General features: G+C 52.5%; 3 protein-coding genes and 1 long non-coding RNA gene across 6 annotated transcripts; 2 read left to right on the top strand and 2 right to left on the bottom strand.

The window, feature by feature from the left end:
- Positions 1-15550: 15550 nt before the first annotated feature.
- On the bottom strand, positions 15551-19119 carry TENT5A (terminal nucleotidyltransferase 5A). The gene is made up of 2 exons (XM_064169243.1): positions 18616-19119; positions 15551-17621 (listed from the first exon to the last, which is right to left on the bottom strand). Exons 1-2 carry the CDS (start codon positions 19048-19050, stop codon positions 16842-16844), a joined length of 1215 nt encoding a protein of 404 aa, XP_064025313.1. The 5' UTR covers positions 19051-19119; the 3' UTR covers positions 15551-16841.
- A 49954-nt stretch (positions 19120-69073) lies between these two features.
- Positions 69074-77018, top strand: LOC135189290 (uncharacterized). The gene is made up of 2 exons (XR_010308025.1): positions 69074-69104; positions 76194-77018. It is a non-coding gene; the product is annotated as an uncharacterized LOC135189290 (long non-coding RNA).
- On the bottom strand, positions 71256-115550 carry IBTK (inhibitor of Bruton tyrosine kinase). Of its 2 annotated transcripts, none has more exons than XM_064169479.1 (29): positions 115370-115550; positions 109640-110309; positions 104821-104917; positions 103580-103704; positions 102816-102926; positions 101756-101926; positions 99976-100093; positions 98963-99143; positions 97344-97467; positions 95908-96085; positions 94768-94942; positions 93784-94380; positions 92276-92362; positions 91326-91408; positions 91193-91230; positions 89242-89338; positions 88802-88903; positions 87505-87622; positions 86396-86456; positions 85017-85144; positions 83761-83873; positions 82701-82849; positions 81825-81988; positions 80492-80584; positions 78988-79140; positions 76252-76398; positions 73833-73901; positions 73604-73736; positions 71256-72570 (listed from the first exon to the last, which is right to left on the bottom strand). In XM_064169479.1, exons 2-29 carry the CDS (start codon positions 109961-109963, stop codon positions 72445-72447), a joined length of 4062 nt encoding a protein of 1353 aa, XP_064025549.1. In that variant the 5' UTR covers positions 109964-110309; positions 115370-115550; the 3' UTR covers positions 71256-72444. The 2 variants fall into 2 exon arrangements, with proteins under 2 accessions (XP_064025549.1, XP_064025550.1); XM_064169480.1 differs by having other exon boundaries at positions 78988-79137.
- A 16646-nt stretch (positions 115551-132196) lies between these two features.
- TPBG (trophoblast glycoprotein) lies at positions 132197-139397 on the top strand. Of its 2 annotated transcripts, XM_064169277.1 has the most exons (4): positions 132197-134448; positions 136274-136747; positions 137306-137363; positions 139128-139397. In XM_064169277.1, exon 1 carries the CDS (start codon positions 132277-132279, stop codon positions 133402-133404), a length of 1128 nt encoding a protein of 375 aa, XP_064025347.1. In that variant the 5' UTR covers positions 132197-132276; the 3' UTR covers positions 133405-134448; positions 136274-136747; positions 137306-137363; positions 139128-139397. The 2 variants fall into 2 exon arrangements, with proteins under 2 accessions (XP_064025347.1, XP_064025346.1); XM_064169276.1 differs by having other exon boundaries at positions 132197-136747.
- Positions 139398-139667: the final 270 nt, after the last annotated feature.

The raw sequence follows: 139667 nt of genomic DNA, 5'->3' as shown, positions 1-139667 counted from the left end.
ACCTAAGTGAGGTCCTGTTCTGGACCTCTGCCTGGAGGAGACGTGTCTTTTTTGAGCCAAAAGCTGCTCTCCATGATTTCAAACCAGTATAAAATCATAGAATCACAGAATCAAGCAGGTTGGAAGAGAGCTCCAAGCTCATCCAGCCCAGCCTAGCACCCAGCCCTGGCCAGTCACCCTAGGGTGAAGCAGAAATAAAGATCCTGCTCAGCACAAACTGCTGCTCACCTAAGCAAGTCGACCTCACCTGGGCTTCATGCAGCCTCCAGCTAAAGCTAGGAAAGGCATCACAAGGCTGAATGTACTCCACTTAGGTTTCTGGTCTCAGCTGCACGAGGAGGCTCTGTGTAGGCAAAGGGGAGACACACAGAAGCTTCCATCTCTGTCTCATAGAATCACAGAATGGGTTGGGTTGGAAGGGACCTCAAGGATCAGCCAGTTCCAACCTCCTGCCATGGACAGGGACACCTCCCACTAGAACAGGTTGCTCAAGGCCTCATCCAACCTGGGCTTGAACACTTCTATGTGCTGGGCTGCAGCAAAAGCAGTGTGGGCACAGGGCAAGGGAGGGGATTCTGCCCCTTGGCTCTGCTCTCCTCAGACCCCACCTGCACTCCTGGGTGCAGGTCTGCAGCCCCCAGCACAAGCAGGACATGGAAGTGTTGGAGCCAGCCCAGAGGAGGTCACCAAGATGCTGAGAGGGCTGCAGCAGCTCTGCTCTGAGCACAGGCTGAGAGAGTTGGGGCTCTGCAGCCTGCAGAAGAGAAGGCTTCCAGGAGACCTTGGAGTGGCCTTGCAGGATCTGAAGGGGCTCCAGGAGGGCTAGGGAGGGACTACTGACAAGGTCTGGTCATGGCAGGAGGAGGAGGAATGGATTTGAAGTGGCAGAGGGGAGATTGAAACTGGATGTGAGGAATGGATTCTTTGCAGTGATGGTGGTGAGAGCCTGGCACAGGTTGCCCAGGGAGGTTGCAGAGCACCTCCCTGGAGGTGTTCAAGGCCAGGTTGGATGAGGCCTTGAGCAACCTGTTCTAGTGGGAGGTGTCCCTGGCTGTGGCACAGGGGGTTGGAACTGGCTGAGCTTTGAGGTCCCTTCCAACCTAAACCATCCACCACTGCCTCCACAGGCAATCAGAGCCAGCGTTTCCCCCGCTTTGCTCTCTGCCCTGACCCAGCCTTCAGCGTGAGAGATGCCAGATTAGTGTTAGAGAGTGCAATACTCTGCCACTGAATTGTGTGCTGAGGGCAGGCTTGGCTGAGAGCTTTGTGGCTTTGCATATTTTAATCAAGCACAGAGGTCAAGAAGGGAGAATTAAAGTTCTCCTTTAGCTGGAGCATGTAAATGAATCAAGGCTAACACAATGCTCCTGCTGATGCACAGTGCCATTTGCTCCCACTCCACTCAGAGCTGACTGATTGAAGACTTTCTGGCCCTCAGTAGTCTCAACACCACCAAACACAGACTGGGTGAGTGGAGCACTGCTGGGTAAGGAACTGGCTGGATGGTGGCATGCAGAGAGTGGTGAGCAAGGGCACAGTGCCCACCTGCAGACCAGTGCCAAGTAGCTCCCTCAGGGGCCAGTGCTGGCACCAGTGCTGTTGGGCAGCTGTGTCAGTGGCAGGAACAGAGGAACCAGTGCCCCCTCAGCAAGGGTGCAGATGGCACCAGCTGTGTGGCACAGTCGACTTGCTGGAGGGCAGGGATCCATCCAGAGGGACCTGCACAGGCTGCAGAGCTGTGCCCAGGACAATCTCATGGCATTCAGCAAGGCCAAGTGTGAGGTCCTGCAGCTGGGTGGGTGCAATCCCAAGCACAACTCCAGGCTGGGTGGGGAATGGCTGAGAGCAGCCCTGAGGAACAGGCCCCGGGGGTCTGGGCTGAGCAAAAGCTCTACTGGAGCCTGCAGTGTGAGTGCAGCCCAGACACAACCCTGTGCTGGGTGCAGCAAGAGCAGTGTGGGCACAGGGCAAGGGAGGGGATTCTGCCCCTTGGCTCTGCTCTCCTCAGACCCCACCTGCACTCCTGGGTGCAGCTCTGCAGCCCCCAGCACAAGCAGGACATGGCCTGCTGTTGTCTGTGGGCTGGGTGTGACATCCAAGCTGTGACTAAGTGACTGGGTCTTGAGGCTGACAGGATCAGCTACCTCCCACTCACTACAATTTCACTTCAAAAGAAAACCATCTGAGGAAGAGGAGGTTGTTTTTCCTGTAGGGCACTGCAGTTCAGTGAGTACAGGATGGGCTTTCCTCAGCCCTTGCTGCACCTAGTTCACAGCTCTTGCAGCAAGGCAGGCCAGGAGCTAGCAGAGAAGGTCCCAGAGCAGAGTCACTAACTGTGATGGTGCCAGGCTCACGTCTCCAACCGTAGCTCCTGCTGGCACAAAGCCTTCTGAGTAAAAGAGACAAACCCAAAGCATTTGTGCTTGCAGAGAACACACTGAAATACTGCTCAAACCAAACACTGCTCAGAGCTCAACTCTCACACCCAGCAGACTTCTGCAGAAATCACCAAGGAAGCAATTTCTGCAATGCCTCTGGAAGGCCTTCTGCCATCCTTCCACTCTTGTTTGGTTGCACCATTCCCTGAGCATCTGGGGATGTGCTGCCCTGATGATCTTCCAGGGACAAGCTGGACAGGACTGAATTATTTGCCCTTCTAGGCCAATATCCACAGCCATTAGTGAGGGCTGTGCTGCACAGAGCTGGGATGTATGTGAGCAGCTACTGAGTGCACAGCACAAGGTATGGGAGGTCATGTAGGGCACACAGGAACGCAGCTTCCACAGCAGGGTACGGTGCAGGCTGGCACAGCCCCTCAGCAGCACCAACTCCAGCCCAGAACCCTGCTCTGCAGGATTCACCTTCAACCATAGCCCCAAGCACCACATCCAAACCACCCTGAAACACAGCCAGGCTGGAGGACTCCACCACCTCCCTGGGCAGCTCATTCCATTCCCTGACTACTCTCTCCAGGAAAATTTTTCCCTAATGTCCAACCTAACCCCCCCAGGCTCAGCTTGTGGCCAAATCCTTCATATCCACGCCAGCGACTGTGCACAGAAAGCAGATCTGCAGGATCGAGCAGCGATGCCCCAACTGTCACACCAGCAGAGCTCCAAAGAGCAGCACCCCAGACAAGAATGAGCCACCTCGATGTTATCAGCCCAAGTCCCCTCCCTGCAGCCTTCCTCCTTGCTCAATCCTCTGCTTCTGGATTTTGTATCACCTCCTTCCTCTTTTGCTGGGTAAGAATGAGCTCGGGGCAGTGGATGCTGCAAGAGTGCATGCAGGGGCAGAGGCAGAGGTTAACTGCTGCAACCACGTCAGCAAACAGCTACGCACCTAGGGGCACAAGACAGGGACAGCAGCAAACAAAGCCGCGGCAGTAACCTTCCAGCTCACTTCTCCCACCTGGATTTTCTCTCTTGGTGCCTAAAGCAAAATGCCTGCACCCTAAATCTGGCTCATCCAGTTTCGGTGTCACCTCAGAGCCTCAGAGCTCCTGGCGTTTCATGGGACAAGCAGACCTGCTGGCTCACAGCAGCCCTTGCTCTGCAGAGCTCTGTCTGCTCAGCAAAGCTTTTAAGCAGCAATCTGTCAGCTCTTTGTCTCCTGGCCAGGTCCTGATGGGGAATACTGATGCCTTGAGTGTGCTTGCCCTCGGCACACGTTGCTTCCTGCCACAATGAGACACAGCAAGCAGCTGGCAGCTGTGGGATGTGGTCACACAATCACAGAATGAACCAGGCTGGGAAAGACCTCTGGGATCATCGAGTCCAACCTAGCACCTAACCCTTCTCATTAACTGACCCATGGCACCAAGAGCCTTGTCCAGCCTCCTCTTCAACACCTCCAGGGATGGGCACTCGACCACCTCCCTGGGCAGCCCATTCCAATGCCAATCACTCCTGCTGGGGAGAACTTCCCAGCATCCATCCTGAACCTGCCCTGGCACAGCTTGAGCCTCTGTCCCCTTGTTCTGTCCCTGAGTGCCTGGTAGAAGAGCCCAACCCCACCTGGCTGCAGCCTCCCTGCAGGCAGCTGCAGACAGCAATGAGCTCTGCCCTGAGCCTCCACTGCTGCAGGCTGCACACCCCCAGCTCCCTCAGCCTCTCCTCACAGGGCTGTGCTCCAGGCCCCTCCCCAGCCTTGCTGCCCTTCTCTGGGCACCTTCCAGCACCTCAGCACCTCTCTGGAATGGAGGAGCCCAAAACTGGACACAGCACTCAAAGATGGCTTTCTGCTGCGTGGTCCTGCTGAGGAAATGTGGGACATTGGCTTGCAGCTGCCCAAGCAGTCAGGTAGGGCATGGAGGAGCTAACATGAACCAACTTTCTCCCAGCCCCCTTGAAGGAGCTGCTGCAAGCAAATATGTTAGCTGTCTGTTTGTTCTGGCTGTGAGTGCACAGTAAGGAAGAGTTCAAGGACAGCTGATCCTGCCTTTAGGCAAAGGGATGATGCAGAACACTCTTCCCAGCTCTTCCCACCCTGTTTTCAACAATAAAGGGATTCTGTGGACTGATAGCTTTAGAGTTGCTCACTAACAGCATCAAACAACTTCCCAGCCCTAGAAGCAGCCTATAGAAAGGTCATTTGATGCTTCACCTCCTCTCCATCCCTCTGCACTCCAACAGATCTGGATATTCCCAGTAACAGGATAAGACATCCAGGGGAAGCTGAGCAATCCAGCAGCTGTACCAGACTCTTGCAGGGCTTCATGTGGGTTTCTACTCCTGACTTCACTTCACTCCTCAGCAGGGAAAGTGCTGGTCCACAGCAGGTCCAAAGCATTGTCAGCAGAGTGCCAAAGCCCTCAGTACTTCCCTGAAAATGCTTCTAGAGACACAATAGCTTCATCCTAGGAAGCTGAAAACCTCCATGTGGACAGTGTTGACAGCAGACCACCTTTTGTGGAGTGCTGCCAGAACCCAGATGCCTCTAAGGCAAGCTGTGGAAAGAAACTGGCCCAGCTGGCAGCTCATGGCTTGGACAGAGTCACTCTGATACGAGTCAAGAACTGGCTGCTTGGCCAGGCCCAGAGAGTGGAGCTGAATGGTGCCACATCCAGCTGGCAGCTGGCACCAGTGGTGTACCCCAGGGATCAGTGCTGGGCACAGGCCTGTTCAATGTCTTTATTGGTGGGAGGAGTCCAGCATCACTGAGTTTGCAGGTTGGCCTGGATGAGCTTGGAGGTCTCTTCCAACCTGCTTGGTTCTATGAATGCTATCAAACCTCCCTGCCTGTCAGGAGAAGCTCATAAATGCCAGAAACAAACTGTGGGCATAGTAACCTGCCCTGGCACAGCTTGGACACCTCCAGGATTGGTGACTCCAGCACCTCCCTGGGCAGCCTGTTCCAATGCCTGATCACTCTTTGGGTAAAGAAATTGTTCCCAACCCCCAATTTCCTCCAGATACGTGATCTGAATTGCATTCTCACAGAGCCACAGCACGAAGCAGGTTGGAAAAGACCTCTGAGATCATCGAGTCCAACCTATCCCCTAACACCTTCTCATTAACTAACCCCTGGCACTAAGTGTCTCATGCAGCCTCCTCTTCAACACCTCCAGGGATGGGGACTCCACCACCTCCCTGGGCAGCCCATTCCAGTGCCAATCACTCTCTCAGGCATGAACTTCCTCCTAACATCCAGCCTGACCCTGCCTCTGTCAAAGTGAATAGAAAGCAGAGGAACATCAAAGAAGCTTCTGGAAGAGTTCTCCTGGCACTCTTCCCTTTGCAAGTGGAGCAGGCTGTGCTGGCTCTGCAGGCAGATTGCTGACTCTGCAGCTCTTGCTGCTGAGCAGGGGAAGTGGCTGCAGATGGTTCCAGCGGCACATGCTGCCCTCCTTCCAGCAGAAGACAACTGCGCAGAGGCCTTGGGCTGGGGCAGAGCTGCACCTGGAGTGCCTCAGCTGCCTCTGCAGTCAGCGCACTGGGGGCAGCACAGAGAAGGGGCTGCGCACAGCCACACCGCACAGGCGCGCACGGGCACGGGCGGCCGCAGGAGCTTGCTGCGTCAGACCAAACCTACACCTCAGCTCCAGAGAAACACTTGGACTGGGGACTGGCAGGGCACTCGCTGTGGTTGTTGTTCTGGGAAGCACTTGGGCCTTTGCCTCCTTATTTTTCCCTTTTTGATTTCTGACCTCGTGTTCCACACCAGCTGAGGCACACTCACAGCCACTGGGGTCTGCTTCAGATGGAACAAAATGCCTCCAACAAAGCTCTGCTAACACGAATTGTGTGATTAACATGAAACCCTCTGCTTCATACAACCATAGAATCAGCAGCTTGGAAGCGAGCTCCAAGCTCAGCCAACCCAACCTAGCACCCAGCCCTGGCCAATCAACCAGACCATGGCACTAAGTGCCCCAGCCAGGCTTGGCTTCAACACCTCCAGCCACAGCCACTCCACCACCTCCCTGGGCAGCCCATTCCAATGCCAATCACTCTCTCTGCCAACAACTTCCTCCTCACATCCAGACTAGACCTGCCCTGGCACAGCTTGAGGCTGTGTCCCCTTCTTCTGTCCCTGGCTGCCTGGCAGCAGAGCCCAACCCCACCTGGCTACAGCCTCCCTGCAGGCAGCTGCAGGCAGCAATGAGCTCTGCCCTGAGCCTCCTCTGCTGCAGGCTGCACCCCCCCAGCTCCCTCAGCCTCTCCTCACAGGGCTGTGCTCCAGGCCCTGCCCCAGCCTTGAATCTATCAGATCGCAGAGCCCAGAGAAATCTCCATATGCTGAGCAGTTTGGCTCATGGAGCAACTTTTCCCAGTGTCCTGAGCATTACATTCTGGGGAGGGATTGGAATTATGTATTAAAGAAGGAGTGACTGCACCAAAGAGCTGGCTGGGGAGCACCCAGAGGCTGCCAGCCCTGCCGACAGGCAGCAGAGTGCAGTGCAAAGGTCTGGCACAGGGGCAGCACAGAGGGCCCCAGCCCTGATCCCGAATTCCTTGCCCTCGGTGGGTTTAAGCTGTCTGCAGACTCCTCTGCTTTCTGGTGGGCCGTTCAGAGCAAGCTGTAAGCCCTGAGAGCAGGGCACAGCTGCCCCTGCAGCAGGGTGCCCAGCTCTTGCTGGCAGACCGCTGAGCTCCCGACAGCTCCACTGACTCCCAGAGAGGGCTGCTGTTGGGCTCCCCTCCCCGGGCTGCTGGTGCACAGTGCTTTGCCATCGTTAAACCCTCTCTCTCCACAACTTTTGTCTATAAACTGCTTAGCATATCAAGATTTTTCTGGACTCTGCCATTTGGCCTATTCCAGGGGTAATACACATCCAGTGAGCCTGCATGTCCCAGGAGAAGCATTGCCTGTGCCACCTGGGAGCTGCACACTGTGGCTCTAGGGCAGGGAGTGCTGTGGGGAGCTGGACTCACCAGGCAGCTGGTGCAGGCAGCCCTGCAGGCTGGAGCTGATCTTTGCTGGTTAAGGAAATTCCTGGGCCCGCTGCAGGTGCCTGGTGGCAGCCTAATAACTTAACCAGAGAGAAGTGTGAGGCCTTGGCCAAGAGGCATCCTGGGGGCATGCAGGAGAGTGTGGCCAGCAGCTCTAAGGAGGTTCTCCTCCCTCTCTGCTCTCTGCCCTGCCCTGCCTTACTGACACCTCACCTGGGATACTGCATCCAGTTCTGGGCTGCCCAGTTGCAGAGGGACAGAGATCTACTGGAAAGAGTCCAGTGCAGGGCTGCAAGGATGCCGCAGGGACTGGAGCAGTGCCTGAGGACGAGAGGCTGAGAGCCCTGGGGCTGCTTAGGCTGCAGAGGAGAAGGCTGAGAGGGATCTGAGCAATGTCTATCAAGAGCTGAGGGCTGGGGGGCAGGAAGGGAGGGACAGGGACAGTCTCTGCTCACTTGTGCCCTGCCACAGGACAAGGGCAAGGGATGGAAACTGCAGCACAGGAAGTTCCAGCTCAACATGAGCAAGAACTTCTTCAGTGTAAGGGTCCCAGAGCCCTGGCACAGGCTGCCCAGAGTGGCTGTGCAGTCTCCTTCTCTGGAGCCTTTCCAGCCCTATCTGGATGTGTTCCTGTGTGACCTGTGCTGGATTCTCTGCTTCTGCTCTGGCAGGGGTTGGTCTCGATGATCTATGGAGGTCCCTTCCAAGCCCTAACGTCTGTGATCTGTGATCCTGTGGGTGATCATCTGCAGAGAAGCAAAAAGCAATAAGCCCAGTCAGGACACCTGCTCATTTGGGGAAGAGATGCAAAGTCCAGGCTTGGCTTCCTTGGCATGTGTGCAGCTCTGCTGCATCATCCCCTGCACTTACCTCATCTGCCCTTGCAAAGTGACAGCAATTCAAGTCAGAGTGGAGAGAAATGCTCCTGTTCCTGCAGTGGCTATGGATGGCAGGACTGGGTTCAGCTCTCAGGGACAGAGCTGCACCACTTCATGCACTCAGCTCTTCCAGAAAGAAGCGAGGTCAGTTACTGCCAAAGGGAAGCTGAGATCTACACAAGACACTCTGGGAAACAGAATCAATTGATGGAATTCACAAAAGTACTTCATCAGAATCGCCTCTTTGGGAACATTCTTTGCAGTGCCCATCCCATTTCTTAGAAAAACAAGCACTTGCCTCCAGCAAGTCATAGAGTCATAGAACGTCAGGGGCTGGAAGGGAGCTGGAAAGTTCATCTGGTCCAAGTCCTCCTGCCAGAGCAGCATCACCTAAAGCAGATCACTCAGGAACACATCCAGGCAGCTCTTGAATATCTCGAGGGAGGGAGACTCCACAGCCCCCCTGGGCAGCCTCTTCCAGGCCTCTGTCACCCTCACAGGGGAAAAAATGAGTTGCCTTACTGCAGGACAGCTAAAGGGAAAGAATAAGCTCATTGAAATCCCCAGATGGAGAAGCTCTGCAGGAAGGGACCAGCACAGGGCTGTTTGCACAGTGCCTGGTACAATGGGTCCTAACCTGGTCATGCCCTTTGGTTGCTATTGCAGAGCAAACACTCAACAACAAAGCACCAGCAAGTAATGTTAGGGGCAAACTCAGCTACCAAATCTGCACTGTGTGTTCCCTATCTGCCTCCTCCAGCGTGGAGGTAGCTGCTGCCACCTCCTCCAAAGGCTGGATAAAGCCAGAGGAACAACCTCCTACTGGCCCTGCTAGCTACTGCTCGAGTGTGTGGTGCCTCCACCACCAGCTGAGCCTTCCTGTCACTCCTGGGCATTCCCACAGCTGTGAGAGGGCATTTCTGGCACCACAGAGGATCACTTGAGCGACCTGTTCTAGTGGGAGGTGTCCCTGCCTAAGGCAAGGGGTTGGAACTGGATGAGCTTTGAAGTCCCTTCCAACCTAAACCATTCCATGGTTCTATCATCATCCCATAGGAAAGACTCCCGGGCAAATGTCTTCTGAGTTCCAAAAGCAAGCACCCCACAAGGGATAATATCTGCTAGGCACTGTTGTGCTGCCTGTAGGAGATAACCCCTGAGAAGAGATAACCCCTGAGAAGAGATAACCCTTGAGAAGAGATAAACCCTGAGAAGATGCTCAGAGGGCTGCAGCAGCTCTGCTCTGAGCACAGGCTGAGAGAGTTGGGGCTCTGCAGCCTGCAGAATAGAAGGCTTTGGGGAGACCTTGGAGTGGCCTCGCAGGATCTGAAGGGGGCTACAAGAGGTCTAGGGAGGGACTACTGACAAGGTCTGGTAATGACAGGACGAGGAGGAATGGGTTTGAAGTGGCAGAGGGAAGATTGAAACTGGATGTCAAGAAGTTGTTTGCAGTGAGGGTGGTGAGACACTGGCACAGGCTGCCCAGGGAGGCTGTGAAGCACAGAAGCACAGAATGGGATCAATGATCTGTGCTCCACAACCTCCCTGGAGGTGTTCAAGGCCAGGCTGGCATGAAGAAATGCCAGTGAACCTGGACTGGCATGCTTCTGAAGAGCACTTAAGGATGCAAGAATCAGGATGAGAAGGCAGGAGAGCAGCAAGCACAGCACAGCAATGCAGAAGTGAGAGCAGTTACTCAAGAAGAGATTAAAACAACAACAAAACCAAAAGCAAGACAAACCCCAAAGGCTGCAGCTTTACTTTTTCCTCAAAGCAGGACTTAAATTAAGGATTGTCACTACAGAAAGATGTTCTTGCAGTTACTTTTCCTCATCAGAATCACAGAGTGGTCTGTGTTGGAAGAGACCTCCAAAGCTCATCCAGTCCAATTCCCTCTGTGCTCAGCAGAGACATCCTCCACCATAGCAGGTTGCCCACAGCCCTATCCAGCCTCATCTTGACTATCTCCAGGGATGGGGCCACTACCACCTCCCTGGGCAACCTGTTGCAGTGTTCCAGCAGCCTCCTGCTGCAGAACCTGTTCTGACATTCAATCTCAATCTGCTCTGCTCTAGTTTGCAGCCGTTGCCCTCATCCTGTCCCTGCAGCCCTTTGCAAAGTCTCTCTGCAGCCTTCTTGCAGCCCCTTCAGGCACTGGCAGGCTGCTGTTAGCTCTGCCCAGAGCCTCCTCCTCTGCAGGCTGCACACCCCCAGCTCCCTCAGCCTGTCCTCGTAGCAGAACTGCTCCAAGACCCTGAGCACTTTGGTGGCCCTCCTCTGGCCCTGCTCCATCAGCTCCAGGTCCTTCCGCTGCTGAGGACTCCAGTGCTGGATGCAGCACTGCAGGTGAGGTCTGCCCAGAGCAAAGTGAAGTGGCAGAATCCCCTCTCTGGCCCTGCTAGCTACAGTGTGCAGTAGGAGCTCCATGGATGCCTTGGACTGAGGAAATGAGCCAAGCAAGGATGCCACAGGTGAAACAAGGGCCATGCCTTAGACCAGGCCCCCCTGCCTTTGCTGGCAGTAAGGTGGGAGGAAAGGCAATGTGGCATGGGCAGAGGTACTGAGCACATCCCAGCTGCCAACCGGGCTGGCCAAGAGTCCTATCCTGTGCCTGGCATGTTTCCAAAGAGGCACTGTGCAGAAGGCACCCAGCCTTTGCTGTGCCCAGACAGGCCAGCAGAGCCAGCAGCCTGCTTGGTTTGCTTTCCCAGGGAACACAGTAGGTTGCTGGCTCATCATTCCCATCACCACATCCAAGCCCCAGCCCCCTCCAGCCCAGACACTTCTAGCCGTGAGCCTAGCGAGAGCTGCTGAGGCTCAGGCAATGTTTTTCCAATCTGGGTCAGTTTGAGGCACCCTGGTTGGAAAAGAACTGCCACAGGCACTGCAAATTAATGTTTGAGACTGCCCTGAAGTGCCTTTTGAGGAAGGTAGCCCTCCTGACAGAGGTACCTCCCCTGTAAGCACAGCCAATGGAACAGCCCTCTGCTGACGAGGACAGCACTGCTGGTAGGGAAGGAGACCAAAGGCTGAATCTGTGGGAAGAACTGCACTGATCCAGCAGCCAAATCCAAAGGGTATGGACACCCAACGCCCCAGCAGCTCCCCAGGCTGCTACACATGCAGCACCCAGCCACCGCAGGTAGCCAGTCCCACCTCTGTACCCAGGGAGCAGCACCTCATAGCCCTCAGGCCCTCCCCAAATGCTCCACTGGAGGTGCCAGCCCCTACCAAATACATCGCAAGGACTTAATAGAATCACAGAACCCAGCAGGTTGGAAGAGAGCTCCAAGCTCACCCAGCCCTGCCCAATCAACCAGACCATGGCACTAAGTGCCCCAGCCAGGCTTGGCTTCAACACCTCCAGGCACAGCCACTCCACCACCTCCCTGGGCAGCCCATTCCAATGCCAATCACTCTCTCTGCCAACAACTTCCTCCTAACAGCCAGCCTCAACCTGCCCTGGCACAGCTTGAGACTGTGTCCCCTTGCTCTGTTGCTGGGTGCCTGGCAGCAGAGCCCAACCCCACCTGGCTACAGCCTCACTGCAGGCAGCTGCAGACAGCAATGAGCTGTGCCCTGAGTCTCCTCTGCTGCAGGCTGCACACCCCCAGCTCCCTCAGCCTCTCCTCACAGGGCTGTGTTCCAGGCCCCTCCCCAGCCTTGCTGCCCTGCTCTGGGCACCTTCCAGCACCTCAACAGCTCTCTTGAATTGAGGAGCCCAGAACTGGACACAGCACTCCAGGTGTGTCCTGAGCAGTGTTGAGCACAGGGGCAGGATAACCTCCCTTGTCCTGCTGCCCACACTGCTCCTGAGCCAGGCCAGCATCGTGGTTTGTGATGCAAGGAAAAGATTCCTGCCCCAGCTGGGATGGCAGCAAATGTGTGGGTCTGCTGCAGTGCCCTTTTGGGCCAGTGGATCCTGGACCATCTGCACAGGTGGAGCAGCACTGGAGTATTTCTGGCCCTGGCTGGGCAGGCTGCCCTGCAGCTGAGTGCAGCCAGGCAAAGCTGGCTGGCCCGAGGCAGCACTTTGCAGACCCTCTGCTGCTCCAATCAGCAAGCAGCCCAGGGCTGCTCTTCTCAGAAAAGGGCTGCCCTTGTCCTTCCCTAATGAAAGCCAAGTCGGTATTCAGCAGGGGCAGGCCAGAGCTATTGCAGACAGGGGAGAGAGCAGCAGACACGGATCAATAGAAAAAAATAACTTCTTTTTATTTACAAAGAAAACAAAAAAATCAGAAATCCAAATATTGGATGCTGTAAACAAAATTCACAACCTGTTCCCTCCAAAGTCTGGTTCCCATCAGATCTTTTTTCTCTCCTCTGTGACAAAGCCTATAGCCAAAACATTCCAAAAGAGCAATCCAAGGAGCAGTCTGCTGCAACAGGATGCCTTGCAGAAGGCAACAGTTGTAAGGGAATCCGAGAGAAAGCAAATCTGCACAGACTCCTACGGGCTGCAGGAGCCTGCAATGCTTTAGCCAAGCTGTCTTGAAATCGGCAGGCTCTTTGCTTTGTTTGTTTCTTTGTTTTCCTTCACTCTTTATTTTGTTAGCAAACCATCATTACAACAGCAAAACAGTACACCCATCTTCCTTCTGGCAAGGGGAAGCCCTCTGCAGAAAGGAAGGAGACCATACAAGAGAATATATTCAACTAGGAGCTAAATATGCAATTAATTACAGGTTGGTTTGTTGTGGGTTTTATTTCCTTGTCTGTGCATTTGTACCTCACACACTTCATTGTCTCAATTAAAAAAAGAAAAGATTTAAAAAGCTGGTTTTGAACTGGTTGAGAGCTTCTGAGGGGATGCAAACCACAAGCATTTAACAGGAGGCGATCAGAAGACTGGCATGAAGGCCTTTGTGCAAGATTAAAATATATATATTTAAGTGCAATAAAAGAAGCTAGGGAAAATATCACCTTTTTTTGGTCTCCTCACTGCCCTTCTTCCGGTTTTAGAATAAATGTTCCTGCATTTGGGAGGGCAGCTACATCCAAGAGGGGAAAAAACACCCACCCAAAGAGTTCGTTTCCAAGCTCTGGGCTGTTTCAGGCTGGCTGCAGCCGAAGCAGGTTTAGCGCCCTGCTGGTCAGCGGCACACTCGGCCCGGGCACAGAGCTTTGCTGTAATCAGGTCAGGGGTTTGAATGGGCGCAGCTCTTTAAAGGGGACACTGTCGCTGGCAGCACAAGTTCCAACCTCCCACCAGACTGGATGGGAAAAAAACCCAAGTCCTCAAGGCAGGAAGGGCAGGCTTAAAAGCGGCAGTGTGCTGAAGGGTAGGGGGGCACCCAGCTCAAAAGAAGCCAGGCTTTCTGGAGGGCAAGGCGTGCAAACCGCAGGAATAAGCCAGCTTTGAACGGGGCTGCTCCTGCTTCTGACTCTCATGCTTCTTCCCACCTCTGACACCAGGCACCTTTTCAGCTACCGGCCACATGCACAACAAGGCCCCACCGGCTCCACCACTGGGCCATTAACACATGCAAACCCGATCCAGAATACCTATATAATATATATGAAAACATATTATATATGTATCGAAAGGCAAAGGCTGGAAAGGTGCAGGTCAGCGCAGAGCCCTGCTGCAACGCACTACCAACTAGCTGCTGTCAATCATTAAAACAAAAACCCGAAACACAATAAAATTCGGAGCCGAGAGGAAGTAAATCAAAACCTTCTTCCAAGCAATGGGGGCGGGGGGGCGGGGGGGGAGAAGAAGAAAAGGGTCTTTCAAAGGACAGGGCAAAAATGCACATCGTGTCATGTACTATCAGCCTGCTGCGGCGGGAGCACAGCGGCGGATTCCCAGAGCCTTTCAAAGAGCGGATGACTCATGCATTTGCTGCAAAGAGTTGTGGCCAGAGCAGACATCCCACACCACCAGCTGATCCTATCGCCCCAGCCCTCCCCGCAGCTTCCGCCAGCGAACCCGCCCGGCAGCCCGGGGCGCCCGGCAGCCCGCGACCCTCCGCCGCAGCTGCCGGAGACCCCGCAGGGGAGAGGCGGACGAGGATCGCAGCACCACAGAAAGCAGCCGGTGGAAGAGACCCGCAAAGACCACCCAGTCCAACCTTCCACCCAGGCTAGGGTCGATTCCAGACCACGCTTAAGAAGCCTGGTGGGAGGCTGCAAGCAACACCGGAGGAAGGGAAGGTGAGGACAAGGTCTGCGAGGCAAGGCCGGCAATGGCAACGACCCAGCTTTGACGTTTCCTGAAGGACCGGCGGGGAAGGTGCTTGGGTAAACAGAGCAGGCTGCTATTAAGTTGCCTCCAGAGCCAGAAGCACAAAGCCTGACAAAAATAGATGTACCTTGCTGGCTCCGTAGGGAAAACACACCGCCAGGACACCAGTTCTCTCCCCTGCCTCCAGCAACAGACCCTGCCCGCAAGCAGGGTAAGTTTTCCTTCAAAAGCCTGAACTGCCTTTTCCTTTCCTTTCCGCCCCCCCTCAGTAAGAAAGCAAAATATTAAAGTGCCACTCAAGTCATTAGGTGTCCAAAGCCCAACAAAGAATTTAACATCTTCAGAGATGGCACCGAAGTGAAAGCAACAGCAGAGGCTGAGCTGTGGTGTCTGGGGTTTTTTTCCACCCCCCTTGCTGGTCTTTTGGGAGAGGAAATGAAAGCGACTTAAGTTGATGTTCCAATGTAAAGGGATTCCATTTAAATAAAGTACAGTACTGAAATTGTAAATGCAGTGTGACAATCAGATCAAAGATGTTTAATAGTCGCATAAAATATATATATAATATATATATATCTCTCTAAAATATAAATTTAAAGCAACCGTGCAAAGACTTCTCTTTGAAAGGGATCACTTCACATTTGGCTAAATCCTAGTGGTCCTGGAATGCAAAATGCATTCGATTAAAAATACTCTTTAAATATTAACTCTTAGTGTTCAGCTCACCAACCAGTAACAATATCCTTTAGCTGTCAGGGGGGTTAAATAGACCTATCTTTGATCCACGTTCCACTGAATTACACGTCACGGAGGTATGCAGTCACAGCATTAGTGGGTTAATGTCAAAATGGCATTACAGTACAAAAAGAGTTAAGAAACACGCCCCCCCCCCCCCCCCCCGCTAGTCATATGTTTCTCCATCTGTGGAATTATTATGGCTCACGAGCAACCCACTGAATTACTGTAATCCTTTGCAACCAAAGACATTATCTGAATCCCACTCTAATCCTGACTGGCTCCTTTTAACTCCACTTTCTCAGGCGTGGGTTTAAAAACTCACTGCAAGGTGTCCACTGTGCTACTACATCCTGTTGCAAACTGGGAAACACAGAGTACTTTATTTAAACATTCCTTAACTGCTACATTGTCCTAGACCACGTCAATAGAGATATATATCTTGTGTGTGCATATAGAGATAGACAGCCCTGCCATGGACATATATACACACACAAACATATATACACACACACACACACACGTACCTAGGTGAGGGCACACCGACGGAACATTAACTCTATACAGGCATTTGCCAACAACAACAACAAAAATCACAGCCATTGGGCATCTCCTCCACCACTTATTCACAAGCTTATGATGGGGTTTTGTGTCTTTCATCCTTGTGTCCCTGATAGAACAAGAATGCATGGTTAAACCACAAAACTAGACTTCCTCTTCCTCACTTCAAACGTTATGAAGGCATCAGGCACTTTTGAGTTAGGGTTGGCGTGTACAAATATAGCAATATCTTTCTTTTCTTTATATATATATATGTATATATTTATATATCTATATACTCTACTGTGTCTTCTCTGCTCGGGCTAACTTCTTTGTGAAATCTTTGGTCCTCCAGTATACTCTGTTTGCCCCAGCTGGTTCTCCTGCACCCTCACACCGTTAGAAGGGGAGGCATGTACCCAGCTGGAACAGCTGGGCTCTGCCACCCTGCGTGGCACCCCTGGGTTTGCACCTGCACCAGTCTCTGCTGTGCATTTGGAGCAAGCTGCTCCTGGGAAAGCATTCTAGCCAAGCGAGCTAATACATTCTACACCGACAGTTCATAGGTGGCCCTTGCTGCAAGCCCCAAACGCAGGAATCCTGATATACATTGCTTTATTCAGTCTATCTCTGCTTTATGCCTCTAACTTTTAATTCCTGAATACATAGAATTGTTTTTTGTCTTTTTTTTCCTTTTTGTCTTTTTTTTGTTTGTTTATGTCTTTCGTATTCTCCCTTTTGCAAGATCCCATTCTAGAGTAAGAATAAAAATGAAAGGAAATAAGGCTTTCCCACCTTCTCTATGCCAAAGCTATGGGAGCAGACACTGCCAACCCATATTGTCATCAAGCATCCTCCCTCATTTCTTTCAGGGGAAGCTGGTTGCTTTTAATGACAGGCCTCTTGTGCTCTGGGGTAGGATCCAATTATTCAGGGGGTCTCTCTCGATCGTGCTCCCGCTGTTTATGAGCAGAACCATAAGCTTCTCTGGAGCTCAAAACCTAGAGCAGATCAGCATTGCACAAACACCCCTCTTCACAGGGACACATCGCCCCTTCCTGCCTCTTAGCAAATGGGTCTCCCCACCAGGTCTCCTGGCTTCAGTCCTTAATTACAGGGCAGCCAAGTGGAGTACGTGTGCTGCTGGCAAGGGAACACCGTCTGCACCTGGGCAATATAGTAATTGCTGAAGTTGGCGTCTGCTACGTACGGGGCCGGCTGGTAATAGCAGGTGACATTGGCCACGTTGGGGATGATGTTTTGCTCGGCTAGCACCCGGATGGCCAGCATGGTGATCAGATTCAGAGTCTGCCTCCTCTCGTGTCCCATCAGGCACACTGTGCTCTCATTCACCACGCCGTGAAGGGTCATGAGATAGTCATACTTGCGGTCCTCCAGTCCCACAAAGTGGTTCTGCAAGTAGGACTCCAGCTTCCTCTGCTGTTCCCCGATGTCCGAGAAGTCAATGAAAAACCTGGAGCACATGTATCTCTGCAGGGACTTGATCTCAGACTCAGAGGCAGCCCTGAAGCCCCTTACCAAAAGGTTGCAGTACTTCAGAAGACCGCCGCCCCTGATTTCTTCAGGGTTTCTGGTGGCAATTACCTTGTTGCAGAGATGATCAAAGGCTTCCTGGAAATCCCCATAGACGCTCTCGCCAATGATGGTCGGGTGAAAAGTTTCAGTCATCGGATTCTCTGAGCACTCGTAAAAAAGCAGCAGGGAGTCCAGCTTGATCTGAAAGGAATCGACACTGAATTCAAACTGCCGCCTCAGAGAGTCCACGAATTTCAGCTCCACGTTCTTGCCGCTGTTGTTGGACAGGGAGATGAGACTCCATCGGTCCGAGTCGTTGCATACTTTTACCATTTTCTGCACGTAAGCCTCCTATAATGGCAAAGACAAAATGAGCGAATGAAGAAACAGGCAAAAGAAATCCCCCTCTTGGCTGCGCTTGTTTGCACATCCTCACCCCCTTTCTTTCCCCTCCCCCCCACCCCCCCTTCCCCGACCTGGTCCTTGTGGTTCATAAAAGACTGCAGAGAAAATCTTAATGGGAGAGCCTGGAGTCCTGTCACTGCAAGGGGATGAGAGGGGTGGGGGCAAAGGAAGCAGATGGCGACACTGCTTCTTCCAGTCACCTCTAAATGCATCTACACACGAAGTCCCTGCCACACATGCCAAACACCTATGCACGCCCACGGGAAAGGCTCCCGCTACAGTCAGATAACAGTCAGGTAAGAAATAATTTCTTGTTGGTTTCTATTCTCTTTCCTGTCCCCATTAAAAAAACACCAACAAACATTCAGCAAATATTCACTGCGCTCAGTCCTGCTCTGCCCGTGCAGGTTCCACAAAGGCGTCCCATGTTCCAGAAAATCCCTCTGAAAAGTCTCAAGGGCATTTGGCGCTCAGCCTAACGAACTCGAGCGGTGTCCCCGAGAGGAGGGGACCTGCCTCCGGGCCGGCTCAGCCAGCGCACCAGAACGCGTGCCCCGCAGCCGGGCTTTCCTTCTTGCGGGCAGTAAAGCCTCCTAAGCTCCCGCAGCCGCCCCAGGAGCCGGGCCCCGCAAACCAAGCTGCCGCAGACCCAGCTGGGAGCTTGGCAGCGCCTCGCACACAACCCGCCCCGGGGAAAGCTCCCGGCAAGCAAGCCAGAGAACGGAAAACTAAGGAATCCTGAGGAGCCCCGGGCAGGCGCTGTGCTGCAGACTCCTCCTCGGTTTGACATGTCGGGTGCAAACACCACTCACGGTCGCTGTGGGTCTGGGGTGTGGGAGCTGTGCTCCTCTCCATCCCCGGAGCGGAGGGTGCGCGATTCCCGCGGGCAGATGCTTACGCCTCGCCCTGCTCTGGGCACCCGGGCACCGAGCTGGTTTACCTTGAGGGTGAGCGGCGTTATCTTCTCCTTGTTCACCCCCTCGGGTAAGAAATCCAAGAGGCAGTCCAAGACCACGTCCTTCACAGTCTGAAACTCGGCTTCCCCTTTCAGGTCGGCGCAGAAGATGAGGTCCAAGTCCTTGTAGCCCAGGCCGCTATCCTGGTGGAGGACGTGGCTGGCGGCCGAGCCGTTGAGCCGCACGTCCCGCAGGCCGATGCCCTTCTCCTCCAGCCGGCTCCGCACCACCTTGACGATCTGGCGGGGCTGCATGGCCAGCGTGGGGAAGTTGCCGCGGCCGTGGATGGGGATGGTCTCGCTGAGGATGCGGTCCAGGCGCTGCACTTGCTCCCAGCTCAGCACGTTGCAGTGCGCGCTCTCGCCGCCGCCCGCGTAACTCCCGCCGGGGCTGCCGCCGGCCTGCTCATCGTCTGCCATGGTGCGCGGCCGCCGCCTCTCCGGGCTGGATAGCACCGCTGCGGCTCTTCGCTGCCCCCACCCTCCCCACCCCCCGGGCCCCCTCTCCTTCTGCGCCTAGCAAAAGAGGAGGAAATGCAAGCGGTCAGCAGCGGCGGCCGCCCGGCACCGAAGCGCCGCTCCCCCTGCAGCAGCCCCGTGCGACCAGGGGCGCCCACTGCCCGTTCCAGAAGGCGAGAGGAGGGACAAACAGACACACAGACACCTATTGAGCGGCGTTTCTTTGGGGGAAAAAAGAGGGGCGGTGGAGAAGCAGCCTGCGGAGCAAAGCGATGCTGCAGGGCAGGGGAAGGCGCTCGACCTGCACAGCCGCCGCCTGCGCCGCTTCCCGCAGCCCCGCCGGGGCAGAGGCCGCCCCGTGCCGCCCGCCGCCCCGCTGTCTGCCGCCGCAGGCTGCCGCCGTCTCCGAGGCTTTCGTAGTTCTGCCCGGGAAAGGTCCCCAGTAGTTTTTATACGGGGTTTCTCCGCTCTTCCGGGGCTCCGAGTCACGGCGCCCGCGTCCCGCCCCCTCCATCTGCATGGCCGGCCTCGGCGGTGCCCCCGGCACGCCCACGCCCCGCGCACCCACGGGCCGCCCCGCCGGCCCCCCCGGCTCCGCACCGCCACGGCGCGGCTCGGCTAGGGCCAGCGCGGGCCCCCCTGTAAAAGCCGCGCAGCGAAGCCGCCCCTCCGCACGGGCTTGGCCCGGCGCCCACGGGGGGCGGGGAGGCAACAAGTGCAACCCCACCGCGGGGGCCGCGGAGACCCTGGCTTCTGCCGCGCCAAGACGAGCGCACGGAGGCACACGGCAATGACTTCCTTTTTTTTCCCTCCCCCCCCCCCATTTTTCCCTTTTCTTTTTTCTTTCCCCCCCTACATCCCTTATTTTCTTTTTATTTTCTTTTTCCTTTTTTATTTTTTTCCTTTTTCTTTTTTTCAAACTTTTTTTTATTTTTTTTTTTGTTCATCCGACATTCCCGGTCATCCCAGGCACAGCCAAACTTCATACCAGAGCGACGGAATTTGGCACGGGCTCCGCTCCAGAGCAGATGCCGAGGAGGATCCCGGACCGTTGTGGTTTAAGCCGCTCGGCTCCTGACCGAGATTTCCAGTGCCGCCTGCGGCAGCGCCGGGGATCACGCCGGGCCTGCCCGTCCCTCCTTCCCTCTCACACACCCCTTGGTGGCCAGGAGTGCGGGGTGGGGAGAGGGAAGAAATCCCGAGGAGCGGGAGGGAGTCGGTGACTTCCAGGGGAGCGTCCTGCCTGCGAAGCGCAGCTTCGGCAGCAGCGAAGCGGGGAGAACCGCGGGTGCAGTGCATCGGCGCTAGAAGCACAGCTGGGATTTCTGTTTGCAATTACATTTTAACTGTTTTAATATTCAGTAGCGCTGGTGGCATCCGCTGGGTTTTTGTCACCTGCCGAAGTGCCTGTCACACACAGTTAAATGGGCTAAAAGGGCATCACCGCCGTACGCAGCGGCCACAGAGGTCCCCCAGGCCGGGTCCCCGCCGCTCCGGCCCGCACCCCAGCGCAGCACAGCGGAGCAGAACGGCGCATCTACGCGGAGAGAAAGAAAGGGGAGCCGAGAGGCGGACGGGAGGGAGGTGTTGCGTCACCACTCGCAGCGATGACGCACGGCAGGAGAGGCCAATGGGGCGCGCGGCGCCGTGACGTGCGGGCTCTGTGCCCGGACGCTCCGGGTTTGGGGGAGGGGAGCACAGCATATGCAGGAGCTGGACGGGGCTTACCCCCCCTTACCCTCATTTTCAGCAGTGGCTCTGCCCCACCCGGCAAGGAGAGAGCCCTGGCGAGCTGGAACGGTTTACCCTCCCTCCAGCGCGCACGACTGCGGGGATCCCGCGGTGCGCTCGGATATCCTCCTCCCCGCGTCGGGGCGCAAGGCAGTGCAGGCGGGGAAGCCCCCTCCACACGCCTCCCCTCACCCAGCTCGCCTCACCTTTCCGCACCTCCTTCCGCTCCTGCCCCAATCCCCACGCCTACCGCAACCTGGACCCCCTCCCGACCGAGCCAGCCTCCAGTCCCGCGCTCCCTCCTTCCCCGCCGCCGGCGCCGATCTCAGCCGTGTGGCAATGGCGCCGCCTGCCGGGCAGCAGGAGCGCTCCCTGTGGCCGGGGCTGGGGGAGCCGGGCAGCAATGCTGCGCTTGGCAGGGAGGGGTGGGATGGCAGCTTGCTTGTTTGAGAGGTTGGAGAAGGGTCAGGATGGAATTCGCCACGCAAATTCCCTACGTTATGGCGGTGTAAGGAGTACGGTGCTGGGCAGGGCTTCTCTGCAGCCCAGCGGGGCAAGGAGCTGGAGCGTGTCCAGAGAAGGACAGCTGGTGAGGGGTTTGGGGTGCAAGTCCTGTAAAGAGGAGCTGAGGGAAATGGGAGTGTTCAGCCTGGAGTAAAAGAAGCTGAAGAGAGACCTCCCTGCTCTCTACAACTGCCTGAAATGTGGTGGTGGTGAAGTGGGGACCAGCCTCTTCTCCCAGGTAACAAGTAGAATAGAAATATCGTAGAATAGAAATATCATAGAATAGAATCAGCAGGCTGGAAGTGACCTCCAAGCTCAGCCAGCCCAACCTAGCACCCAGCCCTGGCCAGTCAACCAGACCATGGCACTTAGTGCCCCAGCCAGGCTTGGCTTCAACACCTCCAGGCACAGCCACTCCACCACCTCTCTGGGCAGCCCATTCCAATGCCAATCACTCTCTCTGACAACAACTTCCTCCTAACAGCCAGACTAGACCTCCCCTGGCACAGCTTGAGCCTCTGTCCCCTTGTTCTGTCCCTGGCTGCCTGGCAGCAGAGCCCAACCCCACCTGGCTACAGTCTCCTTTCAGGCAGCTGCAGACAGCAATGAGCTCTGCCCTGAGCCTCCTCTGCTGCAGGCTGCACCCCCCCAGCTCCCCCAGGCTCTCCTCACAGGGCTGTGCTCCAGGCCCCTCCCCAGCCTTGCTGCCCTTCTCCAACCTGGTTGATTCTGTGACTGTGTGGACTGCCTTGCAGAGGCAGAGGAACCTGTCTGCTTTCAAAGCACTACTGTTCTGGTAGCTTTATTTCCCATCTGCCAGCTCTTACTGGAAAGATGTTTTACTCATCCTGGGAAAAGTGTCAATGTTTGCACTAAAGGCTGTGTTGTTTTGAGAAGGTACAGGCCAAAATGATCAGAGTTTTCTGCCCAGCCTGCCAGCAGCTTTCTGCAGCTCCTCCTAGCAAGTGCCACATGTAAATGGTGGCGTTCAAGGTGTGCTGCTGCAACAGCCACAGACCAGGCCAGCAGATCAGGGCACCCAATAGGTACTGCCAGTTACTGGTGTGTCCAGGCTGTGGGCTGGAGGCAGGAGCATGTCTTCTGACAGCATCACTTCAGCACCACCCCAGTTAGCTATGGCTGTGAGGCATGTGCAGCTGCACAGCAGCAGCTGAGACCCAGTTTTAGCCCAGCCAGGGCTACAAACTCTTGCTGTGCAGGGAGGAAGTTGTTGCTTCGCTGGGGAGCAGTAGCTGGAGCACAGCAATCTTCACTGAGCTCTGAGGCTCATTGCTTTTGAAGATCTCAGAAATCAGCACGACCTAGGGCCTGGGAGCCTTCTCCTGACTGGGAAAGTGCCAGGTCAGCTCCTGCTCCCAGCTCCTGCCGCATTTGGAGCTCAGCTGCCACCCTCCTCCTCACAGGGCAGAAGCAGCCTCTTCCTCAGAGCAGCAGCTTCAGCTCTTTGTTCCTGCTGAGCTCAGCAGTAGCCCAGCTGAGCTCTGAACCGTAAGCTGGCTTTGTGCATGGATAAAAATAGTAAGGCAGGAATAACATTAACACTGAAATAAGGGCAGCTGTCACATTTCTCCTCTTCTTTTTGACTCTCAGGCCCTCAGAAGGCAAGCAGGGCAGAGGCTGGAAGTCCATGTACAAAGATGCTGTCTTAGCCACAGCACTGCCTGGGCCTTTTAGCTCCCACGTGTCCCTGGACAGGTTCCTTGGGCATGCAAATCTTCAGGTGGTCTCTGCTCAGAAACAAGGAGACATCCCAGGATGTGACCTCAGCCCATCGCTCGGATTGCAGGGAGGAGCCCAAGTGGGAATGGAGCCTTCCTTCCCAGCTCTGATGTGTAAATGCTCTCTGTTACAGTGGAAAGCTTCTAAGCTCATTTGAGCCAAAACATGGAGCACAGCTTGTGAAGTTTCATCCTTCTGAAACAGAGCCCTGAGTTCACTCATACCCAGACCTACTCTTATCTTGAGCAACAGCCTTAGCTCACTGCCAGTCAGGTTTGGACACCATCTCCTCAAGTTTTCCCCTGACATGAGGGATTTCTGTCCCTAGTTTTATAACTCTGGGTCTGAAAGTACAAATCAAACTCTCAGTCCTATGATGTAGCCTGATAAAGGAAATCAGGCTGAGGGGCACACTAATATTAGCCTAGTTCTTCCTCCTCTGCTGAGGACCAGTCCAGATGGGTTTGAAATTAACCCCAACCTCTGAAACCCCAGCCTGAACACCTCCAGGGAGGTTGTGGAGCACAGAATGGGATCAAAGATCACACTCTGTGCTTCTGTGCTCCACAACCTCCCTAGGCAACCTGTGCCAGTCTCTCACCACCCTCACTGTAAACAACTTCTTCTTGACATCCAGTTTCAATCTCCCCTCTGCCAGTCCAAACCCATTCCTCCTCCTCCTGCCATGACAAGATCTTGTCAGTAGTCCCTCCCCAGCCCTCCTGCAGCCCCCTTCAGATCCTGCAAGGCCACTCCAAGCTCTCCTGGAAGCCTTCTCTTCTGCAGGCTGCACAGCCCCAGCTCCCTCAGCCTGTCCTCATAGCAGAGCTGCTGCAACCCCCTGAGCATTTCTGTGGCACTCTTCTGGAACTGCTCCACGAGCTCCAGGTCCTTTCTGTGTTGAGGGCTCCAGAGCTGGAGGCATCACTGCAGGTGAGGTCTGCCCAGAGCAAAGTGGTAGGCGGGAAGAAACTGTGAGGCTGAGAGGAGCAGGCTGCCCAAAGAGAGGTGATTGCCAGGAGCAGAGGAAGCCCAGCTCTAGCTGAGGAAAATGCCAAGGCCGTTTCTGCTTTGAAGGCAGCTGCACTGCTCCGCCAGCTCTGGTCTCTGGCTGCCTCCTCCTACGTTTTCTCTCCCATGGGCGATGTGCCGGAGCCTGGGAGGGAAGCGCCAGGAGGCTTCTCGCAGCACCCCCAGCAGCTGCTCTGCCTCTGCTCGCTGGTGTGCTCGCATGCCCTTCAGATCCAACACGCCCTTCAGATCCAACACCTGGCAAACACGGAGCTGGGCACAGGCAAAACTGCTCTCTGCTCATGACAGCAAGGAAGCAGCAGCTCCAAAAGCAGCCTGGATGTGACCTCAGCATCTTGCCTCTCCTGAGCAGCCATCCTGAGCTGATTGGTGTGTGAGGCTTTCTGGCACTGCTCCAGAGGGCTGCATTTTCCAGAGATGAGCCATCCCTTTCCTCTGGTCGTTTTACCATGGCTGCAGCTGAATTTCTAAGCCAGATCATCCCAATTTGGCCAGGCATGAGATTATTGCTGGTGTGCAGAAGGCTGCAGAGAGCTAAAAACAACGGCACAGAACGGTAGATGTGAGGTCAGCTGCCCGAGGGCTTAGGCAGAGCTTTGTGTGTCGCTTACAAGTCAGTGAGCGCCCAGGAAGTCTGTGCTGTGGAGAGCTGGCCCCTTGGCTTGGCACAGGTCAGCTCAGGATACAGAAGCATGAAAAAGAGTCTCCCAGGCACTCCTTTAGAACTGTGCAGGTCGGTGCTTGGGCTGCACACGAGGAGAGCCAGAAGCACTCTCAGGTATCTTTAGCTCCGCTTCGCTCAAGGTGAAGGTACTCTGCACGTGCCAGGCTGCATCACCCAGCGTGGCACAGCCAACCTGTGGTCACAAGGGCAGAAGTGACTGAGTCCAGCTACACAGAAAAGATGCAGGTGGAATTCCACAGCTCTCATTTCCTGTTGCTTTGCTTATTTCCAGCAAAATGTGTTTCTTAAAGGTGAGCATTTCTGGCTAAGGAATTAGTTAAGAGAGTTCCTTAGTCAGACATCCAAGAGGAAGAAAACAGAGCTGCAAGGCTGCTATTCTAAGGACAGGCACAGCTGCAAGAGATTGGCTTGGGTGATGGTATCCAACAGTGTCCAAATATTGCTAGAAGAGGACCCAGGCCCACCTGGAATCCTGTGTGCAGTTCTGCAGCCCCAGCACAAGCAGGACATGGAACTGTTTGAGACAGCCCAGAGGAGGCCACCAAGATGCTGAGAGGGCTGCAGCAGCTCTGCTCTGAGCACAGGCTGAGAGAGTTGGGGCTGTGCAGTCTGCAGAAGAGAAGGCTTTGGGGAGACCTTGGAGTGGCCTTGCAGGATCTGAAGGGGGCTCTAGGAGGGCTGGGGAGGGACTATTGACAAGGTCTTGTCATGGCAGGACGAGGAGGAATGGGTTTGAAGTGGCAGAGGGGAGATTGAAACTGGATGTGAGGAACGGATTCTTTGCAGTGAGGGTGGTGAGAGCCTGGCAGAGGTTGCCCAGGGAGGTTGTGGAGCACAGAAGCACAGAATGGGGTCATCAAATATCATTAAAGATCCCATTCTGTGCTTCTGTGCTCCACAACCTCCCTGGAGGTGTTCAAGGTGAGGCTGGATGAGGCCTCGAGCAACTTGTTCTGTTGAGAGGTGTCCCTGCCTATGGCACAGGAGGGTTGGAACTGTCTGAGCTTTGAGGTCCCTTCCAGCCTAAACCACCCCATGATTCTATGATTTCACTTTGCATTCCTTAGTTTTAAAGGGCTTCCCACAATCCTGGTCGTCCCTGCCCTAAGTAGAGAGAACACCCAACTTCAAAGTCCCTGCCAGCATCCTGGAAGTGGCATCTGCACACTCTTGGCCAGTGCCAAGTACCACAGCAGGAATGGGCAGGCGCTGCTGGCAGCAGGGAGCTAGCAGCTCCTGGGAGGAGAGCAGCCTGGACGGGATGCCATGGGAGCCACAGGGGTGGGTAATGCCATGCAGGCCAGGTGAAAATGCAGCCTTTGTTTGCCTGTCCCCAGAACAGCTAATCTTGTTCTCCCAGCCTGTCAGATGTGTACCTTTCATGGACATAGCTCTGCAAATTCCCTGTGATCCGTAAATATCACTGAAAATAAGGCCACTTACAAACACCTCCTTCCTCCTCCCCGCCCCTGCCTGCCTCTCAAGAGATGCCTGTGGGCAAGGTGACCCCTGCCTGGCACAGGCTTGGTCAGCTCCACGCCAGAGCAGACAATACAGCAGTGTAAGGCCATACTGAGGCTGTACAGCCAAAGGCAAACATGAAAAGGAAGAAAATAACTGAAGAGCAGCAGCTGTGAAGCTCTTGCTGCATGCACAGGAGCCCCAGCATGGACGGGAACCAGCACACACACTTCTGCTCTGGCTGCCCTGCCCTGCTGAGTGCCCACAAGGGCTCATCTTCCCTTATACTGGGTGGGAGCTGCTGCTTCCACAGCTCAACACGAAGAAGGCCTCCCTGGGGCCTGGCAGATCTGGCAAGCTGTGCCAGTTCAGTGCCAGCTGGGTTGAGAGAGGTTTCCTGCCACACAGCAGGGCACAGCTCTGCCAGCCTGCTGCTGATCTGCAGTGAAACAACCAGACCATGGCACTAAGTGCCCCAGCCAGGCTTGGCCTCAACACCTCCAGCAACAGGGACTCCACCACCTCCTCCACACCTCCTCCACCCCTTCCAATGCCAATCACTCTCTCTGCCAACAACTTCCTCCTAACAGCCAGACTAGACCTCCCCTGGCACAGCTTGAGCCTCTGTCCCCTTGTTCTGTCCCTGGGTGCCTGGCAGCAGAGCCCAATCCCACCTGGCTACAGCCTCCCTTCAGGGAGCTGCAGGCAGCAATGAGCTCTGCCCTGAGCCTCCTCTGCTGCAGGCTGCACACCCCCAGCTCCCTCAGCCTCTCCTCACAGGGCTGTGCTCCAGGCCCCTCCCCAGCCTTGCTGCCCTTCTCTCAACACCTTCCAGCACCTCAACATCTCTCTTGGATTGAGAAGCTCAGAACTGGATGCAGCACTCAAGGTGTGGCCTGAGCAGTGATGAGCACAGGGGCAAAAGAACTTCCCTGGTCCTGCTGCCCACACTGCTCCTGAGCCAGCCCAGGATGCCATTGGCTCTGCTGTCCACCTGGGCACTGCTGTCTCATCTACAGCTCCTCTCTCGCAGCACCCCCAGCTCCCTCTCTGCCTGTCTGCTCTCAGCCACTCTGGCCCCAACCTCTAGTGCTGCTTGGGGTTGTTGTGGCCAAAGTGCAGAGCCCTGCCCTTGACCTTGTTCAGTCTCATCCCATTGTCCTCTGCCACCCATCCAGCCTGGCCAGGTCCCTCTGCAGGGCTCTGCTACCCTCCAGCAGCTCCACAGCTGCTCCTAGCTTGGTGTCAGCTGCAAACTCACTGATGCTGGACTCAGTCCCCTGGTCCAGATCATAATAAAGACATTGAACAGGACTGTGCCCATCACTGATCCCTGGGGCACAGCACTGGTGACTTGGCTTTGTCTGGCTCTGCCATCTGCAGTCACACCAACGAGGGGCTTGGGTTTCTGACAAGACTCCTGGACTCTGGCACCCCAAGCTGCAGTGCCTTGCTAGGTAGGAGGACTTGGGGGCTGTGCAGCTCCAAAGCCATCTGGCTGCTGGAATCAGTCTGGTCACTCCTGTGATGGACAAATGCTGAAGAAGAATATGGCATTTGTGTGCCAGCCTCTTTGTCTGCTCTTCTACCTTCCTGCTCATGCAGTAGGTGCCAGTTGGACAGAGAGCTGCCATTCCCTCCAGTAATCTGGTGCCAATCCTGTAAAAACTTCCTTTTAGCAGGCACAAGGTAATGCAGTCTAACAGCTCTTTAACTAAGCAGGATTAATTAGCAGGAAGCTGGCTGCTTAATTCACCACTGACCTGTAAAATCTGGTCAGAAGGAGGTCACTGGACATAATAGAACTATTTAGGAGTTTAGGTCAAGCTCTAAAAGCAGCAAATATCATTTAAAGATCACTCTGATATAATAAAACTAATGGCTAAGAAAATACTGCTTAGGAGGGGGAGCTCTGCTCTTTGGAACAGTGCTCTGTGTGCTCAGGGACTGCCTATAAAGCTGGCCAGTTCTGTGACCCTGTGAACTGAAGGCATGCGTGGAGGGCTGCCTGTACACACGGTGCACACTCTCCCACTTCACCTCTGCTCCACAGGGCTGCAATTCCCATTAGCTCACTCTATTATTCCCCTCTGTGCTAAGGGGCTGGTGATTCATCAGCTGAAAAAGGAAAACATCTCATCCTTGCCTGGCTTTTAGGGAAGATTATTTGTAAGAAGTGTTGCACATCGAAAAAACCAACACCAGAAGAGAGCCAACCCACACGCTGCTGACTTTCACTGCAGTAACTCATCCTCCAGGCTGCATGTCTGCACCTCTCAGCACAGAACCTCTGTGGGCTTGGGCTGGATGTGATCTTTCGAGGTCTTTTCCAACCCCTATCATTCTGTGATCTGTGGACACCAGGAGCTGGAAACTGACTTGGCTCTTTCATCTCATACTGAAGTTTGTATTTCCAGCATTTTACTGTTCAAGAACGGATTCTGCTTGGTGGGAAATGATTAAAGCTTTGAGTCCTTCCTTCCCTTTTTCTTTTCTTTTATTTTATTTTAAGTAGACATAAAAATCATTGCAGCATTTGCAGTGAGCAAACAAGAGCTCCCAGGCTGAGAGAGGAGAGAGGGCTGTGTACAAGGTGACAGCACAGGCAGTTTACTTTGGACCTCAGATTAAATAAGCAGCTCCAGAGATAGCTGTTGAATAGATATTTCAGCTGGCAAAAGGAGGGGGAAGAAGGCAAGTCAAGGCAAGGGAAATTTTGAGAAGAGCCCTGAATAGTCTTTCCAGTCACTCCTGCCTGCTTGCAACAGGGGAAGGAGGAAGCAAGGAGAGAAAGGGATCATCCTCGAGGCGTTACAGCCTGCCCACAAGCAGAGAAGCCCCTTCCAACAGCGTGTTGAAATGGATACACTCCCTGCACTTCCAGTTCCTACACACAAACCTCAGTCACCCTCATAAAAAGCCAAACCCAAGTGAGTTGGCAACAACAAGAAGTCTCACCACTCTAGGCTGATCCTCCTGGGCATGCTCCAGCTGCTTGGGCTGCAGCTGGATGTGCTTTAGCAGCCTCAGAGAAAACCCAGGCTGCACCAGATGTGAAACAAGTTCTAGGTGAGGAGCAGGAGCTTGGAAGCAGCTGAAGGCTGCTGCCATGACCAGCCCATGCAGCACCTCATGTTCACCCTGCCTGCCTAATTCCTGCTGCCATCAGCAGCACTCAAGAAGCCTGTGGATTTTGCCCATCTCTGCAAGCTTGTTCATGGTGATCAGATTCATAGAATCAGAGTCACAGAATCACAGAACTGTAAAATCACAGAGTCACAGAGTCATAGAATCATAGATCTGATCAGGTTGGAAGAGAGCTCCAAGCTCACCCAGCCCAACCTAGCTCCCAGCCCTGCCCAATCAACCAGACCATGGCACTAAGTGCCCCAGCCAGGCTTGGCTTCAACACCTTCAGCCACAGCCACTCCACCACCTCCCTGGGCAGCCCATTCCAATGCCAATCACTCTCTCTGCCAACAACTTCCTCCTAACAGCCAGACTAGACCTCCCCTGGCACAGCTTGAGCCTCTGTCCCCTTGTTCTGTCCCTGGGTGCCTGGTAGAAGAGCCCAACCCTACCTGGCTACAGCCTCCCTGCAGGCAGCTGCAGGCAGCAATGAGCTCTGCCCTGAGCCTCCTCTGCTGCAGGCTGCACACCCCCAGCTCCCTCAGCCTCTCCTCACAGGGCTGTGCTCCAGGCCCCTCCCCAGCCTTGCTGCCCTGCTCTGGACACCTGTCCTGAGCTGAGCAGTGTCTGCAGGGTCAGAGGAGCTCTAGCAGGGGTTGCTGCTCCTCAAGAGCGCAGCCAGACTCGGCACTATGTGGAGACACAGCAGCGGGGAAGGAAGGATGGACAGCAAGGAGGGACAGCACGATCCTGCCCGTGTTCACCCAGCTCTTCCTTGCTGCTTTCTGAACAGCTGCTTTGTACCTGGAGCTGTCGCAGCAGCGAGGGCCACCCACTCTGCCTGCTCTCTGGGTGCCAGTGCAGTGCTAGCACAAGTGGCTGGCACATTTGTTTTGCACTGTGTGTGCCATAAATGAGGTGCAGATGTGTGACCATGTCCTGGGAGCTGCTGCTCTGTGAAATGCCAGCCAAGCTGGAGAGGAGGCAGGAGAGGTTCCACCTCTGCACTGCCCCTTTGTGCCACTTCTCCCTTCTCCTGAGCCAGACAGCAGCAGGCATGGGCTGAATTTGATCAATGTCTATAACTCTCTGAGGGCTGGGGGTCAGGAGCGGGGGACAGGAGGTTCCAGCTCAGCACAAGGGAGAACTTGCCTGGAAGGATCTCAAAGCCCTGTCACAGGCTGCCCAGAAAGGCTGTGGAGTCTCCTTCTCTGGAGCCTTTCAAGGCCTGTCTGGATGTGTTCCTGTGTGCCCAGAGCTGGATTGTAAGGTACAGCTGTGGCAGGAGGGCTGGACTGGATGATCTCCTTGGGTCCTTTCCAAGCCCTGACATCCTGTGAGCCTCTGAATTCTGGCTTGGTGGCTAAAGTGGATCTATAACACTGCCATAGGTGTACTGTAAGTGTACCAGGCTGTATCAGACGTTGCTAAGTGCTACCTCCCCTCAGGTGGAGGTTTGAGCAGCCAGCTCCTGGGGCAGCAGAGAGCTCTTACAACTTTCCCATCAACTTTTCTTAGCCTCCACAACAGATGGAGCAGAGTCAAATGCAGACCATATTTGTGGGACAGGTCATTAATCCATTCTTTCCTGGCTTGCTGAGGGGCAGGTCCAATGCCATTCCAGTACCCCTGCTACCTAAACTGCTTTGCCTTTGGTCTCTAAGATGAGTTTTCCAGCCAAGGTAGGACTCAGCTCCACTGTGACCAATCCCTCAGGCAGAGCTGTCCTCAGCAGCAGCAAGCAGAGAGCTCTTTGTGTTCTCAACCTTTCCCCAGCAGCCAGAGCAGAAAATGAGGCTGTGATTTAGGGGTTTTTGTTTACTCACAAACTTTTAAATGTTTAAAAAAAGAAAAATCTAGAAGGAAAGTTAAATTTGAAAGGCTGTGGAGGGCTGGCAGAGCTTCTGCCTCCCATCTCCTCAGCCCTAGAAGGGAGAGAGTTTTAACATGGGATGCCAGAATCAGTTTTGGTCAGCAGCGATCCTTTGGCTGGGTGGAGGATGCAAAACCAGAGAGCATTCTGCATGAGGAGAAAAGCAAAACATTGCTGCCTCCAGTGCTTGTTCCACTTACTGAAACTGCTGGGCCAAGATCCATTTTTAATGAACTCTGCTCAGTGGCAGGCAGAGATTGCACAACTCCTGTTAGCACTGCAGGCACTGGGGGCACTGCAAACAGCTCGTCAGCTTCTTTGCTGGAAGAACTGGGGGGGTTGTTCACCTTCCATGAAATCGGTCACAGAGACCTCTCTGGGGTTTTTCAGGCTGAGTATTTTTGTTCCCATGGACAGCAGCCATATGTCAAAGCACTTTAATTGTCACCAAAGACCAAGACAAAAAGCCTCTTGCTTTTGTTCTGCTTTTATTCTGCTAAGTCCTTTCCTCTGCCTTTTGGTGTTTACTGTGCTTGAACATCCTGTCCAGCTGAACCATTCTTCATCCTGCTGGGTGCTCTAATCTGAATGTGTGGATGAGGGAGGAAACAACCTTCACAGATCACAGAATTGCTTGGAAGGGACCTCAAATCATAGAATGGTTGGAAGGGATCTCAAAGCTCAGCCAGTTCCAACCCCCCTGTGCCACTAGAACCTCCCACTAGAACAGGTCACTCAAGGCCTCATCCAACCTGGCCCTGAACACCTCCAGGGAGGGAGCAGCCACAACTTTCCTGGGTAACCTGTGCCAGTGTCTTACTGATCAGAGAATCACAGAATCAGCCAAGTTGGAAGAAAGCTCCAGGCTCACCCAGCCCAACCTAGCACCCAGCCCTGGCCAAGCAACCAGACCATGGCACTAAGTGCCCCAGCCAGGCTTGGCTTCAACACCTCCAGCAACAGCAACTCCACCACCTCCCTGGGCAGCCCATTCCAATGCCAATCACTCTCTCTGCCAACAACTTCCTCCTAACAGCCAGACTAGACCTCCCCTGGCACAGCTTGAGCCTCTGTCCCCTTGTTCTGTCCCTGGGTGCCTGGCAGCAGAGACCAATCCCACCTGGCTACAGCCTCCCTGCAGGCAGCTGCAGACAGCAATGAGCTCTGCCCTGAGCCTCCTCTGCTGCAGGCTGCACACCCCCAGCTCCCTCAGCCTCTCCTCATAGGGCTGTGTTCCAGGCCCCTCCCCAGCCTTGCTGCCCTTCTCTCAACACCTTCCAGCACCTCAACATCTCTCTTGAATTGAGGAGCCCAGAACTGGACACAGCACTCAAGGGGTGTCCTGAGTAGTGCTGAGCACAGGGGCAGAAGAACCTCCTTTGTCCTGCTGCCCACACTGCTCCTGAGCCAGCCCAGGATGCCATTGGCTCTGCTGCCCACCTGGGCACACAAACATTTCATGGAATCATAGAATCAGTCAGGGTTGGAAGGGACCACAAGGATTAGACAGTCCCAACCCCCCTGCCATGCCCAGGGACACCTCACACTAGAGCAGGCTGCCCACAGCCTCATCCAGCCTGGCCTCAAACACCTCCAGGGATGAGGCTTCCACCACCTCCCTGGGCAATCTGTGCCAGTGTCTCACCACCCTCCTGCTGAACAGCTTCTGCCTAACATCCAGGCTGAATCTACCCAGATTGTTTTCAACAAAGTCCATCTGAATTTTCATTGTGCAAGAAACCCTCTGAGCCTTGGGTGGTTTGGAAGGTGACAGTCCCAAATCTGAGTGCATTTTCCATGAGACCTGCAGATTTTCAGAGTAGTGCAGGAAATCTGATGAGCAGCATAATACACCTGGCTTGCTCTACCAAATGAACTGCTCAGATGAGACAATTAGCCTGAGGCTGTGCAAACACAAAACAAAGAAGACAAAAAAGAGCAATCAAAAATAAATAAACCAAGAGAGCAAAACTGCCTTCTGCTTTCCCTGCTTTACCAAAGCACTGCTTGTGAGCCCTGTGGAAGTCCACAGGAGCCGACAGAATGCTTCAATGCTGCCCATTGTCTTTCTGTCTTCACCTTTGCACACCTCCTGGCTGCTCTCTTGTTTGTCTCCTAATATCACCAGTGACATTAACGAAGGCTTCAGGCTCCCCTCTTTGCCAAGCTTAACAAAGAAGCCTGCAGTGCTGCAGCTTCCCATTAGCTGCCACGGGAGACGTGGTCAAGGCCCTCATGGATCAGTGAGATCAAAAGCACTGCCACAAGGGCTCCAGACGGCTCAGTGTGAGCTATGCCAGAGACTCTTTACTGGTTGTTCTGACTCTCATTGTATGGTCTTTGAGCACAGAGCACACACCTACACCTTAGCATAATGAGGCAAGCACAACCCCGTCCTCTGCACAACCCACGCCCTGCTTTCCTCACTAACGAGCTGTTGGTTACCTATCCTTCCTGAGACAAGGTGGCCGGCAGCTGGTGGGGCCCGAGCTCAGCATCCACCTGCTCTTGTCCTTCTTCACTTTGCATTCCCACAGTTCCCCCTCTCTGTTTGCAGATGAAGGCAGCGCTTCCCAGCCGCTGCAGGGCTCTTGCAAGAGATCACACCCCCTTAAACACTGCTAACACAAACAGCTGGCCCCCATCTTTGCCAGTGAGCAGCTTTGTCCCTAATAAGAGAGGTCCAACTGGTGCAGTTGCCCGATCATGAATGCTTGTGAAGCACCTGAGTTCCTTCGGTGTGACCGAAGCACAGCCAGCTCTCAGTGTACACCTCAATGCACAGCCATCTGAGCAAGACTTCTGCTCCTGCCAGGAAGGCAGACGGGACACAGCAAGCTGACATCCTTCAAACAAACCCAAGCACGTTCACTCATTCCCTAGGCTAGCTGGAGAGCTGTCGAATTTGCCTTCTCTCTCCCCCCCTTTATTTTGGCGGGGGCAGTGGTGTGAGGTTAGCGCCGGCAGGAGCAGTGCCTGAGCGTGGGGCTAAGCCACCGTGCTGCCGCCTGCTCCACGGGGGGCACAAAACTGCCTCATCTGGTGTGAGCCCCATAGGCTCTGCCCCGTTAACCTTGCCACAACCACAACCAGGTTGCCTCTCTCTCTGTTTTGTTTTGTTTTCACGTGATCCTTATCCTTAAAAGGCAAACACCTAGGAAAAAACATCCTATAATATCCCTATATCCTATCATACACTCTTAGCCTTAACTATACTACCCATCAAGCAAAAAATCCATCAACCAAAGGAAATCAAACCATTGAATCATTACTTCCTCCTCCTCTTCCTCTTCTCCAGGCTGCACACCCCAGCTCCCTCAGCTTGATCCTAGGATCCACGTTCAATCTGAGCTCCTGCTGTTCCCTGGGAGATTTTGCCAAGCAAGGACTGAGGCCAGAGTGTGTGACTCTCCCCGGGGCATGGGGCTGGGCAGTCTTTGCAGGGTAGGTGGTGGTCACCAGATCATAAACAGACCACTGCAACTGCAACTGCTCCAACACACTCTCATGCTGGCAGTGCAAAAGGCACACGGAGCACAGGGGCTGGAAAAGCCAAGCAGAGGCTGAGCAGGTGATGGCTGGATGCTGGATTTCTCTGCTGGCAGCACACTAGGGCCTGGAGCAGGGGGTATGCACCTCCTCATCTTTAGAAGGTGAATGGTATGGCACCCCTAGGCTGGTGTGGCACCCCTAGAGCACAGCGTGACCTGTGCTGGATACATATTCAGCCACATCTACTCCACCTGCACCTCATTATCCAGCCAGAGCTGCTCTCCTGAGAGGAGAGACTGAGGCAGTTGGGGCAGTGCAGTCTGCAGAGGAGAAGGCTTCCAGGTAACCTCACTGTGGCCTTGCAGGATCTGAAGGGGGCTACAAGAAAGCTGGGGAGGGAATTTTTAGGCTGTCAGGGAGTGACAGGACTGGGGGGAATGGAACAGAGCTGGAAATGGGGAGATTCAGCCTGGAGGTTAGGAAGAAGTTGTTCAGCATGAGGGTGGTGAGAGCCTGGCAGGGATTGCCCAGGGAGGTGGTGGAAGCCTCATCCCTGGAGGTGTTTGAGGCCAGGCTGGATGAGGCTGTGGGCAGCCTGCTCTAGTGTGAGGTGTCCCTGGGTCCCTTTCAACCCCAGATGTCCTGTGATGCTGTGATGCTGTGATTTCCCCCAGGAGAAGCAGGACCAGCAGAGCCCAGAGGACTTTAGCTGCTCAGGTGCAAGTCCATGAGCTCCGAAGAGCAGCTGTTGCTAGCAACATCCCAGTGTTTGCTTTCAAGGAGGCAGAGAGCACTTTCTTCTCCTGCTGCAGCGTCGTGGCAGTTGCAGAGAGGTTTCTTGGCTCCGGCTCCGCTGTTACAAGGCAGTTGGTCTGCTCTGTTCTCGTCTGTCCAGTTGGATTATGTTTTATTGTGTAAGGGTACACACAAACGTGAGAAAAAGCAAATGGCAGTTCCCCCAGGAGCACAGGCAGAGGAGAGAAAGCAGCACAGCGCCTGGGTGTGCGAAGCCTCCCTTTCAGCGGCCGTGGGCTGTGCCCAGCGCAATACCGCAGCGCATCCATCTCTGCCAGAAGCACAATGTCCTCCCCGCAGCGCCCTGGGGGCTGCGGGGGGTTGGGGCTATTCACTGCAGTGTCTGTGCTGCGAAGACAGTGATTATGTAAGTGCAGACATTTACCTAGGTTACTGCATGTGTAAGGTGGCCTTAAGCAGCCATGGCAGCAGAACTTCACCAGCAGACAGCCTTTGGGGTAGCCATAAACCACCTCATAAATCTGAAACAGAACAGTCCAGACTGTGCCGCTGGCGACCACCTGGTGCCCGGAGCTACACAGCTTCCCTTCCCCTTGGAGACACAGGATTTGGCCCTTGGGTTGTGAGGGTGCACAGCAGCGATGGAGCTGCAATTGATTAGAGCAGTTTTCCTGACAGGCAGCGATGCTTCTGTGTGGCCCCCGGTGACAAGTGGCACAGAACATTGCTGTCTGCCCTCTTAGGGACTGTGGGGTTTAGTGTTCCAGAGACACCACAAAAATAAGTCACTGCCAGCTTAACCCTCCCTGGACCTCTGGGACACCGTGGGTCGTATGGCACAGCTGTGTGCAGATGCAGGGATGAGGTTTCGGCAGGCTTACAGGAGGGTTTGCCTGCATGGAGAGAATAAAGACATAAGTAAAGTTAATCTCAGCAGTGGGAGTGGAGCAGAATCATAGAAGGGTTTAGGTCAGAAGGGACCTCAAAGCTCAGCCAGTTCCAACTCTCTGCCACAGGCAGGGACACCTCCCACTGGAACAAATTGCTCTAGGCCTCATTCAGCCTGGTCCTGAACACCTCCAAGGAAGTTGTGGAGCACAGATCAAAGATCCCATTCTGTGCTTCTGTGCTCCACAACCTCCCTGGGCAACCTGTGCCAGTCTCTCACTGCAAAGAACCCTTTCCTAGCATCCGCTTTCAATCTCCCCTCTGCCACTTCAAACCCATTCCTCCTCCTCCTGCCATGACAAGACCTTGCCAATAGTCCCTCTCCAGCCCTCCTGGAGCCTCCTTCAGACCCTGCAAGGCCATTCCAAGCTCTCCTCCAAGCCTTCTCCTCTCCAGCCTGCACAGCCCCAACTCTTGTAGCCTGTTCTCATAGCACAGCTGCTGCAGCTCTCTCAGCATCTTGGTGGCAAAAACTGGCACCTTGGCAGGTCCACTGGGAGGATTTCCAAGGAACAGCCTGCTGCTGAAGGACTGAAGTGTGGGTGCTACATACCTGGGCACTCTTCACATCTGTCTTGGTCACAGAATCATACAATCACAGAATCATCCATGTTGGAAGAGACCTCCAGGCTCATCCAGCCCTGTCCAATCAACCATGGCACTAAGTGCCCCAGCCAGGCTTTGCTGCAGCTCTGCTTTCTGTCTCTTACTGCCTTTTCACTTCCCTATTTCCCATCTTCCCTGTCCCATTCATGCAAGTAAACAAGGCATGAAACTGGCACTACCCCATTTAGCAAGGTTGCAGCCTTGGCCCTTTTCAAGGAGAGCTGGCAGCAAAGTAAACATGGGAGAATGTAAAAGAGTAGCTCTGAGCTGCTGAAGGTGTCTTTGGTCTTACTGGGAGCTAATTTTTATCCAGAAGAGAAGGAGGAAAGTCAAGAGCAAAGTGGCAGGCCTGAGTGTACCTGGGAACTGTGTATGTCACAAGGAGCAGTCCTACAACCCAGAGTCTGCCATTCTTCAGACCTTATGGTATTGAGGAGAGGCAGATTCATAGGAGCAGTAACGCCGAGGCATGAGCAGCCAACGACAGCCTCTAACTGCTGCTCTCTGCTGTGCTTCTCTCACAGGAAACCAAATAGTTTGGTGACAGCCAAGAAAATCCTGGCTTGTACATCACCACATGGGCAGGAAATTCCAGGAAGGAAAATATAATCCTGCAATAAAAAATAATAAATAAAGGATGAACCCAAGCAGAGAATATCATCACAGGAAAACATCTGCAGGCTTGAGGGAGGAAGAAGAGCTACTCAGAATTTCAGCACCTTCTTTGCACCTGTTAAACCCCTGCCAAAACCTGGTGGTAAATGACTCTTCCCCACCCCCCGCCTCCTCCCTAAGGGACCAACATACTTTAGCTTTTGCTTATTTACAGCCACTTCTAGAGCAGGCTCCTTTCTTTCTTCCCACATATTCATAACATTCTGGGAAAAAAGCAATTCACTTTGGGGACTACAAATTCTTCACATCTCATCCTAGACCAGACACCTCTGGGGAGCTGAACAGCATTGCTGGCAAGAGCTTCTGAGATACATTCAGAGAGACTGTTAGCAAAAGGCTGCAGGGACAGGACGAGGGCAGTGGCTTCACACTAGAGCAGAGCAGATTGAGATTGGATGTCAGGAACAGGTCCTGCACCATGAGGCTGCTGGAACACTGCAACAGGTTGCCCTGGGACATGGTTGTGGCTTCATGCCTGGAAATATTGAAGGTGAGGCTGGACAAGGCTGTGGGCAACCTGCTCTAGTTGAGGATGTCCCTGCTGAGGGCAGAGGGGGTTGGACTGGATGAGCTTTGGAGGTCCCTTCCAACCCAGACCACTCTGAGATTTTGTGATTCTATGTTTCTGTGATTCTATTATTCTGATTCTGTGATTCTCTGGCTCTATGATTCTATCAGAAAACTGTTTGGATCCCCTCTTGCCCTTCTTCATCATTGCAGACAGAATCTTGAAAACATGAGGCTGCAGAATTAGGGTGTGAAGATGTAAACATCCAACACCATCCAAACCCAGTGCTGTGCCACAGCTCTTCTAAACAAACCTCTCAGAGCTTGTGAGTCACAGCCTTGAGGAGAGTCATAGAATCAAGCAGGCTTGAAGAGACCTCCAAGCTCACCCAGCTCAACCTAGCACCCAGCCCTGGCCAATCACCCAGACCATGGCACTAAGTGCCCCAGCCAGGCTTGGCTTCAACACCTCCAGCCACAGCCACTCCACCATCTCCCTGGGCAGCCCATTCCAATGCCAATCACTCTCTCTGCCAACAGCTTCTTCCTATGATTCCAGGGGCTAAGTATGTGCACATAAAGCATAACCCACACTGTAGCAGATACACAGTGGCATCTGCCAGCTCTCCAGGTAGTGCCTAGAGCCTCCTCCATGGCTTTGGATAGGGCATCTATGGCAGCACAGACACAGCACACCTCCCTGCTGTGCCAAGCGGAACAGCTGTGCCCTATCTCTTCCCCTCTGCCTTGAAAAGAAGCCCAGCTCAGGAAGTGCAGGTAACAGACAAACACCCCTGGCCCAGCTGGCAGAGTGAGAGCCAGCAGGGGAACCAGGCTATCGATTTCCAGTGGCATCCCAGGCTGCTCTCGCAAGCCCTGCCAGCTGCCTCTGCCAGCCGCCCGCCGGTCGCAGGCTCCTCGAGGCGGTTCCGAGCCGTGTCCAGCCGAGGAGCCGACAGCACAGGAGCTGCTGGCCGGGCCAGCGTCTGCCCAGCTAGGAAGGTAGTTATTTATAGCCAAGCCTCTGAAGCAGACCACTGCGTTTAACGTAGTAATGAGCCGTTAGAGCGGCCCCGAAGCCTGGCAGGGTGCAGCAGCCATGCATTATGCACCCCTCTGGAAAGGGCCCGGGAGGGGAAGGCTGTCATTTAGGGAGAGAGCCTGGGGCACTGCACCAGAGCCTTTCCTCCGGGCTGTTTTTGTGGAGAGGCTTTGAGAAGCACAGCTGGCCTGGAGAGGTCAGGCAGTGGAAGGCTCTCAGCCAAGCTCGGCGAGCGCCGAAACCTGCCGGAGCTCTGCCTCCCTTGGGCAAATATTTGCCTTGGGATGGATTGTTCACACAGGAACTGAGCAGCAGCTTGCTGAGCTCTGTGCCTCCTCAGGACCCTTCTCTCTCGTGTTGCTGGCTCTCTCCTGTGGTCTGTCACCTTTGGGAGGCAGGATTCGAGCTGAGCCAAGGAATTGGCTTTCCTGTTGTTTGGTTGCTCGTAAAGTTTGCCCATGTCTGAGTTGGGGGTAGGATTAATGTCATAGGAGAGCCTCAGGGCTCTGTTCAGAGGTTCTTGTGTTGGGTGATTTCACTGCAAGCATTCAGCAGGCAACATATCCCAGAGCACAGCTCAGGCACCAAAAGCCAGCCAGTGATGTCCCCATGATGCCAACCCACCTCAAGTAGGTGACCTGTCCAGGTTGAAAGATATAGGCAAGAAATAAACCTGAAGCTGTGCCAGGGCAGGTTTAGGCTGGATGTTGTTAGGAAGTTGTTGTCAGAGAGAGTGATTGGCATTGGAATGGGCTGCCCAGGGAGGTGGTGGAGTCACCGTGCCTGGAGGTGTTGAAGCCAAGCCTGGCTGGGGCACTTAGTGCCATGGTCTGGTTGGTTGGGCAGGGCTGGGTGCTAGGTTGGGCTGGGTGAGCTTGGAGGTCTCTTCCAACTTGCTTGGTTCTGTGATTCTGTGGTTGGTATTAGCAACCTCTTTTAAAGAAAAAGACTGTTCAGACCTATTAACAGAGTTAAAGGAAGGATCAATCTCACACCCACTGGTGCCGGTTAAAGGCAATGCATGACAGAGCACAGCTACATCTTACCCTGCAGGGCACAAAAGCAAAGCAATTGGAGTGACAGTCAGTGTCCCTGTGGGCTCCAGGGGCAGAGTATGAGTTGTGGTGAGAACTGTGTGTTCAGGACCGAAGGACAAAGTAGCCAGGTCTGCTCAGATGTGTGGTTTGCTCTGCTTCAGAGCATGGTAAAAACGTTCCTCAGACCTAAATTAGTAAGCAACATGTAACATCTGGCTGAGTTTCCCAACATTCCAGCCCAAGGTCCAGCCCGGCCTATGCTCAGCAGGAGTTAAAGAGCTGTGCACATGCAGACTGCAGCTGAGTTTCAGAGGCAGATCATAGAATCATAGAACTAATCAGGGCTGGAAGGGACCACAGGGATCAGCCAGTCCCAACCCCCCTGCCATGCCCAGGGACACCTCACACTAGAGCAGGCTGCCCACAGCCTCATCCAGCCTGGCCTGAAACACCTCCAGGGATCAGGCTTCCACCACCTCCCTGGGCAACCCCTTCCAGGCTCTCACCACCCTCATGCTGAACAACTTCTTCCTAACCTCCAGGCTGAATCTCCCCATTTCCAGCTTTGTTCCATTCCCCCATATTCCCATCCTTAATTGCCCCCATCTCCCTGTCCTTTTGCCCCCATCTCCCCTCCAGGACTGTCAAAAGGAAAATATTTGCCAAGATCTCCTTTGTTTTGTTGCTGCTGCTGGCAGCAGCCTGCAGGCTGGGGAGCCTGCCCTGCACAGGAGATGCCTTCTGGCTCTGCTGCCAGTTGGATTCTGTGGGTGATCAGATGGTGCCAGATGACTGAGCAACTCGTTGCAGAATAACAGGGCTCACTGGAGAGCTAACAATGCCTTTATAGCCTCTCCTCAATGAAGTGTTTGGAATTTTCTTAGCTTACAGGGTAGAGGATGGAGCAGTTTAAGATTTTCCAGGGCTACCTGAGTATGATTAAAAAAAAACTCTTAAAGAATGGAATGGGCTGCCCAGGGAGGTGCTGGAGTTGCTGTGCCTGGAGGTGTTGAAGCCAAGCCTGGATGGGGCACTTAGTGCCATGGTCTGGGTGACTGAACAGGGCTGGGTGCTAGGTTGGGCTGGATGAGCTTGGAGGTCTCTTCCAACCTGCTTGATTCTGTGATTCTATGATGTCTGTTAGGAGGAGAGCCTGAGGGGGCTGGAGCTGTGCTGCTGGCAGAGGAGGAGATGAAGAGGGAACCCCAGCAACAGTTCTAAAGATGTGCAGGTGAGTGGCAGGAGGCTGGAGCCAGGCTCTGTTGGGTGATGCCAGTGCCAGCACAAGGGGCACTGGGTGCAAGCTGAGGCAGAGGAAGTTCCATGGAAACATGAGGAGGATTTTTTCCCTGTGAAGGTGACAGAGCACTGAAAGAGGCTGCCCATGGGGGCTGTGGAGTCTCCTTCTCTGGAGCTATTCCAGAGCTGCTTGGATGTGTTCTGTGTGATCTGCTCTGGGTGCTGCTGCTCTGGCAGGGGGTTGGACTGGAAGAGCTTTGGAGGTCCCCTCCAGCCCCTGACACTCTGTGAATCTATGAGCATCTCCCCCCAGACAGCTACAGTCAGCAGCCTGTGCCTTTTTAAGGAGCTCTCCCGTGCTGGGCACCACCTTTTTTAAACAGGCAGTTTATCTTCTGATAAGCAGCAGAAGGACTTCATTTGCAGTTGTTTAATGCTCTTAGAGCCTGTGCAGGCAGTTTCCATGACAAGAGAGGCAAACCCAGCCCAGGCTGCTGCCTAGGATTTTGCTGATCTCCAGGATACAGAAACACACCTATGGTATCTCAGGGTGTGAGTCACTGGGCTGCTGATGTCACACTCTGCATGCTGTTCGGCCTAGATTAGCAGCAGAGAGAGTTCACTAGGAGGCAATAGCTGCTGGTACCTGGCATATATCACCTGTGCCCCTTACAAAGTGGTAACCAGGAAGGAACTCAATTGAAATGCATTAAACATTACAGCTAGGGGTGAAGGCAAAGGGATATGGGGGCACTCTATCTTCCATTCCAAAAGTGAGGCTGTGAAGCACGCAGCAAGTGTGTGACCCTAGAGCTGTGTGTGACCCTAGAGCTGTGTGTGACTCTAGTGCTGTGTGTGTGACCCTAGAGCTGTGTGTGACCCTAGAGCTGTGTGTGACCCTAGAGCTGTGTGTGACCCTAGAGCTGTGTGTGACCCTAGAGCTGTGTGTGACTCTAGTGCTGTGTGTGACCCTAGTGCTGTGTGTGACCCTAGAGCTGTGTGTGACCCTAGAGCTGTGTGTGACCCTAGAGCTGTGTGTGACCCTAGAGCTGTGTGTGACTCTAGTGCTGTGTGTGTGACCCTAGAGCTGTGTGTGACCCTAGAGCTGTGTGTGACCCTAGAGCTGTGTGTGACTCTAGTGCTCTGTGTGTGACCCTAGAGCTGTGTGTGACCCTAGAGCTGTGTGTGACCCTAGAGCTGTGTGTGACTCTAGTGCTGTGTGTGACCCTAGAGCTGTGTGTGACCCTAGAGCTGTGTGTGACCCTAGAGCTGTGTGTGACTCTAGTGCTCTGTGTGTGACCCTAGAGCTGTGTGTGACCCTAGAGCTGTGTGTGACTCTAGTGCTGTGTGTGACCCTAGAGCTGTGTGTGACCCTAGAGCTGTGTGTGACCCTAGAGCTGTGTGTGACTCTAGTGCTCTGTGTGTGACCCTAGAGCTGTGTGTGACTCTAGTGCTCTGTGTGTGACCCTAGAGCTGTGTGTGACCCTAGAGCTGTGTGTGACCCTAGAGCTGTGTGTGACTCTAGTGCTCTGTGTGTGACCCTAGAGCTGTGTGTGACCCTAGAGCTGTGTGTGACCCTAGAGCTGTGTGTGACTCTAGTGCTCTGTGTGTGACCCTAGAGCTGTGTGTGACCCTAGAGCTGTGTGTGACCCTAGAGCTGTGTGTGACTCTAGTGCTCTGTGTGTGACCCTAGAGCTGTGTGTGTGACCCTAGAGCTGTGTGTGACTCTAGTGCTCTGTGTGTGACCCTAGAGCTGTGTGTGACCCTAGAGCTGTGTGTGTGACCCTAGAGCTGTGTGTGACTCTAGTGCTCTGTGTGTGACCCTAGAGCTGTGTGTGTGACCCTAGAGCTGTGTGTGTGACCCTAGAGCTGTGTGTGTGACCCTAGAGCTGTGTGTGACCCTAGAGCTGTGTGTGACCCTAGAGCTGTGTGTGACTCTAGTGCTCTGTGTGTGACCCTAGAGCTGTGTGTGACCCTAGAGCTGTGTGTGACTCTAGTGCTCTGTGTGTGACCCTAGAGCTGTGTGTGACCCTAGAGCTGTGTGTGTGACCCTAGAGCTGTGTGTGACTCTAGTGCTCTGTGTGTGACCCTAGAGCTGTGTGTGTGACCCTAGAGCTGTGTGTGTGACCCTAGAGCTGTGTGTGTGACCCTAGAGCTGTGTGTGACTCTAGAGCTGTGTGTGACTCTAGTGCTCTGTGTGTGACTCTAGTGCTGAGCACAGGGAATTAAAAGCAGCACTGCCCTTTGTCCCTCTGCTCTGTCTGTGAGCTGGGCTCCCCCAGCACCCAGCATGCTCCTTGTGGTCCCTTCCAACCTTGACTGTGATCCTATGATTCATAGAACTCACATGATTCATATGATCCTATGATCCTATAATTCACAGAATCACAGAGTCAGCCAGGGTTGGAAGGGACCACAAGGAGCAGCCAGTTCCAAGCCCCCTGCCATGGGCAGGGACACCTCACACTAGAGCAGGCCTGAAACACCTCCAGGGATGGGGCATCAACCACCTCCCTGGGCAGCCCCTGCCAGGCTCTCACCTCTCTTATGCTCACATCCAGTCTGGATCTCTCCACCTCCAGCTCAAAGATCACATTGGGTGATACTGTGCTCCACAACCTCCCCGGGCAGCCTGTGCCAGTGACTCACCACCCTCACTGCAAAGAACAACTTCCTAACATCCAGTTCCAGTCTCCCTTCTGTCAGTTTAAACCCATTCCTCCTTGGACTTCCCTGGTCCTGCTGGCCATACTCTTCCTGATACAGGCCAGGATGCCAATTGCCTTCTTGGCTACCTGGGCACAGGGAGGCTGAGAACAAAGGGGCTGTAGTTAAGCTGGCAGGTACTTGTATTTCAGACAATCATAGAATCAGCCAGGCTGGAAGAGACCTCCAAGATCATCCAGTCCAACCTATGGGCACAGCTGAAAGGCTGTGTGATGCTAGGAGCTGACAGGAGAAGCCCAGTAGCTTTCAAACACTAAGCAGAGGGCAGGATTTTCCCCTGCACCTTCCATCAGCTCTCTCAGAAAGAATTTTCTCCAGCTGCAGCAGCTGCCCATGTCCCTGTCAGAGTCACATAGGTGCCCACACCCAGCCAGCTCGATGAACAGAGCAGTGCAGGCAAGGACCCGGCCAGATCAGCTGGAGAAGGCCCAGCAAGCCTATGGCAAACATACATCAGCAATGTCAGTGAGAACCTCCTCCAGTTGTGCAGCATTCTGCTTTCCCACTGCTGCCAGGACCCTCACTGAGAACCTCCTCCAGTTGTGCAGCATTCTGCTTTCCCACTGCTGCCAGGACCCTCACTGAGAACCTCCTCCAGTTGTGCAGCATTCTGCTTTCCCACTGCTGCCAGGACCCTCACTGAGAACCTCCTCCAGTTGTGCAGCATTCTGCTTTCCCACTGCTGCCAGGACCCTCACTGAGAACCTCCTCCAGTTGTGCAGCATTCTGCTTTCCCACTGCTGCCAGGACCCTCACTGAGATCAAACACACGCCAGGGCCGTAGTAATCTGTGAACCCTCAACAAGTGAGAGATAACACAGAGCTGAGTGCAAGCCAGGCAGGGCAGCAAGAGGGGTAGAATGGATGCTCAGCATCAGTGGGCACTGCAGCAGGGGGACCTGCAGCCAGAGGACACCTGGAGGAGGATGGCAGAAAAGAGTGACATGGGATAACTTGTAGGACTGGAACAACTGCAGAGCTTGGAGCCACCTATCTCAGCAAAGCCACAGAGAAGGTTCGTTGCTACTCTGTCATAGCACAGAAAGAGCAAAGAGGCATTCACCTGCAGCAGAAGTCAGAGATACAAATCTTGCTACGCAATCTGAGCTCAGATTGTATTGCTCCAGGATGTCAGTGAGGCCAAAACTCGAGGTAAACTGAGAGAAAAGGATCTTCAGAGAGGAGAAGGCTACTCAGTAATGTGGAAATGAATGTTAGCATTACAGAATCACAGGGAAGGGCAAGGAAAGATTCACTCTGAAATGGGACAAGAACTGGCTGCTAGGCCAGGCCCAGAGTGTGGTGCTGAATGGTGCCACATCCAGCTGGCAGCTGGCACTAGTGGTGTGCCCCAGGGATCAGAGAAGGCTGGAGCATCTTTAGCAGCCCCCTTTAGCAGCCTGTGGTGTCTCCTGGAGTTCTCTGTTGTCTCTCCTGCCAGCCAAGGGTGAGTTTGATTGCATTCACTATTTCACCAACCAGCATATAGAGACACTTCAGTCCTGAGGGCAGCAGGACATTAGCCAAGAGGATGCTGGCTCTGCCCCAGGCAGCCTGAATAACTTCCTTCTCTCAATTCTGTCATTCCTAACACGACAGGTCAAACTGTGAAATGAGGCTTTGCTCTTTGCTTTGTTTCCCTCCTGAGCACTGTGCCAAGACGTGAGGATACAAAGCAGGTAGTGGCCTCTGTGCTGAGCACTGAGCTTGCATCTGGCTTGCAGAGCAATGCTGACAGAGCTCAAAGCTTGGTGGAAAGCTGCAGCTTACCTGCAAAGCTTCGGAGCCTACTGCAGCAGCAGCACACTTAAAAGCACAGCCCTGAGAGGATTGGGCATCCTTAGCACAGATGGATCCCTCTGAAGGCTCCAGAAACACCAGGAGAAACTTTGGGATAGGATTTGCTAGAAGGCACTGGGGCTAAGCAGTCATGGGGTCATAGACTCATGGGATCAGCCAGCTTGGAAGAGACCTCCAGGCTCAGCCAGCCCAACCTAGCACCCAGCCCTGGCCAATCAACCAGACCATGGCACTAAGTGCCCCAGCCAGGCTTGGTTTCAACACCTCCAGGCACAGCCACTCCACCACCTCCCTGGGCAGCCCATTCCAATGCCAATCACTCTCCTTCTGTGGAGCCTTTCCAGGCCTGTCTGGATGTGTTCCTGTGTGCCCTGGGCTAGACTGTGTGGTCCTGCTCAGGCAGAGGGGGTTGGACTGGATGAGCTCTCTGGGTCCCTCCAAACTCCGACATCCTGTGAGCCTGGGCTCTCTGCAGCACTCTTTTGCCATGCAGGTGCAAGGCTTTGATGCAGCAGTGTAATGCACGCAGCCAGGAGAGAAAGCATAGGAGAAGCTCTTGACACCCCTCTGGAGGTGCCGCCGGACCTGCTCGCCTCGCCAGCGTGGGTAAGTGTTAAGTGCTTCTCCCAGTCGGTGCCATCAGGGAGCGAGCTGTGCTGCAGCCCCTGCCGCTGCAGATTGCCCTCTCTAGTAGGCAATATAATTATCTTTATCTTCCCACTTATCAACCAGACTTCTAAGCTTTAAACGGCCTATCACTCCCAGTTGAGTAACAGAACAAACAGCACCATTCCAGCCTGGCAGTGAGGCAAACATTGCACAATATTCCCACCTGAGGCTGGCAGTGGCCCGGCAGTGCCCCAGCTGGAGAGGAGGCAGCGCCACAGTGGCTCCTGGGCTGCAGGTGGGCAGCAGCAGGGAGGAGCACTGAATGGGGACACGAGGCAGATGCTGGCTGTGGTTGTTGTGGGTCCATGCCAGGGAGAGATGGAAGAGGCTGCGAGGGGCTGCACACACAGGCAGGGAGCAGGTGCCACTGGTGCCAGGTCTTCCTCTGATTCCAGCAAGGGCTACTTTGGAGCTGGGTTCTGTGGGCTAAAATATTTCCTGAAGGAAATATGTAAATCATAGATAGAATCACAGAGTGTCAGGGGCTGGATGGGACCTCCAAAGCTCATCTGGTCCAGGCCCCCTGCCAGAGCAGCAGCACCCAGAGCAGATCACACAGGAACACATCCAGGCAGCTCTGGAATGACATAGAATGGTTTGGGTTGGAAGGGACCTCAAGGATCATCCAGTTCCAATTCCCCGCCATAGGCAGGGACACCTCCCACTGGAACAGGCCACTCAAGGCCTCATCCAACCTGGCCTTGAACACCTCTTGAATGTCTCCAGAGAGGGAAACTCAACAACCTCCCTGAGTGAGTGGCAGGAGGCTGGAGCCAGGCTCTGCTGGGTGATGCCAGTGCCAGCACAAGGGGCACTGGGTGCAAGCTGAGGCAGAGGAAGTTGCATTTAAACATGAGGAGGAATTTTTTCCCTGTTAGGGTGACAGAGCACTGGGAGAGGCTGCCCAGGGGGGCTGTGGAGTCTCCCTCCCTGGAGATACTCCAGAGCTGCCTGGATGTGTTCTGTGTGCTCTGCTCTGGGTGCTGGTGCTCTGGCAGGGGGCTGGACTGCATGAGCTCTGGAGCTCCCTTCCAGCCCCTCACATCCTGTGATTCTAAGATTCTACATGGGCTTATCAGAGGTGTATCACAGAATGGCTGAGTTTGGAAAGGATCCATGGAGAGCACAGAGTGATTTTCCAGGAGGCAATCTCAGCTTTCATCGAGAACAAGGAGATTCTGAGGCAAAACTACAAAGCATGACAGAGGCACACTTCAAAGTCAGCAGAAAGAGAAGTGAGGTCCCCTCCAGCTCCTGACGTGGCTCTGTGATGCTGTGAGAGTGAGAGCAATATCTGTTTGACTTTTGACCTTCCTCTGCTCCACCCTTATGCAGGAAAAAGTTGTGAGCCTTGAACTCGAGAGGAATCCACTTACATGGCACTGCAGCTTTGGGAGCAGAGTGTTCAGGAGGGTTGCTGAGAAAGGAAACTGGCCCTTGTCTTCCATCAGCCAGAGCTGGGCACTGCCAAGCAGCTGAAGCAGCAGGGTGGGGGATGACAGCAAAGGTGGGAAGAAGGACAGTAAGTGAAGGGGCACTAGAGAAGGGGCTTAGGAAGAGCAGGCTGAGAGCTGAGGTTGTGTAGCTTAAGAAGATGAACCACTCATGCCAAAGAAGTGCTGTGCACACCTGAGTCAAGCACTGCCTGAGGCTGAATTTCAGCCCGGGGAAGTTAAGCAGAAAACAAGTCTGACTCTCCTCTGCAGCCTGGTTAACCTGGGTAGCTGGAGGTCAGTTAAATGGGCAGAGGATTGGGGTCTCTGGGTGAAATAGGGGAGTAGAGTAGCTTCACTTAGAACCATAGAACCAACCAGGTTGGAAGAGACCTCCAAGCTCATCCAGGATCCTACCACCCAGCCCTGTCCAGCCAGACCATGGCACTTTCTTGGTTACTTTCCTGTTCTTAGCCTAACCCATACATTCCATTTCCCCATCTGCCTCAGTCTTGTTGTGGATGGCACAGGGAAGGAGAGGTTTGCCTTTCATTCGCATTTGATCCCTCACAGTCTCATTACAGGATCACAGGGGTTGGGAGGGATCCAAGGAGCTCATCCAGTCCACTCCCTCTGCCAGAGCAGGAGCACACAATCCAGCTCAGGGCACACAGCAACACATCAGACAGGCCTGGAAAGGCTCCACACAAGGAGACTCCACAGCCTCTCTGGGCAGCCTGTGCCAGGGCTCTGGGACCCTTCCAGGCAAGAAGTTCCCCTTGTGTTGAGCTGGAACCTGCTGTGCTGCAGCTTCCATCCATTGCTGCTTGTCCTGTGCCAGGGAGCAGTGAGCAGAGCCTGTCCCCCCGTCCTGACCCCCAGCCCTCAGATAGTTACAGACATTGATTCAATCCCCTCTCAGCCTTCTCCTCTCCAGACTAAGCAGCTCCAGGGCCCTCAGATCTCTCATTTTTTTGGCAGGTTTGGAAACTTTGGTCAAACCCTGAAGCCACAGAGTTTTTTCTGCTAGATGAAAGAATGTGGAGCTTGTTTTCCATGCCCCCTTCTTTCTTGCTTGCATCCTACCTCCCACACCCACCTCCTGGCAAGTCAGCAGGCTCCCAGAGCAGTCAGTCCCCACTTCTGTGACTCAGCCTCAGAGTACTAAAGCCTTGGGCTTGGCAGGTGTCCAGGATGAAGAAACATGACAAATCCCCCATAAAGAGCACTGCAATCATAGCAGGCACTGAAGCCTTGAACATAATACTTCCTTACTTCCTCCACCTCTGAGATTCCCAATTTGCTTAATGGCCTCCTCCCAGGCGCTGCTGATGGAGGACACTGCCAATGTCCTTTCAAACACCTCCAGGCCTCCCCCAGCACATCCCCAGCACCCACAGCACATACAGAAAAAAAGAGCACTTCTGGCTTCTGCTGAGAAGTCTTCTTCCAAGCCATCATTTGCTGGGAAGTAAAGAAGCAATCCCACATTCAAGTTATGTCTGAGAGCTGCCTCATCCTGCTACCCCCCTGGCAGTAGCAGAGGCACAGATCTGCCCTTGTTTGTCTCTTCTGGGGTGACCTCACTGAAGTTTATTGGAGGCACGTTGAAATCAGAGTGATCTGTGCTAGCTGGAGTCCATGAATGTCACACAGATCCAAGTAGTAGGTCTTACAGCTGTGGCTCAAGAGCCTCCATGCTGCAAGCTCTAAGTCATTTCCTCAAGCACAACTTTATCTCTCTGCACCACAGAATCACAGAGTGTCAGGGGCTGGAAGAGAGCTCCAAGCTCAGCCAGCCCAACCTAGCACCCAGCCCTGCCCAACCAACCAGACCATGGCACTAAGTGCCCCAGCCAGGCTTGGCTTCAACACCTCCAGCCACGGTGACTCCACCACCTCCCTGGGCAGCCCATTCCAATGCCAATCACTCTCTCTGCCAACAACTTCCTCCTGACATCCAGCCTAGACCTCCCCTGGCACAGCTTGAGGCTGTGTCCCCTTCTGTTGCACCTTTGAGCTGTCTAAGCTTTAGAGTAAAGGCAAAGTCATTAAAGGAGCATACAAGGCCCAGTTCAGTCAGTGCAGGAAAGGTTTTGGTGAGCCTTGAGTCATCACTTGCAAAATGCATGAACGAGCTGTCCAAAACCCACCAAGCTCAACACTGATGAGCAAATCCTTCCCTTAAATGGCTCTGACTGGTTGCCAGTGCCCCGTTCCCCACATCCTAGACATCAGACATAACTGCAGGATGAAAGCCCAGCCCTCTGGGTGGATCTGCCACACATGCTTGTAGTGGGGCAAATAACAGCTGACCGTGGCCACCCATGAATGCTTTGCTCCCTTGGTGTGAGAGTGAGGGCTGGCCTGATCTGAGGACAAACCCACTGAGGCTTCCTACTTTGCAGCTGCAGTTTTGCCTCCTTGGCAGGGAACTGCTGAGACACTCGCAGCTGTCAGGAGGAGACTCTTGTGAGAGAGAGATTATTTGCTGAACTTCAATAATGCCCACTCGGCCAGGAGCCAACAGTGTGAGCTTGCAGCCCCCGAGGGCAACCACATCCTTGGTTGCATCCAAAGCAGTGCTGCCAGCAGAGCCAGAGAGGGGATTCTGCCCTGTCCTGTGCTCTGCTGAGACCTCACCTGCTGTGCTGCATCCAGCTCTGAGCCCCAGATAGAGGATAGACATGGAGCTGATGGAGCAGGGCCAGAGGAGGGACAGGAAAATGCTCAGGGGATTGGAGCAGCTCTGCTATGAGGACAGGCGGAGGGAGCTGGGGGTGCAGCCCGGAGAGGAGGAGGCTCTGGAGACACCTAAAGCAGAAGGCTACAGAAGGCTGCAGAGAGACTGTTTGCAAAGGGCTGCAGGGACAGGACGAGGAACAAAAGTCTGACATGAGAGAAGCGTAAAATTGGGTTGGATGTGAGGAAGAGGTTCTGCCCCCACTGAGTTGTCATTGACCCACTGAGCTGTGCTGCTCAGCCTGCTCTTCCCTGCAGTGACACCCACTAGGGAACCAGCAGAGTGTCTGGCTGAAGCTGTGGAAGGTACCTGTCCCCTGCCCACCACAGTGTGTCTAGCCTCCTGCCTAGACAAACTGTGCTGCTAAAACCAGAAAGGAAGCACTTGTGGAGAAACAGAGAGGGAAAACAGGCAAGCAAAGACAACAGAGAGAGAGAAACCTAAATTTCTTTATGGAGTTGTGAATTGCCTAAGATGTGGTGAATTGTCTAGTCAGTGTTTGTCTACATGTGGTCTGAGCAGTCTTCATGCAGGTCCTGTCTTTAAACACATCTATTTGTGAACAAAGATTAAAATCCCAGGAGCTGTGATGCCAGCAGCAAATTACAGGGTGTGTTCTGCAGCATCTCTGCCCCAGAAGCACATCCTGTGTTTTCAGCACTGCCAGGGACGTGCTGCAGAGGCAGGCACACACACACACGCAGAGGCACACTTCTGCTCCCTTGCCCCCTGCAGTCAGTGCCCTCAGCTTTGCAAAGTACAGGGTGATGTGGCCAAGGGTGTTTCAAGAGCCCAGAGCTGTCCTGCAGCGACAGAAGCTTCAGAACCATTTGACAGTCTGGCACTGCCAGTTTTACTTCTAAATCATCGAATCATAGAGTGGTGTAAGTTGGAAGGGACCTCAAGGATCATCCAGTTCCAACCCCCCTGTGCCATAGGCAGGGACATCTTTGGCTATGGTGACTCCACCACCTCCCTGGGCAGCCCATCCTAATGCAAATCACTCTCTCTGTCAAGAGCTTCCTCCTAATATCCAGCCTAGACCTCCCCTGGCACAGCTTGAGGCTATGTCCTCTTATTCTGTTGCTGGTTGCCTGGCAGAAGAGCCCAACCCCACCTGGCTACAGCCTCCTTCCCTTGTGGCAGGGCACAGCTTTCTATCCAGGCTTGATTCTCAGGCAGATGCCTGTCGTCAGGCAGTGCCAGGACTGGGGGGAATGGAGCACAGCTGGAATTGGGTAGGTTCAGCCTGGATGTGAGGAGGAAATTGTTCAGCATGAGAGTGGTGAGAGCCTGGCAGAGGTTGCCCAGGGAGGTGGTTGAGGCCCCATCCCTGGAGGTGTTTCAGGCCAGGTTGGCTGAGGTTGTGAGCAGCCTGATCTAGGGCAGGGTGTCCCTGCCCACAGCAGGAGGGTTGGAACTGCCTGATCCTTGTGGTCCCTTCCAACCCTGACTGCTTCTGTGATTTCTGAGGAACAACAAGAAAAAAGACTCGTCCTATGCTGGGGCAAGAGAAGCTAAGGGGTGGGGAGAGAGGAACGAGTTTGAAGGTGTGATGAGGACCAGCAGAATGTAACACAGGGTCACTAGGATGATGAGGGGAGTGGAGCACTGCCTGGTGAGGAGAGGCTGAGGGACCTGGGGCTGCTTAGTCTGCAGAGGAGAAGACTGAGAGGGGATTGAATCAATGTCTGTAACTATCTGAGGGCTGGGGGTCAGGAGGGGGGGACAGACTCTGCTCACTGCTCCGTGGGGTAGGACAAGCAGCAATGGATGGAAGCTGCAGCACAGGAGGTTGCAGCTCAACATGAGCAAGAACTTCTTGCCTGGAAGGGTCCCAGAGCCCTGGCACAGGCTGCCCAGAGAGGCTGTGGAGTCTCCTTGTGTGGAGCCTTTCCAGGCCTGTCTGATGTGTTGCTGTGTGCCCTGAGCTGGATTGTGTGGTCCTGCTCTGGCAGGGGGGTTGGACTCAATGATCTCTTTGGGTCCTTTCCATCCCCTGACTTCCTGGTGTCCTGAGTTACTCTACTCAAAGATCTGGCCCCAAAGGACACAGTAGATCAAGCAGAAACACTTAACTCAAAAAGACTTGCTTCCACTGGAATCTCTGAGTAGCAAAGCAGAAGGAAACTTCAGTTGAAAGGAAAAGGCAGCTGTTGGTGTGAGCAAACCTATGCATGGAAAACAGTACCCCAGAATCCCAGGCACTAATGATGCAAGCAGTGAGAAACAGCAGGGCAAGAGAGAGTGGAGGGGGAGGAAAACAAAGCAGTTGCAATCTACAGGTTGTAGTTGTGAGAAATATATGTTTGATGTGATCAATTCGTGGCAAGAAGCCACAGACAGGGAGGAGGGGGGTTTGCACAGAGATACTGCAAGCTCACAAAGTCCATGCAGCCAGTTTCAGTGCCAGAACTGCTGCCTTTGATGTCTTCTCCCTGCCCAAAGGACACTTCAGCAGGCACTGTTTCAAAGGTTCTTTTTGCCCTCAGCCACTGTCAGATTGCTGTCATCTGCTTCATTTTGCAGCACAAGGTTTGGAGAAACAAACTGCTTCAGCGGCAAGAGGGAGGGGAGGAATAGGACCAGCCATCGATCAACGCTCGGTGCAGGACAGGGGAGATAAAGTGGTGCTGGCAGAGACTTCTGTCAGAAAGATAAAGGCAAATGCTTGTAAATCTCTTGATGTTTCTAAGAGACATTTTCTGCACCCAACAAAACCCTAAGTGAGAAAGAGAGATTAAAACTGTAAAGGTTCCCATGAGCAGCGACAGAGAGAGAAGAAATTATCTCAGCATCAGGAAACAAAGTTAGATTTATCTCTGCACTTCAGGGAAATCGAGCCCCTGGAGGTCAAGGAGGTTGCTAAATGGGCGGGGGAGCAGGAGAACACTTCACAAACTCGTCTTCTAATTTAGAGCCAAGGTCAATGATTCAAGCTGCAGTGCTCCTCTTGAAACACACAACGAGCAGAGGTGGAACCATCGCAACCAGCAATTACCCAGAGCGGCAGAAGCTGCCACTGCTGTGAGCGAATCGCTGGTCTCAGCGCTGCCCCTCTGCCAGCCACTGCTGACTTCTGATGGTGAGAAGCTGTCAAGCCACAATCTCAGTCAGACGCCCAGCGCCAGGAGGCTGCAGCCGCCGCCAGCTGCGGTGGTGCTCCGCAGTCCCTGCGCAGCCAGGGCACTCGCACTGGGCTCCCCTGCGCGGCAGAGCTCAAGGCGGCTGCCGGGGCAGAACAAGGAGCCTGGGGGGTATCTACTCAATGCCGACAACCACCTCAGGGGTGGGGGTGGGGAAGATGGGGGCAGACTCTTCTCAGTAGTCCCCAGTGACAGGGTGAGAGGCGCTGGGCACAAACTTGGCCATGGGAAGTACCAGCTGAAGGTGGGGAGGAATTTCTGCCCTGGGAGAGCGGCAGAGCACCGGGACAGGCTGCCCAGAGGAGCTGGAGGAGTCCCCCTCTCTGGACACTTTCAAGGCCCACCTGGATGTGTTCCTATCTGATCTGCTTCAGGTCATGCTGCTCTAGCAGGGGGGTTGGACTCAACTACTTCCAGATGCCCCTTCCAACCTCTACCCTTCCGTGATTATGGGCTGCTTGTATGAGAGCAGAGCCCAACCCCGCCGGCTGCAGCCTCCCTTCAGGGAGCTGCACACAGCAATGAGCTCTGCCCTGAGCCTCCTTTTCTGCAGGCTGCACACCCCCAGATGCAGGATGCTAGCAGAAGGCAGTGAAGATCCCTCTGATGCCTCACCAAGCAGGATTTTGTCACACTCTCAGCTTACAGTACCAAACTTGATTTTCCCTCACCATGTGAATGCTGTCATTTCCCACTCAGCTGCATGTGTTTTGTCATTAATACTCCCCCATAAGCACTGGATCAGATCTTCCTCCCTGGGAGAGACCAAGGATGAAAGCGGGTTAGAAGCGGCACACAAATACACTCAGAGGTGATCCACGGAGTCCTGTGTGCTCTTGCTAAGCCTCTGACCCCCACCCCTCCCAAGTCCTGTTTCGAACTGGTCTCTTTCAAGGTGTTATTGATCCTTAAACCCCCACGTGGAAAAAATAAAGCAATAGAGGTATTTTACTGGGAGAGCTTTGGCTCTGTACCCACAAATACAGCAGATCTAGAGGTACAGCTGCTTGCTTCCAGGCCACTGGAAGGCAGAGATCTACCGAGCTGCACATTGACCCAGGGCACCGTTGCATTCAGCAGCAGATTAATAAGGAATGGAGGAGGCCAAAGTTGAAGGCTCCATGGTTATCAGCAAAGCAAACAGCTGGCAGCCAGCCCACATGAAAGGGCAGTGAGTATTCAGATCTCACCGTGGGTACAAGAAGGTAGATCCCATTCTGTGCTTCTGTGCTCCACAACCTCCCTGGGCAACCTGTGCCAGGGTCTCACCACCCTCACTGTAAACAACTTCTGCCTAACAGCCACTTTCAGTGTCCCCTCTGCCACTTCAAACCCATTCCTCCTCATCCTGCCATGACAAGACCTTGTCAATAGTCCCTCCCCAGCCCTCCTGGAGCCCCCTGCAGATCCTGCAAGGCCACTCCAAAGTCTCCCCAAAGCCTTCTCTTCTGCAGGCTGCACAGCCCCAACTCTCTCAGCCTGTGCTCAGAGCAGAGCTGCTGCAGCCCTCTGGAGTGTTTCAGGCCTCTGGTGTTCAAGCAAAGCCAAGATGAGGCACTTAGTGCCATGGTCTGGTTGATTGGCCAGGGCTGGGTGCTGGGCTGGGCTGGATGAGCTTGGAGCTCTCTTCCTACTTGCTTGGGTCTATCAGTCTATGATTCTCTGACTCTCTGATTTGCCTCAGCAGGGACTAGGAGGCAGGAGAGTTGTGACTCGACTTTAACCTGCCTAGACAGAGAGCAGAGAAGCTGCCAGAGCAGAAGGGGTGAAAAACAAGCCTGTGGGAGAATTCAGTGACAGCCATGGAGACTGAGCAGATGTCACAGTGAGAAATGATAGATACAGGACTTAAATACACAGGAGACCACTTGTTACACTCACCAGTCAGAGAACCCGCAAGCGCGGGAGCCACTTAGCCTCCAGCGGACAAGAGGTGGTTTGCAGTGTTCCTTTTGAAGGGCTCCTCTGTAATTATGACTACTACAGATTCAAATTTAGCATTTGCAAGGATGAAGCAGATTTCATTTCAGAAAAAAAAAATAAAATAAAAGGAACAAGCAAAGAACAGAGAAAAAGAAGCAGCTTGCTAAAAACAAATTCAAAGGAAGGCAGAGAAGATGGAAATCCTCCCAGCCAGGCTTGAGATTATTTACACAACTCAAGTGGAGTTCCACTGTCAGCAGCACCTTCTAACCAAAGAGGAGCCAGAACAGGACCCACCAAAGTCTGAACCATTGAACAGTAATAAAGAAAGGCACTTGGGCTTTGAAAGGTTCCCTTCAAAAAGCTGAAGCCTTGTCTGAAGCAGGGAAACAAAAACCCAAACCAGAATAGAAATTAAGCTAAATCAAGTTTAAAACCAGAAGTTGCAGATGAAAATGGCATCCTGGGCTGGCTCAGGAGCAGTGTGGGCAGCAGGACAAGGGAGGTTCTCCTGCCCCTGTGCTCAAAACTGCTCAGGACACACCTTGAGTCCTGTGTCCAGCTGTGAGCTCCTCCATTGCAGAGAGATGCTGAGGTGCTGGGAGGTGTTGAGAGAAGGGCAGCAAGGCTGGGGAGGCGCCTGGAGCACAGCCCTGTGAGGAGAGGCTGAGGGAGCTGGGGGGGTGCAGCCTGCAGCAGAGGAGGCTCAGGGCAGACCTCACTGCTGTCTGCAGCTGCCTGCAGGGAGGCTGTAGCCAGGTGGGGTTGGGCTCTGCTGCCAGGCAGCCAGGGCCAGAACAAGGGGACAGAGGCTCAAGTTGTGCCAGGGAAGGTCTAGGCTGGATGTGAGGAGGAAGTTGTTGTCAGAGAGAGTGATTGGCATTGGAATGGGCTGCCCAGAGAGGTGGTGCAGTGCCTAACCCTGGAGGTGTTTAAGAGGAGGCTGCATGAGGCACTGGTGCCATGGGTTAGTTAGTAGAAGGGTTAGGTGCTAGGCTGGACTGGATGAGCTCAGAGGTCTTTTCCAACCTGGCTGATCCTGTGGCTCAGTGCAGCACTGATGTAAACGTTTCCCCCTCAGCAAGATTTGCACTCTGCCATGTTGCTTTGGTGTCCTTTGTGAGACTCAGCTGCGTGCTGTGGATTGCAGTAGCCAGCCTGACACGGAGCACAGGGATCCTGCAGAGCCCTGCTCCAGCCTGTAGCTGTTGTCACACAGCAATGCACAGTAAAGAGGGAAACACAGCTGCCGAGAAATGCCACCGACAAGAATAGGCTCTTGTGAGAGGTGACAATGAGCATTCAGCCTTGATCTTTCGGTTTGCTTACCAGGGAAGTGGAAATGTCATTGTCTCAAGTATTTATAGAACACTGACTTCAGCCTTGGCTCTCTCTCACGCTCGCAGCGGGAAATTGTGACTCTCACCTGCTGCTGAGGTTGAAACTGCAAAACCTAAAGGCCAGAAAGAAGTGTCTCGGCAGTGAACACGTTTCCTGCGCCTGCTCTGGGCTGCCTGACTGCCACAGGAGATCTCCGGTGCCTCCAGTGGTGCTGAGCCACCCATTTTGGCCAGGACACACCCCGGGGGTGCTTTAATCCGCGGCTGTTGCACAGGGTACTCTCAGAGCTGCTCTGGGCATCCCAGCCCTGCCTCTGGCGCAGTGCTTGGCACTTGCCACTGGCCTGTGGGCTGCAAAAGGGGGCTGGAGGTGTTACATTTCTGCAGTTCAGAGATGCTGCTCTGCTGACCTTGGTCACGCAGGGGTAGCTGCTGCAGAGGGACCTGGGCACAGAGGGGCACAGTCCAGCGTGGGTGTGCAGCAGGGGTGGCTGCAGCCTTCCTTTGCTGTGCCAGCCAGCAGATCTTCTGGCAGTGCCCTGGATGCACTTTGTGGCCCATCTCTCACTTATGAGGAGGTGTGTTTGGGCGTTACTCACGCCGAAGGTGGTGCTGCTGCCTTGAACTCCGCTCCACCCAACACGAAGGAGGCGTGGAACACAGGCAGACCCCCACCAGTGTCAGCTCTCCAGGAGCCGCTGCTAGCTGATGGCCTGCGATGAGTGCTGCGGGGCCCAGCGAGGCACTCTGCACTCCCTGCCTCTGAGCTTCCTCTTTCGCTAAATTGCCAGCATCGAAAGAATTATGCTCTAATCCCCTGACTTCATCCTGCCCATTTGGAAACTTAATCTTTTTCAATTAAATCTCCTGCTGGGAGCTCATTCACTCCCCTCGCACCAGCACAGACAGGTCGCCTTGATTAATTACTAGCACTTAGCCTTCTACTTCAGTAAGCCTCGGTAGGATGCCTAACGACTGGAAAGCTTTAAATCAACGCTTACTGCCGTTCCAGACATGAAGCTCTGCAGAAAACTGAAGACAGGCAGGGGGCTACAGGCAGCCTGTGTTCCAGAAGTGACACTGTGAGAGGTTCAGAGCTGATTCAGTGCCCAAGCTAATAAATCCAGTCCAGAGTGGCAAGCCAGGTCACGTAGGTAATAGAATTCACCCAGCAGAGAATGTCTCTTTAGGAACCAGATTGAACTTTCAGTCCTGGAAATGCAACCCAGCTGCTAGATTTACAGCTCCTAATAAAGAGGAGCTGTGTTCCACATCTCCACCTGTTAACACAGGAGAGGAAGCTCAGCTACACACCAGAGCTCAAGCCCAGTGTCTGGGTGAAGTCTGCAGCAGTGCCTGCATGGAGACCACTGTTTGTTCTAAGTCCAGCTTTGGGAACAGACCTGCACACATGGATGGGAACTTGCAAAGAAACCCAAATCCCAAAGCTATTCCCAACTTCAATTCACAGAATCACAGAACCAGCCAGGTTGGAAGAGAGCTCCAAGCTCAGCCAGCCCAACCTAGCACCCAGCCCTGCCCAACCAACCAGACCATGCACTAAGTGCCCCAGTCAGGCTTGGCTTCAACACCTCCAGGGACTATGACTCCACCACCTCCCTGGGCAGCCCATTCCAATGCCAATCACTCTCTCTGACAACAACTTCTCCTAACATCCAGCCTATGCCTCCCTCCTCAGCTTGATCATATTTTACCTGTGGAATAATAACAACCCAAATAAAAATCCCAAGCAGCACTACAGGCTGTGGACAGAGTGGCTGGAGAGCAGCCAGGCAGACAGGGACCTGAGGGTGCTGCTTCTGCAATGAACCAACTCACTCAATGAAGTTCTATCTCCAGCAGCCTCATCTTTGGCAGCTGCCCTGTCTCAGACAGACATCTTCTCCATGATAGGAGCAGGCCAGAAGGAAGGTGTTTAGGCCAGGCTGAATGAAGCTGTGGACAGCCTGATCTAGTGAGAGGTGTCCCTGGGCTTGGCAGAGGGGTTGGAAGTGGATGATCCTTGTGGTCCCCTCCAACCCTGACTGATTCTATGAGTCTCTGATTCTGCAGCACACCCATAAGATGTCTTTGTCATGGTCTGATGACAACTGAGAGATCCTGTCCAGGTCTGAACAGCTATAAGAAGTGATGGCACAAGAGCAGCCTTATAGGTACCTCCTGGCACAAGAGGGAGAAAACCACACAAGCCTCAGCCCATCTGCAGCAAAGCAGCCCCGGTTGCAGAGCTGGCTGCAATGTCTGTGACAGCAGAGGGCCCTTGCTTGCCTCACATCAGCCTGTGACGAAAATCCCCTCGCTCTTGAAGCCTGGAGGTTAGCCACAGCTGCGCAGAGCTGTAGCAAGTGATGCTAAGGGGAGCAGTCACCCCTGGGCTTGCTGCCTGGGGACCCTCTCTGCATGCAAGGGCTGAGTCTCTGTGCTCAGCTCTTTCCCTGGCTGGGCCCTGGGTCTGACTCACTGCTGCTCACCTCCCCGTACTGTGCCAGAGGGACAGGCAAGCAGCCAGGTGGCACAGCTGTCACCACCCTCTTTTAAGCCTGCCTGGAAACAGGTGCATGGATCCAGACTAAGAAAGCCACCACCGTGTTCAGAGGGGAGGTACTGCCAAAGTGAGAGTGTTCCTCCCTTCTGCCCACCTGGCCAACCCTGCCAGGGCTTTCAGGTCAAGAGGAGGATTTGACTTTGAGATTGTGCTTGAGATTGGTGGAGATAGAGATGGAGATGTTGATAGAGATAGAGAGGGAGATAGAATGGAGATAAAGATAGTATGGAGATAAAGACAGTATGGAGATGGAGATGAGGGAGAGTGAGACAGAGAGAGAGAGAGGGAGAGGGATAGAGATGGAGACAGGATGGGGATGGAGATAAAGCTATAGAGATATAGATGTATACACTTTATTGGAGATATATTTTTGATTTATTGGATCTATAGCTACAGACATATATACTTTAGGTAGCGACCAGTGCAATGCAAAGACTGGGCCTAGCAGTGCTTTTAGGAGGATTCTCTATCATCTATATCTTGAAGGGAAGGAAAGGGAAAGGAAGGCAAGAGAAGGCAAGGCAAGAGAATAGTTGAAAAGAACATAAACATCTGAATTGTGTCAGTGTAGTGAAATCTTAGACCTTGAGAACAAAGCCAGTGCAAACAGCAAGAAGAGTAAATTCCCAGTTGAAAATGAGCTGTAATTACACCTTTTTAATGTGTCTGATCAAAACATATCAAGTAAGAAGTGTGGCAAGTGGCAGTTAGGCTCCTCTTTCACAAGAGCTCTGCAGGATGCACCAGCACCAAGGCTGAGATGATCCACAAAGCTTAACCACTCGATTGCCTAAGTAACTGCCTTTGCTTTTGAAGGCTTCAGGTTGTTGGACCAGGAGGAAGTGGTAAGCCAAAGGACGATTGAAATCTACAACCTGTCACCACAGGAGGAGCTTGGAGAAAGCCAGTGCAAAAGAAATGAGAAATGAAAGAGAAAGAGACAGGGCAGAGAGTGGGAGCAGGAGGCAGGTGCTGTGCTCTGCCCGGGGCTCCCAGCCTCAGGCACACGAGAGCTGTGCCATGGCAGCGCTGGGAGCGCAGCTCCCTCGCGTCCCGAGAGCTGAGCAGCCTCTGGGCCTCAACTACCTCTTGGTGCTCTTGGGAAATCCTGAGGTTGCCTCTCAACTGCCCACACAGGGCAGTTATTTCTGGTGCCCATTGCATTGCAGGCACTTGGAGGGTAGGACATTGTAGTGTTTCTGGGCAAAGGTCTGGAAGAGGGGCAGCACAGAGGTGGCCTTTTGCCTGTTCTGCATTCAGGTTTGGGGCACTCAGCACAAGAAGGGCTTTGAGGAGTGGGAGTGTGTCCAAACAAGAGCAACCAAGCTGGCAAACACAAGCCTTGGCCTCGAACACGAGTCTCAGGAGGAGCTGCTGAGGGAGCTGGGGTTCTTTGAGCCTTCAGAAGAGGAAGCTGAGGGGAAACCTCATCACCCACTACAACTGCCTCAAAAGAGGTTGAAGCAAGGTCAGAGTCAGTCTCTTCTCACATGCACCAAGTGACAGGGCCAAAGGAAAGGGGCTCGAGCTGTGCCAAGGGAAGTTCAGGTTGGACATTGGGAAAAATTCCTTCAAAGAAAGGGTCATGAAGCGTTGGAACAGGCTGCCCAGGGAGGGGCAGTGCCCATCTCTGCTGACATTGAGAAGATGCAGGGATGTGGTGCTTAAGGATGTGGTTAGCAGCAGGGTGGGACTGGCAGCTCTGGAGAAGTATTTGGACTTGATCATCTCAGTGGTCACTCCCAGTCTCAACAGCTCTATGATTCCACAGTAATAAACTACCAGAGGAAAGATCTGTTTGTAATATTGGCCACTGTGTGTTCAAGGCAGTGAGCAAAGGATCCAAAGTGGGCTCCAGGAGGGCTGGGGGGACTAATGACAAGGTCTTGTCATGACAGGATGAGGAGGAATGGGTGTGAAGTGGCAGAGGGGAGATTGAAACTGGGTCATCTTTGATCACATTCTGTGCTCCACAACCTCCCTGGAGGTGTTCAGGACCAGGGTGGATGAGGCCTCGAGCAACCTGTTCTAGTGGGAGGTGTCCCTGCCTATGGCACAGGGGGGCTGGGACTGGCTGAGCTTTGAGCTCCCTTCCAACCCAGACCATTCTGTGACTCTAGGACCAGGGGAGGCTCCCCACGGGTCTGACCCCTGAGCTGCTGTGGGTGCTGCTGTCGAGCAAAACCACAGGCAGGAGCACTGCGGCAGCTGTGCAGATGCTACACTCCTGTCAGTTCTCAGAGCCGTGCTCTGCTGGCCTTGCAGAGCCGTGCCTGGACTACGGCAGCTGCTGCCTTGGGCTGCCTCCCTGCTGCCTCTCACCACCTCCCTGGGCAGCTCATTCCACTCCCTCACCACTCTCCCCATCAAAAACCTTACCCTAATGTCCAATCTAAACCTCCCCAGGCTCAGCTTGAGGCCATTCCCCCTTGTTCTGGCTCCAGTTCCCTGTGAGCAGAGCCCAGCAGCAGCCTCTGCACAGTGTCCCTTCAGGTAGCTGCAGCCAGCAATGAGCTCTGCCCTCAGCCTCCTCTGTTCCACACTGCCCAGCCCCAGCTCCCTCACTCTCTGCTCAGCAGATTTACTCTCCAGGCCCTTCACAGCTTCCTTGCCCTCCTCTGCACTGGCTCCAGCACCTCCACAGCTCTCTTGTATTGAGGTGCCCAAAACTGCACACAACACTCCAGGTGTGGCCTCAGCAGAGCAGAGCCCAAGGGCACAATCCCCTCCAAGCTGCTGCTGGCCACAGCGTTTCTGATCCCAGCCAGGATGCCATTGCCCTTCCTCTCTTTCCTTGGTACACATCTGTCTGTCTTCTCTTTCCCTTCCACCATCTGCTCCCTGGGATTACCAGACACAGACCTCACACTTTCTCCTGTAGTCCCTTCTCCATATCTCAGTCTTACCAGGCCAGTACAGACAGACAAACACAAACAAGCTGCACACACAGCTGGGGGTGTGCAGGGCTTGCCCCATGACTACATGACCTCTCTTTGCCTTTTTCTTCATGCTCTCCAGCCCGTGGTTGGTTGCATTTGGCTCTCTGGCCTCTGCCTCCCTGCTGAGTGCTCAGATTTCTGCAGAGATTTACTCAGCAGTCTTGTGAAATTGGAAGAGCAAACTTCTCAGGGTCTGAGCTGTTTGCTTCTCTCACATTTATCTCTGTTTGCTTTTGCAGAGTGCTGGGCATGCCCAGGTGTGAAATGCTGAGTGCAGGAGCCCATGCCATCAGCTCACAGGGCCTCTGGCTCTCCAGGCTGCACTTTCAGCACCAGGTACCTTTGGCAGCAGCCAGGAAACAGGCTGGAGCCATGGGCAGATGCTGAGGGATTTTTGGGGGTCTCAGGTAGGGATAGGACTGGTGGGGAATGGATCCCAGCTAAAAATGGGCAGATTCAGACTGGGTGTTAGGAAGAAGTTGCTCAGCATGAGAGTGGTGAGAGCCTGGCAGGGGCTGCCCAGGGAGGTGGTGGAAGCTTCATCCCTGGAGGTGTTTCAGGCCAGGCTGGATGTGGCTGTGGACAGCCTGCTCTAGTGTGAGGAGTCCCTGGGCATGGCAGGAACTGGATGACCCTTGGGGTCCCTTCCAGCCCTGACAGCTCTGTGATTCTGTGGCTGGACTCAGGCCTCTCAGTGCAAACAGAGTGGGGCTATCAAATGCCTGGAGCAGTGTGGCACGATGCAGGCACAGATGGTTGCCTTAAGCTGCTTGAGAGATGCCAAATATGAGCAATGTTTTGAACCTTTGTCACCTGTACTGCTCTGAGGATACAGTGTCCAAGCTTACATTCTTCACACACCCAGACTCACACTGGCTCTTGGTGCTGCTGCAGAGACTTGCTGAGGGCCTCCAAGTGCTCTCAGAAAACTATTTTGGGAGCTGAGTTTGGTATCAGCAGAATTGCACAGCTCCTGCTGGAGGTTTGCACTGATTCCTTTCAGTGAACATGCAGGACTTCACCACACAAACACTGGGTGGGACTGGTACCAGACCCTTCCCTTCCACTCCATTCTGTTCTATTCCATTTCATTCTACTTTGTCCTATTCTGTTCCATTCTACTCCATTCCATTCTATTCCACTCCACTCCATTCTGTTCTATTCCATTCCATACTATCCTAACAGTCACAACAGAATACCATCTCCATGACATATGTTCTACATATCTGTAATCCCTGAGGCCATCCTGCATCACTTAACTGCTGTCCAGAACCTTAAACATTGATTTCTCTTATTAAATCACCCTTCATTTGCAGCTCCCTTTCACAGAGCAGCCATACCTACCCAGAAGGACTAATCAGCATGGCAAGAGAAAACGAAGACTGATCAAGGAAATGGACAGTCCACAGCTTACATATGGGCAGAGCATGAGGAAGGTTCTTTCCTCCTTTCCACTCAGAGGTGTACCCTGTAACAGTGTTAAGCCCTCAAGTTTGAGGCCTCCTTGCCCTAGCAGTGCTTTATGTGCCTGTGGCTTAGGAGCTGCAGCCCTCACCCTGTAAGCTCAGGTGAGGAGCACTGATTTGTGCTAGGGCAGGTTCAGGCTGGATGCCAGGAGGAAGTTGTTGTCAGAGAGAGTGATTGGCATTGGAATGGGCTGCCCAGGGAGGTGGTGGAGTGGCTGTGGCTGGAGGTGTTGAAGCCAAGCCTGGCTGGGGCACTTAGTGCCATGGTCTGGTTGGTTGGGCAGGGCTGGGTGCTAGGTTGGGCTGGCTGAGCCTGGAGCTCTCTTCCAACCTGCCTGATTCTGTGATTTTGAAGCTCCCCTCAGAAGGAGCTGTTGAGGGCTCTGGCACTCAGGACTTGCCTGCCAACTCCAGCTGCCAGGAGGCACTGTCATGGCCCAGTCCCATTAGTGCCAGACTGAGACACTCTTCCCTGCACTGCACCTCCCTGCACCCTTCCACTGCCAGGCTGTTCTGCCTTGCTTTGCACAAACATTCACCAGCTCCTGATGGGCAAAACCACAGATGACATTCTTCTTGCTTTCTTTGTCTCTCTCTCCTCAGTCCCCTCCCTGCTTGTACATCATCCCTGCCACTTTTCATTGGTGTGGGGTTTTTTCACTTCTAAATAGCTGTCTTTTTGCCTCTGACCTTCTCCACCCTATGGCTCAGGAGAGGCCATTTCAGTCCTTCTGGTTTTGCAGTTCTCCCAAGAATGTAATTTCCCTGGGAAAAAGGGAAAGAAAAAAGAAAGAAAATCTTCCCCTTCATATCAAAATCCATTCATCCACTTCTAACTTTAGTTCCCCTTAGTGAAGCCTACCCTGTAATTAAAACAATGGCAGATGAGATTATTACAGAGCTTTGCAGTCCGAGGGCACAGTGTTGCTGAATGTGATAATTTTGTGTCTGGCAGTCTGGCTGCAAACAGGCAGGATTAAGGCTCACAGGAACCACTTTGCACTGCATCATGCAGACAACCTCCACTTCCACAGGTAGTGTTTGCAAAAGGACCAAAGGCAGTGAACAGCAGGCAGAGGCCAGCCCAGCCTCTGGGTGCTGACATCTGCAGCAGATGATTTTGCTTCCTCCCTGCAGGGATGCTCTGCACTTCCTTGGAAACCATTCACAGAGTCACAGCCACAGCCAGGCTGGCACAGCCCCTCAGGAGCACCAACTCCAGCCCAGAGCCCTGCTCTGCAAGATTCACCTTCAACCACCTCCTCAGGCAGCACATCCAAACCACCCTAAAACACAGCCAGGCTGGGGGACTCCACCACCTCCCTGGGCAGCTCATTCCACTCCCTCACCACTCTCCCCATCAAAAACCTTTTCCTAATGTCCAATCTAAACCTCCCCAGGCTCAGCTTGAGGCCATTCCCCCTTGTTCTGGCTCCAGTTCCCTGTGAGCAGAGCCCAGCAGCAGCCTCTGCACAGTGTCCCTTCAGGTAGCTGCAGCCAGCAATGAGCTCTGCCCTCAGCCTCCTCTGTTCCACACTGCCCAGCCCCAGCTCCCTCACTCTCTGCTCAGCAGATTCACTCTCCATCTGCCCTCTCCAAGTATTCCCTTGTAACCAGTGCAACTCAGACTCTCTCACAAGGCACATCAGGCCTTGGGGCAGCTGGAGGGAGAACCATTCTTGTCCCTTGGTGAGCCCTGCCCAGAGACAGGAATGTGGAACTGTGCTCGCTTCGAGGTGAGGGAGGGGAAGTCTAAGGCTCTGGCTGCTATGGCAGAGGAGGAGCAGAGGGCTGGAGCTGCTCTGCTGTGAGGAGAGATTGAGGCAGTTGGGGCTGTGCAAGCTGGAGAGGAGAAGGCTCCCAGGTGACCTCATTGTGGCCTTGCAGGACCTGAAGGGGACTAAAAGAAAGCTGGGGAGGGACTATTTAGGCTGCCAGGGAGTGATAGGACTGGGGGGAATGGAAAAAGCTGGAAATGAGGAGATTCAGCCTGGATGTGGGGGCAGGACCACACAATCTAGCTCAGGGCACACAGCAACACATCCAGACAGGGCTGGAAAGGCTCCACAGAAGGAGACTCCACAGCCTCTCTGGGCAGCCTGTGCCAGGGCTCTGGGACCCTTACACTCAAGTAGTTCTTGCTCATGTTGAGCTGGAACTCAGCTGTGCTGAGTGCAGCTTCCATCCATTGCTCTCTGTCCTATGCCAGGGAGCAGTGAGCAGAGCCTGTCCCCCACTCCTGACCCCCATTCCAGGATAGAAGTGCAGCTCCAAAGGCAGCAGGAGTGCCAGGCATTGAGCCTGGGGACTCTGAGGATCCACTGGCTTATGCCTTCAGCTGACAGACTTGGCTCTGTGTTCAGGCCTTTCTGCAGGGCTGGGCTTGTTGTTGGGAAGCAATTTCTCCAGAGACACATTGGGAAACCCCTGGACTTTCCCTGTGGCACAGCACACCCCTGGGGGCCATCTAATCAGCCCTGAGCTAGATTGTGTGGTCTTGCTGTGGCAGGAGGGTTGGACTGGATGAGCTCTTTGGGTCCCTTCCCACCCCTGGCATCCTGTGAGCCTGTGTTGCTGGATGAGGCACTTAGTTTAGTTAGAAGGGTTAGGCAACAGTTGGACTCAGTGATGCCTTTGGGTCCCTTCCCCTCCCTAACATCCTGTGAGCCTGGGGCACCTTCTCTTGAGTTGAGATTAGTTACTTTTGCCTTCACCCAGCCTGTTCTTGAAGACTTCAGTGGTTCAGACAGGTTAGGTAAGTTGCAGCAAAGCTTCACTGTTGCCATTGGAAAGACTTCCCCAGTGTGTGAGCTGAGCCTGTCATGCTCCAGCTTATTTCTCCCTTGCTCACTATGAGCATCACCAAGCAGTGAGAGGCCCCCCCTGTTGCTCCAGAACATCCAGCAGGACTCTTCTCTCCAGGCTAAACAGCTTTATTTCTTCCAGCCTTTCAAGCCCAGTAATACTCTTCTCTTTGGGATAAAGGTAGTGCTGCCTGGCAGGCAGGGCAGAGAGAGAGAGAAGGAGGAAGGTCCTCTGGTTTTATAGGGGCCCTAGATGAGAAGTGGGAGTGGGTTAACCACTGCACCTGGGTTCAGGTTCAGACCACCCCCAGGGAGGAATCAGGAAGACCTGGGGTCAGGTTTAGGCCAGCCTCAGGAGGGTCAATCCTTTACATACATGGAATCCTGGAATGAATCAGCTGGAAAGGGATCTTCAAAGATCCTCTGCGTCACCCTGCTGCAGTGAGCACCATCAGTGTCCTTCATTAGCTCAGACTGCTCAGGGCCAGAGATGGCAGAGTGTGCACTTGGTGTGGGGGAGCAGCAGCTACAGCAAGACTTACAGAATCAGCCAGGTTGGAAGAGAGCTCCAGGCTCACCCAGCCCACCCTAGCACCCAGCCCTGCCCAAACACCCAGAGCATGGCACTAAGTGCCCCAGCCAGGCTTGGCTTCAACACCTCCAGCCACAGCCACTCCACCACCTCCCTGGGCAGCCCATTCCAGTGCCAATCACTCTCTCTGACAACAACTTCCTCCTAACATCCAGACTAGACCTGCCCTGGCACAGCTTGAGACTGTGTCCCCTTGTTCTGTTGCTGGCTGCCTGGCAGCAGAGCCCAACCCCACCTGGCTACAGCCTCCCTGCAGGCAGCTGCAGGCAGCAATGAGCTCTGCCCTGAGCCTCCTCTGCTGCAGGCTGCACACCCCCAGCTCCCTCAGCCTCTCCTCACAGGGCTGTGCTCCAGGCCCCTCCCCAACCTTGCTGCCCTTCTCTCAACACCTTCCAGTTCCTCAATATCTCTCTTGAATGGAGGAGCCCAGAACTGGACACAGCACTCCAGGGGTGTCCTGAGCAGTGATGAGCACAGGGGATCCTTGTGGTCCATCCAGCCCTGGCTGATTCTATGATTCTAAGCTCCCAAGTGCCATTTTTGTTTACCCCTGCCCAAAGCTCCTGCAGGTGTCCATCCTCAGCAGTGCAGCAAGCAGTGGGACTTGGTCTGCTGCCTCCTTTCATTGCTCCACAGTCACCACCTGAGACAACAAGCGGAGGAAGCTGCTGCAGGAGCCTGCCTCAGCAGAGTGTGCCTCGGCTGCTGTGGGAGCTGGGAGCCAGGCACCACATCCTGAAAAACAAAGCGGTGAACAAGAAGCAATCAGCAGACAGCGTGGGATGGGCCAGGCGGAGCCGGAGGAGCGCTCTAGCGCCAGGCACAGAGCCGCTGGCTTGCACAGCAGCTCCAGCATCAGCAGGTGCCTGAGAGACTTGGGAAGGTAACCCTAGAAGCGAAGTCCAGCCAGAGCAAAGGTCCCTTCCAGCGCTGCCAAGCCTGAGTCTCCCTTTCCTCCAGGCTCAGTTGAGGCTTCTCAGAAGGTTTCAGACTCGTTCCTGGAAATTTCACAGGTGAGCAGAACACAGCAGCTACACACAGAGGAGCTCAGCCCCAGCAAGGAGGCTCAGCCAGCACCCATGGGTGATGTTAGAGCAAGCAAGCACTGAGCCTAGCTGTGTGGAACCGGGGGGCCAGCAGGCCCCCCGGCCTTTGAGATCCTCCACCAGGCACCCAGTGTGCACCAGGGGCACTCACCAGTCCCGACGGGAGGAGGATCCCTCTGCCCAGATGGGCAAACTTGGGGCTGCTGCCTCTGCTGGGGCCCATTAAATAGGGCAGAGGGCAGGGAGGGCAAAGTGGTTGCACCTGGGGAGGGGAGGAGACTCCATCAGCACCCAGATTGAAAAGGGGAGTGGGCAGGGAGGGCAAAGTGGTGACAGCTGAGCTGGGAGGAGACTCCAACAGCAGGTAGGTGCTCTGGGGTTGGGAGGGGAAAGGGGCAGGTATGGTGGGAAAGGGGAAGTGGTGCTGGAAGGAGGGAGGTGAGAGGAGGAGAAGGGAGGTAGAAAGGTCGTAACAGTGCAAGCTGGACTGCAGTGCTCGCACTGACACAGCCTGGCCCTGACCAGCCCTTTGTCACTTCTGCTTGGAGCAGTAAGCAAACATCTTCACTGGCTCACTGTGCTGGCTGGAGAAGAGCAAATCACAGCTGCCTGTAGTGAAAAAATGAGGAAGCGAAGAGGAAAACTAAGAAATAGAAGTGACAAACAAATATCAACTACAAATATATCTATGCAAAGTGTGAGGTCTTTATGTGCCCTGGTGACCAAGAGAGCCAGTGGCATCCTGGAGTGCATCAGGAGAAGTGGGGCCAACAGAGCTAGGGAGGTTCTTTGCCCTCTCCACTGTGCCCTGCTGAGGCCACACCTGCACCTGATCAGTTTTGGGCTCCCCAGTTCAGAAGAGACAGGGACCTGCTGCAGAGAGCCATGAGGGTGACTGGGGGACTTCAGCATCTTCCTTATGGAGAGAGACTGAGAGCCCTGGGGCTGCTTAGCCTGGAGAGGAGAAGGCTGAGAGGGGATTTAATGTTTATGACTATCTGAGGGCTGGGGGTCAGGAGGGGGGGACAGGCTCTGCTCACTGCTCCCTGGCACAGGACAAGCAGCAATGGATGGAAGCTGCAGCACAGGAGGCTCCAGCTCAGCACAAGGGGAACTTCTTGCCTGGAAGGGTCCCAGAGCCCTGGCACAGGCTGCCCAGAGAGGCTGTGGAGTCTCCTTCTGTGGGGCCTTTTCAGGCCTGTCTGGATGTGTTGCTGTGTGCCCTGAGCTAGGTTGTGTGCTCCTGCTCTGGCAGGGGTTGGACTGGATGAGCTCCTTGGGTCTCTTCCAACCTCTGACATCCTGTGAGCCTGGGATCTCCTTCCATGCCAACATCACCCAGCTGCTGGATGAGGGAAAGATCTCCACGTTGCATTCCTAGACTCTGGAGCCTTTGATACTACTCCCCACACAACTCCTGTACACAAATTGGGTGCTGCTGGCTTGGCTGAGCACTGGCTGCTGGGGAAAGCACTGCTGGCAGCAGGGCCCAGAGAGTGGAGGTCAGTGGAGTTCAACCCAGCTGGCACCAGGCACTGGTGGTGCTCTTCAGGGATCTGTGCTGGGTCCACTTCTGCTTAACATCTTTATTGATGCCCTTGATTCAGGCACAGAGAGTGTCAGCAGTGAGCGTGCAGGTGGCACCAAGTTGGGTGGCAGTGCTGATTTGAATGAGGGTAGAGAGGCTCTGCAGAGGCACTTGGATAGGCTTAGATCAATGAGCCAACATCAGTGGGATGAGTTTCAACAAGGCCAAGTGCCAGCTCCTGCACCTGGGACACAACAACCCTGGCAGTGCCCACAGGCTTGGGGCAGTGTGGCTGGAGAGCTGCTGGCAAAGGGACAGCAACCCTGTGCTGGGCTGCAGCAAGAGCAGTGTGGTCAGCAGGGCGAAGGAGGGGATTCTGCCCCTTGGATCTGCTCTCCTCACACCCCACCTGCACTCCTGAGTGCAAGTCTGCAGCCTCCAGCACAAGCAGGACATGGAAGTGTTTGAGCCAGTGCAGAGGAGGCCACCAAGATGCTGAGAGGGCTGCAGCAGCTCTGCTCTGAGCACAGGCTGAGAGAGTTGGGGCTCTGCAGCCTGCAGAAGAGAAGGCTTTGGGGAGACCTTGGAGTGGCCTTGCAGGATCTGAAGGGGGCTCCAAGAGGACTGGGGAGAGACTACTGAGAAGGTCTGGTCATGGCAGGATGAGGAGGAATGGGTTTGAAGTGGCAGAGGGGAGATTGAAAGTGGATGTTAGGGAGAAGTTGTTTGCAGTGAGGGTGGTGAGACCCTGGCACAGGTTGCCCAGGGAGGTTGTGGAGCACAGAAGCACAGAATGGGATCAAAGATCTGTGCTCCACAACCTCCCTGGAGGTGTTCAGGACCAGGTTGGATGAGGCCTTGAGCAACCTGTGCAGTGCCCAGAGGCCTGTGGCTTTTGTTCCAGGCACAAGGGCAGTACCTGTGGGTCACTACACAGCTCCCTGCAGCGTTTATTACGTAGAGGCAGCACATGAAAGGAAACTGTGGTGGTGCGAACCAAGATTTGATGCTTTATTGCAGTTCTTTACAACTTTGGTGGGGGAGTTTTTGGTGTAGCTTGGCCTGAAACCATTGAGTCAGCTCTGGGTAGGGTTGTTTTTGTCTTATCAGGATTCCTTCATCACACAGTGATCCTTCTCTACATTCACCTTCTGTAGCTCTTTCAGTTCTAGGCTTCCAGAGTTTGAGTCCTGACACTACTGACACCAAGTTCAAACACAGCTGTGGAGGCAGACAAACTGGACAGGAGTGCAGAGGAGGTTACTTTTTTAGCCTTTATATATATACACAAATCTGCTGAAACCAGGCACAGAGAACTTCAGAACACACAATACTGAAAGCCACCTCTGATCACCCTTCAGAGGCAGTGCCTGCCACCTGCACAGCCAGGCAGCCCCCCCCGTAAGCCTCCCCTGTGAATAGAGATGTGTCTTATTTGCTCAGCACTCCCAGTGAGCTGTAGCTCACACCCAGTGGTTCTAAGCTGCACCACCTTTACCAGGACAAGACAAAGTATGAGCTGATGAAGTGTTTCCATCTTCCACTCAGCCATGTGCTTTACTTCCCCCCCCAAGAGCTGATTGCCCAAAGGTCACAAGATGCAGCACTGGGGTGAGAGCAGGCAAGGGCAGGGCCCTCAGCACAGCACAGAGGCCCATCCAGGAGCAGGGCCTGCCACTCTTCAGGAGAGCTGCACTCTCCAACTGCAGTTCTACATTAAGTCCAAGCACAGCTTTTGCCAGTATCCCCAGTTTGCCAGGAAGCTCTGAAGAACAGCTGCACCCCAATATGTTACAGGTGTCCATTTCTGCACCTTCAGCTCCTCCTCCAAACACAGAACAAGCGCTGGCCTTTCAGCCACCTGTGAATTAACAGAAGCCCCTCACCATTCCAGGTTAGCAAATGCATTCCCAATCTACAGCTGCATGGAACATTACTAATGGTATCTCTTGGGGAAGCAGTCTCCCCAAGCACACACAGACAACAGATACTGTGGGACGAGGGCAGAGGGGAGGCATGAGCTCCATTCTCTAACAAGTACCTAGTGATTATGTGCAGGGCTTTAATGCTGATGTTACAAACTACATCCTTCCTCTTCCTCCAGTTGTGTTTCACTTGGTTGCAAGAGTGAGAACTTCAGTAGTGCAGACACAAGAGGGCCTGTGCAGAGTGCAGCTCAGTGCTTGTTCCACGTAGGTGCTGCCATAGGTCCCTGTGGAGCCCTTTCAACAGTCACAAATTCATCAGGGTTGTCGAAGGCTTCGTAGTGGAGCAGCAGGTCTTGAATAGCACACTCCTCGATCTGCAAGGCAGGGGGAGCAGGCACGGCAGGGTCAGAGCCACAGGCACGCATGGGGGGAGCAGCTGAGGTCATTCACCCGGACCTGAGCAAAGCCTCCCACATCCCGAGCCCTCAGGTGGTGACACACTGCTTTGATGGATGGGTAAGGAACTGGCTTGATGACTGCACCCAGAGAGTGGCTGTCCATGGCCCAGTGGAGGCCAGAGACAAGTGGGGTCCCTCAGGGATCAGTCTTGTTTAACATCTTTGTGGGTGCCATGGACAGAAGCACTCAGGCACCCTCAGTGAGTCTGCCAATGACACCAAGCTGTGTGGTGCTGCTGACAGCTGCAGGGAAGGATCCATCCAGAGGGACTTGGGCAGGCTGCAGAGCTGGGCCCAAGCCAGCCTCATGAAGTCCAACAAGGCCAAGTGCAAGGTCCTGCAGCTGGGCAGAGGCAATATCAGGCACCAATACAGGCTGGGCAGGGACTGGCTGGAGAGCAGCCCTGAGCAGAGGGACTTGGGGGTGCTGGTGGAGGAGAAGCTCAGTAGGAGCTGTCAGTGTGCTCTGGCAGCCCAGAGAGCAACCAGAGCCTGAGCTGCAGCAATCTCAACCATTCTCTGGTGCTGTGAATGCACTCATCATGGATTTAGCAGTCTACTTGAATTTCATCTAAGCCTACCTCACTGAAGATCAACATGAGGTTATCATTAAGTGATATAAACATCATCATGTACATGACACTAAGTGTACTGATACATAACTAATCACACAACTGATCTAGGCTGGATGTTAGGAGGAAGTTGTTGGCAGAGAGAGTGATTGGCATTGGAATGGGCTGCCCAGGGAGGTGGTGGAGTCACTGGCCCTGGAGGTGTTGAAGCCAAGCCTGGGTGGGTCAGTAAGTGCCATGGTCTGGTTGACTGGTTAGGGCTGGGTGCTAGGTTGGGCTGGATGAGCTTGGAGCTCTCTTCTAACCTGCTGATTCTATGATGAAGCTACTGGGAACTCTTCCTGTCACTTCACAGCTGCAGTAACTTAACACTTTACCTGGATCAAAGCCAAAGGTTTTTCTCTGCTCCTAATAAGAGCAGCTTCTTGCTGGAGCTCTTCCTCTACAATAGCTGAAAACATGACAGGTGCTGTGACAGGCGAGCCAGCTGGTGATGCTGCCAGCCAGGGACTGCAAAAAACCAACAGATGACAACAAGAGGCAACATCAAGATCAGCACAGCACTCAGAAATCAAGCTCCAGAATTTAAGGCACTGTCAAACTCACTTGTGGCTCTCTGGATGTGGAGAATCCAGAACATGGTCTTCCAGACCTGGGCTATTTCTAGTGGTGCACCTGGAAAAGACAGGAAAGAGGAGTGAAAGTCACTAACAGAGCATTCCCCCACGGGTTTACAGCAGCTACAAATGTCTTAGTATGTGCTCCATAGCACTGACAAAAGCACTTCCTCCTAACATCCAGTCTAGCCTTCCCCTGGCACAACTTGAGGCTGTGTCCCCTTCTTCTGTCCCTGGCTGCCTGGCAGCAGAGCCCAACCCCACCTGGCTACAGCCTCCCTGCAGGCAGCTGCAGGCAGCAATGAGCTCTGCCCTGAGCCTCCTCTTCCGCAGGCTGCACACCCCCAGCTCCCTCAGCCTCTCCTCACAGGGCTGTGCTCCAGGCCCCTCCCCAGCCTTGCTGCCCTGCTCTGGGCACCTTCCAGTGCCTCAGCATCTCTCTTGACTGGAGGAGCCCAGAAGTGGACACAGTGAGAGGAGGTTAAATGCTTGTCTCCTCTCCCTCTGAAAAGTAGGAAGCAGCTCAGGTATTCTGAGGCTGCAGATGAGCACTTCTGGGCCTCTTGCTCACTTCAGACATGACAGCAATTTAGCACAGTGAAATGCCTGCAGTTAAGTCCTCAGCTGGCACAAACAGCAGTAGGAGAAGTGGGGCAGATGGGAAAGCTGAAACTAGCATGAATGGGAAAATGGGAGGGGAAAAAGCCTCCAAAACAACAGAAACTGGAACGTGGAAGTCTTGGAAATGAAAGCCATGAGTGGCTCTGCATGGAAACAGCCAAGTGCCACCAGTACTGAAGCAGCCTGACGAGCTGACGCTGGCTGAACTTGCTGTGACTCCGGCACAGCCACCAGGGTGTCCCAGCACGCAGCTCCCCGGGGCAGCTCCAGCAGTTGTTCAGCTGAAGCCAGCTCAGGTCCGGTGCCTCTCTGCTTTAATGAGAGCTCTCCCAAACGGAGCACAAAGCCTGGGCTCCTGCACAGCCTCTTGGCCTTTGCTGTGCCACTGACTCATGCACTGCTTCCTAGCTCATTAGCAGCCCTGCCAGAACGGGGCCATTCCCACGCAGAGCCACAAGACTTGTTTCTACCAAGCCTCTGCACTGCTCCCTAGAGGGCCCGAGTGAAGACAACCCAGGCTGCCACAGCAAAGTCACTCAGGGCAGGCCTGTGTCTGAGCTTGAACTGTGAGCTCCACATGGCAGTTGTGCAAGGCTGAGCTGTCCCTGGAAACAACACAGCCACATCCACACAGCCCAGCTTTGGGGCAGACTGCTGCTGCACTGGACCCAGTTCACATCACACTCAGGATGCTCACAGATCCATGGGTAGCACTGGGCTGGAAGGGACTCTCCAAGGGCATCTTGTCCAACCCTCTTCAGTCAGCAGGGACACCTCCAGCTACAACAGGCTGCCCAGGGACATGTCAAGGCTGATCTCAATGTCTCCAGGGCCAGGGTCTCAGCCACATCCCTGGGCAGCCTGCTCCAGTATTTTACTTTACACTCTCAGTGTGAACAATTTGCCCCTTTATGTCCAACCTAAATCTCTCCTGCTCCAGTTTCAAACCATTGCCTCTTGTCCTATGAACAGCCTTCCTGTAGGGCTCCTTCAGATACTCAAATATCTCTAAGGTCTTGCCAGAGCCTTCTCCAGGCTGAACAGCCCCAGTTCTTTCAGCCTGTCTACAGAGGAGAGGTGCTGCAGCCCTCTGGTCATCTTGGTGTCCCTCCTCTGGACCCTCTGCAGCATGTCCATGTCCCTGCTGTGTTTGGGGCCCCAGAGCTGGACACAGTAGTCAGGTGAGGTCTCAGCAGAGCAGAGCAGGCCTGGCTCATCTACAGAAGGTGTCAAGGTTGCATAAGTTGGAAGGTGACATTATATGGAAGAATGTTTATGCAAACTCTCCCCCCTCAGTGCAGCTGTGTAAACTCCATCCAGGTCACTATGACCAGAGCTGTGCCAAGGCTGCTTGGGGCTTCCCCTCTTTACTCAGGAGCCCCATTTAAGCTCAGTGCCTCAGTTTCAGAATCACAGAATGGTTGAGTTTGGAAGGGAGCTCAAAGCTCAGCCAGCTCCAACCCCCTGCCATAGGCAGGAACACCTCCCACTAGAACAGGTCGCTCAAGGCCTCATCCAACCTGGTCCTGAGCACCTCCAGGGAGGTTGTGGAGCACAGAAGCACAGAATGGGATCAAAGATCTACTACAGATTTTATAATCCCTGCCTCATTAATTGCCACAACTCAATCACCTCTTCCTAGGAGCATTCCACTCCCTAAATGCTTTGATGGGACTCACTCTAAGCAAGTCTTTCCCTTAAATGCCATTTTCCTCCTTTCCCATTTCAGCAGGAAGTGACTGTGGCTCTCCCACAAGGGCTGCCAAGCAGGAGACCACTGCTCTTACCTCATGGTGGTTTGGACTGCAGGCTCCTCACTGCCTTTGGCCCCAGCCCTTCTGACACCAGCACCAGGTGAGTTCCTCAGAGACTTTCCTTCTTCCGCTACAAGATCTCGGAACGATTTTGGCAAAGCCGAGTGCAGTGGAGATGACCTTTGAAATTGAAGAAAGCAAACAAAGTTCACTCCATCCCTGTGCTTTACAAGACTCCACGTCATTGCAGGAACCACACAGGGAAGAGGTCTTTCCAGTTACTAAAACCACAGCACTCCTCAGCTGTTGCATCTCACCACGATGCCTGCTAGACCTGCCCCAGCAGTCTGACTTTGGGCCAGGTAGGCTAAGCATGAGAAAACAACTATCTCTAAGAACAGGAGCAGCCAGGACTGTAGGAACTTCATTCAAGGGGAAAAAGGAACAAACCAAACCCCATCCATTCCACCCCAAATCACATCCTCTTACAGAGCAGTATCATTTTCACAGCTACTTTGCCTTTGCCAGGCTGCACCTCTTCTAACAGGGTATCTCCTTGGGAAGCATCCTGATCACTCACACAGCATTCAGGTACTTGCATTCCACGGCTGATGTGGACCACAGCAGGAGCCAAGTGTAGCTGATCTTCTTTCCCCAAGACATTGAATGAGCTCCTCACACCTACTGGAGACTCCATAAACCACTCAGCCCAGGGAGAAATTCCTTAAACTGACTCTTTTTCAGTTGCTGTTGGGTTCATTGGATTGGGCTTTTCTGTTTGGCCGGTTTGGATTTCTTGTCTCCTCACTCACCCAGGTACCATGTCCACTGCTACTGAGCTACAGCCTGCTCACTCTCTGGCGAAAAGAAAGCAGTCTGGCAACAAGCTCAGTAGGGCAACTGAGCACCACAGCTGCCCCCAACACTTGGATTCAGCAGCCTGCTGATTCACAAAGTTCAAGGCAGTTCCCATTAGTCATTCCCTTACCAACCAAGGCTTTGAAATGAGTGTTCCGTAGGTGTGCTGCCTTCCCCTGATAAGCACAGCAGTCCTACCCCAGTGCCAAGCAGAATCATACAATGGCAGGGGCTGGAAGGGACCTTGAAAGATGCTATTGGACCTCTTGGTCACCTGGGCACACTGCTGGCTCATGTTCAGCTGCCAACCAGCACCCCCAGCTCCCTCAGCCTCTCCTCACAGGGCTGTGCTCCAGGCCCCTCCCCAGTCTTGCTGCCCTGCTCTGGGCACCTTCCAGCACCTCAACATCTCTCTTGAACTGAGGGGCCCAGAACTGGACACAGCACTCAAAGTGTGGCCTGAGCAGTGCTGAGCACAGAGGCAGAAGAACCTCCCTTGTCCTGCTGGCCACACTGCTCCTGAGCCAGGTTGGCAAAGCTCCTCAGGAGCACCAAGTCCAACCTAGAGCCCTACCCTATAAGATTCACCTTCAACCATAGCCCCAAGCACCACATCCAAACCACCCTGAAACACAGCCAGGCTGGGGGACTCCACCACCTCCCTGGGCAGCTCATTCCACTCCCTCACCACTCTCCCCATCAAAAACCTTACCCTAATGTCCAATCTAACCCTCCCCAGGCTCAGCTTGAGGCCATTCCCCCTTGTTCTGCTTCCAGTTCCCTGTGAGCAGAGCCCAGCAGCAGCCTCTGCACAGTGTCCCTTCAGGCAGCTGCAGCCAGCAATGAGCTCTGCCCTCAGCTTCCTCTGTTCCACACTGCCCAGCCCCAGCTCCCTCACTCTCTGCTCAGCAGATTCACTCTCCAGGCCCTTCACAGCTTCCTTGCCCTCCTCTGCACTGGCTCCAGCACCTCCACAGCTCTCTTGTATTGAGGTGCCCAAAACTGCACACAACACTCAAGGTGTGACCTCAGCAGAGCCGAGTCCAAGGGCACAATCCCCTCCAAGCTGCTGGTGGCCACAGCATTTCTGATCCCAGCCAGGATGCCACTGGCCTTCTTGGCCAACTGGGCACACTGCTGGCTGGGGAGAACTGTCCTACATCTACCTCAGAGGAAGAGCATGCACTTGGGTATGTATTCTGTAGTCATTAAACACTTCACATGCCCAGAGCTTGCAGCTTTTCCTTTCGCTCCAGACCAAGGCGAAAGGCAGCAGCAGCTCCTTACACTCAGTGTGTCAGTGAGTTTGAGAGATGATGAATCACTTTCTCCTCAATGCAGTGCTATCAGCTGGAACATCTGTGTGTATTCAGCATTAAGAGTAATTTGCAAGCCATGATGCATCCTACCACAAGAATCCTTGGCAGCATCTGTCACTCCTCCCAGCCACCCAGCTAACCTTGGTAGCTGTCACTGCAGTCAATTCTGTCTTCCAGCCCTTTCTCCCAGCAAGGCCTAACATTTGTCTTTATGTTTCTGACAGGAAGAACAGCATTCATCATGGTGTTCAACAACCTCCTGCTAAGTTTCAGAGCTTGTGCTCAGTCTTCCTCTTCTGTGCTTCACTTGGACACCATCTGCAAGTACCTCATCAGGCAGAGGCAAGAACCAGATGGGCTGCAGGCTGCTGACTCACTACAGCACCATCTCAAAGCACTGTTAAACTGCAACCCCTGCATTTCCCTGCCTCCTTTCAACTCCCAGATGCACACCAATTGTAACTAAGGACAGCTCAATGCTCAGCTGTTTCAGTGCACAGAACCTAGGCCACTTTCAGTCAAGAAGCTGCTTCCAAGAGAGCTCCCATGCACGGCCTGCAAAGCAGAGGAGGCAATCGCGGTTCTGACGTACCAAGCACTGCCCAGTTTGGCAACTTTGAGAGGTGGCGTGGGGGTGACCACAGGAGGCTCCGTGCTGCTGCCTACTGATCCACTGTCTCTGGCTGCCAGGGCAATCATTTTCCTCTGCTTCTGAGAGAGCTTGCTTCCATGAGCTGCCATTCTGCTGTGAATGGTTATTGCAGAGAGAGAAGACAGAAGGTTAGTGCCCTTTGAGATGGCTCACCTTTCACCCTGCAAACTAAGAGCCACTTCCTTCCCAGTCCAAACTACTTTGCTTACAGTGCCACAAGTGTATCATAGCAGACTATGAGGAGAGGCTGAGGGAGCTGGGGGTGTGCAGCCTGCAGCAGAGGAGGCTCAGGGCAGAGTTCATTGCTGCCTGCAGCTCCCTGAAGGGAGACTGTAGCCAGGTGGGGTTGGGCTCTGCTGCCAGGCACCCAGGGACAGAAGAAGGGGACACAGCCTGAAGCTGTGCCAGGGCAGGTTCAGGCTGGATCTTAGGAAGAAGTTCTTCACAGCAAGAGTGATTGGCATTGGAATGGGTTGCCCAGGGAGGTGGTGGAGTGGCCGTGACTGGAGGTGTTGAAGCCAAGCCTGGCTGGGGCACTTAGTGCCATGGTCTGGTTGATTGGCCAGGGCTGGGTGCTAGGTTGGGCTGGATGAGCTTGGAGCTCTCTTCCAACCTGCTTGATTCTGTGACTCTATGATAGGTGGAGGGAAGGGTTAGACATCTAGGGAGTAAAAGAGGCTCAATCAATATGGAAAGTGGCAGAAAGAAAGCATCTCTTCTTCACAGAGATGTCTCCACATGGAACATGCAGAGCAGCAGTCCAGTCAAGGCAGATGGACTACCAACAGGAGAACAAACACTACTGCCTCATTTTGTGACTTGAGAGACTGCAAGCTTAGCTCCCTTAAGCCAAAAGTATTCCTGTGTAGGACATCTACACAGCAGCACGCAGCCATTTTTATTGTCTGTGCTCCACAACCTCCCTGGGCAGCCTGTGCCAGTGTCTCACCACTCTCACTGCAAAGAACCCTTTCCTAACAGCCAGTTTCAATCTCCCTTCTGCCAGTTTAAACTCAACACCCCTTGTCCTGTCATGACAAGACCTTGTCAGTAGTCCCCCCCCAGCCCTCCTGTAGGTCCCCTTCAGATCAGTCAGAGTACAGGTCAACAAGTAACTTCCAAAGTGCCAGGGAGAAGAATCAAGTGTCTTTGGTTGGCAACAGGCAAGCTGAGCAGAGCAGGCCATTGCTTTCAGGCAGCAGTTTCCTTGCTTGCTCTCTCCCATTTGAACAGTAGCTGAGCAACCAAGGCAACAGCAAAATAAAGAGATGAATCTTATATGCTCACAGAGAGCACCATGCTGAAGCAAACAAAGCTGTTCAACAACAAAGAGGGTAGCTTCTTTCCTGCTTCCTTTAAGCTCCAGAGTGCCTGAACACTGAGCCAATTCAGCATGGCCTGGTCTATCACACTTTTCTTTTATAGATGTTGGTTTTTTACCAACCCTGAATTTGCCTTTGGCGTGGTTCCACACTTCTGCATGCTTGCTTCCATTTCCATGATGGTCCTCAGATCCATAGCAGGAGGGCTGGCAGGGCTGAATGAAAAACACAAAGTTACCTTGCAAGGCACTCATTTCTTCTGCCATTCCACAGCTCCAGTCTTGACTGAAATCCTCTAAACCATACATAAGCCTGGTAAGAGGATGTATAATTTCTGTCTGTTTCCTCAATTATGGCAAACCTCAAATGGAATGTTCCAGGCAAAGCTTTTATAAATATATACATCTTTAAGAGTGCACTAAAAATACTTTCCAGACTCATTGTACTATGAAACAGAAAGATGTGAACTATGATTACTTACAAAAATCCCAAAACTTGGATAACCTAAACCCAGGACACTGATTTGGTAGTCAAGTGCCCATGCTGCCTCTAAGAGAAGCACTGCTCACAGCTCTTTCATGAAGGCTGAATTAGATCTTTCTCTGAAGAATAGGATTAAAGCTATTTCATATCCACTCTGAAATGGGTCAAGAACTGGCTGGAGGGCCAGGCCCAGAGAATGGTGCTGAATGGTGCCACATCCAGTTGGCAGCTGGCACTAGCAGTGTGCCCCAGGTATCAGTGCTGGGCCAAAGTCTGTTCAATATCTTTACTGATGATCAGAGGATTAAGTCCAGCATCAGTAAATGTGCAGATGACACCAAGCCAGGAGCAGCTGTTGAGCTGCTGGAGGGGAGGAGAGCCCTGCAGAGGGACCTGGCCAGGCTGGATGGGTGGGCAGAGGCCAATGGGATGAGACTGAACAAGACCAAGTGCAGGGCTCTACACTTTGGCCACAACAACCCCAAGCAGCACTACAGGCTGGGGCCAGAGTGGCTGAGAGCAGCCAGGCAGAGAGGGAGCTGGTAGAGAGGAGCTGAAGATGAGGCAGCAGTGTGCCCAGGTGGGCAGCAGAGCCAATGGCATCGTGGTCTGGCTTAGGAGCAGTGTGGGCAGCAGGACAGGGAGGTCAAAATGTCACAGTGCAGTGGTGCTTCTCATGGCTTCAAGCCCTGGCTGCTTCCAGTGATAGCATTAACCAAACAGGCCCTCTGGAAAAAGGCTTTAAGTATCCTGGCAGCACTTGAAAAAGAGAACTGAAAACTAACAACCATCTGCTTAAGCAACTGCTTTTCCCAACGAGTAAGGTGGAGTAATCCTTAATTCAGGTGTCAGGCACTGTGAGCTGACTCTGAAGAGCTGACAGCTTTTCAGTCCTAACAGCGTTAGCAGCACTCACTACCCAGCGCAGAGCAGCGAGTCCAAGTTAGGTAGACACCACAACTACTACTGCACCTGAAACTGGTTGCTACCCAGCTGGGAGAGCCTGCAGAGTTGTTTTTGGCACTGGGAATGGACTGTGGAACAGACTGTGTCAGTGCTGACGAGCCCTTGTACGACTTTGTCTCCTTGTTAGGTTGAGAGAGTTTAATACCTTGACCGCATGCTTTGTCCTTCACCTGAACAACAAACCAGAAGAGACAGGAAAACGTTGAATAATCTCCCATGTTTTCATTGGGGAAAAATGAGTGATACTAAAAGCAACTGGAATGACATCTGCAAGCAAAAGGATTTACAGGCTACAAGAGTTGGGGCTCTGCAACCTGGAGAAGAGAAGCATTTGAGGAGACCCTGGAGTGGCCTTTCGGTATCTGAAAGGGGCTCCAGGAGGGCTGGGGAAGGGACTATTGACAAGGTCTTGTCATGACAGGACCAGGGGTGATGGGTTTAAACTGGCAGAGGGGAGATTGAAAGTGGATGTTAGGAAAGGGTTCTTTGCAGTGAGGGTGGTGAGACACTGGCACAGGTTGCCCAGGGAGGTTGTGAAGCACAGAAGGTGATCTTTGATCCCATTTGGTCATTCTGTGCTCCACAACCTCCCTGGAGGTGTTCAGGACCTTGAGCAACCTGTTCTAGAGGGAGGTGTCCCTGCCTATGGCAGGGGGTTGGAACTAGATGATCCTTGAGGTCCCTTCCAACCTAAGCCACTCTGTGGTTCTGTATTTTAATAAGGAAGTTTCATTTTCTATTTGCTTTACCAGACAACAATAACTGAAGTTGCTTACTCCATTCTCAGGACAGCAGCTTCTCAGGAACACTCCAGAATACAAACTCTGCTTTTGGTGGATTAGACAAATAACAAATGAATTGCCAGGAAGAAAGAAATCCAACCTCAGTCCTCTCTGGGTGAAATCCTTTTGTGAAGTCAGGGGACTGCAAGTCTCTGGGGCTGCCCACACCTGCATAACTGCCTTCAGAGTCAGACGTTAAGAGTTCTGGAAGTGATTCCACAGAGTTAGTTTTATCCAGCTTTACTGAGCCTAAGGAATAAGAAAAGAAGACAGGACCGTGAAATGAGGATAGCCTGACTAAAGAACACTTAAATAAGCTGACAGCTAATTGACTTCATGTGAGAAATGCCAAACACCCAAAAGTTTACCCAGTCCAGTCTAACAGACTGTAAGCAGTATAAGCAAATTCAAGTCTATCTTAAATATTTGGTCAGAGTTACTTCCAGTTTTCTTTCTCTGCCTCACAATACACAGGTTAGGAAGTCACACTGACACTCCCCAGTGGAAAATGAAGGCTTCAATCACCCTTTCAAGAAACAGCCACTAATTTCCTTCTTGTATTCCAGAATTAAAAACCCAACCCAATCCCATCCCACAAACCAGAAGACCTTAGCAGAAATACTCCACTTATTAAAAGCAGATGGGAAAGTGCCTTGACAGAATAGATGCTTCTACAGGATCAGAGCCTGGGCAGGAGTTTAACAGGACAAACAGCCTTCTGGGTGTGATGAATTCATTATTCAAATCCAACTAGAGAAGAGAGAGTCTGTGCAAGATTCACTCACTGCAGGAAATTCCATTTCACAGCAGCGGTAATGGGTTTGAACTGGCAGAGAGGAAATTCAAACTTGATGTTAGGAAAGGCTTCTTTGCAGTGGTGAGATACTGGCACAGGTTGCCCAGGGAGGTTGTGGAGCACAGAAGCACAGAATGGGATCAAAGATCACATCCTGTGATTTTGTGCTCCACGATCTCCCTGGAGGTGTTCAGGACCAGGTTGGATGAGGCCTTTAGAGACCTGTTCTAGTGGGAGGCGTCCCTGCCTACAGCACAGGGGGTTGGAACTGGCTGAGCTTTGAGCTCCCTTCCAACCTAACCCATTCTGTGACCAGACCTGATGTTCTCTTTTTACCCCTGAACAAAGCCTCTTTCCCACTGACCTGCAGAGGCTGGGCTCTGAATAATGTCTGACAGATTATATCCTCCAGAGCTGTCAGATCGTTTCCGTGGCTTCTTTTTTGCCTTGTTCTTTGCTTTTTTGAAAAGGGCTTCCCTAGGAAAAACAAACCAAAAACCCTTCAGATGGATCCAAGTCAAAGAAATTCAGGCTCAGAACTCTTCAGTGTCAAGTTTGTCAATCAGCAGTTACACTTAAGGAAGTAACCTGGTCCCAACAGCTGTCAGTAGCTGCTTGTTGCAGCTCTGCTTATGCACTGGCACAACTATTAGTAAGTCCTTGGGAGGAAAGGAAACAAACTCCAGGAGACAGAGGAAAATGTTCTTCTCAGCCTAGATCTAGCCCCTGGTCTAGCACTCTGCACAAAGACTTCTGCTGAGGCTCTGTAAGAAGCAGCAGCTGCACAGGCTGGCACTGCCACCTAGGTCAGATTACACTTGCTACACAAGGAGGCAAGCGACAGCAACACAAATACTGCCCTGAATAAAGCAGCTACTTTATTCTTCTACAACACAGCAGGTATGTGGTCACACTACCAAATGTCACATGGCTGCATGGGAGAGATTAGGAAGTGGAACCAAATAAAAGGCTTTTTTTGTTTCACTAACACAGTTAGAAACTCTGAATTCTACAAATCCCAGCCACAGACACCCTACTGCCAATAGAATTAGACTAGAATTAGAGTAGGAGTTAGAAGAGAGTAAGAGTTAGAAGAGAGTAAGAAGGCTGTAGCCAGCAACAGAGCAAGGGGACACAGCCTCAAGCTGTGCCAGGGCAGGTTCAGGCTGGATGTTAGGAGGAAGCTGCTGGCAGAGAGAGTGATTGGCATTGGAATGGGCTGCCCAGGGAGGTGGTAGAGTCTCTGTGGCTGGAGGTGTTGAAGCCAAGCCTGGCTGGGGCACTTAGTGCCATGCTCTGGGTGATTGGCCAGGGCTGGGTGTGAGGTTGGGCTGGGTGAGCCTGGAGCTCTCTTCCAACCTGCTTGATTCTGTGAATAAGAACAGACCATGTTGGAAGAGACTTCTTGAGGCTTTTAGTGGAGTTATTGTGTATGTCTTTATTCATCCCTGTATCAGTTCTGCAGCACTTCTAAATACTTAGGGGAACTGAGAACAGCCTCTGCAACCTCCACCTCTCCTATATCTTCAGATTTCACTTGTGAACCCAAGTGGAGTGAGGCACCATCCAAAGAGGAATAAATACCACATCCAACTCACTTGATTAGAGAGAGACACTTACTGAGTACTTTGTTCTGCATTCATTTCATCCCTTAAGAAGACAAAGTTCTCTCCATCTTCAGGCTCAAAAGAACTTATGTCAGGTCCATCTGGATATGGAGTAATTACTCTCCTGACCATAGCTGGAATCTGCAGTTGTAAAGTAAGTTTCTTTTCAGTCTCAGGCTAGGAAATGTTTGATCTCTTGTAAAAGAGCCCCAAGTGACTGCATTTATAACACTTACAGCTCAAGTAATGAACTACAGAACCAGCTTATAAACTTCACTTAAGTCTTTCAGCAGCCCAGAAGAATTCTCTGAAGTGATTGGCTGAGAAAGGCTGTTCCAGGTGAAAAACAAATGTTTCCAGGTTTGGTAAACTCTGCTCTTTCACTGGTGTACAGTTAGAGAGCAGCAGGTTACAATGGGCCTTGGCTTTCCCCTTTGCATTACAGTTTCACATTATGCTTCTTCCTGCTTTTCAGGTCTGGAGGATCCACCTTAACTTTACAAAAAGCCTAATTTGCTTTCTTCTGTCTCCCTAAGTTATAGAAGCTCTGTTCCACAGGTTTTGCCTCTCTTCTTTTCATGCAGCAGTGGTCAACAGCACACCATGAGCATGTTTCATGTGTATTACTGAAGGGCACAACATTGTCACAGCAGGGACTATACACAGTTACCCAAGGGCAAGGTCCTGCAGCTGGCTGGAGGCAATCTCAGGCACAAATACAGGCTAGGCACTGAGGGGACTGAGAGCAGCCCTGAGGAGGAGGACTTGGGGGTGTTAAGTGGATGAAAAACTGACACTGAGCTGGCAATGTGCCTTGGCAGCCCAGAAAGGCAACTGCATCCTGGGCTGCATCAACAGATGCATAGCCAGCAGCTCAAGAAAGGTGATGCTCCCCCACTACTCCACTCTCATGAGACCACACCTGGAGTAGAGTGTTCACCTCTGAAGCTGTGAGGACAGGCTAGGAGGGTTGGAGTTGTTCAGCCTGGAGTAAAGAAAGCTCCAAGACTCTACAGCAACCTTTCAGTACTTAAAGGAGACTTAGTGGAAGGATGGGGAGGAAGAATTCCATCAGCTCCTGCAGTGATAGGACAAGGGGTAACCATCTCAAACTGAATGAAGGTAGAGTTAGACTAGCTATGAGGAAGAAATTCTTCACTCTGAGTGATAGGCAACTAGAACAGACTGCTCAAAGAAGCTGAGGATGCCTCCTCCCTGGAAGTGTTCAGTTAGGTTGGATGGGGCCTTCAGCAACCTTACCTAGTGAATGGTTTCCCTGCCCAAGGCAGGGGGAGAGAAACTCGATGATCTGTTTGAACCATTCTCTGGTTCTATTACTCTGCTGTTCCCTCTTTAAACCTAATCAGTTCAAGCTCAGGTTACACAACTTACCATTTTCCTGTAATAAACAGAAAGGTCCTTTACCACTTCATCACTTAAGACATCGAGAGTCCTAACAAAGCAAACACAAGTTTAGCTCAGCATCTCAGGACATTCAACAAGGCCAAGGGTAAGGTCCTGCAGCTGGGTGGGTGCAATCCCAAGCAGCTCCAGGCTGGGTGGGGAATGGCTGAGAGCAGCCCTGAGGAACAGGCCCTGGGGGTCTGGGCTGAGCAAAAGCTCCACAGGAGCCTGCAGTGTGAGTGCAGCCCAGACACAACCCTGTGCTGGGTGCAGCAAGAGCAGTGTGGGCAGCAGGGCAAGGGAGGGGATTCTGCCCCTTGGCTCTGCTCTCCTCAGACCCCACCTGCAGTCCTGGGGGCAGTTCTGCAGCCCCCAGCACAAGCAGGGCATCGAAGTATTTGAGCCAGTCCAGAGAAGGCCACCAAGATGCTGCAAGGGCTGCAGTAGCTCTGCTCTGAGCACAGGCTGAGAGAGTTGGGGCTCTGCAGGCTGCAGAAGAGAAGGCTTCCAGGAGATTAAATAGTGGCCTTGCAGGATCTGAAAAGGACCTACAGGAGGGCTGGGGAGGGACTATTGACAAGGTCTTGTCATGACAGACCAAGGGGTAATGGGTTTCAAGTGGCAGAGGGGAGATTGGAAGTGGCTGTTAGGCAGAAGTTGTTTGCAGTGAGGCTGGTGGGAGACTGACACAGGTTGCCCAGGGAGGTTGTGGATATTCCCTCCCTGGAGGTGCTCAAGACCAGGTTGGATGAGGCCTTGAGCATCTTGCTGCAGTGGGAGGTGTCCCTGCCTATGGCACAGGGGCATTTGAACTGCATGATCCTTGAGGTTCCTCACAACCTAACCCATTCTATGATGTTATGATCTCCAAAAAAAACAAAAGCATTCATGAGCAGCTGCAATGAGCTCCACCACTCTCTGATTTTTGACTGGTTGCTCTATCCCCGTTTACCACAAACGAGTCTCCCTTTAAGCTAGAAGCACCCAGTTGCATTTTAGTTTCTAAACTAGTCCCGCCAGTTCTTCCAGCCCTGTTGCCTTTTGGGGAAGCTGGAATGCAGCAGCTAGCACATGACCACATTTGCATCCCTCCTCACCTTGCTTCAAGCAAAGCTGCCATATTGAGGCCTATGAACTGCAAACAGGACAGCTTCAGCTGGTCAGCATTATACATGGCTGAGAACTCCAACAGCTCCGCAGCGTTCTTTAGAGTAACTGTGAAGAAGAAACACAGCAAGCCAAGCTGGATGGTTTAAGAGTTGCTGCAGAGAGCTATCTAATCAGTGAGCCACAGGCCATACTTCTCCATTCCTAGAAGAAATGGCAATGCTCACACAGCCATGAACCACAGCCAGCTCCACAGCACTCTGAACACAGAGGCTGCTTCACTGCAACAGAAAGGCCCTACTGACAAATGTATTAGCTTCACCAGGTGGGAATGCAGCAGTCCAAACCAACTGGGAGAAACAAAGAGTTTGAATTCCAAAAAATAAAGGCTCTGTAAAAGTTTGGTTTCTTTGTTGTAGGATTTGGGGTTGGCATCTCTTTGCTTTTTGCTTTTCATACCCTCTTTTGTTAAAGAGCACGAGTCTGCAGAGGAGAAGGCTCCCAGGTGACCCCATTGGGGAGGGACTTCTGAGGCCATCAGGGAGTGATAGGACTGGGGGGAATGGAACAGAGCTGGAAATGGGGAGATTCAGGCTGGATGCTAGGAAGAAGTTGTTCAGCATGAGGGTGGTGAGGCTAGAAGGGGTTGCCCAGGCAAGTGGTGGAAGTCTCATCCCTGGAGGTGTTTCACGCCAGGCTGGATGAGGCTGTGGGCAGCCTGCTCTAGTGTGAGGTGTCCCTGGGCATGGCAGGGGGTTGTAACTGGGTGATCCTTGTGGTCCCTTCCAACCCTGACTGATTCTGTGATTCTATAAAGGCAATGGTGCACAAGGAATGGAAGATTATGCTAACCTAGAACATCTCCCAGACTAAAGAAGCAACTTGGTACAGCAAATGGTAACGAAAGAAAGGAATGTATCTAGAGAATTCTGTGCTGAAGTAGGCAGCAACACTCCTACCCAAACCCAACCTTTTCATTCCCTACCCCATTCCAATAGAGACAGGACAAAGGAGAATGGTTTGAGGCTGAGGGAGAGAAAGTTTACACCAGATCTTAGGAAGAAGCTCTTCAGTACGAGGGTGGCGAGACTCTCAAATGGGCTGCCCAGGGAGGCTGCGGATGCCCCCTCCCTGGTGGTGTTGAAGGCCAGGCTGGATGAGGCCTTCAGCAGCTGAGTCTAGCTGAGAGGCATCCCAGCCCATGGCAGGGAGGTTGGTGGGGATGATCTCTTGAGGTGCCTTCCAAGCTAGGCCATTCTAGGGTTGTATGTGGCAGAGCTCACTCACGTTTCTCCGCAATGGCCACTTCACACATTTCCTTCAGCCTGGCTATCAGGAGCTGGTCTGCTACCACCAGAACATTGCAGATGAATTCCACATTTTGGGAATCTGGAAAACAGAGCAGCCTGTAAACACTGCAGGAAAGCCAAAAGCAAGTAGGACACACAGAGATCCAGTGAGACTTTGCAAAAGCACAGGTGCAAAGGCTTTGCAAATCTGTGTGGGGATAGCTTGAAGGAGCAAGAGAAGGAAAACCTGCAGATAAGCTGAAGAAAAGGCACAGAAAGACCTGGGATACAGCTGCCACTTCCAGCCTAAAGCAAGAGCCACAGGACTTTGGCTTTTCCACACAAAAATCCAAAGCAAGCACAGTAAATACCCAACTCCTGTGTAAAAACACAGAGGCTGCAGGAGCTACTGCTGAGTTGAAAGCAGAGGCACAGCACCTTTGATTGCAAGAGCTTCATCTGTGTACAGGTAATCCACAACGATCTGCAGGATGTCAGAGTGGATTGGCATCTCCAGAGCTGAGCAACAGGAGGCCTACAATGCAAAAGGATTCAAGAACAGAGTAAAATAAGTTGTCTGCTTGAAGTCAAACACAAAATGAGGGCAAAACCTGCATTTAGCAAACGACTGAGACTGAGGCTCACATCTTCACAGGCTTCTCTAGGCAGGGGCACAAAAAGTTCTTAAATTCAGAAGTGATTGCAGCACAGCAATTAAAATCTACCCAAACTTCTGAATGGACCAGGTCACTTCTCCACCAGTTTGAGTGTCTTCTCTGCAATGATCTAAAAGCAGAGCTACAGAGCCCCATGGACAAGCACTCAATTCTTTCTTCTCCAGGTAAAAGATCTATTGAAAACAGTGACTGTGCAAGGAGGAGCTGCTACTGAGAGTCCTCCAGAAAAACAAAGCCCTCAGCAAACCTCCATTTGAAGAGCCATCTTAACCATGATGTCAGCAGCAGACATCAGGCACTAAACCATGCAACTGTCACCATTCAGCTTTATACTACAGCACTGCTTAACAGCTTTGGCTTATTTTAGGCAGTACTAAGGCAAATCTTTCTTCCTAAAGGTGCTTGTTTTTAGTACATGCTACTGGTATGGAGATACTTCCCACCTGAAGTGTAAAAACCTCTTACAGATATTAAGATTTGTAAACAATGTTTGATTCACAAAATATTGATCTATGAACTCTGCATGAGTTTATTCCATGATTCAAAACTGGAGGAGCTTTAGGTTAGACATAAGAACAAAGTTCTTCACACCAAGAGTGGTAGAATACTGGAGCAGGGTGCCCAGAGATGAGACATTCAACATCAGACTCGATGTGTCCCTGGGCAGCCTGATCTGGTTGGTGGTGTCCCTGGTGACTGCAGGGGAGTCAGACATGATAAGCTTTGAGGGTCCCTTCCAGCCCAGTGCAATCTGAATCTTTCTGAACTCCACACAGATATCAGCTATACAAATGGATGTTCCACTCTTGCACATAGCTGCAGCTTCCAGTCTCTGAAAAAGGCTTCTCCAGTTCCCTCTCTTTCCACAAGCATTATCAGATGTACCCAGACACCTAAGTGAAGCTTTTAGTGAAACTATGATGTCTAGGAACAAACTTGGACCAAGACAAACCTACATGTGCTCAAAAAAAGCCTGGATGAGGCACTTAGTGCCATGGTCTGGGTGACTGGACAGGGCTGGGTGCTAGGTTGGACTGGATGAGCTTGGAGCTTTCTTCCAACCTGCTTGATTCTGTGATTCCAAACAAGAGATTTACAGAGTTTGGAGCAGCAGCTGGTGACTGAGTAGTCCTTCATAACCTCTGTTTCTTGACTGTCCTTCAGTAACTCTGACTCTTAATTTTAAGGTGAATCATGTAGAGTACAGTTACAGGTTGGACTTGGTGATCCTGAGGATCTTTCCAACATGGATGCTTCTGTGCTTCAATTCTGCTGTACCTTTCACTCAGCACATATAAAAATCTGTTCCACACTAAACTGCAAGATCTTTCACACAAAGACAATGAGAATTCTTCCAAAGCATTATCCCATAACAACAGCTCTTATAAATCCAGGACTAGCTCAAAAGAGACCCCTTAAAAACCCCTAATATTTTACTTGCCCTTGGTGTATGAGGACATGGATTAGTCTCATCTAATGCGGTTTTAGTAGCACAGGTACAGAGTAACCAAAATTGTGGGAGGTTTTTTTTATCTGGCAAACAAGACTCAGGTTGGACTGTATGAGCCTGGAGGTCTCTTCCAACCTGGTTGATTTTTATGACCCAAGAACCTAACCTTTCCTTTTCCCAGTGCTTCCAGATTAAAACTGGAAAGCTGTCCCTTACTTGATGCAACCAAAAGGAACCAGCACGTGTTCATTAGCACACTTACCTCAATCCATGAGCTGCTTAACATGCTGTGAAAATAATCTGTAAAGAAAGGCATTTCAGTTCAAGAGGCAACAAAATTTCAGTTAAAAAAAAGACAATTTTATAGATGTACCAAAAAAAAAGCCCACACATACCAAGTCTTGCACAGAGCACACACTTATGACACGGGAATTCCTTTCCATCTAAGGATTTCAGGGTCACATCGCAGAGGTAAGAGCTAAAAGACATTTAACAGCATCAGAAGTGTGCCTGTTAGGAAGAGCTGCAAGCTGTGAACTCTACAAAATGAAGTCTTTAGCAGTTAGCATTTCTCCTTTAAAACAGAGCACACCTGAACTTTGACAGCATCTCAAAGTACGGCATGACACTTCCTAGAGAGACACTTGCTGAGCTCTCAGATCTCCAGCTGAAGTACTTCTTTCAATTGTTGTCTCAAAAATCAAACTCATTGTGCCTGATCTGAGCCAGTGTTGAAGAGTCTGCCTGAAGCAAGTTATTTCTTACTGCACAAACAACTGCAGGCTCCGACAGCGCATTCTGAGAATGAGGTACTCCAATCGGTGTGACAAAGCTGCTCACAGGCAAATTCAGCCCTTGCTGATTCTACAGAGCACTGAAGCACTTGGGTACAAACAACCCAGTCACACCCAGGGAGTTTAGCGTTCAGCACCTCTTGCCAGAGGGTGAAGAAGTTTACTTTTGAAAGATACTCCAGGCACTTTCTTAATCGTGGGAAAAAATGACACATCTGCTTATTTGCAACGCAGGTAGTCTTGCCATCACAGCAAGCACAGCTGCAGAAGCCAGGCTGCAGCTCCTGGTTTCTCCTGAATTAGTATCCCATGGTACAGTTAATCCACACAGCACAGTGATATACAGCAAAGGATGTTAAAAAAAGCAAGGCAAGAACATACCAGACACATCTATGCTAGATTGCTAGCTCAGTCTAGTAAGGTGAGTTACTGTGAAAGAGACAAGTGTACAGCACAGGTTAAAACACAGCTGATGACTCAGCCTACACTTAACAGATAAAGAAATGACCTAAGAGGAAGATGGCAGGGGAAGCTTGATTTGAAAAGTTTACCATTTCTTCTGATTTAACTTTGGTTTGTTCCCATTCTTCTTGTTGACAACATTAATTTTTCCATTTTCTAACCTGACTCCATCCAACCTGCAAATCATTAACATTGATAATAAGCAACAGAGCTACTACTCAGTTCAAACCACTATGAAGAGCAATTGCAGCAAGTCACAACCCTTCAATGAAAAAGGACCAAAATCATCCCTCACAGAAACCTAGAAGGGGTCAGTTTTTTCCCTGAAAGTCTTGACTGCAGCTGTACCGTGTAACTGACCTCCTTCCACATCCTAGCTGTCTTGTTACCTTAGCTGGGAGCTATACTGCTACAGTTAAGGCCAAAGTCCAACACTACAGGGTCAAAACAGGAGCTACACACACTGCTACCAGTCAGTTATCTGAGCAAAGTCAGCAGTTGGGAAGAGATGTGTTTCAGCACTGTGAAACAGCACCCAGCTCATCCAGGAGACTGTGAGCAAGGTGAAAGAGCACCCAGCTCATCCAGGAGACTGTGAGCAAGATCAAACAGCACCCAGTTCATCCAGGAGACTGTGAGCAAGGTCACACAGCACCCAGCTCATCCAGGAGACTGTGAGCAAAGTCACACAGCACCCAGCTCATTCAGGAGACTGTGAGCAAAGTCACACAGCACCCAGCTCATTCAGGAGACTGTGAGCACGGTACAGACACAGGAGTGCTGTTGATACAACAGAGTATCAAAACTGGATCGGTTAAACGTGAATTTAACTCTGCTTTATGCTGGGTTATGCTAAATATGTTCACTAGGTATGGATAAACTGAGCAGACCATGAAAATTCATCAGTCCAAAGCTGAGTCAGATCAGCAGTCCCTACCAAAACAAGCACTGAATTTCTGTTACAACCATTCTGGAAAGTCAGATGTTTTGCATCAGGTGTCAAAAGCCTTCAGAGAGCTCACACCTTAGAAGACACACAGGACAGGGGTTTGGAATACAAATGTCCAAGAGGTCCTGGGACATAGTAAGGGCCAAAAGAACTTTTCCATCACAGAGAAGAATAGCAAAAAAAGATTCTTTAAGCATGTAATCACAATGCAAATGTCTGTTTCTGGTATCATCTGAAAAGGTCCTGTGTGCTTTCTCTTGGCACAGAGCAGCAAGTTGCTTAAACGAGGTGTCATAGTGTGTGCTGTCAACTTTTATACTTCAAAACAAATAAAACAAGCTAAAAAAGATAAGCTTCTCACCCCCAACTCACCTCCTTTAGCTACAACTAGCTGAAATGAGCTAAAAAAGATAAGCTTCTCAGCCCCAACTCACCTCCTTCAGTTACAACAAACTGAAGTGAGCTAAAAAAGGTTTCTCACCCCCAACTCACATCCTTTAGCTACAACTAACTGAAGAGGACCTTAAAGATCACGTAGCTGCAACCCACTTGCCACTGGCAGGAGAACCTTCACTAACACAGGTTCCTCAAGGCCTCCAACACTCCCAGAAAGCTTGCCAGAACAAAAATCCATTGCCTTTCACCTACCTTCCACTCAAATTGCTGAGACCAAACTTCTTTGCTGCACTTTGCAACATTTTGATGAGGCTGGCCTCTTCACCAACAACCCTGCCCTTTTTAGACTTGCTCCTCTGCTTCTCATTCATGACCTGCACCTGATTACTCCTGTAAATGTCAAAGGCAGATTCTGCATGGACGTTGTCATCAAAGCTCATTTTGCTCAGGTTAGAAATCAAAGTATCTTGGAGCTCTTCTGCTTTCCCTTTGGGCAGGAGTTTGGGTTTATAGCCATGAGTCAGAAGGTCACAGGTGTCAGTGTAGATGAACTGCAGCAGGTATGTAAAGAGATCTGGGTGAACTTTCTCTAGGACGTACAGGTCGCAGCCGACAGCATCCTCATCTTTGCGGTAGACATCCGCAGCGTCCGCGCGGCCGTCGCTGGAAGCAAACAGCTTCCTGAAGAAGTCAGAGCGCATAGCCAAGATGTATTTGTGCAGGGGGTAGGTTCTTGTGCCAATCTGAAAAGTCACATCGTGGATGCTGTCCATTTCATCTGTTTCATGGAGCAGTTTGCCAAAGTCCTCCCCGAAGCTTGACAGCGACACGCTCGGGATTTCATAGAGGCTAGAAGAAAGCCACCAAAGAGAAACCACTGAATGCAAGTGTATGTTGAGTGTTTAATCATAGAATCAGCAGGTTGGAAGAGACCTCCAAGCTCACCCAGCCCAACCTAGCACTCAGCCCTGCCCAACCAACCAGACCATGGCACTAAGTGCCCCAGCCAGGCTTGGCTTCAACACCTCCAGTCACGGCAACTCCACCACCTCCCTGGGCAGCCCATTCCAATGCCTATCACTCTCTGCCAACAACTTCCTCCTAACATCCAGCCTGAATATCCCCAGTTCCAGCTTTGTTCCATTCCCCCCAGTCCTATCACTCCCGAACAGCCTAAAAAGTCCCTCCCCAGCTTAACCAGCAACCCCCTTAAGCTACTGCAAGGCATCCCCATACCTTGTTTTGGGGTCTGACTGCAGAACAGCAAAGTTGCAGCCGTTGGGATCAGTGGCAATGCTAACAGCTCGGTGGACAAAAGTCAGCTTCTGCAGCCGAATCCTTTCATAGACACTGCTCGAATCGTGCTCGGAAGACACATCACAGGAAGAGTTCTGAAGGCTTGAGACAAGCTCTGTTAAAAAAATAAATTAAAACCCAAACACAGTCAGGTGTAGCTATTGAAAATGAAAATACAACAAAGGCGGCAGGATGTCTGACTTCTGAAAGGCACAGGCTCACAGGTGTCAGGGCTTGGAAGGGACCCAAAGAGATCATCCAGGCAAACCTCCTGCCAGAGCAGAACCACACAATCTAGCTCAGGGTACACAGCAACACATCCAGACAGGCCTGGAAAGACTCCACAGAAGGAGATTCCACAATCTCTCTGGGCAGCCTGTGCCAGGGCTCTGGGACCCTTCCAGGCAAGAAGTTCGTCCTTGTGTTGAGCTGGAACCTGCTGTGCTGCAGCTTCCATCCACTGCTGCTTGTCCTATTCCACGGAGCAGGGAGCAGAGCCTGTCCCCCCCTCCTGATCCCCAGCCCTCAGAAAGTTACAAACATTGATTAAATCCCCTCTCAGTCTTCTCTTCTCCAGACTAAGCAGCCCCAGGTCCCTCAGCTCCTCCTCACCAGGCACTGCTCCAGTCCCCTCAGCATCCTTGTAGCTCTCTGTTGGACCATCTCCAGCAGATCTCTATCCCTCTTCAACTAGGGAGCTCAAATCTCCCCTCTGCCAGTTCAAACCCATTCCTTCTCATCCTGTCGTGACAAGACCTTGTCAATAGTCCCTCCCCAGTCATCCTGGAGCCCCCTTCAGATCCCGCATGGCCACTCCAAGCTCTCCTGGAAGCCTTCTCTTCTGCAGGCTGCAGAGCCCCAACTCTCTCAGCCTGTGCTCAGAGCAGAGCTGCTGCAGCCCTCTCAGCATCTTGGTGGCCTCAACAGTTCCATGTCCATTTTGTGTTGGGGACTCCAGAACTTCACACAGTATTCCAGGTGGGAAACTCCCCATGTACTACCGGCAGAGAGTGCAAAGGTTCCATTAAACTTTTATATCCATTTGAAGCACTTCAAAAGCATTAAGAAAGCACAGCTTACCTTTTTTTTCTGAGGCTTTTTTCCCCTCTTCCAGCCACTTCCCTGTGAAGGCTTCACCATCCTGTGTGACAAACATGATCTCGCTGCCGTTGAGAGCGATGTCGGACATGAAGACCTGCCGGCCGTACACCCAGCGGCACTGCCGCAGCCAGCTGTGGGATGACTTCCAGCAGAACACCTGAACAGCAGGTTTGCAGAGGAAAGGAAACCATCACTGCACACCAGCACTTACAGAGTACACACCAAAGCACAAGGATGTGATTCTCAAAGTGGCATATAAGAAGAGGAAGACAATCACAGAATGGATTAGGTTGGAAGAGACCTCAAAGCTCAGCCACTTCCAACCCCCCTGTGCCATAGGCAGGGACATCTCCCACTAGAACAGGTTTCCCAAGGCCTCATCCAACCTGGTCCTGAACACCTCCAGGAAGGTTGTGGAGCACAGAACACAGAATGTGACTGGGCTGCCCCTGGCCACTGCTCAGGCCACACCTCGAGTGCTGTGTCCAGTTCTGGGCTCCTCAATCAAAGAGAGATGTTGAGGTGCTGGAAGGTGCCCAGAGAAGGGCAGCAAGGCTGGGGAGGGGCCTGGAGCACAGCCCTGTGAGGAGAGGCTGAGGGAGCCTGGGGTGTGCAGCCTGCAGCAGAGGACGCTCAGGGCACAGCTCATTGCTGCCTGCAGTTCACTGAAGGGAGGCTGTAGCCAGGTGGGGTTGGGCTCTGCTGCCAGGCACCCAGGGACAGAAGAAGGGGACACAGCCTCAAGCTGTGCCAGGGCAGGCTCAGGCTGGATCCTAGGAAGTTCTTCACAGCAAGAGTGACTGGCACTGGAATGGGCTGCCCGGGGAGGTGCAGGAGTCACCATCCCTGGGAGCGTTTAAGAAAAGCCTGGCTGAGGCTCCTAGCGCCATGGGTTAGGTGATGAGATGGAGCTGGGTGACAGGCTGAGGCCCTCGAAGGCCTTTTCCAACCTGCTCGAGTCTGCGACCTGTCCGCTCTGTAAGCGCCGCTAGATGGCAGCGAAGGCTCAGGCGCGCAGAGAGCAGCTCCGGAGAAGCTCAAGATCATAGATCTCCCTAGGACCTGTTCACCCCGGAACGGGGGAGGGAAGAGAACATCAGGTATAGCGCTCCAGATGGGAGACAACACAGCGCCTACACTTAGCTAGAAGTACTGAAACGCTTCCCACCAACAGAAGGGAGATCTGCTCTACAGAACCCCTTCAGTGTTCACAAATGTAAAACCACTGCACAACACTCCAGGAGTCTTGCCAGAGGCCCTGAAGAAGAGTGGCATTAAACCAAGAACCCCCCAGCAGCTCTGCAGAAACGAGCTGGGTAACTCCCACGCACGACTTTGTCCTGTCTTGTGTTTTCAGTTTGATCCACCAACGCACAGCTTGCTACAGTACTGTGATTTCTAGGGACACAACTTACTCTTCCAGCTTCATCCAGTGCCAGGATGCAAATCTTCTGCCCCCCATTTTCTTTAAGATGCTGGGTATCCACCTTGTATTCCAGACGGCCGCCGTTAACAAGAACCTTTTTAAGGTTCAGTTGCCTGGAGGAACACAAAATGTGAGTCTGGTATTTCTGCACTGAGTACTTGTGTTGCTTCTATGACAGTTAACCTTTTCACTTAGAGGAGTGAAGAAACACACAGCTGAGGTAGTGCCACTAAAGGATCACTTTAGTTTCTCCCCATTGGCATTGCTGCCCTAACTGCTAACAAACACCTGCTAGCACACTGAAAAGCAAAGCTGCTTCCATCTGCAGCATTCCAAAACACAGAGTTACAAAAGTAATGCTGCTGTTTGAATCAAAAGGCCTATGCCACCCCGCAGGCCACTTCTCAGCTTTCTGGTGGGCTTTGCTTTTTACCTGATCAAAGCTATGCACCTTATCCCCTTTCAGTTTCTCAGTGTAAGAGCACAGCAGTAGTGGCAGTAAGTTGCTCCAAGTACCAGCACCTACCTTGCAGCCACATAGAGAACAAAGTGTAAAGTGGTGATGAAGCCACAACATTTCAATAAATACTGTTAGAATTGGAAGTGAAGCTAAAAAGCCAACTAGGAGTCAGCTGGGGAAAATGCTAATTACCTCTGCTAATCTCTTACTGCCAACTAATTAAGAGAGAAACCCATCAAATAGTTCCCTTCATTTCTGAGTCATGGCTCATTGCTTGAACAGGTTCTACATTCAGGTTTTAGCACATGGACCAGATGATGTCCTCATGCTAGTGAGGGTCGTTTAGATTGCAAGTTCACCCTCCTGCAATCTAAATTACTCTTAATAACATAGAATCATAGCATGGTTTAGGTTGGAAGGGACCTCAAGGATCACCCAGTTCCAACCCCCTGATATAGGCAGGGACACCTCCCACTACAACAGGTTGCTCAAGGCCTCATCCAACCTGGCCTTGAATACTTCCAAGGAGGTTGTGGATGACAGAAGATCAAAGATCCCATTCTGTGCTTCTGTGCTCCACAACCTCCCTGGGCAACCTGTGCCAGTCTCTCACCACCCTCACTGCAAACAACTTCTTCCTAACACCCAGTTTGAATCTCCCCTCTGCCAGTCAAAACCTATTCCTCTTCATCCTGACATTACAAGAACTTGTGAATAGTTCCTCCCCAGCCTTCCTGTAGGTCCCCCTCAGATACTGGAAGGCCACTCCAAGATCTCCTCGAAGCCTTGGAAACAGAACAAGGGGGAATGGCCTCAAGCTGAGCCTGGGGAAGTTTAGATTGGACATTATGAAAAAGTTTTTCCCAGAGAGAGTGGTCAGGGACTGGAATGAGCTGCCCAGGGAGGTGGTGGAGTCGCCCACTCTGGATGTGCTTAAGGGTGGTTTGGATGTGGTGCTTAGGGCCATGGTTTAAGGTGAATCCTGTAGAGCAGGGTTCTGGGCTGGACTTGGTGCTCCTGAGGGGCTGTGCCAGCCTGGCTATGACTATGCTTCTGTGATTTATTGTTACTTTATGCACAAATAAAGGCATTTTAAAATAGCTTCCAAGTGTGAAACTTCCATGACTGACTCTAAGAGGCAGACCTACTTTGAAGCCATCTTTTTGCACTGGTAGTCTGCCAGTAAATAGATATCTCCTCTGTCAGTCACGCAGACCGTAGCGCCGTCGCTGGCGGCCACCAAGGACATGGAGATGTCTTTGTGGTGCAGAGCAGACACCTGGCGAGGAGCAGTCACACACTTCTCTCCATTGGGATCCAGCAGGTAACCTAGAAAACACAAATGCACCCCAAAGCCATCATTTGTTACTCCATACATCATGCATTTAAAGGACCCCTTCCTACACCACTGCTGAAGAACCTTTATGCTCTAAAAGACCTTTTAGGTACTGACAAAAGTCATCTTCAAAGTAATTAGACAAGAGAGGCACCACACAGACTTGTTAGCTGGCCTCAAACACCAGAAAACGGCTGCCACACAACACATGAAGTAAGGCACACCAAGTAAGGACACTGGAACAGTTGCCAGGGAGGCTGTGGATGCTCCTTCCCTGGAGGTGTTCAAGACCAGGCTGGATGAAGCCTGCAGTGGCAGGGGGGTTGGACTGGATGAGCTCTGGAGGTCCCTTCCAGCCCCTGACACTCTATGACTCGATTTAAAAAGCCAGCATGGAAGCAGGTATCAGTAGAATGCTGGCAGGGTGTGGTGAGGGCAGGGTAAGGCCCGGGTGGTAAATGGCCATTTACAATCTACTGCGGGCAGGAGCAGCCGGAACGCTGGCAAGAGGCAAGAACGCCGCGGGGTAACCTGCCACACAAACAGCAACACTGTTTGCTGACAGCCTTCAGCAGCCAGACCACACAATGGAGGGCAAAAGAATGATCAAGAGTTCCAACACAGAGCCAAGTCTCACTAGGTCCCACCACTTCCAGCTGTGAAAAGAATGGAAGCCAGCAAACAAAAGAAGCGTGGAGGGCCGTTGTCATCAGCCTGCTCAAAGAGAGAAGAGAAAGCTTCCAGCAGGCTGCCGGTGTGAGAAGCAGGTAACAAAATAACCTCTTTCAAGGGCTGGGTCCTCCTTGCAGCAGGCTTCTAGCTTACCTAGCTGGCCGCCGTTCAGCCCCATGGTATACACTGCTTCCTTCGTCCACAGCACCGTGTGGAACCTGCCAGCGGCCACTCCGGTCACCGTCCTGCCTTTCAGGCTTTTTGCCTGAACCTGAGCACAAATCCAAAGGTACATCTTAATATTAAGCAGCAACGAGTGAATTTCACATGTACAGACTTCTGACAACGCTGAACTCCTACAGTCATTCAGGATGAAGCACTGGTATCAATCCACACACAGTTGAGTAAGGCAGGGCTACTCCAGGAGTTTGGCAAGTGGTGCTCTGGTGCACTACTGCCACAATCAGCTCAGCATTTTGCATGATCTGATCAGAATCTCCTTAGGTACTATTTGCATGCAAGATGTTGAACAAGACTGCTCAAGATATGTATTAGAGAGCCAAAGAAGACTCAGGGGCATGTAGTGATAGGATGAGGGGGAATGGATTGAAGCTGGGAGATTTAGACTGTATATTAGGAAGAAATCCTTTCCAGTGAGGGTGGTGAGACACTGGAACAGGCTGCTCAGGCAGGTTGTAGATGCCCCCTCCCTGAAAGTGTTCAAGGCCAGGTTGGACAGGGCCCTGATCAACATGGTCTAGTGGACCAATCCCCCCCCATGGCAGGGGGAATTGGATCTAGATGGTCTCTAAGGTCCCTTCCAACCCAAACCATTCTATGACTCTAAGAAAAGTGCCAGATGAAACCTTTCAGCTGACAAGTCACAACGCAGAACACTTCATTGCTAATTCCACACTTCAGATTTTTCAGATTTAACTGCATTTTCCAGATCAAGATGATCAAAGAGATCAAAGCAAGCACTGCAGGCACACAGCTGTCACACTAGTGAAGAGCACCCCAAAATGCTATGCTGATGAACTTTGGCCACTTTTTCCTTCCTACTTCTCCAGGACAAGGTTGTTCCACTCCAGGTGAAACTTTCCTTCACCAAAAGGCAATGTAACTCTCATTAACTTAAAAAGAACAAGTAAAGAGAGGACAGCTAGAGACTGAGCACAGAAATACAGCCAAGCTGCTGAGGTCTATACCCTCTCTCCCATCTTGCTGCTCTTCTCAAAGGTTTATCATAGAATGGTTTAGGTTAGAAGGGACTTCAAGGATCATCCAGTTCCAACTCCCTGATATAGGCAGGGACACCTCCCACTACAACAGGTTGCTCAAGGCCTCATCCAACCTGGCCTTGAACACCTCCAGGGAGGTCGTGGAGCACAGATCTTTGATCCCATTCTGTGCTTCTGTGCTCCACAACCTCCCTGAGCAACCTGCGCCAGTGTCTCACCACATTCACTGTAAAGAACCCTTTCCTAACACTGAGTCTGTAACTCCCCTCTGCCACTTCAAACCCATTACCCCTTGTCCTGTCATTGCAAGTCCAGAACTACTATGATTCCAGAACTAACTGCTCTCAGAGATGGACACAGCCTGAGAGCCATCAGACAGAGGTTCAAAGGGAGCAAAGAGGACAAATCTCAGCTAACACACACCTATGACTTTTACATCATTTCAGCTACAGGAAGGAAAGGGGTTTGGCTACTCTATATTGCACCATGCTTAGCACTACAGAGTTTAGCACAGTTCAGGTTTCAAACTGAGGCATTTATCAGGACACAGTTAAGTACTTAAGACACAGAATCAAGATTTTATTAGACCTCACAATGGCCTTTACTGTCCTGAAAAAATTTAAAAGTTACTTACACAATCTTCACATTTACTTTCTGTTAAAACAGTTCAGCTCTGACTGATGTTATTTTACCTGTCTAGGAACATTGCAGCTAGCAGGAGGAGGCAGGATACCCAACTGATGGAAAGTGTTTAAACCAAACGTGTAAACATATCCATCTTCTGTTAACACAACAGTGTGATCCTTAGCTGCAGCTATCTGAGAGCACTGATGGCCAGCTAAGCCTTCCACAAGTCTTGGAACCTGGAACAGATAAGAGTACATGAACATTTGCTAGTTTAATACTGAACAGTAGCTGGCTATGAAACTGAAGTTACACAAAGTTATGACCCAATACTGAGCTACAGAATAAAATGCATCTGAACATTCAATATTCAGTACCATAGTTACTCCATTCCATGCAATAAACCAACCTGCTTTTGCTCCAAATGCACCTTTGGTGTCAGGGGAAGTGATTTGCAAACTACCTGCTCCAAAATCAGGCTGGAAACTGCTACCTTCAGGACAAATATTAATGATAGAATCATAGAAGGGTTTAGGTTGGAAGGGACCTCAAAGCTCAGCCAGTTCCAACCCCTCGCCATAGGCAGGGACACCTCCCACTAGAACAGGTCGCTCAAGGCCTAGTCCAACCTGGTCTTGAACACCTCCAGGGAGGTTGTGGAGCACCTGTGCCAGTGTCTCACCACCCTCACTACAAACAACTTCTTCCTAACATTCACTTTCAATCTCCCCTCTGCCACTTCAAACCCATTCCTTCTCATCTTGTCATGACCAGACCTTCTCAGTACTCCCTCCCCATCCTTCCTGTAGCCCCCTTCAGATCCTGCAAGGCCACTCCAAGGTCTCCTCAAAGTCTTCTCTTCTCCAGGCTGCAGAGCCCCAACTCTTGTAGCCTGTCCTCATAGCAGAGCTGCTGCAGCCCACTGAGCATCTTCCTCTGTCTCCTCACTAGCAGTGCTGCAGAGGAGTCTTTCTGTTCTCTCATAAGGACTAAGGGTGTTTCTCTGCTGTCAACAGCAAACTTCTTTTCACAGTACCCTCACAGAAACTGTAATTCTGTATGAGATTTACTACTGGAAATAAAAGAAACATGATGCTAGACTAGAGGAGACAGCAGAGGACAGCATACCAGGCATGTTTGTTCATCACCATGACCCAAGCGTCCTCCTTGTCCATGTCCGCAAGTATAGACTTGACCTTTGTGGGAGAGGAACACAGAGTGGAATTTGCAGAGTACCACCTGAAAGAAAGGGCAAAACAGGAGTGGGGAGGAGGTAGTACAGGGAAAAGTAGCTGTCTTAGGTAATCTGAAAACACCTGTCAAAGCTACTTGGTGAAGAAGCTCAGCTTTAATAAAGATCTGTTCGTGAACATCTGAGTAAGATACTACAGTAAAAGCAGAGGACAGGGAAATCAAGTCAGAGGGAACACAAAACAAGAGCTTTGAATTCTTCTGTGCTGCCTTAACCTCTTGAAGAGACTTTGGGTTTGTATTTAATAAGGTAAGTTCAAGTATTGCCCTACAGGCTAACAGAAGCTCCAAAGATTGATTCTTAAGGGCAGCGATACTGCCTCCGAGGAGCCGAAGGAAACAGGTCACGGCTGCAGCACAGACTGCTGCCCGGAATGTTTGCTCAAGTTGTACCTTCAAGTCTCACACATTCTTAAACCCAAATCTCAAGAAACTCTTAGAGACACAATTCCTGCTCCAGGAAGTGTGCTTAACAGCAAATGCTGCTCTCAAAACACAAAGAACAAACCAGCAAATCAAACCCAGCAAGAAGGCACAGGCCACACTTCCCCCCCCGGCTCCACGCACACTATCAGACTTTGCTACCCTCTTCAGGCCCCCTCAGCCACCCAGCCAAGCTCATGGAGAAGCACTGAGTATACCTGTTTGATGTACACTCCATTTCTAGGGAAGAGGTCCACCAGCTCAGGATGATGTTTACCCTGCTGACCACCGTGACCCAGAGTAAAATTTATATTGCTGCCCCAGGTGTAAACTTCTGTGGGATCTGCAAGGGAACAAATTTCTCTGCAGCTTGTACATTTACCACTCTCGCACAGACTGACTTTGGAAAGCAGCTCCTGCTGCTTCTACTCACAACTGCAAGGGGGAAGTTGGGGTTACCCCAAAGGGCATTTCAAAAAGACTTAGGAGAAAGAGTGCTATGACCAAGCACTTCCACACTAATGTACAGACAATCAGCAGGACTCGTAGGTGTCTTCCAGCTGCAGAACATGCAGATGTTCTGATGATACAAAACTGGAAGGGGTGGCTGACACCCTGCCAGGCTGTGCTGTCACCCAGTGAGATCTGGACAGGCTGAGAGCTGGGCAAAGGCAAACCTCATGAACTTCAATAAGGACAAGTGCAGGGTACTGCACCTCAGGAGGAGGAACAGCAGGCACCAGCACCGGTTGGGGGCTACCCTGCTGGAGAGAAAGGCCTTGGAGTCCTGGTGGGCAGCAAGTTCTGCATGGGCCAGCAATGTGCCCTTGTGGCCAAGAGAGCCAAGGGGATCCTGGAGTGCATCAGGAAAAGTGTGTCCAGCAGGGATAGGAAGGTTCTTCTCCTCTACTCTGCCCTGCTGAGACCACACCTGGAGCACTGTGATCAGTTTTGGGCTGCCAAGTTCAGGAGAGATAGGGACCTGCTGGAGAGAGTCCAGCAGAGAGCCACGGGGATGACTGGGGGACTTGAGCATATGGAGAGAGATATAAGAGCCTTGGGGCTGCTCAGTCTGGAGAAGAACATATTCTCCCCCATTCCACAGAAGACTCAGAAGTGGTCTCAATCCACTTAATCCACTTCAGTGACACTGAAGTCCCTTTGGTAACTTGAATTAACAGTAACCTCTCTGGGTTCCCCATGATGCCACCTGCTTTGTTGTTTTCACACCTCTCAGTCAGCCATCAGTCCTTCATTTTTGCTACATGTGCATTCTGTGCCTACTGTGAAGATTCTGCACCTGCTGTTTTATGGCATTAGTTAATCTCTACCTTGAACCATCTCAAAATCCACACAGTCCTAGTGAGAAACAGAAAACAGTCCACACTGCTGCATACATGAACACACTGCTGAAACATATCCCCTTGAGAAACAGAATTGAAGCCATCTGATTTCCTACCAGTTTTCTTGAAGACCACGTGGATTGGCCTATCTTTCATCAGAAGATCCAGGGCTGATAAGCCTTCTTTATCCTGCACATACAGGCTAACGCCGTGCTGCAAGAGAAGGAGAGGAGCAGAGAAGAAGTTAAAATCCAACTCCACACCCTGAAGTAAGCAAGGTAAGGCCTTTTACAAGCCAAATCACAGAATCATAGAATTAACCAGGTTGGAAGAGAGCTCCAAGCTCACCCAGCCCAACCTAGCACCCAGCCCTGGCCAACCAACCAGACCATGGTGCTAAGTGCCCCAGCCAGGCTTTGCTTGAACACTTCCACCATGGCAACTGCACCACCTCCCTGGGTGGCCCATTCCAACACCAATCACACTCTCTGGCAACAACTTCCTCCTAGCACCCAGCCTAGGCCTGCCCCTGTAATGTTCACAGTTAGATGGAAGGGCAGAAGGGGCAGGGTGAGGAGTGGAACATGCAAGTGCCTTCATATGGAATTTCTTGGGAAAGGCAATCCCAGCTACAATTCAGAGCCAGTTCATCTGCTGCAAAGGACTGAAGTAGGGATGGCTGGAGCAGAGCCCCAAGCTCCACTCTTGCCAGCAGCAAGGGCAGGTGAACAGGTCACTTTTTCTAGACTACCTCCATCTGCAACTCAGCATTTTTAACAGGAAGCCTTCGCTCTTCAGCTTTCCATATCACACAGCATATGGCAGCCATTCAGAACCAGCCACCTTTTTGCTTCACTTTCTCCTGCCAGCAGCTTCCCCCGAGGCAGAGCAGCTGTGTGAGGTACTGGGAGCAGCAAGCACTCAAATCCCTTTCTTTTATCAGGAACATCACAGGACCTAGCACCAATGTGCCTCACTGGGAGATCTCCGTAAGTTCTGTGTCCTGCTGGTCACTGCTGAGCTGGATGGATGCTGGGAGGTGGTTTTGCTGCTAATTCCAGGACCTGCAAAACTTTGCACCACAGTGGAGATGGATATAAAAGTGAGAGGGATGACTCCACCTGGAATACTGTATGCAGGTCTGCAGCCTCCAGCACAAGCAGGACATGCAAGTGTTTGAGCCAGTGCAGAGGAGGCCACCAAGATGCTCACAGGGCTGCAGCAGCTGCGCTATGAGCACAGGCTGAGAGAGCTGGGGCTCTGCAGCCTGCAGAGGAGAAGGCTTCCAGGAGACCTTGGAGTGGCCTTGCAGGATCTGAAGGGGGGTCCAGGAGGGCTGGGGAGGGACTACTGACAAGGTCTGGTAATGATAGGATGAGGAGGAATGGGTTTGAAGTGGCAGAGGGGAGATTGAAAGTGGCTGTTAGGATGAAGTTGCTTGCAGTGAGGGTGGTGAGACACTGGCACAGGTCACCCAGGGAGACTGTGAATGCTCCCTCCCTGGAGGTGTTTAAGGCTAGGGTGGATGAGTCCTTGAGCAACCTGTTCTAGTGGAGCTGTCCCTAGCCCTTGGAACTAGATGATCTGTGAGGTCCCTTCTGACCCAAACCATTCTATGATTCTATGAAACAAACCTGAAGGCAAACCTGCCATGTAAGAAGGGTCAAGTACTTACCAAGAACGCATTTGCCAGCTTCCAAGAGCACATTTTCCTACACTGGCATATTCACAGAAGCAATTCTGACAAGCTAGAGAGGTGAGAACCAATAAAGTGCTACAGCTAACACTGGTTCACAACTGCTGGGAATAGGCAAGAGGACGCAGCAGCCAGAGCAGAGAGAGGCACAAAGCACAAACAGTCACCCTCCAGAACTCAGAGCTAGGGATATTCTCCATAAGCATCTTCTCAACACAGAAGTGCTGCTACATCAGCACTGGCTTAAGGGAGTCGAGTGCTCCCCACACAGCCCTGGAGAGAAGTGCTGCAGATGTCCTCAAGCAGAGCACAGCAGGAGGATGGTACAGAACCCCCCACACACGGCATGGCAAACTGGAGGGAGTACAATCACTGAAGCACGACAGGACAGCTGGCCACATCTGAAGGAGGGACTGTAACCTGCACCTGGCAAAAGCCAGAACAGCAGCAAACCCTTCCCAAATGCTGGAGGCAGCTCTAATAGCAGAGTGCTGATGCTAATTCACTACATGACAGGAAAACCAACCTATTTTTATGACTTATCACTCAGCTGCACATTCCTCTCCTTGGCAGCTGTGTAAGCAGTCACAAGCCAAAGAGAGGCTGCAGTAATATTCATGTGGTCTGAATTTGTAAAAGCAAACCCCAGCTGCTGAGGGCAAAACCTGTATTTAGATAAGTCTGGGAGTAAGTCACAACTGCCCCCAGCCCACAACAGAAGTCTGTCATCCACACTAGCTCAGTACCCCAGGGGTTGATTCTGAGGCCAAAACACTTCAGCAGTGACCTGTAGGACAGGGCAGAGTACACTCTCAGCAAGGCTAGTGATGGTGCAAGTCAGGACCAGCCTGCGAGCCAGAGGCTTGTGCTGTCATCCACAGACAATAGGCAATGGACCGACAAGGACCTTGTGAAGAGTGGCAAAGAGGAATGCAAATCCTGGCCCTTGGGAGGAAAAAATCCAGTGCACCAGTACTGCTGGAGGCCAACTGGGTAGAAAGGAGCTTGGCAGAAAAGGACCTGTGGCTCCTAGTTGACCACAAGCCAGCAATGTGTCCTCACAGCCAAGAATGGAGAGATAGCATCACCCAGGGCTGCATGTGGGAGTGCTGCCAGCAGACATTACTCAGCACTGGCAAGCTACAGCTGGAGTACTAGGGTCAGGCTGTAAGAGCTGAGTTGCTTACCCTAGAGGAGGTCCAGGCTTGGAGGGGAGAGCATTTCTTATCAACATGTATAATAAATACCTGGGGTTTACTGCACTGGCATCAAAACATTGGAACAGAGCTGCCTGAGGCTCCAGCCAAAGTCCAGCTGGACACAGTGCTGGGAATCTGCTCTAGCTGACCTTCCCTGAGCGTGAGGGGTGGGACTAAACGACCTCCAGAGAGCTCCTTCTAGCTCAGCTGTTTTGTAACTCTAGTCTATAATCCCCTCTTCTTGGTGCTGTAATACCTGCAGAACACAGCCCTTTTATAACACAGCCCAGCAGAGAGGCTGCAGCGAGGGAACTGGGAGGCAGAGGACTCTGTGGGCTGCTTCGATCTGCTGCTTAGGAGGCTCTCAGCAGAGCCACCAGCAAAACCTCACTCAGTTATGTACCTAACAAGAAGTACATTGTATCTGGAGAAACAGACCACTTTCTCATGTATCACATGCACAGCTTCCAGGTCGCTAGGGCACACAATCATGTCCCAGTCCCACACAGACACCTGCTTTTGACAAGCTCACTGCAAACCTCCTCGCTGGGTAAGGGTGCAGCACAGGAAATTCACATGCAGCAGTTAGCAGAACTTCTATACTGCAGCCACAACCATTTTTCTTAGGACCAGAAAGGTTTTCACCTACAAACAGCTAATCCTTGCAATTTTAAAAGGCTGAAATTAACATGGAAAATTCTCTGCCTTTAAGGGTTTGCTTTAAGCAACTGAAACACAAATATCTCTCTTTTTTGGTGGTTAAAGGGAGCCCGAATATCTCAGCCACATACAGCTCTTCCCTTTGCTGTAGTTAGGGCAGAAGGAAGTGAAGGAAAAGCAGTCCCTGGAGGTGTTCTAGAAAAACTGGGGGGCACTTAGCGCCATGGTCTGGTTGATTGGCCAGGGCTGGGTGCCAGGTTGGGCTGGATGAGCCTGGAGGTCTCTTCCAATTTGCTCGATTCTATGATTCAATGAAGAACAGACACAACTTGCTGAGTGGTAGAGAAGAAACAGCAATTGCAAGCAATGAACAAGGAGACTGAGCAAAAGCCCTGGTTGTATATGAATGTGTGCTAGTTTGAAGCTAGCTAGAATATTTTGGTGAGAAGAACTAGATTACAGGCTGTGAAAGGGAAACAGTGGTGATGTCTACTTCGCTCATAGGCTTGCTGAGAGGTATAAGAGCAAGAATCCAAACATAGATAAGGGAGTTGCTCTCTGTCTGGGCTCTGGGCTGCATCTCTCTAACCTCACCTTCCATCTCTTTGATTAATCCATTTGCTTCCTGACCCCCCTGGCCAAGCCTCCATTCTTCCTTGGGCACAAGGCACTGTGTGGGGTAAGGTTGAGAGGGGTGGGAGGAAGGTGGAAGGGCGGTTGGGAGCCCCTCCTGGGCACTCAGGTCTCTGGGAGGGCTGTTGTGTTTCTGTGTTACCTGTTACCTTGTCTATTTCTGTAGATACTGTAACTCTCTGCTTGTACATTCTGCTAAGCTGTAAATAGAAGCTTCAATTTCCAGAGCCGACTGAGTCTAGTCTGGGTGATTTCTAAAGTGGTGGTGGTGGGGGTTTAACACCCAAACCATCACAGAATGAAATAGGGATTCACTCAATGAGGTGCTCTGGATCTTGAAGTCCTTCTCTCTCAAATGTATGATTCATTTCTAATTATAACTCCATTTAAGCTTTCCTTATTTTATGTTCCTTAAAAGCACTAACTGGGATAATTACTGAAGAGTCTATCTTGAGAGTATCTTCAGCCTGATTACTCTCCACTTTTAAGATCCTGACCCTGACATCATTCACACAAACCAGTCTTCAAGTCCACAATTAATCAGAGATCCCCATTCAGTGCTGATTTCTGCAGGGGCAAAGGCAAACATCTTCCCTGAACACAGGGACAATCCTCAAGCACATCGATGCACTGTGATCTAAACACACTATTAAGATATCCTTCAAGAGGTATTTAGTCAAGTCTAAAAGCTCACTTTTACACAGCCAACACAGAAACTGAAGCCAACTGCAGTTGCAGACCACTCACCTTCAGCAAGGAGAGCACACAGTCAATGTATCCATAAAATATACTCCTGTGCAAAGCTGTCCAACCAGACTCTTTGTCTTTTGCCAAGAGATCTACTCCTTTGGTCTCAGCCAACCAGTCCAGCACACCTTTTTTGCCACAAGATGAAGCGAGATGTATAACGTTTCTACCAAAGGCATCCTTGATAGTGGCAGCATTGTAGCAGTAAGAAGACAGAAAGGCCTTGATCTGCCCTTCACTTCCTCTGGTGACTACAGAAATGACATCCAAAGCATGCTGCAGAGATCGACACTTTGAAGTGCAGTCTGGCAAGAGAGAGCTCATCTTCACCTCTGCAGCTGCTCCTCTCCTCAAGGGGAGCGACCCCTGACGTGTACCAAGGCACTCCAATGCGGTGCACAAGGCAGAGCCTTACAAGACTTGGAATCCCACAGACCTAAATCCAGTTTTCTTGAGCTGCCATCAGAAAGCTTGGTACTGCTGTGTTTGGCACTTCATCCAGATAAAGATCAGAAAGAGATATGCTTCCAGAAGTCTTATTTCACCATCTTCTATAACAAATAGTCTTGTCCATAGAAAATCCCACAGGTGGGCTACCTCAAGCGTGCAGAGGGGGAGTCCCCCTCCACACTATTCTATTCCCCTAAAACTCCATAATTGCAAGGGAGGCCTGAAAGAGAAGAAAGCAGAACAGATTAGTAAGCAAAAACTCCTTTCCTCAATAACACTACCAGATTAAATGCAGAGCAAACGACTGCTTGCAAGTACAGGTGCAATGTGGCAAGGGTTAGCTGACTTTCCCCGTGCCATCTGAGTTTATCCCCAGGCATCTGTAATGACAGGAGGAGGAGGAATGGGTTTCAACAGAAGTTCACAACAGAAGTTACATTAAGCAGTGGAGCAGCGACCTGCAAAAGGATTAATTTCTTTGGTTTAGATGAATGACTGAGAGCAGCCCTGAGGAAAAGGACCTGGGGCCCTGGGGTTCTTTAGAGTGAGGGTGGTGAGACAGTGGCAAGGGTTGCCCAGGGAGGTTGTGGATGCTCCCTCTGTGAAAGTGTGCAAGGCCAGGCTGGATGAGGCCTTGAGTGACCTGTTCTAGTGGGAGGTGTCCCTGCCTATGGCAGGGGGTTGGAACTGGATGAGCTTTGAGCTCTCTTCCAACATAAACTATTCAATGATTCAGACAAGATTAAATACTTGGAATGGAAACCTACAGATAATACAGTTATAGATAATAAGGTTTTCTGTATGCATCTTCAAAACAACTTCAAACAGCAGACAAATGAAGGGAGGGTGGGGGAGTGGGGAAGCAGTTTTTACTCACTACAGTTTCATCTTTCATCCCTGGCCAGCAGTAACTTTCAGCAATCTTTCAGAGACTGAAACTGAGCACAATTTCAGCTTACATTTGTCACAGCAAGTTTCAGTTCACTCTGCAGGCCATTTCATAACCAACACCCAAACTTCCACAGTAACACAGGAAATTTAACTTATCCTGGGGGGACTACTCTCACCGCCTCCAAAAAAGAGGTGAATTACTGCTGCAAGCTCAACACCAGGTCTACACAGCCCAACTTGCTGCTCTAAGGACTCAAAGCATGACAAGTGACTGCTTCAGCAGATTCAGACTGCCAGTGCACCAAGCACCCTTTTCAACAGCAGTAACACATGTGCTGGTTTGAAGCTGGCTGGGATATTTTGGTGAGAAGAATCAGATGATGGGCTGTGAAAAGGAACCAGTGGTGACGTCTGCTGCACTCATAGGCTTGCTGAGATGGACAAAAACAAGAACACAAATACAGATAACAGAGTTGCTCTCTGGCTCTGGCTGCCTGCACTTTTCTCCCTAACCTGCTAACTAATCCTTCTGCTTCCTAACCCCCCCGGCCCATTCTCCAAACTCACCTTGAACATAAGGCAAAGTCTGGGATGAGGTAGAGGGGTGGAAAGGAGGCTGAAGGGCAGTTGGGAGCTCCTCCTGGGCACTCTGGTTTCTGGCAGGGCTGCTGTGTTTCTGTATTACCTTTTAAACTTGTCATTTCTGTATACAGCTGTAAATATTGTAAATACCTGTGCTAAGCTGTGAATATAAAGCTTCATCTAATTTGCAGTTAGGCCAAGTCTAGCCTGGGTGATATCTGCTTGTATACTGTGCTAAGCTGTGAATATAAAGCTTCATTCTAATTTCCAGTTAGGCCTAGTCTAGCCTGGGTGATACCTGCTTGTATACTGTGCTAAGCTGTGAATATAAAGCTTCATTCTAATTTCCACTTTGGCTGAGTCTAGTCTGGGTGATTTTCTTAAGTGTGTGGGGGCAGGTAACACCCAAACCACCACATCATTTTTCATCATGATTATATATATATGGAGATCTATTGGAAAAACATCACAAGTGCTGTTATCCTCAGACCAATTTCTCCCTTTCCATCTCATTGAGATGTCACTAAGCAATACAGCTGTGCTGTGGAAGAACAAATTTTGCATATGCCTTGTAAAGCACACCTTAAATATAATCTATCATCAAGGCATTGCTATTAGTGCTGCAAGCAAGTGAGAAGAAAATAAAGATTAGTCAGAGGAGTCCTCAAATAAAGTCAACTAATCTGTTAGGTAAACTGATAGGAAACGGCACCAGCACCCAAGGAAGCAGTGCAGCCGTGCCCCATGCCACACCTCCCTTGTGCAGATACACGTCTACATAAGAGAAGGAAGTAACTGCAGGTGCCAAAGTGTGCCAGTACAACAACACAATCAAGAGCCTACAGAAGACTTCTGTCAAGCACCTGAGCTCCAGCCTCACCAGACACCAGAGTGCTGTGAACAATAAAGCACACACTGAAAGAATACAGTTTGCTCCTAGATAGAAATGCAGCCCTGCCCACCTGACACTGACTTCAGTATGGTGACATTTACTGCAGCTATGTGAAATCTGATGCTGCTGAATTGTGGTTCTGTAAGTCATCTAACCCAGCCCTCCCTCACTACAAACATTGCAACACTGGATGCTGTCATAGTACAAAACCTTGAGTTTGAGACAGAAGGCTGTAGACTAAGTATTCAACCCTCCACAAAAGAGACTGGCAATGCCGACAGCATGCACTTCTACTATTACAATATCTGACTGGTTTCAAATACAGAGGAGGTCCTCAAGTCAAACTCTGAAGCTTTAAAATTGTGAGTCAGAGAATCAGTCAGGGTTGGAAGGGACCACAAGGATCACCTAGTTCCAAGCCCCCTGCCATGGGCAGGGACACCCTACCCTAGATCAGTCTATGCTCATGTCTGTGTGAAAACAGTTTATGTTGTCCAAATGCTTGCTTACAGAATCATAGAATCAGTCAGGGCTGGAAGGGACCACAAGGAGCAGCCAGTTCCAAGCTCCCTGCCATGCCCAGGGACACCTAACACTAGAGCAGGCTGCCCACAGCCTCATCCAGCCTGGCCTGAAACACCTCCAGGGATCAGGCGGAGTGATCACAGACACATCCAGGTTGGAAAAGACCCTGAGGATCACCAAGTCCAACTTGGAACTCTACAAGATTCACCTTAAAACATATCCCTGAGCAGCACCACTTCCAAATGACCTTCGAATACCTGCAGGGTGGGTGACTCCACCACCTCCCTGGGCAGCTCATTCCAGTGCCTGAAAAGTGGATATCTTTGTTTTCCCTCAGAGACACAAACTTATTACACACGTTCACAGCCCAGGAAAGTTTAGAAGATGACAACCAACCTGGAAGCAAGTCCCAAGTATCAAGGAAGCATTTGTGGTGTCTTGCCTCCTGGAAGCAAGTACAGAGAGCCCTTTCACTAAGCTCTGCTCCTCAGACAAGGCAAAGTGCCACTGCGTTGTAGCTGTCAGACACCCTTGAAGAAGCAGTGTGACAGATGTGACCTTATAAAGAGAGAGCTCCCACCGCTGAAAGGCAGCTCTCTGCCTGCTGTGGCTGTATCAGACATCTCAGTCTCTTTCAAGAAGTCACCACAAGGAGGCAAAGGTTTGGCAGTTTCTAGCTGTAACGTCTATAATCGAAGCTGTCACACCTCTCCTGATCCTCCACACCTCTAAGAGCTGGCTGACAAACCCCCCAGCAAGCAAGGCTGGGGATGGCAGGTTTCATTTCCTCCAAAGGGCAGACATGAAATCTTGACATTTTGCTCACTCACTGGGAAAAATTAACAGCTGGCAGAAGCTTCCTACTGTGGAGCTCCAGAAATCTCTCTTGCATATCACAGCTGCTTACAAGGGACTTCTGGTGGGTTAGTGAGCTTTGTTATCCAAGATGATACCCTCCAAGAGATCCACACCCAAGTGCTAAGGAAGCTCTCAAGGTAGGCTGGACAGCAAGCAACCTGTTTGAGTTGTAAATACCTGTGCCCTAGAAGTAAAGCCATGAAGGAAAACCAGCTTGCTTTAAAAAAGCCACATTCCACCATGCCCACTATGCCCTCTGGGCTCTGACAGGTCCCAGCTGCTTCACTGACTAGGCTTGGGCCTCCCTGCCACCCCTTCCCACAGACACACCCTGGCACAGGTGACCTTTGGAGGTTCTCCCTTGGCTTTCTGTAACTTCCTTCTTCACAGCAACAGCAACATAATCCTTATCAGGCTGAGACCTTTAGTGATCCAACAACTCTAATCCGTTTGCTTCTAGCAGTGCTAACAAGCACTGTCGATTAGAGGCAGCCAGGTCTGCCAAAAAAAAAAGACTCCAGAGGCCCATCGGGAGCTACATGCAGCCACAGGACGTCAGGGCACATCTCCTAGTCAGGAATCACAGCACACAAACGGTGAGCTGTGAAATACTGCCACTGGCTTACCCAGAAACAACTCAGGAACTTAACAGAGCCCCAGACAGCCAAAAAGGTGAACTGCACAGAGACAAAAGCACTGCAAGTGCAGCCAGAGATAATTCCACTACCCACTGGCACCCTGAGCGAGATGCTGATACCCTGAAGGCAAGCAGAACGAACCACAAGTGTGTTCCAGCACGTCACCCGATAAAACTATATCCAGTTACACCCAGCCTCGGGAGAGGGGACTTGGCTACGGAACTCAGGTTGTGGCAGCAGAAAGGAGCACCCAGACCGGGACTGGCTGGGCGAGGTTTTCTGTTGGGTTGGTTTGTGGTCGGTTCCCTGAAGGCAGACACCAACACCGCCCGCGCCGGCAAAACAAAAAGGGCAATTCTCAGCGATCAGGCGGCTGGCCCCAGAGAAAGCTGCACGGGAATATCGCTTTTAGCCGGGAGGTGTCAGCTCTCCGGTACTCACGCTGCTGCCCGGGGCCACCAACACTGCCAGCTGCCGACAACAGCCAGGCAAATATGGCCCAGAAAGCCAGACCCGCCAATCCCGAGCTGAAGAACCTGTGCCAAGGTCTGAAGTGTTCCAAAGCGCCACACACAGGCCGGGGGCGGGCTGAAGGTGAAGTGGCCCTTCCTGCCCCCACTGCACAGGTCCGCGTAGCCGCGGAGCGAGGAGCGGCAGACTCTCATCAGGAGGCGACCGAGACACTTTTCTCCCGCCTCCACGTCGGTACCCTCCCATCCTATGTGGCCGGATGCCCTTTACTCTCCTCGGCTCTCTTGCCCGGGGTTCTCCCCAGTCAAACAGACCCCGACGCCGCCGTCCCGACCCCTCCGGCAGGGCCACTCATGACCCTGCCCCTCCCCCGGGCCCGGCTCCCGCTCCGGACACATCAGCAGGTCGCGGCCCGTCCCTCACCAGTCGCTAGATGAATGGACTCGGGCGGGCAGGGCGGGACGCGCGCTGGGCAGCGCGGGGGCTCATCCTCAATGACAGCAGGGCAGGGCCAGACTGCTGCGGCTACCGCGGCACCGGCGGCGACAGCGGCGGCGACAGCCTGCACCGGCAGCGCACCGCCCAGCACCGGAACAGCAGCAACCGCCGCACCCCCGAAGAAACAAGGAGCCGATTGGCCGCGGCCGCGCCGCATTGCACACGCTGATTGGCTGCGAGTGCGCCGCGACCCCGCCCCCTCAAGGCGGAGCCGGGAGTGACGGACGGGCCGGGGCGGCGCTGCCGGCGGTGCTGCCGCCTCAGAGCGGGGCGGGCGGGGCGGCGGCTGCGAGGGGCGCAGCGAGAGCTGCCGGCGGGCTGAGCGCTGAGCTGCTCCCTGCCTGCCGCTGCCACTGTTCACAAGAGAAGCACCGTGGCCTGCAGAGGAGATGGAGGAGCAGGGTTGTGGAGCACAGAAGCACAGAATGGGATCAAAGACTCTGTGCTGCACAGCCTCCCTGGGCAGCCTGTGCCAGGCTCTCACCACCCTCACTGCAAACTTCTTCCTAACAGCCACTTTCAGTCTCCCCTCTGCCACTTCAAACCCATTCCTCCTTGTCCTATCATGACAAGACCTTGTCCATAGTCCCTCCCCAGCCTTCCTCTGGCCCCCTTCAGCGAGATGAGGCACCCAGAGGCTGTTTTGGGGCACCCTGTCTCAAGTCAGTGCAATTTCCAGGGGCCCATTTGATAAGCCAGAGGTTGGTTTCCGAGGAGGCTTTTTAAGGCCAGCTCAGAGGCCATTCTCGTAAGCATGGTGCTGTGCACATGGGCTTGGAAAATTGCCTCTGTAAAGCAATTAACCTCTGGTTGGCTTAATTTGTGTTTCAAATGAACTCCGGGAGGGCTCACTTCAGTCCTCCTCTTTAATTAACAGGCGCTGTAGCAGGTGGCACCGAGTGCACATTAACCTGGAGGGAGATTAGCCTGTAGCACAGTTCAGGGTGGGAAGCTAGAAGCCAGGACAAGCAGCACCCAACGTGAGACACAGACTAGAAAAGGAAATCATGCATCTCCTTTTTCCAGGATACAGAAGTGCTGTAGTAATGCCAGTGGTCAGCCACAGTTTGTCCCTAGTGTTAGTCAGTGCCATGGTCTGGTTGGTTGGCCGGGGCTGGGCGCTAGGTTGGGCCGGCTGAGTTGGAGGTCTCTACCAACCTGCTTGAGTCTATGACTCTATAGCAGGGAAGGCTTGCAAAAACCTCGGCCAGCCTGGGTGGCAAAGAGTGCCCCCAGATGCTGCATGCCACACAAAACGCCACGGGGCACGATGCCCTTCACAGCACTGGGCACCCTGGAAGGTTGCTTGTCTCTATCGTGCCCTCAGCTGAAGTGATGCCAGGTTACCCAAGCCGTCTTACTCCAGCTGCACGACCCAGGGGTGCCAGGAGCAGCGGGATTCGCCAGCCCTGCCCATCCCTGCGGCGTGGCAGGGGTGGGCTGCCCAGGTGGGCTGGCCCCGCAGCGAACAGCTCCTTGGCACAGACCGCATGGCGCTGCCTTTGCAGCAGCTGCGGGCAGCTCTGCCCTGGCCTCTCCGGCTTCTGTCTGCGGCGTCTGTGGGTCCTGAACAGCTCTCCTGAGGTTTTATTAACCTTGCAGCGCTGTGTTTAGAGCGTTTGGGAGATAAAAGCCCGCAGCAGAGTAACACCTCTGGAGGCATCCAGCAGACCTCTGCGCTTACCTTGCAGTGCCATCTAGAGCCGGAGCGCTGCGGCACGCAGCCGGCACCGCTGTGGTTACTTATCTGCGCGCAGCCCGAGCGGGGCAACTGCACCGAACCGCGCCCGGGCTCTGCGGGGCGCAGGCTCAGGCATCAAGGCACTGCGGACAGCACTGCTGCCCCACTCCTGCCGTGGCTGTCTCCATAGCTCTGCTGTGGGCAGAGGCTGAGGGAGTTGGGGCTGTGCAGGCTGGAGAGGAGAAGGCTCCCAGGTGATCTTCTTGTGGCCTTCCAGGATCTGAAGGGGGCTACAAGGAAGCTGGGGAGGGACTTTTTAGGCTGTCAGGGAGTGATAGGACTGGGGGGAATGGAACAGAGCTGGAAATGGGGAGATTCAGCCTGGATGTTAGGAAGAAGTTGTTCAGCATGAGGGTCGTGAGAGGCTGGCAGGGGTTGCCCAGGGAGGTGGTGGTAGCCTCATCCCTGGAGGTGTTTCAGGCCAGGCTGGCTGAGGCTGTGGACAATCTGATCTAGGGTAGGGTGTCCCTGGGCATGGCAGGGGGGTTGGAACTGGATGCTGCTTGTGGTCCCTTCCAACCCTGACTGATTCTGTGAGTCTGTGAGTCTATGATGTTATGATGCTGTGAGTCTGTTATTCTATGATGCTGTGAGTCTATGATGTTATGATGCTGTGAGTCTGTTATTCTATGATGCTGTGAGTCTATGATGTTATGATGCTGTGAGTCTGTTATTCTATGATGCTGTGAGTCTGTGATTCTAATGTTCTAATATAAAAAGAAAATTGAAAAACTTTATTTTCTGTCTTCTTAAAAACATTCCAGTGCTCGTCTAGTTCCTGTTAGCTCTGCTAACAGAAACAACATTCTTCTGCACTCACTATCCCAGTTCCCACAAAGCACAAAGAGAGAGTCCTTATGCTCAGGTATTTTGAGTTTCTGGGTCAGACTAGCTTGGAGAACACTTCTTTCTTGGAAGATAACAATGTCCTTTGGGGGCTTCACTACACAGACAATATTTAGAAGTGTACAAAAGGCAAATCTTTCTTGACCACTGAACTAACAAGCCTGGGTGGACCTCTTCCCCCAGAGCAACATTGATATCTCATCACAGAATCATAGAATGGGCTGGGTTGGAAGGCACCTCCAAAGCAGAGCTATGAGGATGATGAGGGGACTGGAGCACTGCCTGGTGAGGAGAGGCTGAGGGACCTGGGGCTGCTTAGGCTGGAGAAGAGAAGACTGAGAGGGGATTTAATCAATGTCTATAACTATCTGAGGGCTGGGGGTCAGGAGGGGGGACAGGCTCTGCTCACTGCTCCCTGGGATAGGACAAGCAGCAATTGATGGAAGCTGCACAGCAGGTTCCAGCTCAACACATGGGGGAACTTCTTACCTGGAAGGGTCTCAGAGCCCTGACACAGGCTGCCCAGAGAGGTTGTGCAGACTTCTTCTGTGGAGCCTTTCCAGGCCTGTCTGGATGTGTTGCTGTGTGCCCTGAGCTGAATTGTATGGCCCTGCTCTGGCAGGGGAGGATGGTCTGGATGAGCTCTCTGAGTCTTTTTCAATCGCTGACATCCTGTGAGCCTGTGATCCCCTGTGAAAACTGTTGGACATATTCTCTCATCTGTTTTGGCTGGGAAAAGTCTTCAAGTCTCCAGCAGGGTGGCCTCCGAGAAAGTCCAAAGCTGCGGGTCAGCCGCGAATGGGTGCGCGGAAGGCAGCGCTGGCTGCAGCGCATCCCCGCTCGGCGCTGCCGCACCCCCGGGCGCCACTAGATGGCAGTGTCGGCACAGGCTTCCGGGGCGGCAGTGCCAGCGCATCGCGGCAGGGCAGGAGGGATGCTCCGGCGGCGTGGCGCAGAGCTCTGCTCTTGAAACGTCAGCGGGGGAAATGCAATGGAAGAAGATAAAATGTCGAGGGGATACGGTACAGTTCCCCGGAGCCGCACCGGGGGAGTGTGACTCTTTTCAGACTCTTGCGAGTAAATGAATTCATTTGCATTTAGCGGTTTTTAAGTAGTTATGGGACCGTTTAGAGACCTAATCACGAGCCTGTTCCATACTGTGGAGTGGAAACTAGGCAGAGAAGGTGCAGGGTGAGATTCCTGTTGAATTTCCTCAGGAAAAAAATAGTTCTTCTCTTTTTGCCCAAATCCTCTTCTCTGGGAGTACATGGGAGTATATGCTCTCCTTGCTCAGCCATTCCTTCTCACATGAAAGACAGCTAAAAACCAACAGACAGGAGAAAAAGAAAGGAACTTGTAAGATGAACCATTCTTCCTCCTTCTTTCCCCCCGTAGGAAAGTCTCCCATTACCCTGAGGGTGTTGTGCGGAGTACGAGGAGTCTGTGAGGAGAGGCTGAGGGAGCTGGGGGTGTGCAGCCTGCAGCAGAGGAGGCTCAGGGCACGGCTCATTGCTGTCTGCAGCTGCCTGCAGGGAGGCTGTAGCCAGGTGGGGTTGGGCTCTGCTGCCAGGCACCCAGCAACAGAACAGGGGGACACAGCCTCAAGCTGTGCCAGGGCAGGTCTAGGCTGGCTGTTAGGATGAAGTTGTTGGCAGAGAGAGTGATTGGCATTGGAATGGGCTGCCCAGGGAGGTGGTGGAGTCCTCATTCCTGATTCCTAAGGGTGTTCCAAAAAAGCCTGGATGGAGAACTCGGTGCCATGGTCTGGTTGGTTGGATAGGGCTGAGTGACAGTTTGGGCTGGATGATGTTGGAGGTCTCTTCCAACCTGGGTGATTCCCTCTCTGAAGGTGTTCAAGACCAGGTTGAATGAGGCCTTGGGCAGCCTATTCTTGTGTGAGGTGTCTCTGCCTATGGCAGAGGATTGGAACTGGAGGTTCCTTCCAACCTAAACCATTCTATGATTGTCTGACTCCATCTGGATATTTCACTGAGACCAGAGCAGATTTTCAATCCTATTTCTAGACTCTGAAGGCTGAAGTCAGCCTTTGGTCACCTGGAGCTCTCCTTCTGACGCAGGAGGTGTCCCTGCACTCCTCCATTTGTTTGGTCTGGTGGTTATCTGAACAGCTATCCTTGTGCTAAATATTGCTCAGCTCCTGCCAAGATACCTGCTGGCCACCAGACTGCCTCCAGGCTCAGGCAGCTCAGCAGAACAGGGAGGCTGCCCAGAAATGCCAGCTGAGAAACACTGACAGTCTGCTCTAAGAAGGAATTGGCTGGACAGCGGCATTCAGAGAGTGGTGATCAAGGGCACAATGTGCACCTGGAGACCAGTGCCAAGTGGCTCCCTCAGGGGTCAGTGCTGTTGGACAGCTTTGTCAGTGATATGGACATGTCATGAGAGGACGAGGAGGAATAGGTTTGAAGTGGCAGAGGGGAGATTGAAAGTGGATGTTAAGAAGAAGTTCTTTGCAGTGAGGGTGGTGAGAGACTGGCACAGGTTGAGGGTGGTGAGAGACTGGCACAGGCTGCCCAGGGAGGTTGTGGAGCACAGAAGCACAGAATGGGATCTTTGATCACAGCTTCCTTGGAGGTGTTCAGGATCAGGTTGGATGAGACCTGCTCTAGTGGGAGGTGTCCCTGCCTGTGGCAGGGGGTTGGAACTGGCTGAGATTTGAGGTCCCTTCCAACTGAAACCATTCTGTGACTCTCTGCTGTCTTGAGCAAACCTGAGAGTATGTTCATTTGGCATCCTTTGGAAAGGAGTCATAGAATGGTTTAGGTTGGAAGGAACCTTAAAGATGACCCAGTTCCAACCCTCTGCCATAGGCAGGGACACAGGACCTGTGCACAGCATCTCTAAGAGGCAAGTCAGTGAGCATTCAGTATGTCAGAAAAGGGAAATAAGCCCTGTAGTAGCTGAAATTTCAGCTCAGCCTGCAGAGACATCCATCCATTGATCCATCCTCCACTTCTAAATATCTTCCTTTATCTTTCATACATCTTCCTGAGCTGCTGCTGCTGCTTGAGGGCTTGGTCAGCAGTAAATTTCTTCCAGAAGAAGTGGCTACTGCATCTTGAAAAATTCTTATCAGCTTGGCAGTTTTAAAATATCTTCTTTTTAAACATAATGAACTTGTGAGGACAAATTTCATCCAGGACTGGATTAAGTTCTTGTTGAGACAGGAAGTATTTGCTCAAGTCAGTGAAGATATTGTAGATCTAGGCTGAGAGATCTATGCTACATCCTTAAGTGATGTCACTGTCAAAAGCACTCCTCAGCTCAAACCAGAGCAGAGCCTCCCCAGCCTTGCTGCCCTTTTCTCAACCCCTTCCAGCACCTCAGCAGCTCTCTGCAATGGAGGAGCCCAGCACTGGACACAGCACTCAAGTCTGGGGCAAAAGATGCTGTTCTAGTGGGAGGTGTCCTTGCCTATGGCAGGGACTTGGAACTGGATGATCCTTGAGGTCCCTTCCAACCTAAACCCTTCTATGATTCTATGCTCAGAGGCGGCGTGGTGAGATTAGAGCCCCCTGAGGGAATTCTCCTGTCCCTGGTGTCACACAGCTGTGAGAGGGCTGAGGCACAACACACAGGGTTTGTAATGAACAGGTCCAAAGAGCTGAGATGTAATGAGATTATGAGGTGGATGTGATGATTCACTGCTCACTCTGCAGGATGTCACTGTTTCGAGCTCTCCTCAGGGCCCTTTTCTTTCTGCAGTCTCCTTTTATATGACTTAAAGCTTTGTGCTCAGCCTTTTTCAGCCTGAGCAGATTACAGTCAGCTTTTTTTTCTCAGCTGTTTCCAACAAAGGGCTCTGGGCAACCAGTACAGGCAGTATCCTTGCACAGCCACGCTCCTCTCACACAGCCAAGCACCAAAGCAGCCAAAGCTTTATGCAAAGGACAGGCTGGAGGAGGAAAAAACAACAGAAGCCAGGATGGGGCACTTAGTGCCATGGTCTGATTGGTTGCCCAGGGCTGGGTGCTAGGCTGGGCTGGGTGAGCTTGGAGGTCTCTGCCAACCTGCTTGATTCTATGATAAGCTTCGTTTGTCTGCTTCAGTCTCTTAAGGAGTATCTCCCTTTCCCAGCTGGGAAATCTCTGCTCTGGCATTCAGCTGCTCCTCACACACCAGTGCCACCTCGCTGAACCCACAGGTAGTTTAAACTCATCAGCACTCACAAAGAGTCGTGTCCAGATGGTGTAACATTTAAGCATAGTTTCTGTCTCTCTCTGGAACTTGATTACCTACACCAATGCACGCAGCTTGGGTAACAAACAGGAGGAATTGGAAGTCCTGGTCCACCAGGGGGACTACGATGTAGTTGCCATTTCAGAAACTTGGTGGGGCGACAGACATGACTGGGCTGTTATACTGGAGGGATATAACCTTTTCAGGAGAGATAGGCAAGGGAGAAGAGGAGGAGGGGTGGCCCTGTATATTAGAGAGTCACTCCATGCCATTGAGCTAGAAGTGAGGGATGAAGGGGTAGAGACCCTGTGGATTAAAATCAGAGGTAGGACTAATAAATCTGACATCCTGGTTGGAGTCTGTTACAGACCACCCAACCAGGATGAGGGAACAGATGAGATATTTTACAAACAGTTGGAGGCTGTCTCAAGATCTTCAGATCTTGTCCTTGTGGGTGACTTTAACCTGCCAGATATCTGCTGGGAACTTAATTCAGCAGAGAGGAGGCAGTCCAGGAGATTTCTGGAGTGCATGGAGGACAGCTTCATGACCCAACTGTTAAACGAGCCTACTAGGGGTCAAGCTCAGCTTGACCTGCTGCTCTCCAACAGAGAAGGGCTGGTAGGAGATGTGATAGTGGGAGGCTGCCTAGGGTGTAGCGACCACGAGTTAGTGGAGTTTTCAATATACAGGGAGGTAGTGAGGCACCTCAACAAAACCTACACCTTGGACTTTAGGAGGGCAAACTTCAATTTGCTCAAGGAACTTATTTCCAATGTCCCCTGGGCAGCAGTTCTTGAGAACAAAGGGGTCCAGGATGGTTGGACTTACTTTAAACAGGAGCTCTTGAAGGCACAGGAGCTGGCAGTTCCCACATGCCGAAAGATGAGCCGCAGGGGGAGGCGACCAGCCTGGATGAGCAAAGAGCTCCTGAAGGAAGTGGGGGAGAAAAAGAGGGTGTATCGCCTCTGGAAGGAGGGGAAGGCTTCTCCTGATGTGTTTAAGGAGGTAGCCAGACTATGTAGGAGAAAAATTAGAGAGGCTAAGGCTCAGCTAGAACTTAGGCTGGCCACTTCCGTGAAATTTAACAAAAAACACTTTTATAAATTTATCAATGCTAAAAGGAAGGGCAAGAAGACCCTCCACTCCTTACTGGACCAGGAGGGGAACACTATAACTGATGATGAAGCAAAGGCAGAGGTCCTGAATGCCTTCTTTGCCTCAGTTTTCAACAGTAAGGAGAGAGGAGGAGGATGCAAATGGCCTCTTAAACTGGGGGATGGGGTCGGGGAGCAGTGTGTTCCCCTGGAAATTCATGAGGAATTAGTTCAGGACCTGCTGAGCCATCTGGACACCCACAAGTCCATGGGACCAGATGGGATCCATCCCAGGGTGCTGAGAGAGCTGGCAGCTGAGCTGGCCAAGCCACTCTCCATCATTTTCCAGCAGTCCTGGCTCACCGGAGAGGTTCCAGGAGACTGGAAAATGGCCAACGTGGTCCCCATCCACAAAAAGGGTCGGATGGAGGAACCTGGGAACTACAGACCTGTCAGCCTGACCTCAGTGCCAGGGAAACTGATGGAGCAGGTTCTCTTGGGGCCAATAACTGCGCACCTGAGGGATGGCAAAGATCTCAGGTCCAGCCAGCATGGGTTTAGGAAGGGCAGATCCTGCCTTTCTAACCTGATCTCCTTCTATGATCAGGTGACCCGCTTGGTGGATGTGGGGAGGCCTGTGGATGTGGTCTATCTGGACTTCAGCAAGGCCTTTGACACTGTCCCCCACAGCAAACTGCTGGCTAAGCTGTCAACCCGCGGCTTGGATGGTAACACTCTGTGCTGGGTTAGGAACTGGCTGGAGGGCCGGACCCAGAGAGTGGTGGTGAATGGTGCCACATCCAGCTGGCGGCCAGTCACTAGTGGTGTCCCTCAGGGATCAGTGCTGGGCCCCATCCTCTTTAACATCTTCATAGATGATCTGGATGAGGGCATCGAGTCAGTCATCAGCAAGTTTGCAGATGACACTAAGCTGGGGGCAGATGTGACTGAGCTGGAGGGCAGAAGGGCTCTGCAGCGGGACCTTGACCGCCTGCACAGATGGGCAGAGGCCAATGGGATGGGGTTCAATAGCTCAAAGTGCAGGGTGCTGCACTTTGGCCACAACAACCCCATGCAGAGATACAGGCTGGGGTCGGAGTGGCTGGAGAGCAGCCAGACAGAGAGGGATCTGGGGGTACTGATTGATACCCGCCTGAACATGAGCCAGCAGTGTGCCCAGGTGGCCAAGAGAGCCAGTGGCATCCTGGCTTGTATCAGGAGTGGTGTGGTCAGCAGGAGCAGGGAGGTCATTCTGCCCCTGTACTCTGCACTGGTCAGACCACACCTCGAGTACTGCGTTCAGTTCTGGGCCCCCCAGTTTAGGAAGGACACTGAGATGCTTGAGCGTGTCCAGAGAAGGGCGACGAGGCTGGTGAGAGGCCTTGAGCACAAGCCCTACGAGGAGAGGCTTAGGGAGCTGGGGTTGTTTAGCCTGGAGAAGAGGAGGCTCAGGGGTGACCTTATTGCTGTCTACAACTACCTGAGGGGTGGTTGTGGCCAGGAGGAGGTTGCTCTCTTCTCTCAGGTGGCCAGCTCCAGAACAAGAGGACACAGCCTCAGGCTGCGCCAGGGGAAATTTCGGCTCGAGGTGAGGAGAAAGTTCTTCACTGAGAGAGTCATTGGACACTGGAATGGGCTGCCTGGGGAGGTGGTGGAGTCGTCGTCCCTGGGGCAGTTCAAGGCAAGGTTGGATGTGGCACTTGGTGCCATGGTCTAGCCTTGGGCACTGTGGTAAAGGGTTGGACTTGATGATCTGTGAGGTCTCTTCCAACCTTGGTGATACTGTGATACTGTGATACTGTGATACCTCCTCTCTTGCTCCTTATACTGCTTGTACCTTCTGATTTACCTCTCTGTAAAGCATTGCCATGTTGGCAAGGTGACACCATACAAACACCTGCAAGTGGCTGCAGGGGATATAAAGGAGGAGGAGATGAGGTCGGTCCTGCAGAAGAAAAAAACAATCTAGGGGGAAAAGGAGAACAGGAATCAGCAGCTGCCTGAGACGGCAGCAGATGAACAAGTCAAGGAAGCAGGAAACAGAGATTCTGCAATGAACTCAGACACTTCATCTGCAACTGCTTTTCTCAGACCCAAAAAAAGTCCACTGCAATGTTCTCAGGTTCTTTCCTGGAAGCCTGTGAGGCAAAGCCGTCCTGTTCATTCGGCAGGCTCTCACCAAGTGCCGCTCAGCACCACTGAGCCGTGGACAGCGAGCAGCCAGCTGCCCGCAGCAGAACTGCCACCCGCGCTCCTGGCAAACTGGAGGGGAGGCATTCCTTCTCCCAGAAACTGGAGGGGAGGCATTCCTTCTCGCAGAAACTGGAGGGGAGGCCATTCCTTCTCCCAGAAACTGGAGGGGAGGCCAGTAATAAAATGGTTAATTAGAAGGGTTAGGTAGGAGAGCATCAGAAAGGACATTCTGGTTACCAAAGTACTAAACAGGAACACCAGTAATAAAATGGTTAATTAGAAGGGTTAGGTAGAAGGAGAGCATCAGGAAGGACATTCTGGATACCGAAGTACTAAAGAGGAACATCAGTGATAAAATGCTTCACTAGAAGGGTTAGGTGATAGTTTGGATTCGATCATCTTAGAGGCCTTTTCCAACCAGCTTAGTTCTGTGATTCTGTGGCCTAATGGAATCCAGCATTAATCAGGCTCCCAGCAAAGTCCAGAACTAGAAAGTAGCAGCTGGTAAGGGCCAGGAATGGGTTAAAAGAGCTGAGCTGTAGCTCAGCGTGAATGGCAGCCGGCACCTGCCAGAGGAAGGAGGCAGGGCAGCTTCTTTAAAAAGCAGTACTCCTATTCCTAAAGGGAATCTCCTGGTGGGGTGAGAAATAAGCCTCCCAGGAGACTCGAGTCCTTTTACCCTTACACTGAATGATAAGCAAGTAGAAACATTCCAGTTTGTGCAAACGCCAGCACAAGGCTGCTCTCCCTTCTGCCTCTGTGTAGAGGGTGCCCAGCTCGGAGTGCAGGAGCGCAGCTAGGAAGGGAAACGGAACAGATGGAGCTGTTTGTGGAATCAGCACTGAAATTTGCTCAGGCAGCTTCTGCACTTTCAAACCCACACCGACCCAGCAGAGTCATTCCCCTTCCACAACAAGGTCTATCCTGCCTGTAACAGAACCCATATTTGAAGTTGGAGAAATGCTGCTTTAGCAGGAAACCAAAAGGATGATGAAAACTGCCTCATCACAAGTGAAGAGCACTCAGGGATATTAATCTCTCCAGAAGGAGCAGTAAGCAAAGTCACCTAAGCTCTCAAAACAAACACCTTCCTTATTGCTTCCTTATTCACATTCCTTATTCCTTCCAGGTTGTCCAGGAAGTTTGTGGATGCTCCTCCCTGGAGGTGTTCAAGGCCAGGTTGGATGAGGCCTTGAGTGACCTGTTCTAAAATGCCTCCAGGGATGGGGACTCCACCACCTCACTGGGCAGCCCATTCCAATGGCAAATCACTCTGTCCCTCCCTTCCTGCCCCCCAGCCCTCAGCTCTTGATGGACATTGCTCAGATCCCCTCTCAGCCTTCTCCTCTGCAGCCTAAGCAGCCCCAGGGCTCTCAGCCTCTCCTCCTCAGGCACTGCTCCAGTCCCTGCAGCATCCTCGTAGCCCTGCACTGGACTCTCCAGCAGATCCCTGTCCCTCTTGAATTGGGGAGCCCAGAACTGAAGGCAGTACTCAAAATAGAGTCTCACCAGGGCAGAATAGAGGGGGAGAAGAACCTCCCTCATCTGCTGGCCACACTCTTAATGCACCCCAGGACCCCACTGGCCTTTTTGGCCACCAGGGCACATTGCTGTGCCATGCAGAACTTGGTGTCCAGCAGCACTTTCCCTGTGCTCACACAGGCTCATCTTCTACACTGGCCAGCACCTTCTAAAAATAATCACACACCATCCAGGGCAAATATTTAAGCAAGCAGCCTACAGGCAGGGCTTGTTTGCTGCCTTCCTTTTTCTTTTCCCCAAGGATTTAGGAGATCCCAAGTGATGTGCTGAGAGTTGAGTCAGAGCATGAGCTTCAGTGATCCATCTGATTCTGGGGAACTGTTCCTGCCTACCAGAGGCAGAGAATAAGCTTCAGTGATCCATCTGATTTTGGGGATCTGTTACTGCCTACTAAGTCACTAAACTCTTTGGCTCATGGAAGAGTAAGCAATCATCCTGGGCAGCCATCCAGTGCTGCTGGAAGGTGGTGGCATGCTGTCAGTGCCAAGGAGTGTGATTTGAAGAGCCTCCTTGAAAATGCAAACCCTTTGTTCAGCTGGGAAGATAAAAGTAGAATCACAGAATCGTGGAATCAGTCAGGGTTGGAAGGGACCACAAGGATCAGCCAGTTCCAACCCCCTGCCATGCCCAATTCTGTGGCTCTATTCTATGATTCTGCGATGTCTTAGTGACAAAAGCTGGACACAAGAATACTCTGAAGGTGCATTCCTGCGCGGGTTGAGCTCTGGCAGCCCTGCGTGCTGCAGCCAGCCTCTCAGCCGCCGGGCCAGCAGGGCACACCGGGAAACACCCTTGGCAGCAGGGGCGGCTGCGAAGCCTGGGCACGGCACAGCCTGCCGAGTGAGGAAGGAGTGGGAGTGTCGTCTGAAGTGCGAGGAACACATTGGCCCAGATTCCCCTCGGATCTGGGTTTCTGCTTTCCAGAGACAGGAGGCAGAGCAATGCCTTTCAGCTCTCCCTTCCTTCTCTTGCTGCAGCAAGGAAACTGCCCTGACCCATGGCAGCTTTTAAAAGTCCCCCAGAGCCTGGAGCAGATGTGAGCTGCAGCCCAGCACCCTGACCCAACAGGTGCCAGCACTGTGCAACTTCAACAATGCACAAGCAGCACCACAGGCTGGGAAGAGAGTGGCTGAGAGCAGCCAGGCAGAGAGGGAGCTGGGGGTGCTGGGAGAGAGGAGCTGAAGAGGAGGCAGCAGTGTGCCCAGGTGGGCAGCAGAGCCAATGGCATCCTGGGCTGGCTCAGCAGCAGTGTGGGCAGCAGGACAAGGGAGGTTCTGCTGCCCCTGTGCTCAGCACTGCTCAGGCCACACCTTGAGTGCTGTGTCCAGGTCTGGGCTCCTCCATTCAAGAGAGATGTTGAGGTGCTGGAAGGTGTTGAGAGCAGGGCAGCAAGGCTGGGGAGGGGCCTGGAGCACAGCCCTGTGAGGAGAGGCTGAGGGAGCTGGGGGTGTGCAGCCTGCAGCAGAGGAGGCTCAGGGCAGAGCTCATTGCTGTCTCTGGTGTGAAGAGGTAAATGCTGAATAAAGCATCCAAACAAGAATTCAAGGCAGCATTTGGCTGCCTAAGTACTTCTATGGCACCATCCGAAGAATTCCTATACCTGCTTCCTCACACGAAGCCAAGGCCCAAAGGAAGCAGAAGGTGTCCTCTGGAGGACCTGCTGGATCTCTCCCTGTGAGGAAGCAGATGGAACTTGCAGCATATTCTGCCACTTCTGTGGGAAGATATTTTTGGTAGTAGAGAAGAGTTCTGGTCTGTGCACTATTGCTCACTTGGTGTATAACCTTTAGCACACCATAAATAGCCTTGCAGGGACACTTCCTGTGACCTGCTGAGTGTCTTCATGCAACACAGAGACAAGGCAGAGACATTCCTCCCAAGGAACATGGATTTCCCTGTTTGAAAAAGATGAGAGCTGTGCCATGGAGTCCTGCTCTACACTTTTCCAACTCCTTGGACACCAGCTGGCTGCTCAGAACCTTCTGAGAGGCATCCAGTGTTGTTTATTATCTGACTAAGGATCTTTGTGAGGAGTATTTAGGATGGGATCCATCCCAATTAATAAATAAATTAAATAAAGCCTTTTCAAACTGCTCTTCCTAAGGACAGCAGAGTGACGAAAGCATAAATAGCAATTTATTGCTTGCTAAGATGAGAATCATCACAGGGGGTTAGCAGCTGTCAAGCAGCATCATTCACACAGGTTGTCCTGTGACTGCATTTCTTTAGGCTGGTGTCACATTTCCACTTCAGGGGGACTTAAACAATGGGGTTCTGATTTTCAAGAGCAATCTGTCACATGTTCAAGAGAGACACTGAGGTGCTGGAAGGTGCCCAGAGAAGGGCAGCAAGGCTGGGGAGGGGCCTGGAGCACAGCCCTGTGAGGAGAGGCTGAGGGAGCTGGGGGTGTGCAGCCTGCAGCAGAGGAGGCTCAGGGCAGAGCTCATTGCTGTCTGCAGCTCCCTGCAGGGAGGCTGTAGCCAGCTGGGGTTGGGCTCTGCTGCCAGGCAGCCAGGGACAGAACAAGGGGACACAGCCTCAGGCTGTTCCAGAACAGCTTCAGGCTGGATGTTAGGAGGATGTTAGGAGTTGCTGTCCCTGGAGGTGTTGAAGCAAAGCCTGGATGAGGCACTTAGTGCCATGGTCTGGGTGACTGGACAGGGCTGGGTGAGCTTGGAGCTTCCAACCTGCTTGATTTTATTATTCTGTGGTTTTAATACAACATTTTAACTCAGAGGTTTTGCACTCCAGCACTCTCGCAGCGAGGGGACCAACAGGGCATTCAAGGCTGAGCTTCCCAGTGCCAAGCAGAGGAGCACAATCGCTTGGCTGCTCCTGCTGGCCACACTATTCCTGATAGAGGTTAGGATGCTGTTGGCCTTCGTGGCCACCTGGGCACACTGCTGGCTCATGTGTGCATGTACTGCTATTACTGCAGCCAGCCCACGTTTGTTGCTCTTCATAACCTTCATGTAGAGCATCTGATCTATCAGCTGGGCAGCTCCTGCCTGCCACCCCAGCACCAGACTTTTCTGCAATGTAAAACCACTGTCAGGCCAGAGGGGAGGACAAGCCTACAGAAATCAGAGGTTCAGCTAGGTTCTGGGGTCGATTTTCTCAAGACCACTCTGGATTCATCTGTAATTTCCCTCAAGGCTTTTGGCAGCTGTACAATTTCTGCTGACTTTAGAGGATGGGGGGGGGGGGGGAAAGGAAGAAGAAGAAACCTGGATGAAAAGGAAAGCAGGAGTGAAACTCTGACATGCAGGGAGAAGGAAATCTTTTGTAAGCAGTCATCAGAAGAGTAAAGAATGCCCAAAGGAGTCACAGACCCAAAGTGCTCGGATTCACATTGCCAAAACTATGTGAACATGCTGGGGTGCCTGCTGCATTGACTGGATGCCATTTAACTGTCTCAACCCCTTCATAGGCACCAGCAGCCCACTGCAGAGCCCCTGACAGCTCCCACTGTTACCTCCGCCTCAAGTGTCCCAGGCAGCTTACTTGAGTCTCCTTCTCTGGAGACTTCCAAGAGTTATTTGGATGCACTCCACCGTGACCTGAGCTAGATCGTCTGGTCCTGCTCTGGCAGGAGAGTTGGACTATTCGGGTCCCTTCCAGCCCCTAACGTTCTGTGATCTACAGCACGGCGTCTGAGCCGCCCAGGTTGTTCAGCTGTGCCGGGCCACTGAAGCCGGTGACTATTTAACGTACACATGGGTGTTTACACCTCAGACTTAAGTTGTCAATTTACGGCTCCTTTTTTTCCCCCCCTCCCCCCAGGAATTACGCTTTTAGGACCTCTGAAGATACCCCAGTGGATTTAATTCTTCTTTTGGAGCTTGCTCGGTGTACTTTGCTGCTGGTGTTTCCCCCCCGCCACCAAAACGGTTGCCCTGGACAAACAGGTCGGGGCAGAGACCAGCCTCGCCCCTCTCACCCGCTGCCTCCGCGCCGAGACTCGCCGGGCCCCGCGGACCCCCTCGGCTCACTCCGCGCACCGCGGTGCGGGTCGGGCTTCGGGAGGGTCTGCGCTGGGCATCCCCCGCTCTGGAAATCCCTCGGGATTTCCCAGTCCGGTCGGTCTGAGTGCGCCCAGCCGGGGAAGGCGTGGGAGAGCGGCAGCAAGCAGCCGGGCTCCGCCGAGGCGAGCGCAGGTAGGGCGCCGCGGAGGCGCGCAGCGGGACACTGCGCTGGCAGCGCTGGCCGCCGGCTCTCCCGTGGCGGGGCGGTCGGGAACCGCTCCGCGCCGAGCCGGGCTGCGCTCTGCCTGCGCTGCTGCGCTGAGGACAGCTCCACATGGGAGCGGCTCGGCTCAGCGGCAAGGCGAGCCTGCGGAGGCACCGGCAGGGCCGGGGAAATGTCTAGCCGAGAGAACCCTCCCGGCGAGCTCCCGGCTGCGGCCGCGGGGAAGCAGCGGCGCGGAGGTGGCGGGCGGGGCGCGGGCGGTGACGGGACCGCCCCTGGGGGCAGGGGCAGCCGGCGGCTCCCCCCGGCCCGGGTGCCCGTTGGTTTCTCCTGTCAGCGGAGGCAGGGCCAGGCGCGGCGAGGGTGGGCGCGGAGTTGGCGGCGGGGCCGGGGACAGTCGGCGGGTGACGGTTCGCTCCAGCGGAGTTTGCTCCGGTCGCGGATCGGTAGGTTGAGGGACAAGGACCGGGACAGGGCTCGGCTCGGCGGTGGGTTTTCTGGGCGGCAGTCTGCACAGGTTGTGGTGGGGAGCGGAGAAACCCCAGAGTTGGAGGGGTGGCAAGCGGGGAGCTGCGGGACGCGGTGGGGGGCGGCGGGTTAGACCCTTCCCTCTCCTCTGCTCTTCAGCGTAGGAGCCACCGTCCGGGGGGAGAGGCACAGCGTGAGATGGAAGCGGGGAAAAACTTCCTCGGCGAGCTCCCCGGAGCAGCTGCGGGCCTGGGGCCGCCCGGGCCAGCCACGTGTCGGAGGCTGGGGGCGAGATCTGGAGTCGGGAGGAGGTGGGTGGGTGGGCGCAGGCGGGCAGAGCCGCGCCGCCCGGCCGCTGCCCTCTCTTTCCTCGCTGCCGCAGGTCTCGCTGCGGGAAGCGGAGCGGAGCCAGCGCCGGAGGAGAAACGCCTGGCACCGGAGAAGGGGCAGTCCAGAGTGGGCAGCGCCCCGGCGGAAGCCGCCGCCCGCCTCGCCGCGCAGCCCAGAGCCGAAGGAGCCCGGAGGGGAAAGTTGCGTGCGGGACCGGGCCGGGCGCGATGCCGGGGCGCGGCGCGCTGTGCCTGGGGCTGCTGCTGCACGTCCTGCTGGGCTGCAGCTCGGTGCAGCAGCCCGGCAGCTGCCCGGCCCCTTGCGAGTGCTCGGAGGCAGCCAAGACGGTGAAGTGCGTGAACAGGAACCTGACGGCGGTGCCGCCCAACTTGCCGTCCTACGTGCGCATCCTCTTCATCACCGGCAACCGCCTGGCCCGCCTGCCGCCCGGCGCCTTCCCCGCCCGGAGCCTGCCCGACCTCGGCGCCCTCAACCTCAGCGCCAACCACCTACGGGCCGTGGAGGCTGGCGCCCTCGCCGCCCTGCCCGCCCTGCGGCAGCTGGACCTCAGCGGCAACCCCTTGATCTCCCTCAGCCCGCAGGCCTTCGGGGAGGAGGGCAGCCCGCTGGAGGAGCTGTCCCTCCGGGGGGCCCTGCGCGACCTCGGTGTCCTGCTCAGCGTGGCCGCCATGCTGCAGTCCGGAGCCCTGCGCAACCTCAGCCACCTGGACCTGGCTGACAACGGGCTGCTGCTGCTGCCCTCCGGCGTGCTGGCCACCCTGCTCGCACTGCGGCGGCTGGACCTGGGCAGCAGCTCTCTGGTGGGCCTGCAGAACGTCTCCTTCCAGGGGCTGGGCCAGCTGCAGAGCCTCAACCTCAGCGACAGCTCCCTGGGCGTGCTGAGGAACGGCAGCTCGTCCCAGTTCCACGGCCTGCCTGCTCTCCGGCGCGTTGGCCCGGCCGACAACACATGGGTCTGCGACTGCACCGTCGAGGACCTGATGGCCTGGCTCAAGGAGAGTGACCAAGGGGAGGGCAAAGAGGCCCTGAGCTGTGCCCACCCCGACAAGACGTTGGGGAAAGCTTTGCTGAAGATCAACGGCTCGGACCTGAACTGCTCCGAGCCCATAGACTTGCCTTCCCAGCTACAGACTTCTTACGTCTTCCTAGGGATAGTCTTGGCTCTCATTGGGGCCATTTTCCTCCTGGTTTTGTACTTGAACCGGAAAGGAATCAAAAAGTGGATGCATAACATCCGAGATGCCTGCAGGGATCACATGGAGGGCTACCACTACAGATACGAGATCAACGCAGACCCCAGGTTAACAAACCTCAGCTCCAACTCCGATGTCTGACAAAGTGCCGCGGCCGTGGAGCAGCGCTCAGTAGCTATGCATGAAAAGTAGACTTCTGCTTTACCCTCGTGCTTGCTTTCCCCCTTCGTGGAGAAATCTCAGACGTGTGTGTGTGTGACTCGAGGGGGATGTGCCTCCCCGTGGTGTCGAGTTCATTTCCCTTTCGAGACACTGGGCAGCTGCGCATGGTGTTGAGCTGTCTGTAGGAAACAAGCTGCTGCTCCTTTTCCTCCTGTCCTCAAGTCTGTACTTGTGTGAATGTTGGGTTTTCTTTTTCAAGATCTCAACAGAGAAACAAAACCCAAACAAAACTCTTCTCTCTGACCTCCAAAGCCAGCAGAGTTTATATAACAGAATGTACCACTGCAGACACCGTCCAACAACAGCTGCCTCAGATTTTGGGGGGAAAAAAGAAACTGTTACGTTCCTGCGGGCCAGTTTTGATCTTGTCTATCCGAATTGCCAGGACAACAATTCCCTTCCATAGACCACACTGCAAAAGCAGCAGAGAAACTCCTTCGACGACGACTGTGTTGCCAAGAAGGACATGGAATAGTGGAATAGTCGCTGTAGGAAATGGAATAGTGAGCATGCACAAATACTTGATATGGTTTTTACATGGGAAACTTTCAGTAAGTCTCCTCCTGTTTTGTACAATGCTTTGTGGTTGCAGTTTACGTGGAAGGAGAGAGGTTTTATACAAGCTGGGATCTAAGCTCCACCCGAACTGTTACATTCAATAAACAGTCTTACAGGAACTGCTGTGTTGGAAGTTTGCTGTTCCCTGAGAAACGTGCAGACACCTAAGGATGTGGATAGCTTCGTAGTCTTTGAAGTAGGAGCCCTGCAGTAGCAGCCTGAATAAAATTTTATACCAGTGCATATTTTAGAGGAGTAAATGTTGGAGAGTTTTGTCAGATGTGCTAGGAGAATGGCAGGGATGAGTGTGGAGAGCAGCTTTGCTTGGCACAAACCCCCACTCTGTGCTCAATAACCAGCTCAAAGCGTCGAGACAGCTGCCTTGGTCTCATCCCTGCTGGGAAGGTACAAGTTGATAGAGTTTTCCTGAGGGTCTTCTCTGCCAAATTAGAGTAAAGTAATAATTCAGATTGCACTGTAGAGTTTGTAAGTTTAAAGTACAATTTCACCTGAGTTGGATTGTTTGTTATAAAATAATCATGGTCTGAACTTAACTTAAATGCAGCTCAGTTGTGTAGCTTGGTGAGCTCCAGGCTTGTGAATCAGTGCAGCACTGACTAAGTGCTGCCTGCTTCATTTTAAGCTCTTGGTACTTGCCAAGTTCTGCGGTGAAGTAACTTGATGGAACTTTATCTTCAGGTTGTAACCCAGGTGTATGTCAGTGTCGTATCTCAACGCTTGCTGCTTGCTCGGGAATGCATTTACTTGTACATAGATAAAGCATGCAAAGAAAAAGGTCAAAAATGCATCACTCAGTGTGTGCAGCTCTGGTGACACACAAAAAGGTCTGCAAGAACCTTCCAATTCATGCACTTTTTCTGATCCCTTTGTAGATTCTTAAGGAAAGAAACTCCCTAGCTGTAAAAGTGTGACATGAATTGCTGTCTGTCAGTCTATCTGTGGAGCTTGTTCCACGGTCGCTGTTACTTGAAGCTCTTGAGTGTTTCTGAACTTCTGGTTCTGAATGACTGGCTTACTCCTTTTGCTTTCAGGAGTGGCAGTTTCCTCATAGATGCAGAGCTTCGGTAAGAGCTCATAAATATAGAGTAGTCCTGAAAGCACCAGAGGAAATCTAATCTATTTTGGGCATCGCTCTTGTTCGAGTGCGTTTTTCTCTCCGTGCAACTTCAGGCAAAGCAAGCAGCACAAGTTGGTTCAGGCTGCTCTTCTGTTGCTTTAAATTGGCTTTGTTTAATAGCAGTGATGGTTTGTTTGGTTGTTTTTTATTAAGGTGTCTTTGTACACTCACCCTCCAAAATGGAAAAGAAAAAGCATCCTAAGTACAATGAATCTTTTGGTAAGTCAGCATCTTCTGCAGTTAATGTAAGCGAAGTGCTAAGCCTGTGCCTCCTGCTGTAATTTGACTGCCTGAGCAATATCTGGTGAGCAGGCTGCATTAAGCCTGTGGATTCTTCAGGAGCAGGCTGCTGGCCTGAACGTTAGCTGCCTGTATATTAAGAACGGCGTGAAAACTCCAGCGTGAATAGCTACTGCTGTGCAACTATGCAAACCCTTCCTCCTGGGCAGCTGAGGCGGGAGGCTGGAAGCCAGGAGCGCTGCGCGCTGCGCTTGGTTGTGGCGCTTCACCTCGGAGCTTGTCGGCTCAGACTTCCTCTGTGCCGTGCCAAGAGCTGGGAGCGCATCGGCCGCGCCCCGGGCGCCCCTGTGATACCTAACGGATAAAGTCGGTACCAGCCAGGACGTTTCCTGGGCAATTTCTTGGGGTTTGTTGACAGCTACTTTGAAGTCCCTCTGGTGAAAGCAGTTCTCCGTGCCGTATTAACAGCCATGCGCTCAGAGAGCTGCTGTCTGCAGAGAGGCGAGGACTTGAGCGGCACCTCTGTGGCCAGCGGGCCGAGCATTTGTGCAGCGAGCCGGTGGAACTCTTGTACCACACCTGCAATTTTAAAGATTGGTATTTTTGTATCATGGCAAACGTAACTGAACTCTAGCAGAGACCTGATGCCAGCTACTCTCCACTGATTCCTTCCTTTCGCTTACCTGCGTGTTTGTTAGGGTGTAGCAGCATGCATCAGTACTGTGCTCAGTAGCATTCCTCTGCAGTGCTTGCCCGACGGTGAATGCTTCGGTGTTGTGTGCCATGCGTTATTGGATCTCAAATCCCCTTCCTTAAGGAGTGCTTCAAATTCGTTTTCCTCCCCCGTTACAGAGCCAGCTAACCCTGCCACCCAGAAGACATGTAAAAAGTAGCTCCCGAAGCGCTTCGCAGCTTGACTGAAGCTCTCCGCAGGAATTGCCATTAGCCTAAACGTTCTTCTGAAGCCCCTTTTAGAGTCTTGCTCTGCTTTAACCCCTGGAGTCCCACTCGATGGCTGTTTCCAGAGCAGCCCAGTTAGTAAGGCTGTTTTCGTTCCTCCACTCTCCAGTAAAACACCTGCAGCCCTGGACGCCTGCGAGCTGCGTTGCCTATGCATGACCCCCGGCGGCCGGCGGCAGGCTGTCGTCGCCCGTCCTGCACAGAAAACCTCCGGACTAGGAGTGGACAGATCTCTGGGGGTGGCTGCACAGCTGAGCAGTCTGCCCGAGGTTCGACTGCTTGCTTCAGACTGGTTTTACTTGTTCTGTAGAAGAATAGCAGACGGAACTGGCTTACTTTTGGTATCTTTTCCTAGAGTGCTCTTGGGTAAGTGCTGTTGCCAGGTAAGAAGCAGAACCTTCTCCACATCTTTCTGTATCCAAGGTAGCTTGACATCAGATCATTCTGAGTTTTTGTTTCAGCAAGCCATAGTATTACTGATAACTTTGACAACCAGAAAGAGATCTGAAGTTTTGCACAACTGCTTTAAACCTTTTTCTCTTATGTGGGGGGGTTAATTTACCTCCTCGGCAGCAGTGGCAATCCCCAGTGAGGAAGCAGTCCTCTCTTGGGCTGTTGACTGAGATGTCACTGAAGACAGGCAGGGCAAAATATTCAAGCTAAGGCTCTCATTATTGTGCCAGTACTTTCCCTGTGGTGTGCTCTGCTCTTCATGCATCTGCATAATTTCTTCCTCGCCTCATTTTCTCCAGAAATCCATTAAAAGGAGTCGCAGGAATCTGCACAGGTAGAGAAACCAACCTGACTGCCTCTAGGTTTTGAGGTTTAGCAGCTTTGCTTCCTTTTACTCCTTAGGATGAAGAAGCCTTTGTCTAAGTGGAGAGGCTGAAAATCTGACAGAGGCTTTTTCTTTCTCTTTGGCAGCTGAGTGCTCCAGAAGAAGTGTTCCTTCTCAGCATGTGACTGCGGGAAGGAGCGTTTGGTAAGGAAAACATTTGGGCTTCAAGCTTCCAAAATGACATTTCTGTGCTTTGAGAGAAGGCTGAAGGGAGAAGCTCATGAAGGAGACTGAGAGAGCTCTTTGTAACAGGTCGGCTCTGGAAACCACAGCAGTGGCAACAGGACCAAGTGCTGATGAATTCTGTTGCCTTCTGGTCACGTTTTATGGATGCTGCTCTAATTTCTTTCTCTTGCTATAAATAGAAGTGTTTTGCTCACCAGTGCAGTCACCTCCTAGGGTATTTGTAATGCAGGTGTTTCCACTGAGGTTTTTGTGGGGATGTAGTAGAAAATTGAATTTCATAATAATTCAGTTTTTCAATCAATGCTGATTTAATAATGAGTGAATCAGGCTCAGTTTATTTGCTTACTAGTTGCAAGGACCCTGGCTTGAAATCAAACAGCGAAAGCCCAGTGAAGAGCATTGAAAGCAGTGCTCTTGGAAAGTGTAACATTAATTGAGGAGTTCACACCTGTTCAGAAAAGAGATATAAGCCAGCTGAGAGCTGAGGGTCCTTTGCAGATGCAGAAGGAGGTGTATTCAGACATGCTGGAGGGCAGGGATCCATCCAGAGGGACCTGGAGTGGCTGAAGAGGTGGGCACAAGCCAAGCTCAGGAGGTTCAAGAAGACCAAGTGCAAGGTTCTGCATTTGGGTCAAGGCAATGCCAAGCACCAATCCAGACTGGCAGTGAGTGGCTGGAGAGCAGCTCTGAGGAGAGGAACGTGGTGCTGCTGCTGGAGGAGAAGCTCAACAGGAGCCAGCAGTGTGCACTTGCAGCCCAGAGAGCAATCAGAGCCTGGGCTGAATCAGTAGAAGTTTGGCCAGCAGGGCCAGGGAGGGGATTCTCCCCCTCTGCTGTGCTCTGCTGAGACCCCACCTGGAGTACTGCATCCAGTTCTGGAGCCCCTGGGACAAGAGGGCTGTGGAGGTGCTGGAGAGTGTCCAGAGCAGGGCCAGGAGGATGCTGAGAGGCTGCAGCAGCTCTGCTGTGAGCACAGACTGAAAGAGTTGGGTCTGTGCAGGCTGGAGCAGAGGAGGCTCCCAGGTGACCTTCTTGTGGCCTTCCAGGATATGAAGGGGGCCTCCAAAAAAGCTGGGAAGGGACTTTTGAGGCTGTCAGGGAGTGCCAGGACTGGGGGGAATGGAGCAAAACTGGAGGTGGGGAGAGTCAGGCTGGATGTGAGGAGGAAGTTGTTGAGCAGGAGAGTGGTGAGAGGCTGGAATGGGTTTCCCAGGGAGGTGGTTGAGGCCCCATGGCTGGAGGTGTTTAAGGCCAGGCTGGCTGAGGCTGTGGGCAGCCTGCTCTAGGGTAGGGTGTCCCTGGGCATGGCAGCCCTGCCTGATTCTATGATTCTGCTGGCTCTGAGTGGGTACAGAGCAGTGCTGCTTTGCATTGCTACAGTAAACCCAGCAGCGCTGCTCTCCCACTCTGGCAAGAAAACCCCAACCCCCCCCAGGCTTTTAGAAGTAAGGCTGCAGGGTTGCAGCACAGGCATGTCCTTAAAAAGGGCTTTTGCTTTCTCAACAGAGTTGCAGTTTCCATCTTGTCACATCCTTGGGAAACCTTGGGGTGCCAGGAGTCAGCTGTCATGTAGGCAAGGCTTGAAACCAGGCCTGCCAGCCCCAGGGTTGCCCTAAAGAGAAAAAGGAAGCAGTTAAGCAAATGCAAGTGGTGCTTCAGATGCTGTCTCCAGGTTGCAGTCACCATTTAGTACTTGCCATTACTTATCTTCTTTTCCCACAGCGTTCACGAGATGGTTCTGCCTTGCTGCCCACCACAGACTTAAGAGGAACAGAGTTGTGCTTTCTAGCAATGGTGCATGAAGGCATCTGAATAAATCAGCAATGCTCTTTTGAGCACAGAGGAACATGTTACAGATCCTGTGCTCTAGGACCTTGCACTCTTCTAGCAGTGGTGGCTGTGCAAGAAACGCTGCAGCTTCTTCAGGCAACCTCTTCTTTCTTCATTAAAACCTGTCCTTGAGGGAAACCACAATAAAGTATGCACCATGTACATGTCTTCAGCCTGTTCATTGAGCAGGGCCACTGAGATGCTCCACCTGCACTCCTGGGTGCAGTTCTGCAGCCCCCAGCACAAACAGGACATGGAAGTGTTGGAGCCAGTGCAGAGGAGGCCACCAAGATGCTGAGAGGGCTGCAGCAGCTCTGCTCTGAGCACAGGCTGAGAGAGTTGGAGCTCTGCAGCCTGCAGAAGAGAAGGCTTCCAGGAGAGCTTGGAGTGGCCTTGCAGGATCTGCAGGGGGCTCCAGGAGGGCTGGGGAGG

This window comes from Pogoniulus pusillus, chromosome 31, assembly GCF_015220805.1.
Source record: "Pogoniulus pusillus isolate bPogPus1 chromosome 31, bPogPus1.pri, whole genome shotgun sequence".
Classification (NCBI taxonomy): Eukaryota; Metazoa; Chordata; class Aves; order Piciformes; family Lybiidae; genus Pogoniulus; species Pogoniulus pusillus.
Note: the sequence above shows the minus strand (reverse complement) of the source record. Positions and strands in the feature narration are given on the sequence as shown.

Bases quoted from the DNA above. Each gene is read 5' to 3' on its own strand.
- IBTK (XM_064169479.1), bottom strand. From the start codon at position 109,963: ATGAGCTCTCTCTTGCCAGACTGCACTTCAAAGTGTCGATCTCTGCAG. The intron at 87,623-88,801 runs GTGAGTGAGCTC...TCTTCTTCACAG, and splicing joins AGTGGCCATTGCGGAGAAAC to TTACTCTAAAGAACGCTGCG. The intron at 76,399-78,987 runs GTACGTCAGAAC...TCAATTTCAAAG, and splicing joins GCCAAACTGGGCAGTGCTTG to GTCATCTCCACTGCACTCGG.
- TENT5A (XM_064169243.1), bottom strand. From the start codon at position 19,050: ATGGCAGACGATGAGCAGGCCGGCGGCAGCCCCGGCGGGAGTTACGCG. The intron at 17,622-18,615 runs GTAAACCAGCTC...TTGCCATTATAG, and splicing joins TAACGCCGCTCACCCTCAAG to GAGGCTTACGTGCAGAAAAT.
- TPBG (XM_064169277.1), top strand. From the start codon at position 132,277: ATGCCGGGGCGCGGCGCGCTGTGCCTGGGGCTGCTGCTGCACGTCCTG.